Raw genomic sequence first — 144,179 nt, 5'->3', positions numbered from 1 at the left:
TTTTGATATTTGTCATTATTGTAGCAATCATGTCATTCTCTTTGGACTCACTGATCTCTTGAATCTCATATCAATTGGGACACTGCTATTTTCTTCTCTTCTGGCTTTTTGTGTTCTCATCCTCAGGTATCAACCTGAGATGAAGAAAGGGGGAAATGAAGCAGAGGTGCAGGAGGAGAATGGACCTGCAGCAGAGAGGCTAACTCTACAAGGACTACTTTTCACAGGCAGCTCCACCCCTACTCCACTCTCTGGCTGGGTTGTCTATGTTTGCTCCTCACTGCTTGCTCTGCTGCTCATTCTTCTTTGCCTGGTGCTGGCCCAGTGGCCAGTTCTGCTTTCTGGAGACCCAGTGTGGATTTCAGTGGTTGTGGTGCTCCTGGGGCTCATCATTGTGTAAAGGTGCCTTTACAACACTTACCTTTGTTTAATAAAACATTTAGATAAAAATACCTTCCTTAATTCTTTCACGGTGGGGAAATCATAGTGAATCATTATTTCACTATACACACAACACACACACACACACACACACAAATAACCACAATGTTTATGTTAAATATCTTATAAAACATGGGTTAATTATACCTCAATAAAGTGGAAAATTTTAAAATACCACAGTTATCTGTGTGTCTTTACTTTATTTTGTTCCCTGATTGATCATAGGTAAGGAATGTATCTTGTTCACTCCCCCAGAGCATCCAGCTGGGGGGACAAGTACATAATGAGCATTTAATAAATTGATGTTAAATTAAATTGAACCATACACATTTCTTTGGTACAGAAAACTCTCCTTCTTTTCAGGCTAACACAGTGCTACTCTTTTTTTTTTTTCCTTTTCCTTTCTTTTCTTTCTTTCTTCCTTTTTTTGTGCAAAAGGTGATTTTATTATAGCATGGGGACAGGACATGTGGGCAGAAAGAGATGCCTTGGGATTGTGAGAAGTGACTGATTTCATACTTTTAAGTTTTTTGAGGGAGTGGGGCTAGAGATGAAGTAAGTTTCTAAGGAATTTTGGAAGCAAGGCTTTCAGGACCTTGAGGGGCTAGCTGCTATTAAAAGGAGGTTGGTTACTTTCAGTCTTTAATAAAACACAAACATTGAGACACTAAGCCATGAGTTCCTTGAGAAATGCCATACTCTGCATGTTTCAGACATCTACCCATGGGCTCCAAGCTATAAGGGGATTTAATTTAAACTACATTTCTTTTGACTTTGTTTTCCTCATCATTTTCCCCTATGAACAACTTTGACCCTTAAGTTGTTAAGATTGTTGAAAGTGGAAGATCTCATCTTCTGTAGATTTTTCCTGCTGAGTAGGGGCATAGAGATGTCTCTACCTATGTGTCAACATTGGTCAGATGAGATGTAATAACAGTCAATAAAGGCTGAGGCAGCTGCACCTAGAGCTGATGACATATGGGAGTCTCCTCGAGCAGAAAGATCACCTGTCCCCTGATTATAAATCCTGTTATATTTTTGTGGTAATCTGGACTATATACATAATATTCCATTTTAATTATGGTGCATATTTCACCTTGTATAGCTGGTAAATATTAGATTAAAATATCTAATACCATTTTATTTTGTAGAACTGTTTTATGTATTTGAGTTATTTTAGTGTTTAATAATATAATGTTATTTTGAGAGTCATTTAAGTCCTAAATCATGTACCAGGTGGTATTTACCAGCATAGAGACTGTTTTGTTTAGCAAAATATCAGATAATTAATAAGAGACACTTTATGAAAATAAAAGAAAAATATAGGTGAATAGAGCAAATTATAAACCCAGTGTCCGAGACTTGAGTGTAGCCAATGAGAAGATTTTAGATGTCAGGCTTGAAGCATCCTAGATGGAGTCAAAACAGTGGGAATCAGATGAGTTTTTCTGGTTTGTAATTCAAATGTCTTTGGTGATTCCTTTGAATGTCCCATAGAACAACAGGCACAAAGAAGATCTGTACATGAGTTTTGTGGGAATGTCTCTGAAGTTTACTTTAAGTTGTCGTTAGGCAAACCAGAAACATTTAAAGATAATCAGAACTAGAATTTATTTAACATCCACAAAGATGTGTTATTGAAACAAATTTTCTCTCCCAAATCATCCTTATTTTCAGAGATAGCCAAGTCAAGACTACTGTGTTTTTTGTTTTTTTTTTTAATTTTTTTTTCAACGTTTTTTATTTCTTTTGGGGACAGAGAGAGACAGAGCATGAACGGGGGAGAGGCAGAGAGAGAGGGAGACACAGAATCGGAAACAGGCTCCAGGCTCCGAGCCATCAGCCCAGAGCCCGACGCGGGGCTCGAACTCACGGACCGCGAGATCGTGACCTGGCTGAAGTCGGACGCTTAACCGACTGCGCCACCCAGGCGCCCCAAGACTACTGTGTTTGAAAATAAGTTCAATTTTAACAAACTTGGCATAATTATTTACATAAGATCAGCAAGAACATCGATTGATCATACAGATTTTTCTTAATTTGCTTTGCTGGAACTTTTTATAAGGAATCTCGATTGAACTTTCAGTAGGCTTTCTAGACCAGAAGCCAAGCCCAATATTTGCCATCAGACATGCCTGCAATACCTATATATGTATATGCCAATTCCTCTTCTCGAGGTCCCCATAATGTCCTGAGATTCCTGCACCTGCCAGGAGGTGGCATTCTTTAATCATCTGGTAAGGCTGCTGGGAAATCTGTATGTACTACTCCTTTAAAATTATCTTCTGGGAGACTTCCTTGACAAACACCAATTCTCCTCACCCAGAACTAGATCTAGAACTCAATGTGGAGCTATATCCAGCATCTAGAACTGTACCCAGACACTTCTAGTTTTGCCTTTGTGTGGCTCTGCCTGAGTTCTGGTGACTGTCCTGTCTGTTCCATCAGAATGGAATCTTGCTCAGGGCAAGGAGTAGTTTCTCCCCTTCCTCTAGACCCAAAAGTAAGAACACTGTTGTTCATTCAAAGAACAACAGTAAAAATGCAGCCCTGGGGGAGGAGAGTGCCTGAAATGTCCTTTCTTGGTCCTATTTCATCTATTCCCATGGGATGTAGGGAGAAGCTGGAAGTAGTGAAATTGATAGAAGGCCCAACCTGCTTTACCTGACTTCAAGGGATCCCTAAGTAGGAGAAGGGCTCCAGCATGGGCACAACATACATCTTTATTGATGCAGTCAGAGTTTTATGCTTTGGTATAGGAGGGCCAGGGTTTTCTATTGTATTTATGTATAGGGCTGGCTCTGGGAGGGAGAGATAAGAAACTACTTTCTTATTTCTCATCTTCCCAACAAGGAGTAGGTGACTGTAGGGGAAGGACTCCAGGGGAAGGATGACCCATACACTTACCAAATTCTTTAGATGCTTTTTGGAGATACTGGTGCAAAAACCTTGTGAAAGTATCTAGGATTCATTGGGCAGAGAGAATTAATATCCCAAATTGGGAGAGAAATTGACCAGAATAGGAGGAATTAGTAACTGTACAGGGATTGAGGGATCATTACTTTGGAAGGGAAGGTATGAGTAGAAACTGAGAAAGAGGTATTGGTCAGGAGATATTTCCTGGAGGAGGATACCTATGGAGCAATAAAGGAAGAATAAGTGAGTTGGAAAAGAAATGGGACAGTAATTCGAGGCTACACAGACCTTTAGGAGTCATGAAAGATTAAGACTCTTATGAGGGATATGTATTTTCACATTTGAAAGAAATTTATGAGCCAGGGTTTGTATTATGTATTGTGCCATGGAGCGAGAATCTTGAGTATGGTGTGAGAAAGTGGTCCCTGCTCATTTTTCTGCATGTCGCTGTCCAGTTTTCCCAGCACCACTTACTGAAGAGACCGTCTTTATTCCATTGGATATTTTTTCCTACTTTGTCAAACATTAGTTGGCCATAGGTTTGTGGGTCCATTTCTGGGTTTTCTATTCTGTTCAATTGATCTGTTTGTTTTTGTGCCCATACCATACTGTCTTGATGATTACAGCTTTGTAATACAGCTTGAAGTCCAGGATTGTGATGCCTCCTGTTTTGGTTTTCTTTTTCAAAATTGCTTTGGCTATTCGGGGTCTTTTCTTGTTACATACAATGGAGTGAGAGTCCAGGAATCAGGAAGGGACGAGATATGATTGCCATCTGGAGGATAGACAGACAGAAATATGTGGACAGATAGACTTTTACTGGGAGATAGTTGTAGCACCTGCTACAGTCATCTAGATCTTTGCTCTGCAAAGTAAGGCACCATGGACCAGCACCATGGGTGTCATTTTGGTTTGGAATGCCTGAGTTAGGCTCTTGTCCAGAAATGGAGAAATGTACAAAATAAACTCAAAATCTTTAATATCCAAAATTATCCTGTCAACTCCTGAAATGAAAGCCTGGGGTAGATGTTAGTGTGTGTAAGGTGGTGAGACATAGGGATGATGAGTGATTTAAAAAAATCTTGTTAGAGCATTGAAATCTGCTAAAATTTTTATGTTTTTAATTTTTTAATGTCTATTTATTTTTGGGAGACAGAGAGTGAGTGGGGGAAGGGCAGAGGGAGAAAGAGACACACAATCCAAAGTAGGCTCCAGGCTTTAAGCTGCCAGCACAAGTGCCCGACACGGTGAAGCCATGAACTATGAAATCATGATGTGAGCTGAAGTCAGAGGCTTTACCAACTAAGCCACCCAGGCATCCTGGAATCTGCTAAAAAATTTAAAACAGGGCTTGGATTTAGGAGAATAAGTTACATGTTAGGGATCAAATAAGAATTTCAGGTTTACATATTCTTGCACTCTTCATATATTTATCTTGTCTCACTGATGAGATTTTAAAAAGCCTCCTAAGGGAAAAGAACTTTTATATAGTACTTTATATCTCCAATGCCCACAAAGTGATGATGAAAATATAGCTATCATTTGCTGAATACTAATGCCCTATACTTCATTCTAAACACTTTACAAAATCACCTGTTTAATACAAATGTTCTATAAGGTGAATATAGTTATCCTCATTTTACAGTTGAAACTAAGGTTCACAGAGGTTAAGCCATTTGTGCAAAGTGAGTAGTGAAGCTAAGATTTGTATCAAGTTTGAGCGAAGCTTGAGCCACTAACCCCTGAACTATACTCTGCTTGGAACAGCATCTCAATAAGGTATAGATGATTCTTGAAACTTGGTGGTGCCGAACTAATTGAAAGAAAGTGAATAATTCCAAATAGTGAATAATGAAAAAAAAATGTCTACTTCTTTTGTGGAATGTAGTCAGAGACACATTTAATGACACATGGAGGCTAACACTCAGACATTCATCTTCCTGTGCCCCACCCTGCAGTCAGGATCTTGGAAAGAGGAGGAAGGCTGGGTAAATATATTCACAAAGCACCTCACTAAAAGTCATGTATGTGCCTACTATATGGACATATGTTTGAATTGAGTGGAAAGATGTGCAAAGGAGCAGGGTATGTTTATCTCCATAGGTCTACAAACATGAGCATATTTGTTGGAATTTTGGGGTATGTATGTGGTGTGTGTGTCTGTGTGTATGTGTGTGCATGTAAACACACCCTGAAGGAGTTCAATCAACTATGAGGAACTGGTTGTCTTTACACCACCCTCTCACCTGGTGGTGTGTTTGTACCAAACTCTGCTATTTATTTTTCATTCCCTCTCAAGGGAACCTCAGTGAGTTTTCTTTCTGAGAAGTTAATGGCTAAGATGCTAGGCTGCTGCAGAGCCACTGTGAATCTGCTGCAATCAGAAGGGGTTTGCAGAGAAAGAGAAACAGCAGCCCCAAGGCCATCCCCTCTTGTCTTTTATTTTATGGCCTAATACACAGCTGCCCTTGTATGTACATCACCCACGTAACCTCCTCCCCTCTCCGAGAACCCCTCATAGAAGGTACTAAGAGAAACCATTTTATTTACTTATTTGCTTCCAAATGGGACCCTCTTTTTGAGCCATCACAGAAAGGACACTTAAAGATTATATCCATTAAGGAATCATTGTTAATACGGAACTCAGTGAGGGGAGAGAGATGAAAGACATATAGATGGAGGCATAATGGATACCCTATCTCATTTGAACCCTACACACCTTCAATAAGGGTAAAGAACAAGGGAAGTGGACATGGAACCTGAGCTGAGACTCACGTCCTGGCTCCTGTCTTCTATATTCAAAACCTCCAGCTTCTGTGGAAGGCTGAGGTCAAGTGACAGTGACTTAAATAAAATTGGTTAGTTTAAGAGGTCAAGAAGCCTTCTTTGCCTGATACCTAGCTTTAACAATATCCTAGGCACACCTGGCTGGCTCAGTCAGTTAAGCCTCTGACTCTTGATTTTGGTTCAGTTCATGATCTCAGGGTTAGTGAGCTTGAGACCCACATTGGGTTCTACGCTGACAGCATGGAGCCTGCTTGGGATACTCTGTCTTCTCTCTCTCTCTCATTCTCTACCCTTATCTGGCTGGTATTCTCTCTCTCTCTCTCTCTCTCTCTCTCTCTCAAAATAAAATAAACTTAAAAAAAAACAATTTCCTAATTACAAAGATTCACTGGCAAGTGGGAGAAGACTTATCTGGAGATATGGGCCAGGAGGCACTTAAGCTACTTTGTCAGTGCCTATCAGGTTCTTCCTGATGTCTGACTACCATGTCTCGTGCTGTGTCTAAAACCCACTCCCTCACAGATGCTGCCCTTATATCTCATCTCCCTTTCTTTTCTAAACTGGAATCATAGATAAACAAGGTTGAGAGGAAACAGAAAAGTGAAATGCCCCAGAAAGAAGGCAGGAAAACTGACCAGGTTGGGGGGGGGGGGGGCTTGGGGAGGAAGGAGGGGAGTGGTAAGGATGGGAAGAGGGGAGGAAAGGTTGCAGGGGGATCATCAAAAGACTGCAGAAGCAAGAGTAGAGGAAATGAAGTGTGTAGAACATTATCCCCAACTCCAGCAGGTGGTTATAGAAAGAAACAGCCTTGGTGAAGGAAAAGAGGAAGAACGGAGAGGAATGGGGAGGGAGGCAGACAGTGTTTTTTTGTAGGAAAACAACATGGGTTCAGGTGTGAGGGAGAAATCCCCAATACACGTGCTGCTTTGCTGTTGCAGAGCCTGTTCTTGGAGGTACTTGGGACTGAAAGGCCTTCCCTTGAAGGAGATGGGTCACAGGAGTATCTGCTCCAGGGACACGTGACAGGATAAACTCACGTGATGGGGAATGGAGGACCAGGGGAATCAGGGAAGTGATCTTCCCACTTTCTATCTACTTTCTATTTTCAGTCACTTGAATTGTGGTTGAGAAGGGATAAATAGGAAAATCAGTTTCTAATAATGAACAGAAATTCAACATCAAATGATGCCCAAAGTCAAGAAATCCTTCCCAGTTGCTATGTCTTTTCCTTGGAATTCCATCCTCCCAATCTCTGACTACTGAAATCCTACATAATCATCATGGTCCAGATTAAATGTTACCTCCTACCCACAACTTCCTGGATAGCCCGCCTCTGAAGCAGTCTCCACACTCAGCATGAAATCCAACACAAGGCTCTATCTCAGGACACTGGGATCGTGACCTGAGCTGAAATTAAGTCAGACCCTCAACCAACTGAGCCAGCTAGGTACCCCCAGAATTTCAATCTTATACCAGCGTCCTTTCAAAATCCATTTGTTTCAATCTGAGTCAGTCCTGACAACACATAAAATTCTTTTCTGAAGCTTTCCCTTCACAAGCCTTCTACAACTTCCTTTTTTCATTCAGCTTTTATCATAAGCCTTCTCTCTCTAAATCACCACTCTCATTTTAGGACAAAATTATTTTCTTTTACCTCAACAAGAATGTATTCTCATTTTTTATACCTTTCTTACACATCTACTTTCCTTGTCATTTCCATTGGTCTTAATGACATTTACCATAATTTTAACCCTTAAAAACCATAGTCTCCAGTAAAAATTAAGCAGTAATCAATTATGAACTATTTGTTCCATCAGAACTCTTTAGATTGGAAATTTATGTATGCATTTCATAATTTCTAGAAACATGTACCTCTCCAGAGTACAATCTCTTAATTAAGCATAAAACATGTTCACTATCAGTCCCAAGTATTTTCAGTTTCTCTGCAGTAAGAAATCAATGCAGATATATCTCCATTCAGGAACCAATGCTTTAATGGTCTGTCTTATTTCTAGAAACATGTACCTCTCCACAGTACAATCTCTTAATTAAGCATAAAACATGTTCACTAGCAGTCCCAAGTATCTTCAGTTTCTCTGCAATAAGAAATCAATGCACATATATCTCCATTCAGGAACCAATGCTTTAATGGTCTGTCTTATTTGGAAATGTCTTGGATATCCAATGAATCCAATTTATCATTTAACTTAGCACAACTTTTAAATTTCTGATGACCAAAACCTCAGTTCAACTGTCCATTACTCCAAAAACCAATACTCAAGAGAATATTGATTAGAAAGGAATAGAAGTTTTGTTCAGGAGCCTGTCTACCTGGGGAGAAGGGGGAATCTTGTCCACATGACAACTCTGAGATTTTTGCCTGGCCCTGGAGTTTTTAAAGGAGCTTAGGGCAGCTAATCAGTAAAAGGAGTACAATAGTCCCTAACATTTCTTTATTACATGCACACTTGACCTATCAGCTACAGATGATATTTCAGTGCTAAGAAATTGTGCAAAGGGGTCTGGTTCCTCAGTGCCTAGGGGTTGTGCAGAAGGTCTGTTTCCTTGGTATGTGGCAACAGGGGGAAGGTGTCATTGTAACAGTCTCTGGATTCTGCTTCATTATGTGCAGAAGGGCTCTGTTCTTTTCTAGGAAAGGATGCATGATCTATAGGTATACAAAGAAAGGTTAGCCAATCAATCATGTAGGTTCAGGGTGCTGGTTGAAGCTTAATGATTAAGAGAAGAGTTTGTCCTGGGACAGCTACCTTGAGGGTGATTAGCACTTCATGTATTTCTGATAAGTAGGCTCAGTGCTCTATCACAAACATTCAGGCCTTCATCAGCTGCATTAAAGTTTATTGGAAAACGCAACCTGCGGAGAGGCAAGAGGCATGATGGACCAGGAGGAGCAGGATGGGCCAGGGTGGCGGCAAGGGAGTCCTATGGATTTGGCCAGGACAGAGATCAAGTTTCCCAGTGGTGCTGACAACTGAGGCTCTGAGGCTGAAGCAGACTGAGTTTCTGTTTCAGGGACAGCAGGACTCAAGGATGTTGGGGAGATGCTCACCAAAGGGACTGGGGAATGGAATGGGCTCACTTTCCATAGGTAGACATATTACTGACAAAACATTTACCTCTCTTTTAATCCTCACAGAATTATTAGGTAAATTTTATTAACCCCACCTTACAATTGATGAAATAGGCTCAGATAGTTTACATCAAGTGCTCAAGGTAACACAGCATGTTAAGAGGCAAAGGCAGGATTTGAACTCAGGTGCTTGACCCCTGAACTATTGCTCTTTCTATTGCACCACTGGACACATGGTCATACTCTTTTATGTGTCTGCCTCAACTTCAGACCTGGGCAGTGGGAGGTGAGGGGAGGTAGCAGACAGGTGCTCAAAAGTGTTTGTTGTATGAAGGAATGAATCACCACTTCCATGGTGTGGGCCAGAGTTCTAGAGACTGTGGGGACAGGAAGGGGAATATAGCAAAAGAGTTCCAATGTGGGCCAGGAAACTGGAAATAGGTTTCCTGTGGGTTTCCATGTTTTTCCTAGACATTCTAGACCTCTAGAATGTAGAGGATTGGGCTCTAGATCCTTAGAAGAAGGAATAGAGTGGGATGTATGTGTGCACAGGTGTGTTTGATAAGTGTATAAAAGTGTGTATATTTGTGTGTGTTAACTATAAATGTATGAGTTTGTGAGTATGTGTCTTTGTGTTTCATACATGTGAAAATGTTTGTGACTTATGTGTGTGTACTTGAGGTTATATGTGTATATGTATGAGTATGAGCATCTGTATCTGCATGTGTGCAGGTGTATGTATGCATGTGTGTATGTGTGTGTGCTGTTCCTGGAGAGCCTGAAGACTCATAGCTGAAGATGTCTTTGATTTGTACAAATTTACAGCAGGTTTCAGGCTGTGGTATGTGGTGGGTGGGGTGAGGTGGGAGGGAAGAGGAAGAAGGCTGTGTGTGCTTGGCGTGTGGGGGGTTGGGGATCATGAGCAGTGGGTGGCTCTGCCCTGCCAGGCACAGAGGGATGGCATCAGGGTCCACGGTCTGAGGCTGGGTGGAGACTGGGTCCTGAGGCCTTCACTGAGGGTTTGAACTAGAAGAGCTCAGAGGCCCTACTCTGACCAGGGAGGGCCATGAAGATATTGGGCCAGGGTGGGAGGGTGGCCAGACAGTGGATGGTTCAGGCCTACTCTCTTCACACCCTCAGGATTTGGGAATCATGTAACCAGGCTCCAGCCATTCTGCCTGAGGGCCTTAGAGTCCCCAAAAGTGTTTGTGTTCCACCTCCTGAGACTGGGATGACCAGAATCACAGTGAAGACTTCTGTCTCTGTCACTACTACCCAGACAGGTTCAAACTAAGTCCTTGTCTGTTAGAGGCCTCTGGGAAGACCATATACACATTCTTACTGAATTTCACACAAGCTGAGGTTTTCAGACTCCTTGTTCTTGGAAGCTCTTACTGAGTGTAACTCAAATCCCCTTGTTGTACTTCATGCCCTATAAGCCCAGGCTGAGTGTGTGAAATTGAATCCCAACACCCCAACACCTATGCATGGAAGTAGTTTCTCCTGGATACAAAAGTGGGTCAGAGTGTAGGAACACTGAGAGGATGTGTGGAGAAAGCTGGTGGATCACAGATAGGTCAGACCTTTCCTGGGCAGAGGAAAGATTCAGAGAATGGAGTTCAAGAACCACCAGTTTGCCCTCTCTTTCCCCTGTCACCCTACATAGTACCCTACGTAGGGAGGACTAAGATTAGAATGCGGAAAGTGCTTCCCTACGTGCAGCTTTGAGGAGCCTCTGTAAACACAGGGTAAAGGGCAAATGATGAAGGAAGAAGTTCTTCTTGCAGCTCAGGAAGTAGGAAGAGAGGGGCAGGGGCTGTTGGACTCTGAGGGGCAGAGGGTGACAAGGGTGAGAGTGTGCACAGCACGGTGTTTGTGGTGTATGTGTCTGTGCTCTGTGGTTAACAGTCCTGTGTGCACCAGTCATGTATGTAAACATGTATCACATGGTGAAGGGTGCAGCTTTGATGGGTTATTTAATCCAAGGTTGTGAGCAGGCTTCCCACTGGGGCCTATAAAGTATGCTTCTCTGTTAGGAGCAGCAGTCAGCACAGATGGGAAGACTCCTAGATTGGGAATCAAGAAAATGTGGGTTTCAGTTCTGGCTCTAGTTATCAGCTGGGTCACTGTGAAGTATCACTTCTGTGAGGTGGGATGTCACCTGCTGTGACAACCATAAAGGAAAACCTATGTGGCCCTTCTGTGCTAGCAGCCACAGTGCCGGGGACCAGAAAAGGGAAGGGGACAGGATGGGTGATGGCATTTCAGGGCCCAAAGGGAATAACAGATGCCAGTGGAAAGGGCTGCAGGAAAGGTTTCCTAAATTTGGAAATTCATGGGTTCTTGCTGGAGCCAAAGATTCCCCCAGCCTGGGGAGCCCAGCCCTGTCTCAGCTCCCAGGGCCCAGGGAGAGCTGTTCTCTGCTGTCCTTTTGTGGCCTCAGAGCCCTTCACAGGTCGCTGATGAGAAGGTTCTGCTCTGGTCCACAGGAAGACTTTCTTTCTTTCTTTCTTTCTTTCTTTTCTTTTTTTTTCAATGTTTATTTATTTTTGGGACAGAGAGAGACAGAGCATGAACGGGGGAGGGGCAGAGTGAGAGGGAGACACAGAATCGGAAACAGGCTCCAGGCTCCGAGCCATCAGCCCGGAGCCTGACGCGGGGCTCGAACTCACGGACCGCGAGATCGTGACCTAGCTGAAGTCGGACGCTTAACCGACTGCGCCACCCAGGCGCCCCTCTTTCTTTCTTTTCTTAAACCACTTTAATGACGAATGATTAACATACAAAAAGCTATACATATTTAATGTGCACAATTTGGTGCGTTTAAGATGCAGCTATTTGTTTGTTTGTTTTAATTTACATCCAAATTAGTTAGCATATAGTGCAACAATGATTTCAGGAATAGATTCCTTAATGCCCCTTACCCATTTAGCCCATCCCCCCTCCCACAACCCTTCCAGTAACCCTCAGTTTGTTCTCCATATTTATGAGTCTCTTCTGTTTTGTCCCCCTCCCTGTTTTTATATTATTTTTGCTTCCCTTCCCTTATGTTCATCTGTTTTGTATCTTTAAGTCCTCATATGAGTGAAGTCATATGATATTTGTCTTTCTCTAATTTCACTTAGCATAATACGCTCTAGTTCCATCCACATAGTTGCAAATGGCAAGGTTTCATTCTTTTTTATTGTTGATTAACACTCCATTGTGTGTGTGTGTGTGTGTGTGTGTGTGTGTGTATATATATATATATATATACATACATACAAACAACATCTTCTTTACCCATTCATCCATCGATAGACATTTGGGCTCTTTCCATACTTTGGTTATTGTTGATAGTGCTGCTATAAACATGGGGGTGCATGTGTCCCTTCAAAACAGCACACCTGTATCCCATGGATAAATGCCTAGTAGTGCAATTGATGGGTCGTAGGGTAGTTCTATTTTTAGTTTTTTGAGGAACCTCCATACTGTTTTCCAGAGTGGCTGCACCAGCTTGCATTCCCACCAACAATGCAAAAGAGATCCTCTTTCTCCACATCCTTGCCAACATCTGTTGTTGCCTGAGTTGTGAATGTTAGCCATTCTGACAGGTGTGAGGTGGTATCTCATTGTGGTTTTGATTTGTATTTCCATAGGGTAACATTTCTATACCGCTAGTGGAAATTGGTTACATTACAAGCAGTGATCTTTGGTTGTCCAAGAGAATATTTCCACCCAAACCCCTGGTTTCTGGAGGTACTCAGTACCTCCTTAAGTCTGGGATACTCTTCTGAGATTTAACTCTGTTTGCCACTGCCTGAGGTTTTAAGTTCAGCTTTTGCAGGTTAGGGTGAAGACCAGGGTCTGAGATCAGATATTGAACAGAGAGAGAAATTTGTCCTCATCCTTGGGTTCCATCTACCACTTCAGCTTCCCAGGGTCTTTGAGAGTTTTCAAAGAAAGAGAGCAGGAGCTAGTGCCATTCCTGCAGAAATGAGTCTGGAGCAGACCAAGGATTATAAGCCTAGGCTTCTGCTTATTTGCACCTGATCTCAGTCCCACAGCCTTAGCAGGGAGATGGATTGGCAGGAGCCAGGAGTCAAGAGACAGGGATGCTAGAGGGAGATGGCGTATTTGACAAATGCTGACATGACTCCTTATCTGCTACCTCTGGTATCCCCTCCCACCAACCAGGTTGCCCTTGACCCTCCCCTTCTAGTGCTCAGTGCTCATTAGTGACTACCTGTCTTTGGGGAGACACCCTGGGGGCCAAGTGCCATTGGATGGGCAAAGGGAGAGAGGAGGATGGAGGGACACCAGGAAAATGACTGAGGAGGAGGCGTTGGAATGACTGGGATTTGAGCTGGGGACCCATGATCACTGGGGTGCTTGGAAGTCTTGGCAGAGGAAACTGTCCTGGGGGCAAATAGTGAGTTGCTGGGGGCAAGTGACTGGGGGTTGGTATGGGAAGGAATATTGAAAAGGATTGAGTTCTACTGATTTAGTTGCTTATTCTGGGAGACCTAGTGAAATATGAGCCAATGACTTTCTTGAGAACTTCTTATGTATGAGGAAGTATTACAGGCACCATGAGGGGATAAAATAGGGACACTCACTTTCTGTTCCCTTTCCCTTATTAAAGATGTGCTGCATAATCTCCCTGAACTCATTGACCCACATGGGCCTGTCTGAGGGGTGGAAGGAGCTTCTGGGAAGTTCTTGCCCATGATACAGAGGCTACACTCCCAGACTGCATGTTTTGCACATCCTGCTCCCTTTCTGCAAAATACCTACTGTGGGCCTCCTACCTCTCCTCACTCCTCTTCTCACAGAGTGTTCCAGATACACAGATACCTGGCCAAGGGGACCTCGAGCGCCCTCCCAGAATTTCAAGTGGCTCCCAGTAGACTAACTGGGGAGTGAGATGGGCAACCCTAAGGGCCTGAGCAGCCAGCACAACATGCAGGGGGTCAACCTGAGTCTGCAGTCTTGGAGAATATTCTGTAAGAAGCAGAGTGCTTCAGGCTGAGCCTGCTCTGCATCCTAACCTCCATCTTCCACACAAAGGGCCACCAGCCTTGTCCCCTCTCAACCCTCCTTATCAGCTCACCCCAGAGACTCCAGGACTACACTGGGAGTCAGAAAAGCAGGGAGATAATCCCTGGACGGAGACATAAAGGTAAATTCAAGCCAAGACCAACAGAGTGGGACAAAAAGGCAGTACTGGTCTGAGCATCCTGGAGAGTCCAAGACACATAGACACAGAGTTAACAGACACAGACAGTCCACAGTGGAAGAGAGGAACAGGGAGTCAGATCCAGACACAGGAGAGAGGAAAGAGAGGAGCATCCAGAGAAGAGCCAGTGATCCAAGATCAGACACAGACACCCAGAGACCAGAGATGGTAGAGTCAGACAGGGACTTAGAGTCAGGAGTTGGGCCCAGGCTCAGGAAGTCTGAAAGCAATGGACTCAGATCCAAAGACATATCCATGGACATGGGACTAGGGACTGAGGAGGTAGCCAGGGAAGTGCACCCAGAGAGTGAGAGAGAGGGAGACAGAGAAGGGAAAGGAAGAGGTGGGGACCAGGGGGAAGGCAGTGAGAAGGGGCAGGTAGAGGTGGCCTAGGGTGGGATACAGACTCTGAGTCAAGGGCTCTGCTGGTGTGTGTGTGTGTGTGTGTGTGTGTGCGTGTGTGTGGCAGGAACACAACAATTCAGAGCTCCGTACAAAATGGCAGAGTCCTCTGGTGCTAAAGGAGACCCCACTCCCCTCCCTCTGAAGAACTGGTCTGAGCAGTAGAAGGGGAGGAGAGAGAACAGAAACAAGAGGTGAGTTAGAGAAAGACAGAGAGGGAAAAGAAATGGTAGAAGGCTGACTGAGACCAGAGACAGAAACTGAGAGTGGAGCAGGGAATAGAGAAATAGACAGAAGACGGAGACAGAGGATGAGAAGGAGTATGATGGAGGTGGGTGTGCAGAGAGACAACCAGAGGGAGGGAACCTCTCACTGCAGGAGGGAGAGAGGGGCAAGGAGAGAGACAGGCTGTTGAGAAGCAGATGAGGGTAAGAGGGAGCAAGCAGGGCACCTGTCTCCCCAGAGAGGCTGGGCTGGGATGAAACAGCCCCGTGGGAGGTGGGGAGGTGGTCAGTGAGTGCTTTTGAGGGTGACCTTGTCTCTCTCCTGTTTTAAGTACAACAAACCTATTCCACACAACCATCTTCTTCACTGGAGCACTTACAACTGCCGCTGCAGGTGTCTGGTCACCTGGCATCCTCTGTGGGGATTGGCTTCACAGCGTGCAGCACAGCTCTGAGCATCCTCACCAGAAGCACATGTTTGTCTTTAGTGTGGATCTGATTTTTGATAATCGCCAAGTTTTTTTCTGAGGCTGAAGAATAAGGTGAGGCCCTAGCTGGGAAGCAGTATTTCCAGTTAAAAACCAGGTGAAAAAACAAAAAAACAAAAAACAGGTGAATGTGGGAAAATACAGAGGAGGATGTGCCCTCCTCCAAAATGGCTCTGAAAGGTCATTGTGAAGGAGATGGTTGCAGCATGTGACAGAGGGAGACATTCCTTGTGGCTGCTGGAGCCCAGATTAATGTTCTTGTCTGTGAAAACCAGGCAGTAGTGCTTCAGGGAACATTCCCAGCCTGGTACTGGAGGGTGAGTCCTGCATTTGCCTAAGATACTGGGTCTAGTGGTCCTGCCCTTGAGGAACTTACAGCCACCTCCCTGCCAATTGATATGCAAGGTAACTGGTGACACTCACCCAGCACAGACCAGCAAGTGTAAAGGACAAGGACACATTCAGAATCAGGGCCAGTTAGTTCATTAGGAAAGGCTGCTTGGAGGATGGGGGGTCATGAGCGGGGTGTAGAAGGAGAAAACCATAGGGCATGGGGTGGAGGAAGAAAAGAAGAGAACCTCTCTCTCTATTGCTTCTGAAGCAGGATGAGCAAACCATAATACAGGCAGGAGACAGCTTTTCTGGCCTGGATAAACAGCTTGACTGGGGAAGCAGCATGAAGGGGAATGGAAAGGGGCAGATCTTATGACCAGGCTAGGTGTTCTGCATTTGCTAGGAGAGCTATTGGGACCCACTGGAGGGTGCCCTGAGATGTGTTAGGCAGTGGTATGTTTGACCACAATGTCTGGAGAAGATATACCCAGGTCTGCATGTCTTGTGTGTGTGTGTGCGTGTTTGAGGGGCATGATGTACATCCAAGTGACTTTGTGCCCCAGGTTCTTGTCTTTCCATCTGTGTGAGTGATTGGCATATTACTATGTTTGAGCACCCTGTTCTTTTTGTGAGTCTCCATGTGGTCATGTGTGAATGGTACCCTGATTACTTTCGTTGTATTTTCATTGGCTGCAGTGGACAGCAGCATGTGTGCAAGGATGTGTGTGTGTGTGTGTGCGCGCGCGCTCCTGTCTTCAAGGGAAGTGGGGGGATCACTGACTGCCCAAGCATTACCATCTCTCCCAACACTGGCTCCATCTTTCCCTGCTGAGGTCCTGACAAAAAAAGCAAACAGCGAGAGGCGCAGGAAGATGGCGGCGTAGGAGGACGCTGGGCTCACCGCGCGTCCTGCTGATCACTTAGATTCCACCTACACCTGCCTAAATAACCCAGAAAACCGCCAGAGGATTAGCAGAACGGAGTCACCGGACCCAAGTGCAGACGAGAGGCCCACGGAAGAGGGTAGGAAGGGCGGCGAGGCAGTGCGCGCTCCACGGACTGGCGGGAGGGAGCCGGGGCAGAGGGGCGGCTCGCCAGCCAAGCAGAGCCCCCGAGCCCGGCTTGCAAAAGTGGAGGGGCCTGACGGACTGTGTTCCGACAGCAAGCGTGACTTAGCGTCTGGGAGGTCATAAGTTAACAGTTCTGCTCGGAAAGCGGGAAGGCTGGAGGACAAAGGGAGGGTGAGCTGCGGAGCCCCCGGACGACAGAGCTCAGTTTGGCGGGGAACAAAGGCGCTCGCCAGCGCCATCTCCCCCGCCCATCCCCCAGCCAAAATCCCAAAGGGAACCGGTTCCGGCCAGGGAAATTGCTCGCTCCGCGCAAACACCCAACTCTGTGCTTCTGCGGAGCCAAACCTCCGGCAGCGGATCTGACTCCCTCCGGCTGCCACAGGGCCCCTCCTGAAGTGGATCACCTAAGGAGAAGCGAGCTAAGCCTGCCCCCCCTCCCGCCGTGCACCTTGCCTTCCCACCCCAGCTAATACGCCAGATCCCCAGCATCACAAGCCTGGCAGTGTGCAAGTAGCCCAGACGGGCCACGCCACCCCACAGTGAATCCCGCCCCTAGGAGAGGGGAAGAGAAGGCACACACCAGTCTGACTGTGGCCCCAGCGGTGGGCTGGGGGCAGACATCAGGACTGACTGCGGCCCCGCCCACCAACTCCAGTTATACACCACAGCACAGGGGAAGTGCCCTGCAGGTCCTCACCACACCAGGGACTATCCAAAATGACCAAGAGGAAGAATTCCCCTCAGAAGAATCTCCAGGAAATAACAACAGCTAATGAGCTGATCAAAAAGGATTTAAATAATATAACAGAAAGTGAATTTAGAATAATAGTCATAAAATTAATCGCTGGGCTGGAAAACAGTATACAGGACAGCAGAGAATCTCTTGCTACAGAGATCAAGGGACTAAGGAACAGTCACGAGGAGCTGAAAAACGCTTTAAAGGAAATGCAAAACAAAATGCAAACCACCACAGCTCGGATGGAAGAGGCAGAGGAGAGAATAGGTGAACTAGAAGATAAAGTTATGGAAAAAGAGGAAGCTGAGAAAAAGAGAGATAAAAAAATCCAGGAGTATGAGGGGAAAATTAGAGAACTAAGTGATACACTAAAAAGAAATAATATACGCATAATTGGTATTCCAGAGGAGGAAGAGAGAGGGAAAGGTGCTGAAGGGGTACTTGAAGAAATAATAGCTGAGAACTTCCCTGAACTGGGGAAGGAAAAAGGCATTGAAATCCAAGAGGCACAGAGAACTCCCTTCAGACGTAACTTGAATCGATCTTCTGCACGACATATCATAGTGAAACTGGCAAAATACAAGGATAAAGAGAAAATTCTGAAAGCAGCAAGGGGTAAACGTGCCCTCACATATAAAGGGAGACCTATAAGACTCGTGACTGATCTCTCTTTTGAAACTTGGCAGGCCAGAAAGAATTGGCACGAGATTTTCAGGGTGCTAGACAGCAAAAATATGCAGCCGAGAATCCTTTATCCAGCAAGTCTGTCATTTAGAATAGAAGGAGAGATAAAGGTCTTCCCAAACAAACAAAAACTGAAGGAATTTGTCACCACTAAACCAGCCCTACAAGAGATCCTAAGGGGGACCCTGTGAGACAAAGTACCAGAGACATCACTACAAGCATAAAACATACAGACATCACAATGACTCTAAACCCGTATCTTTCTATAATAACACTGAATGTAAACGGATTAAATGCGCCAACCAAAAGACATAGGGTATCAGAATGGATAAAAAAACAAGACCCATCTATTTGCTGTCTACAAGAGACTCATTTTAGACCTGAGGACACCTTTAGATTCAGAGTGAGGGGATGGAGAACTATTTATCATGCTACTGGAAGCCAAAAGAAAGCTGGAGTAGCCATACTTATATCAGACAAACTAGACTTTAAATTAAAGGCTGTAACAAGAGATGAAGAAGGACATTATATAATAGTTACAGGGTCTATCCATCAGGAAGAGCTAACAATTATAAATGTCTATGCGCCGAATACCGGAGCCCCCAAGTATATAAAACAATTACTCATAAACAGAAGCAACCTTATTGATAAGAATGTGGTAATTGCAGGGGACTTTAACACCCCACTTACAGAAATGGATAGATCATCTAGACACATGGTCAATAAAGAAACAAGGGCCCTGAATGAGACATTGGATCAGATGGACTTGACAGATCTATTTAGAACTCTGCATCCCAAAGCAACAGAATATACTTTCTTCTCGAGTGCACATGGAACATTCTCCAAGATAGATCATATACTGGGTCACAAAACAGCCCTTCATAAGTTTACAAGAATTGAAATTATACCATGCATACTTTCAGACCACAATGCTATGAAGCTTGAAATCAACCACAGGAAAAAGTCTGGAAAACCTCCAAAGCGTGGAGGTTAAAGAACACCCTACTAACAAATGAGTGGGTCAACCAGGCAATTAGAGAAGAAATCAAAAAATATATGGAAACAAACGAAAATGAAAATACAACAATCCAAACGCTTTGGGACGCAGCGAAGGCAGTCCTGACAGGAAAATACATTGCAATCCAGGCCTATCTCAAGAAACAAGAAAAATCCCAAATACAAAATCTAACAGCACACCTAAAGGAAATAGAAGCAGAACAGCAAAGGCAGCCTAAACCCAGCAGAAGAAGAGAAATAATAAAGATCAGAGCAGAAATAAACAATATAGAATCTAAAAAAACTGTAGAGCAGATCAACGAAACCAAGAGTTGGTTTTTTGAAAAAATAAACAAAATTGACAAACCTCTAGCCAGGCTTCTCAAAAAGAAAAGGGAGATGACCCAAATAGATAAAATCATGAATGAAAATGGAATTATTACAACCAATCCCTCAGAGATACAAACAATTATCAGGGAATACTATGAAAAATTATATGCCAACAAATTGGACAACCTGGAAGAAATGGACACATTCCTGAACACCCACACGCTTCCAAAACTCAATCAGGAGGAAATAGAAAGCTTGAACAGACCCATAACCAGCGAAGAAATTGAATCGGTTATCAAAAATCTCCCAACAAATAAGAGTCCAGGACCAGATGGCTTCCCAGGGGAGTTCTACCAGATGTTTAAAGCAGAGATAATACCTATCCTTCTCAAGCTATTCCAAGAAATAGAAAGGGAAGGAAAACTTCCAGACTCCTTCTATGAAGCCAGTATTACTTTGATTCCTAAACCAGACAGAGACCCAGTAAAAAAAGAGAACTACAGGCCAATATCCCTGATGAATATGGATGCCAAAATTCTCAATAAGATACTAGCAAATCGAATTCAACAGCATATAAAAAGAATTATTCACCATGATCAAGTGGGATTCATTCCTGGGATGCAGGGCTGGTTCAACATTCGCAAATCAATCAACGTGATCCATCACATTAACAAAAAAAAAGAGAAGAACCATATGATCCTGTCAATCGATGCAGAAAAGGCCTTTGACAAAATCCAGCACCCTTTCTTAATAAAAACCCTTGAGAAAGTCGGGATAGAAGGAACATACTTAAAGATCATAAAAGCCATTTATGAAAAGCCCACAGCTAACATCATCCTCAACGGGGAAAAACTGAGAGCTTTTTCCCTGAGATCAGGAACACGACAGGGATGCCCACTCTCACCGCTGTTGTTTAACATAGTGCTGGAAGTTCTAGCATCAGCAATCAGACAACAAAAGGAAATCAAAGGCATCAAAATTGGCAAAGATGAAGTCAAGCTTTCGCTTTTTGCAGATGACATGATATTATACATGGAAAATCCGATAGACTCCACCAAAAGTCTGCTAGAACTGATACATGAATTCAGCAAAGTTGCAGGATACAAAATCAATGTACAGAAATCAGTTGCATTCTTATACACTAACAATGAAGCAACAGAAAGACAAATAAAGAAACTGATCCCATTCACAATTGCACCAAGAAGCATAAAATACCTAGGAATAAATCTAACCAAAGATGTAAAGGATCTGCATGCTGAAAACTATAGAAAGCTTATGAAGGTAATTGAAGAAGATTTAAAGAAATGGAAAGACATTCCCTGCTCATGGATTGGAAAAATAAATATTGTCAAAATGTCAATACTACCCAAAGCTATCTACACATTCAATGCAATCCCAATCAAAATTGCACCAGCATTCTTCTCGAAATTAGAACAAGCAATCCTAAAATTCATATGGAACCACAAAAGGCCCCGAATAGCCAAAGGAATTTTGAAGAAGAAGACCAAAGCAGGAGGCATCACAATCCCAGACTTTAGCCTCTACTACAAAGCTGTCATCATCAAGACAGCATGGTATTGGCACAAAAACAGACACACAGACCAATGGAATAGAATAGAAACCCCAGAACTAGACCCACAAACGTATGGCCAACTCATCTTTGACAAAGCAGGAAAGAACATCCAATGGAAAAAAGACAGCCTCTTTAACAAATGGTGCTGGGAGAACTGGACAGCAACATGCAGAAGGTTGAAACTAGACCACTTTCTCACACCATTTACAAAAATAAACTCAAAATGGATAAAGGACCTAAATGTGAGACAGGAAACCATCAAAACCTTAGAGGAGAAAGCAGGAAAAGACCTCTCTGACCTCAGCCGTAGCAATCTCTTACTCGACACATCCCCAAAGGCAAGGGAATTAAAAGCAAAAGTGAATTACTGGGACCTTATGAAGATAAAAAGCTTCTGCACAGCAAAGGAAACAACCAACAAAACTAAAAGGCAACCAACGGAATGGGAAAAGATATTTGCAAATGACATATCGGACAAAGGGCTAGTATCTAAAATCTATAAAGAGCTCACCAAACTCCACACCCGAAAAACAAATAACCCAGTGAAGAAATGGGCAGAAAACATGAATAGACACTTCTCTAAAGAAGACATCCAGATGGCCAACAGGCACATGAAAAGATGTTCAGCGTCGCTCCTTATCAGGGAAATACAAATCAAAACCACACTCAGGTATCACCTCACGCCAGTCAGAGTGGCCAAAATGAACAAATCAGGAGACTATAGATGCCGACGAGGATGTGGAGAAACAGGAATCCTCTTGCACTGTTGGTGGGAATGCAAATTGGTGCAGCCGCTCTGGAAAGCAGTGTGGAGGTTCCTCAGAAAATTAAAAATAGACCTACCCTATGACCCAGCAATAGCACTGCTAGGAATTTATCCAAGGGATACAGGAGTACTGATGCATAGGGGCACTTGTACCCCAATGTTCATAGCAGCACTCTCAACAATAGCCAAATTATGGAAAGAGCCTAAATGTCCATCAACTGATGAATGGATAAAGAAATTGTGGTTTATATACACAATGGAATACTATGTGGCAATGAGAAAAAATGAAATATGGCCCTTTGTAGCAACGTGGATGGAACTGGAGAGTGTAATGCTAAGTGAAATAAGCCATACAGAGAAAGACAGATACCATATGGTTTCACTCTTATGTGGATCCTGAGAAACTTAACAGGAACCCATGGGGGAGGGGAAGGAAAAAAAAAAAAGAGGTTAGAGTGGGAGAGAGCCAGAGCATAAGAGACTGTTAAAAACTGAGAACAAACTGAGGGTTGATGGGGGGTGGGAGGGAGGGGAGGGTGGGTGATGGGTATTGAGGAGGGCACCTTTTGGGATGAGCACTGGGTGTTGTATGGAAACCAATTTGTCAATAAATTTCATAAAAAAAAAAAAAAAAAAGCAAACAGCAAAATGGCAAATGGCCATGCTAGAGAGACCAGAAACATTCATTGTAAACCACGCGAAGACTCTTCCTGCTGAGGAGTAATGTACATGAAGAGTCATAGGGGCAACAGACAGACAGAGAGTCCTGCAGGCACAGGCTGCTCCTTGGGGCAGGTGCACTCACATGCACACACACCCTCAGGTACCCATAGGCCTTCCAGTTACAGAAGGACACAGAAACACTGGCTCATGATTTCCCTCTTCCCAGCCATCCTCCAAGTTCTAAGGACCTTTGTTCCATTGCCTCAAAAAGCCTGCCAGCATTTGAGGAGATGGAGCTGATGTCCTCACTGGGACCTAGTAGCCAATAACCACGTAATTGTTCCTTTTGACTTGGAGAGTGTGAGTGTGTGTGTGAGTGTGTGTGTGCACCCTCCTCCTTCACTCCTTCCCCAATACTACCACCTCCCCTTTCTTCCCTTCTCTCTCTCCTCTAGAAAGATGCCTGTTCAGGCGCGCCTGGGTGGTTCAGTCGGTTAAGCGTCAGACTTCAGCTCAGGTCATGATCTCATGGTCTGTGAGTTTGAGCCCCGCGTCGGGCTCTGTGCTGACAGCCTGGAGCCTGCTTCACATTCTGTGTCTTCCTCTCTCTCTGCCCTTCTCCTGCTCACGCTCTGTCCGTCTCTGTCTCAAAAATAAATAAAACATTAAAAAATTAAAAAAAAAGAAAGATGCCTGCTGCCCATCTCTGAGCACTGCCTCTAACCCCAGGTTCCTCTATTTGCCCCAGTCCCACATCTTTCCCACAGAGTCTCTCCCTCACTCCTGTTTTTCATGCTTCAGTCTGGACTTCATCTTTCTTCCCCATGCAGCTACTATTGATACCTCCCTGGTAGTCTATACTCTGTAGACTGAATCCTTTCCTTTGTCTCCCTTCTGCTCTGTCTACACTGCCCTTGGTCTCCCCCTGCAGATCCTTCATCCCCCCTCCTGCACTCTGCCCACAGCTGGCTCCGTGTCCTACTCTCCTTACTGGCCCTCCATGGAAATGGCCCTTATCCCACTTGGTTTCAGGTGTGGTCCCTGGGCTTTTCCCCACCCCCTTCCATGGGGGCTCTTCTGGCCCCTCCAGAGTTCTAGTTTGACCTCTTTCCTCATCCCCCTTCCTGTTGTGAAGCTTCGGGCATTGTCTTCTGGCTCCCAGTCTCTGCCAGGACTCCCCTGGGTGTGGGGGGCAGTGGTGAAACAGGAGGTCTTGGGCTGAGCTGGAATCCCAGCCCTGTTCCACCCCATGTAGCCTCTTCACCTGGACTCACTCACCTGTAAAAGGTGTAAAATAATTGCAGGAGCTGCAGGAAATAATCCCTGGGACTGTAGTGAGAATTAGTACTGTGGTAAGGATGCAACACTCTCAGCACACTGTATGCACTCAAATAGTAGCTCTTATTATTTGTCCTTCCTCATTCTGCTCCCCTGACTCCTTAGCCTGGAATCAAAAAATATTTTTGGGAGAGGGAAGAGTGAAAGTAATAGACTGTATAAACCAAAACCGACGGAATATCAGGAATTTTGTATGATTCAGCCCAACAAGTGTTCTAAGCTCTGAACACAGGAAATGCCTGTGAGTGTGGACAAGAAGGGAGGGTGGGGACTGGACTGAACCCAGAACACAGGAAACCATGTGAATTGGTGTCCTTGCAGGAGAAAATTCACTCCCAGGGAGCATGGAGCATGGAGGCTGCCCAAAGCCCATCCTCCATTCATCCTATGGTGGCAGCGTTGACCACCCTCTGTCCCTGCAGTCATGGCCTGTGTCTGCTGGGGCTGCAGAGGGTCTGAGAGTCCAGCTCCTGAAAAACTCTCACCTCCAGACAGGACTCCTGGATGTCAGATCCATTCCTCCTTTCCCTTTATGCACGTCAAGTGAATACACATGCACACACAAACATATACACTTAAACACACACATACACACACTCATACAGGCACCTTGGAATTTCTAAAGGAAAGCCCTACCTCACTAGAGAGGGATTCTCTCCAGCTGCCTGCTTCCATGACACTCAACCTCACAAGTCAGTAATGTTTAGTGTCAAGAAAGCACTAAACCCTTCTGTCTCTCTGATTCCAAATATTTTGTGGTCTGAGACTTTCCTGGACTGAATCTGTCATCAGCCCTTCCTTCTGGCTGCTATCTCCCTGCTTCACTTCCTCAGTCTCTGAGGGTCTCTCTTCCCATCACTTTTTTTGTGAATTTCACTCTGTGAGCCTTTTAGTTTCTCCACCCACATCTCCTCCAGTGTGTCTTTTTTTTTGCTGCCTCCCCTACCCTTGTTCCCTCTTTTGCCTCTTTTCTATCTCTCTTCTTTGTTTCTCTTATCTCTGTATCCTTCAGCCTCTTCCCCTGTCTCTGCTTGACACCCCTGCCTCTTTCCTCTTCCCTCCTCCCACCCCTCAAGGTTCAGATAGTTCATGTGAAATCACCTAGTGAGATCCAACTGCCCCCATTCTGTACACCCTTATATAGGAGAGACTTATGACCCCGTTGCTGTGTCCTCTGCATTCCCCCCAACCCCACCAGTCCTGGGTCAGTTCTTTTCCTTACCTGGTGATTGGCTGGGGGACTTGGCAATTCTCCCAGCCCCCTGTGTTAGTGAATGGCACAGGGAGAAAGAGGAAGGATTGCTCTCAGGACCAGATGTGAGGATAGATAGACCCTCCCTAGTATCTGCCCTTCCTTCTCTAGGGCAGATGCACATCTGGGAAAATCCAAGCTTGAGACAAGGGAAGACAGCCTAGGATGTTGGAACAGGTGACCCATATGCCTCCAAATCAAACCCCCAGAAGCCCCTGGCCTACTGTTCTGTGATGGAACACATCCTTCAAATTCCTGCCTGTCTCTTTTGCCTCCAGGAATTTTGTCTCCATACTCCTGCCTGGACCACTCATCCACTACCCAGCATAGTGCCTGGAACAAAGGTGATGCTCAGTTAGTGCCCCTGGTCCATGCCTAATGGAGATGTACTAGGGCAGGATCAATGTGATTTGTAGGTTTTCCTCAGTTGGAGGTTCTTCCTGAAACCTGGAACAATTCTTTCTGCTCCAATTTCAATGCTCTTAGTATCATTAATATAGACTATGTCCCTATTGAATCCTGCTGCTACCCTTCTCTCCCCTCCCTCCACCTCCACCCCAGTCTTTAAGTAAACTATTTTAGGGTTTAGAGGAATCTAGCACTATCACAGAGAGCGAGTGGTTCCCCTTTTCCTTGAGACTGTTGGCTTCTTGCCCCATCATTTGTCCATTCAGCCTTCAGTTCCTAAGTAGGCCCCACCTTCTCCATCTCTGAGAGTCTTGCCTCTGTTTGAAGATTAACATCCTGGGAAGGAGGAGGCACCTTTCTTTGGTCACTGTTTCAGGGTCTTGGAAGTCCTATGTTTTGAATGTCTTGAGCAGGAAGTTCTCTAGGCAAGAACTATGTCTTTTTTGTTACTTCCTCCAGCACAGTGCTCAATGTACATTCAGTTAGAATATATTATGACTATCTCAGGAAATCCCTCATGGTAAGCCTTAATGAGATCCCTTTTGGTTTTATTCCTGGAATATAGGAAACATGGGTGGAGGACTGGGATGGATGATGGTAGTAGAGAAATCTAGTAGGAGATTCTGGAAGAGGTGTCAGAGGGGGTGCTTTTATCCTTGTTTAAAGGGCTGCTGAGTGGACCCTTTAGGTGGATCTGGGATTGGCCTCCAAATCACCACAGGATGTGCTCCACTCAGTTCCCAACACTCTCCTTATGCCAACCAGGACCTCCTCTATACCCAGGACTTTGGGAAGCTGCTTCAGTTCTAGTTATTTTTATTTTTTTAATGTTTATTTTTGAGAGAGAGAGAAAGAGAGAGAGAGAGAGAGACAGAGTGCAAACATAGGAGGGGCCAACAGAGAAGGAGACATAGAATCAAACAGGTTGTAGGCTCTGAGCTGTTAGCACAGAGCCCAATGTGGGACTTGAACTCACAAGCAGTGAGATTGTGACCTGAGCCAAAGTCAGATGCTTAACCAACTGAACCACCCAGGAACCCCTAGAAACTTCTTTACTTCTAAATTCAGATCTTGCTGCCACAAAGTCTCCAACAAAGTCCCATTTAAGCCCTCAGTCTACCTTCTCACAATGAAGGCCCCCACTAGTCTTCCATTGCCCAGCTCCAGCTTTTCTCCAGGATTCCAGCTAGGCCACTTACTCCACCCTTTCCAAACCTTCCCATATACGTGCCTCCCAATAACCCCAACTCACTGAGGCCCAGCCTTCCTAGGGCCCCGCCTCCTGAGGGCCCAGCCTCCAGGAGGACCTTGCCTCTTAGGGCCCCAACTCCCTGAGGGCCCAGCTAAGCTCCACTACAAGTCCTAACTCTGCTTGGCCAACCTCCTTACCTGTACCTGGGTTTGGCTTGCACATTCTTCTCAGGTCTTTCTCTTCTGAGACAGGAAAAGCCAATTGGTAAGTGATCTCTAATGTTTGTAGGGTTGGCAAGAAAACTGAGACCATGACAGAGGGAAAGAGGCTGGGTTTGGAGTATCACTGGCTGTGGAAGCCCTATAGTGTTTGAGCAGAGGATATTCCTAGCACCAGAGCTAGACTTTGGATTTGGAGTGCAGACTAGGGGCTTTGTGAGTTGAGGAAGGGCAGGTAAGTTTGTTGGTCTCAGAGTGATTTGGAGAACTACACTCTGTTCTCCTCCAGACCAGAAGTTCTCATCTCTGCTGAAGAAAATATAAGTTATGGGAGGGTATTCCTTGGTATTTCTCCTCCAGCATCTTTCCCACTTCTTTGCCCTGCCCTCCTCCCTGGCCTTTCCTTTCTGACCTGTAGCAGAGCTTGCTCTATTCAGCTTTGTCTTTCCGACAGGGCTCAGCACATAGTACGCTTAGGCATGTTCTTTCAATGAATGAAGATTCTTCCACTTGGCTTTGCTGCCTCCTTCATGTTTTGCCACACTTTCTCACTTGAGATTGTGAAAGTCTCTGTGTCATATCTTCTTATGGAGGACATTGCTGTGGACTTTGCAAAATAGCAGATCTGGTTTGACAAGGTGGTCTACCATCACCAGAGAGGATTCAAGAGTCTTCTTCCTCCATGCTGAAAGAGACAGATATCTATTTTTACAGCTGCTGAAGGTACCTCCCCACCTTTCTTATCTAATTTAAAAAATTTTGTTGCAGATTGATTATAGGCCAGGTCAGGCTGTAGGAGGAAAGATTACTAAGTTCCCCTGGGGTGTGTCTGCCTAGTGGTCTTATAACACTCAAAGTGGCAATTTGCTGTTATCTTGAAATGTATTTACAACATGTTAATTTAAGGCCCTTAGAGTCTTAAATTATTCTCTGCTTACCCTCCTCCCCACTGCCATGTACACTGTGGGCAGCACCCCAACACCAGAAGCCCAGACAACACTTATCCATGCACAACACGTGATTCATTGATTGCATGTGTCAAATGCTTATTTCTAGGTTGTCTTTCTTTCTCTTGCCCTCTAGAAGTTCTTAGGCAGATTCATTTTAACCTTAGTTTAAGCAAAATCATGTGGAAACGCCAATTTCTTTCATCAAGTAAATTCTAAATTGATAAAAAAATGATTTTTTGATTATATATTTTTTTTTTTGGTTTATCCTCGTTCCTTTTTTATTTTAGTACTGAGCAGTGATAAAGCAGAGTAGGGATTAGAAACAACAAGGAGAGAAAGATAAAAAGCAGTGGCGGGGGCTATCTGTTTTAGATTATGATTGCCAAGCTGCGGTGAGGCAGTTGAGTCTTAGTGGAGAAGTCATACTGATCCATGGATGAGAACTCAGGACTTTGAGGCATGATACAACTCTCATATGACTCAGATGATCTGATGACCCTCCCACAACAAAACAAAGCAAAACAAATTAACTTTCCAAGGGTCATGGTTAGGGTGTGCTGCAGCTACCTAGGGCTATGAGAGGAACCAAGCACAGTCTGGTGAGACAGGACAGAGAGAAAGTGATGGCCAAGTACTTATATGGGAGGACAGAAGGACATATTTAAAGATATGAAGGAAGATAACCAGAGGGATAACAGCCTTTCCTAAGTCACTTTGTATGCAATGTAATACTAAAGGAAGTACAGAAGAAGGAGCAATGGGCTCTGACCACTCATAACTGCAGTCTAAAAGTGGAGACAGAGTATAGTGATACATGGGATGACTGGGTAAATTTCTAGATTCTGAACTTACAAGGAAACAAAGGTTTTGGGAAGAAAAACAAAGCTGTTTAGCAAGACTTCTTGGAAAAAATGAGTGTAGATTAGTGCTCAGCTACATGACAGTCGTGGTTTGGATAATAAGGCAGACAGGCAGATGGATTTTCTTCTACTGCTTTCTCCTGAGGACTTTTATTAGATGTTCTTTGTTGATAAGATTCAGTGTTGAGAAAAGGGAGTAGACAATTGTAGGGGAGAAGTAGAGAAGAAACTGAGTTTCACTGTTGACATCAATGTATCATATCATTTTCTAATCCCTTAATTGCACATCCTTCCTGGCTTTCCCCAGCTCTCTTTGATTCTTGTTAGAAAAGTCAGATTCTGATTCTTACTGGTAGCCCATATAATTTATGAAGACATCTAGAAACAGAAGCTCAGGCTTTTCTAACTTGTCAAGTTGATCACCTTGTTTTGGTGTCATACAAATGTAAATGATTTTCGAAACAGAATTCTGACTGAAACTAAGCCTGTAAATGTGTCAAATCATAAATCAGGAATGTTGCACTTAGCTCTGTCTTCTCTCCAGTTGTTCCAGAAGGACTAAGAAAGGGTGCTTGTTCACAGCCATACCAGAAAGATACTAGATAATATGGAGTATACACAGCCTCTTGAGAAGCTCTGGCTATCTGTTTACCTAAATAATGGTGCAATGATAGTATGGTGTCTGCATGTAACAAGGACTATACAGGTATTTTGGGAAGGAAGTGAAAATGTTTTGGTCTACATCTACAGACAAATTTGTCTACATTTGAGTTAATGGATTTGGTCTACATACAGTTGGTCTGGAGTGTGTTAGTCTGCATCAGGGTGGGTTTTCTCTCACTTGGAATTCAGTCTCTGCCAGACTGGGATGGGATTTGAGATGTTTTGTGCTGGGGGTGGTAGGGTAGGTAGGAGAGTTGGAAGAGGTGGTTGTGTTTCCTCTAGGTCTAATGAGCATACGATTTGTGGACTACCATATCTTCAAGTTCAAGTCTTGGTTGTACCTAGTAATATTCACTTGCAGAATTAGGGTTTCTAGCCTCATTGAGAGAACATGAAGCACATTCTATCATAAGGAGTTTTTATTTTAGACAGGGAGACAAAATCTTCTTCCAAGTAACATGCAAATAGAATACAGCACAAAGTAAAATCATAAGTGGGAGGATGCCTAGTAAGTGATCGCTTAGTGAGGTTGTTCTCAGAAGACTCCAGGGAGATAAGTTTGGATATTTATTTTCTTTAGTTTGAGCTTGGTTACTTCAGCTTTTTTTACACTTTTCTTTTTTTTTTTTTAATTTTTTTTTAATGTTTATTTTTGAGACAGAGAGAGACAGAGCATGAATGGGGGAGGGTCAGAGAGAGGGAGACACAGAATCTGAAACAGGCTCCAGTCTCTGAGCTGTCAGCACAGAGCCTAACTCGGGGCTCAAACTCACAGACTGTGAGATCGTGACCTGAGCTGAAGACGGACGCTTAACCGACTGAGCCACCCAGGAGCCCCTCTTTACAACTTTTCAAGGAAGCTATCTGACATTTACTTCTCTTTCCGCAGGGAATAAGTCATACATTTATGACTACTGCAGTAGTTTCTCTCTCCTTTCCTTGTCTGCACAGACCAACACTGAGAATTATTATTATCTTTTATTAATTAATTATTATTAATATATGTTAATATCTAGATCTGTACTAATATCTGTAGCAAATGTTTACCTGAATCTGTTTAGTTGGCAAACTGGATTTACTGGCTCAAGGTGTGGTGGAGTTTATTTTGTGTTTTTGGTGGGGGGCATGGAAGAAGACCTAAAAGAGTCTCTATTTATTGGATCATGGCCCAATCTGAAGATGTAGCTTGAATTGATGTTGTCCTGGGAAACAGTTACATACAATTCCAAAATAGGGTAATTCCGCCTCTTCCATGTGGCCTTCTCAGGCTGATCCATGGTGCACAGAAGACACTCATAGTCTTGCCAACAAGGAAAATGAGGTTCTTACAACTCTTACCTTTCATCAACTAGGAAGCCATCTGGTATCTTGACATACTCTTGCCTTGACAATTCATTTATAACTTAGGATTACCCTTCCTAGTTCTTAGTTATATATCTTTTACTTATTTTGGCTGGTGGTGAAGTGTTCACAAAATGCCCTTAATTGTAAATTCCCACTGAGGGAAATCCACTATTTGCCACCGTTGTCTTGCACTGTGTGTATATGAGTACATGATGACTTGGGAATAATTGTGGTGGTGTTTATAATTTTGGGGGTAGAAGGATGTTGCTTTTGTTTGAGTTCTTTTCTACAAACAATCACTATGGTGCTTGAATTTTCTAATTTAGAATTTGTCTTTGTATTAAGATACACTTAGTTGAAATCTGATCTTTGATAGATTGAATCCAGTCTTTCTCACTTAGAAATTTTTTGTGGTTTCAACTTGAAGGACCATCCAATTTATCACTTTAGACTCAACCCAAAGTACACTGAGCCCATAATTGTAGGTATCTACAGACAGTACAGGAAAAATGGTAACAAATGGAGAAAATTCTTTTCTTTGGGAGCTTATAGCATAAGGGCATTTCATGGATACTTCCCCATCCTCCTGAAACAAGTGAAATCCTCTTTTACATAAATCCGATCATTTGACTATTGTACCACTCCCCACCTCTGCAGGTTAGACTCAATGTAGTTATTACAGTTTGAATATCATGTATATTGCCTAATGCCAGAGCACTAGGTGACCTATTTTCCAAATAACGTAAAGCAGTGGAAGTAATAAAACTCTGTGCTGTGCATGTGTTCATTTGTCAAGGTGATGACACTGGAGAAAAATATAAATGTCACAGATATTGCACTTTATTTCAGCTGACTCGGGTTACTCCCTTTGTACTTTCACTTTGTTGTGGTGAAAGAGACTTGGACCTCAGTTCTCATGTCAGATCTCTGACATCACCAAACTGGACTGTAAATTGTGGGGTACTTTCTTGGCTGTGGCAAATTAACTCTTTGTACCTCAGGCTTCATCTCGGGAAGGAAAGGCATGCTTCATGCGCCATCAGACAGAAGCTCTGATCCTCAGCAACACCCCCCCCCACCTACTACTCCTGACCTCTTCTCTAACTGGGTGTTCTCCTTGTGCAAGGTCTGGGTGGGAGTGTGTGTGTGTGTGTGTGTATGTATCCCATGGGTGGCTGTATGACATCTCTGCTTTGACACCTAGAGAGGGAGGCAGAGGCAAGAATGCAGCTAGTTCAGTCCTTGTCATATTACCAGATACACTAGACATCTATTGAGATCTCTACAAAACTTGTCTCCATGCCTTGTTTTCAAACTCTAGAGGAGGACTTTCCTTACAGAACCCAATACTTAGTTTACAGAACATGAAAATCGGTAGTCAACATGTAAAACTATCACTTTTTCTAGGGTGTCCATCACATCTAGAGTAACAGCTAAAGTCCTCACACTGACTGTCAGACCCTACAATGAAGGATCTGGCTTCCTGCTTTCTTTCTGACCTCATCCCCTACTGCTTACCCCTCACTCACTCTTTCCTGGCCCCACAGACCTCCTTATTATTCCTCAAAAATAGCCAAGTGGCACCATTTCACACCCATTAGGATGGCTACCTTTAAAAAGACTAGAAGATAACAATTATTGGCAAGGATGTGGAAAAATTGAGATGCTTGTGCATTGCTGTTGGGAATGTATAATGGGGAAGCCACTGTGGAAAACAGTATGGTGATTGCTCAGAAAATTAAATATCCAATTACCACAAGATCCAGTAATCCCACTTCTTGTGTATATACCCTATAGAATTGAAAGCAGGGACTCAAAAGCTACAACTGTATTCATAACAGCATTATTCACAACAGCCAAAAGGTGAAGCAATGCACATGCCCATCAGTAGATGAATATATAAACAAGATTGAGATATACACACAATGGAATGTTATTCATCTTTAAAGAGAAGGACATGCCGACGTATGTTACAAGCTGGATGAATCTTGAAGACATTATGCTAAGTGAAATAACCTGGTCAAAAAATGACACTATTGTATGATTCTACTTATTCGAGGTATCTAGAGTACTCAAAATCATAGAGAAAGAAAGCAGAATGGTGGTTTCCAGGAGCTACAGGGAAGGAAGAATGGGAACTAACTCTTTATGGGTACAGTTTCAGCTGAGGAAGACGAACAAGTTCTGGACATGGATGGTGGTGACGGTTGCACAACAGTGTGAAGGCGAGGCTGTATTGGAGCACCTATTTTAAAATCAAAACACCTACTGAGCACATCCTAACCCTTTCTTGCTTTCTTTTTCTCTGAAGTACTGATTGCAATGCCAACACAATACCTATTCATATTACTTTTTTATTGTTTGCTTCCTACTGCAGGAACTTAAGCAACTTGAGTGGAGAAATGTTTGTGTTTCCCTTTGCTTTATGAATAAATGGGGCCAATATATTTGAATAAATGAAAGACCATTATTGAACACAGACTTGAAGAGAAGGCACAAACTGAAAGAGAAAATGGGACAACTCCATTTTCATTTGGATTTGTTAACCAATTTCTTCTACCCTTGGGCATGAGACTCAGCACCAGTGTCATGACGGCTTTTGACTGTTTACCTTTTCATATGTATTGTGAACTATTTCACTTTTGGACATGTTGGTGTACATGTACACAACACTTCCTATTACTTAAAACTCTTGCCCTACACTCAAAGCCTCTACTCTTTTGTTTATGACTGCCTCCTACCCAAGTTGCAGAGGTGCTGAGTTAGAAATCCAGAAACTCTGGGGAAACTCGGCTATCCAGAATATTTTATTCTTGTTTGTTTGGGAGCCACTGGTTTGATTGGCTCCAGAGTTTTCATTTTCTGGAAATTTTAAAGAGGATGAGAGAATCTATATACTTTGGGATCAGGAAGGAGCTGTGCTTGGATACAAACGGATTGCAATAATCTCTGTAGATGCTGCATTTAAAGTCCACTTCTCTGAAACTCTGAGAGCTTAAAAATAATTATTTAACAGCCTCAGTAGCCTTCCTCTCAAGTCTTTATCAAACTTTTAGCAAGGCAACTGGTATCCAAACTATGTTTGAGGCTATTTGGGAGGAGCCACAGGACCAACTTCCTGATCAAGTGTTAACATCCAATCATGGGGACCAGTGGAACTTACTGCCTTGGAAAAATGTTTTGAATAGGAAAGGTCCAGAGTGAGGGCAGTACCTTTCTAGAGACAAAGGAGTGAACCCAATGATCTCCAAGACAAAGGAGAGTGGGTGGGTGGGGCTGGCTGGGAAAGCAAGATGGCCTGCAATTTTGTGGGTGGATTGTTCAACTTGACAAGAGTTGTTCTGGGAGACTTGGGATGGAACTTTTATTTTGAAGTTTGGAAGGAGCTCAGAGACTAAAGGAAATACAGGGAGGAGGAGAGGAGGTAAGGGAAACCCTGGGGCATTATGGAATTCATAAAACCTGGCTTCATATTCCCTGGCCTCTCTCTACATTTCTTTCTTTCTTTCTTTTTTTCTTTCTTTCTTTCTTGTTTAACTTTTTTTTTAATGTTTACTTTTTTTTTTTATTTTTGAGAGAGAGAGAGAGAGCATGAACAGGGGAAGGACAGAAAGAGAAGGAGACACAGAATCCAAAGTAGGCTCCAGGCTCTGAGCAGTCAGCACAGAACCCGACGAGGGGCTCGAACTCAAGAACTGTGAGATCATGACCTGAGCTGAAGTCAGACGCTTATCCAACTGAGCCACCCAGGTGCCCCTAACTTTTGCTTATTATTTATTTATATTTAAGATAGAGATAGAGATAGACAGAGTACAAGAGAGACAGGGAGACATAGAATCTGAAGCAGCCTCCAGGCTGTGAGCCATCAGCACAGAGCCCATTGTGGGGACTCAAACTCACAAACCACAAGTTCATGACCTGAGCTGAAGTTGGATGCCCAATCAATTGAGCCACCCAGGCACCAGTTGGGATGGTTTAGGAAAGGCTTCCTAGAAGTGGAAAGGGGGAGGGTTGTAGAATAGGGTTGAAAAAGGCTAGAGGGTCAAGACTGGAAAGAAAGGAGTGAGGAGGGTATCCCTGGTAGGGTAGATAACTTACCCAAGCCCAAGGCTCATCCCAGGAAGGTTAAGTCAGAATGCAAGGACCTGAGTTAGCAAGGAGGTGATGGGCCTGAGAATAGGGGAAGAATTAATGTGGGGCTCTGACAGGTAGGTCAGAAAGTCCGGACTGAATATAAACCATTGGAATAACCACAGAATACTGCACAAATAAAGGGCATTTCTGAAATTGTGCTTGAGGACAAAGTTTCTCTGTGTTGTTATTAGCTAAATTTGTGGTAAGCTCTCTCAGTATTCCCAATCATGGGTTGGCTTTCTCTTCTACAAGTTTGCTTGTTCATCTCTTTGTTCTGCCTGCTTCTGTTGGAGTCAATAAAACATGATTTTTTAATTCCCAGATATTTGGTTCTTTTGGGTTGCTTCTCTGATATCTTTATATTTTGTCTAAAGATCCACTGTCCCTCATCTTCAGTAAAAGTTGGAAGAGCTCAAGGGCCACCCTGCACAACATAGTTGAATGAAACAGAAATTATCAAACTCATTACCCATCTCCAACCCTGCCATTTAGATGGTCATCCTCTGGGATTCTTGCTCAGGGTCCATGGATTGATTTCAGAATGTTGATGACATTATTTTGACGTGACCAACCTCAGAGGGGTGTGTGATTGAACAAATGTTAGGAAACATATTTTTCTTTGTTGGAAGGTAGGTGACTGGGGACGGTTCCCCAGAGAAACATGGTACAAGCATCCTTAGTGCCCAGTAAGAAGCCTCTAGAGACAGTTGAAGGAGCTGAAGGAGAAAGAGGAACTGGGAAAAGGGAAATAGGTTCAGAGAGAACTAGTAGGTGGGGTGCCCCATCTTCCCTTGTTCTCCACCCTCTTTCTAGCAGGTATCCCTTCTCTGTATTCTCCATGTCCTGACAATTATAGGATTCTGATTCTCCTTCAATTTAAATCTGTTGAGTGCCTGCCATTTATCAGGCTCTGAACCAGATCCTCTCATGACATCACCTCATGCAGTTCCTTTGTTGATCCTGAAGTGTACTGAGTAGAGTCAACCCCTCCCTCAGTCATGAACTTTTAGAACCATAGCTTTCTGTCAGGCCCCTTTTCAAGGTATTTTATTTTCCCCTTTTATCCTGAGCTCTTTCTCACTTCCCCTCCTCACTGGATGCACTTGCTTTAGTGTATTTAACAAATGCTCTTCCAGTCCATGTTCTATATGTGTATATAGATACATACATCCACTGGAATTTTGATACATTAGCATAGATGGCATATGGGAGAAGCCCAGGTGTTATGAGGAAGGGCATACATAGGAAGGGCAGCACAAAGGTCAGGGGAGGCTTCCTTGGAAAGCAACATCTGAGCTGGAACTGAAAGAGAAGTAGAGGTTAACTAAGGGGAGGGATAAGAGGGCATTAGAGGCAAGAGAACAGGGTGAGTGTGGAATTTCACAGCTGGATCAGGAACTGGGCAGGGGATGAGGATAGGGGAATCAGCACAGGTGAGGTGATGAAGGAAGGAAGAATTATGAAGGAAGGAGAGTGGGAACCACTGAAGGGTTTGAAGACTGGGGGTGGGTGGGGGACACATCAATCACATTCATAGTATAGAAAGTTCCATGAGTTAAGAATTGACCCTCCTTATCTATCTCCCATGTTGTTGGTAAATCATAACATTGGAACTGGCGGATGGCAAATAAGAAGTCTAGATGGATTTGTAGACAGAAGGTCAGAACCACAACATAAGGATGTCTTTTGATAACCTATAGAGAAGATATTTCAATTTTGACTTGTTCTGCTTTTTAAAACTTCTTACAACACTTTCTAAAATTCTCTCAAAACCAAAGCCAGAGTAGAGAGGAGAGTGAAGTCTGCATGACTTTGTCTTTTCTGTTCCCCACTACTCATTTCTGGGGCATTGCTGTGAATTCTTCATTTAAAGCCTCACTCCCCTTGAAGAGGGGCCCATTTGAATAGTAGCAGTAGAGGAGGAGAAAGGGGGAACTACTAGAAAGTTTTCTTCATTAAGAAAACATATTCAGACAATGATTTGAGAACGTTAAAATAACTCCTTGTGAAAAATCAATAGACAGTTACAAGTGAGTGTTTTCATACAAGTTTACAGAACAGGGCAGATTTTCCAGGCGGCTATCAGCTGACATCACAGATGGCGAGGTGTTTACAGAGCACACTGTGGCCAGAAAGGAGACTGTCTGCAGAAGCGATCTCACCTTCTCTTCTGAAATCCAGAGAGAGGAGACAGAAGGAATTGTTTTTGTTGTGAGCTACTGAGCTAAGTAACTTACTTCTTTCCTCCCTACTCATCACACTCTCATAACTGAGGATGTAAAACTGTAGTTAATTTTTATCTGGGAGCTTTGGGTGAGGTTTACTGAATTCCAGAATTCATACTATGGCCTTTCTGGCTCTCCTCTGTTCTTAGTAATGGATTCTTGGTTGGATGTTGCATTCATTTCTCCAGTGTTTCCTTACCCTGCAGCTTGTTCTTATAGTTCTTGAAGGTAGTTCTTGCAGTCCCTGACCATTCCTTCCTCTTCCTCTCTTTTCACATCACATCTGTGGGCATAGGAAGCTAAGAGTGAAGGGTTGGACTGTACATTCTGTGACATCAGCACAGCTAAATGAATGATTCAGAATGAGGGTAAAGGGAGACAAAGTGACATCTGACCTTGGCTAACTGATTTTGGAGGTAAGGGTTTTGAGACCCGGGGAACACTATTTGTATTTTAAACCCAGATGATAGTTAGAAATAGTCCTATAACTGCAGTGAGGCCTTCTACTCCATGAATTAATGGTTCATAACTCATGTTCAAGCACCATGTAAATATCCCATGTGTGAATTATTCCATAATATATTTATGCTGCATTGTGTCTTATAGTTTAGTATATGAAGCTACATGAATTAGATTAACCCAAATGGGATTATGTTATGTGGTGTGTAAAATAGGAGAATGTTAGGAAGTATTTTTCACTTTTTCTGGGGGGAAAAGCAAGATTGATTTTTCTATGACATCTTTTGGTGTCAGTTTCTGTGATTCTTGGGCTGCAAAAAGTGACATTGGACTTCTGAGTTTTCTGTGGTTGGTTGAACATCATTGTTCAGTAAATATTTATTGTTTCTTTAGGCTTTATAGAGGGATAACACATACCAGATGAAATACGAAGCAATAGCTTTAAAGCCTTGAGAGCAACAGAACTTGGCGGCGTCAACCCAACTTGGCTTAACTCCGGCTCACCGAACCAAATCCCAGATTCTATGCTTCCTGGGCTTGCTATAGCTTTCTGATCCTGGAATCCTCTTCAATTCCAGCTAGATGCTGCATCAGGCACTTCGCAGATTTGGTCAAAAGATGGTATATAGACCTCCGCTCAAGGAACCAGTGGCTGAGGATGACCCACAGAGAAGACTGAGCACTCTGGATTTAGTGGCCCTGGGTGTAGGCCGCACAGTGAGTGTAGGTGTGTATGTCCTGGCTGGTGAGGTCGTCAGCAATCAAGCAGGACCATCCATCGTGATCTGCTTTTTGGTGGCCGGCCTATCTTCTGTGTTGTCTGGGCTGTGCTATGCTGAGATTACTGCCCGAGTTCCCCTCTCTGGTTCTTCATATCTCTACACTTATGTCACTATAGGTGAACTCTGGGCTTTTATCACTGGCTGGAACCTCATCTTCTCCCTTGTGGCTGATACAGCCAATGTAACCCGGGCTTGGATTTTAGCTTTTGCCAATCTGCTTGGGAACCAGATCTCTCAGACCCTGCGTGAGAGAATCTTACTGTATGTTCCCCAAGTCCTTGCAGAATATCTAGTCTTCTTTGTTGTGGGCCTTGTATTGTTGCTCATGGAATTGCAGACTCTGAACCATAGTCAGTTTTTCCTGATTACCAAAGTGATCACATTGGTGAAACTTTTGGTTCTTGGTTTTGTCATCATCTCTGGATTCATTAAGGGGGATCTGCACAACTGGACACTCACAGAAGACGACTACATAACGGCTGGACTCAATGACACCTCTAGCTTGAGCCCCCTGGGCTCTGGAGGATTTGTGCCCTTCGGCTTAGAGGGGATTCTCCATGGAGCAGCTACCTGTTTCTATACATTTATTGGTTTCCACAATATTTTTGAAAGAGTTGAAGAAGCCCAGAATCCCCAGCATTCAGTCCCCATGGGCATTGTGATTTCACTGTTCATCTGCCTTCTGGTATATTTTGGTGTCTCTTCAGCACTTACGCTTATGGTGCCCTACTACAAGCTTCAACCTGGGAGCATCTTGCCTGAGGCATTTCTCCATATTGGCTGGGCTCCTGCCTACTATGTTGTAGCTTTTGGATTCCTCTGTAGTCTTTCATCTAGCCTCTTGGGCTCTATGTTACCCATACGTCAGTTGATACACAAGATGGCAAAGGATGGCCTATTGTTCCCTGTTCTTGCCAGGATAGAAACTGGCACATATGCTCCCATCGTGGCCACTGTGATCTTTGGCATTACTGCACCAGTCATGGCAGTCTTCTTTGGACTCACTGATCTTGTGAACTTCAGGTCACTTGGGTCCCTGCTAGCTTACTCCCTGGTGGCTCTTTGTGTTCTCATCCTCAGGTACCAGCCTCAGAGGAGGAATGAGGAAAATGAAGCAGAGGTGCAGGAGGAGAATGGACCTGCAGCAGAGAGGCTAACTCTACAGGGACTACTTTTTCCAGGCAGCTCCACCCCTACTCCACTCTCTGGCCGGGTTGTCTATGTTTGCTCCTCACTGCTTGCTCTGCTGCTCACTCTTCTTTGCCTGGTGCTGGCCCAGTGGCCAGTTCTGCTTTCTGGAGACCCAGTGTGGATTTCAGTGGTTATGGTGCTCCTGATGCTCATCACTGGGATCACTGGGGTCATCTGGAGACAGCCTCAAAGCTCCAGTCCCCTTTACTTTAAGGTCCCTGCCCTGCCTCTTGTCCCACTACTGAGCATCTTCATGAATGTTTACCTTATGATGCAGATGACAGCTGGCACCTGGGCCAGATTTGGTGTCTCCACGCTTATTGGGCTTGCTATCTATTTCAGCTATGGGATCAAGCACAGTGTGGAGGGAGTTGGAATGGCCAACTCCACTTAAGGTAGGGCCAAAACTGTGGACCTTGAACTCATCAGTGCCCATACATATTTAGTTTGACATCATCATACCTGAATGCAGTCTGGTCCCCCTACACAATAATTTTGAGTACTCTTTAGCAGATGGAAATGAGGTCTCCTATGGGATATTGGTGGGGGAATAATTTATTGTGAGTCAAGGATGTGTCTTTGCTCCTTCTTTTTTTCCCCCCTTATCTACTTTTCAGTTACGTCTGTAGCTGCATATTGGCTTTAAAAAATATTAAAAGAAACTGGAAAAAGTGTTTTTGTTTCCTTTGGGTAAATACAAAGTCAGGGAATTACTGAATTATATAATAATTACATTTTTAATTTTTTTTAGAAACCTCCGTACTGTTTTTCAAAGTGGCTGCACCAATTTATATTCCCACCAACGGCATATGAGGGTTCCCTTTTCTCCATATCCTTGCCAATACTTGTTATTTCTTGTCTTTTTTTATTTTAGCCATTCTGACGTGTAAAGTAATATATCATTGCAGTTTTAATTTGCATTTCCCTTATGATTCATGATGCTGAGTATCTTTTCATGTGTGTGTTGGTGTCTGCCCATGTTTTGAATGAATTTTTTTTGGTGTTGAGTTATGTCAGTTCATTGTATATTTCGCATTAACCCCTTATTGGATATATCATTTGCAAATATCTTCTCCCATTCAGCAGGTTGCCTTTTTGTTTTGCTAATGGCTTCTTTGCTATGGAAAAGTTTCTTATTTACACTAAGTCCAAAAGATATACGCATCCTTATGTTTATAGCAGCACTATATACAATAACCAAGATATGGAAGCAACCCAAGTGTCCATCAGTAGATGAATGGATAAAGGAGATTATATATATATATATATATATATATATATATATATATATAAATATTAATCAACCATTGGAAAAAAAACAAAAGAAACCTTGCAATTTATAACAACATGGATGGAACTAGAAGATGTAATGCTAAGTGAAATAAGTCAGTCAAAGACAAATACTATATGATTTCACTCACATGTAGAATTTAATAAAACAAACAAACAGACAAACAAATAAAAAAAAAGACTCTTAAATACAAGGAACAAACAGGTAGTTACCAAAAGGGAAATGGGTGGGAGGATGGGTAAAATAGATACAGGGAATTCGGAGTACACTTAACTTGTTGAGCACTGAAAAATGTATGGAATTGTTAAATCATTTTATTCTACACCTGAGAGTAATATAATGACACTATGTGTTAATTATAGTTCAATAAAAAATAAAGAAAATTAGAAAAAGACAAAAGAAAAGATGAAATATGGCCTCTGCCCTTAAGGGGCTTATATTCTAATACAAGAGGTAAAGCACAACTGTAACAAAAAGTAAAAAGTGTTGCCATAATAAGTAAATACAAATGAGGTGTCTTAGAAATTCAGAGTGGAGAATGACCATTTGTGGCTGCCACAGTGATGACAGTTGATGGTGAAATCAGAGAAGACTGTAGAGGAATGACATTTGGGTTAGCTCTCTCCATGGACAAATAGGATTTTGCCACACATGGGCAGCAGGGAGAGACTGTAGGCAGAGAGAACAACAGTAGGAAAACGAAGAAGTGGTCGGAGCACACTGAGCAGGTTGTGTAGCTTGACGCTTGGCTGTGGGGGTGGGGGGGAGTAGGAAGGAGGATGGGCAACAGAACATACACAGGTAGATTGAAGCCAGATCTTTCCTCTGATCACAAAGTACTTTGGCTTTGAACCCACTGCCCATGCTACAAATCCCTGGGGTTGCTTCTTCTACTTTGTCATGTATGCATTCATGTACTTTAAGTTTCTCTACTATTGTCTGCTTTGGTCCACTAGTTCAGAAAGTGCACAGCTGAGAGCCAAGTGTCCTTGGTTCTAGTCTTGTTTCCACCACTAACTAGCACTGTGATCTTGAGCAAGCCCCTCAGTTCCCTCAGTGCTCTGTTTATTTGTCTGTAACATGAGAGTTCACAACTGATAATTTCTAAAGTTCTCTTTAGTTAAAAAATTGTAGGATATTGTCTTGTTCTTCTGTCTTGTTTTTCTCTCAATTTGGTCTCTACTACAAGTGATCTGAACCTGCATTCTGCCCACTTTTACTACAACCTATTGTTGGAGTTGTAGAGGTACAATAAATAACACCACATTTCCCCCTCCTATGATATTCAAGACATAGAGACAAATGATTAAACCATCAGCCTCAGCCTAATTGGCTTGTTAATCTGGCATCACTAAGTTAGATAGTCTTACTCTTCATCACAAGCACTGCCGAGCACACCCTACCTCCTACCACAAGAGAGAGCCTGTTTTTATTAGATTTTCTTGTGTATGAGCAAATTGGAGTGCATTTGTCCTGTGAGCATGTTGGATCCAGATGAAAAAAAGGAAACCACAAAAAAAAAATCTGTAAGAAGCTTAGCTAGGCATGCTCAGTACTGTCTCTTTAACTGACTGATAGACACAGAGAGAGAAGGAAGCAGAGAGAAGCCAGGAATAGTACTCTGTTCAATGAGGCTCAAACTTCAATGGATGTCACCTCACCTGGAGGGCTTCTGAAAATACACATTGTTGGGCTCTGACCCCAGCATTTGGAATTCAGTATATCTGGGTGGGATCCAGAATTTGTTCTTCTAACAAGTTTTCAGGAGATGCTGCTGCTGCTGCTGCTGCTGCTCTAGGGACCTCACATTGAAGACCAAGGCTCCAGTTTAAACTCCTCCACATACATGTAAAATGAAGCAAGGGAAATACGGCACCCTCTGTACATTCACTTCATTTCATGAAACACTGAGATTAAAATACCATCATGAATGCTTTCACAGTGGGGAAATCATAGAGAATCACTTCACAATGTTTCACAATCCCTACAGATTCTTCCCAATGCCTAGCCTTAGTTAAAGTAATATCATTTTTTAGCTTCCATTTATTCACTTGTAGTTTTAAAAATATGAGCATCATAATACTAATGCCTACTTTTCCCATCCCCATATGAGATGTTTGTGAAGATTGGTTGAAGTAATGGGTATAAAAATTCTCTAAATAAACTTTGTGAATGTTAGATAGTGATTCCCTCTTAACTTCTCAGTAGAAATATGGAGCCTTTTCCTCCTACAAATAGTACATCTCAAAAGATTATTTTATTTGTATTTATTTAAATTCAAGTTAGTTAACATCGTAGTATTGGTTTGAGGAGTAGAACCCAGTGATTCATCACTTATGTGCAACACCCAGTGCTCATCCCAAGTGCCCTCTTTAATGTCCATCACCCATTTAGCTCATCCCCACACAAACCTCCCCTCTAGCAACCTCCAGTTTGTTCTCATATGATATTTGTCTTTCTCTGCTTGACTTATTTCACTTGGCACAATACACTCTAGTTCCATCCATGTTGTTGCAAATGGCAAGATTTCATTCTTTATGATTCATGAGTAGTAGTATTCCATATAAATGTGTGTGTGTGTGTGTGTGTGTATGTGTGTATACACATATATATGGAATGGAACATATTTCATATGTGGAACATGTGTCCACATTTTCTTTATTCATGAATTGATGGACATTTGGGCTCTTTCCATAATTTGACTATTGTTGATGGTGCTACTATAAACACTGGGCTGCATGTACCCCTTCGAATTCAGCATTTTTATGTCCTTTGGATGAATACCTAGTAGTCCAATTGCTGGATCATAGGGTAGTTCTATTTTTAATTTTTTGAGGTAATGGCATACCGTTGTCCAGAGTATCTGTACCAGTTTCCATTCTCACCAACAGTTCAAAAGGGTTCCCCTTTCTCCTCATCCTCACCAACATCTGTTGTTTCCTGGGTTTTTAATTTTAGCTATTCTGACAGGTGTGAGGTGGTATTTCAGTGTGGTTTTGATTTGTATTTCCCTAATGATGAATGGTGTTGAGTGTATTTTCATGCGTCTGTTAGCCATCCAAATGTCTTCTTTGGAAAAGTGTCTATTCATGTCTTTTGCCCATTTCTTCAGTGGATTATTTGTTTTCTGGGTGTTGACGTTGATAGGTTCTTTATAGATTTTGGATACTAACCGATAAATATACTGATATTTATCCCATATGTCATTTGAAAATATCTTCTCCCATTCTATTGGTTGCCTTTTAGTTTTGTTGATTGTTTCCTTTGCTGTGCAGAGCTTTTTATCTTGATGAGGTCCCAATATTTCATTTTTGCTTTTGTTTCCCTTGCCTCCTGAGACATGTTTACTAAGAAGTTGCTGTGACCATACTTTGGCTATTGTTGATAGTGCTGCTATAAACGCAGGGGTGCATGTATCCTTTCGAAACAGCACACTTGTATCCCTTGGATACATGCCTAGTAGTGCAATTGCTGGGTCGTAGGTAGTTCTATTTTTAGTTTTTTGAGGAACCTTCATACTGTTTTCCAGAGTGGCTGCACCAGCTTGCATTCCCACCATCGATGGATGAATGGATAAAGAAGATGTTGTATATGTTTGTACACACACACACACACACACACACACACACACACAATGGAGTAGTAGTCGGCAATCAAAAAGAATGATATCTTGCCATTTGCAATTATGTGGATGGAACTGGAGGGTGTTATGCTAAGTGAAATTAGTCAGAGAAAGACAAAAATCATGACTTCACTCATGAGGACTTGAAGAAACAAAACAGATGAACATAAGGGAAGGGAAACAAAAATAATATAAAAACAGGGAGGGCGACAAAACAGAAGAGACTTATAAATATGGAGAACAAACTGAAGGTTATGGAAGGGGTTGTGGGAGGGGGTATGGGATAAATGGGTAAGGGGCACTAAGGAATCTACTCCTGAAATCATTGTTGCACTATATGCTAACTAATTTAGATGTAAATTTTAAAAAAAATTAAAAAAAGTTGCTGTGACCAAGGTCAAAGAAGTTGTTGCTTGTTTTCTCCTCTAGGATTTTGATGGTTTCTGTTTCACATTTAGGTTTTTTTTCTATTTTGAATTTATATTTGTGTGTGGTGTAAGAAAGTGGTCAAGTTTCATTCTTCTGCATGTCACTGTCCAGTTCTCCCAGCAGCATTTGCTGAAGAGATTCACTTTTTCCATTGGATAGTCTTTCCTGCCATATAGGAAAGATTAGTTGGCCATACATTTGTGGATCCATTTCTGGGTTCTCTATTCTGTTCCATTGATCTATGTGTCTGTTTTCGTGCCAGTACCATACTGTCTTGATAATTACAGTTTTGTAATACAGCTTAAAGCCTAGAATTGTGATGCCTCCAGCTTTGCTTTGCTTTTTCAAAATTACTTTGTCTATTTGGGGTCTTTTCTGGTTTCATGAAATTTTTAGGATTGTTCTAGCTCTGACAAGAATGCTGTGATTGGGATTAAGTTGAATGTATAGATTGCTTTGGGTAGTATTGACATTTTAACAATATTTTTTCTTCCAATTCATGAGCATGGAATGTTTTTCTATTTCTTTGTGCCTTCTTTGATTTCTTTCATAAGCTTTCTATAGTTTTCAGCATACAGATCTTTTACATCTTTGGTTAGGTTTATTCCTAGGTATTTTATGATTCTTGGTGCAGTTGTGAATGGGATCAGTTTCTTTATTTGTCTTTCTGTTGCTTCATTATTAGTGTATAAGAATGCAACTGATTTCTGTACATTAATTTTGTATCCTGCAACTTTGCTGAATTCAGGTATCAGTTCTAGCAGACTTTTGGTGGAGTCTATTGGGTTTTCCATGTATAGTATCATGCCATCTGCAAAAAGTGAAAGCTTAACTTCATCTTTGCCAATTTTGATGCCTTTGATTTCCTTTTGTTGTCTGATTGCTGATGCTAGAACTTCCCAACACTATGTTAAACAACAGCGGTGAGAGTAGACATCCCTGTCGTGTTCCTCATCTCAGGGTGAAAGCTCTCAGTTTTTCCCCATTGAGGGTGATATTTGCTGTGGGCTCTTCATAAATGGCTTTTATGATGTTTAAGTATGTTCCTTCCATCCCGACTTTCTTGAGGGTTTTTATTATGAAAGAATGCTGAATTATGTCAAATGCTTTTTCTGCATCTATTGACAGGATCATATGGTTCCTATCCTTTATTTTATTAATGCGGTATATCACATTGATTGATTTGCAAATACTAAACCAGTCCTGTGGCCCAGGAATAAATTCCACTTGATCTTGGTGAATAATTCTTTTAATGTACTGTTGAATTTGACTTGCTAGTATCTTGTTGAGAATTTTTGCATCCAGGTACATTAGGGATATAGGTCTAATTCTCCTTTCTACTGGGGCCTTTTCTGGTTTTGGGATCAAGGTAATGCTGGCTTCGTAGGATGAGTTTGGACTCTTTCCCTCTATTTCTATTTTTTGGAACAGTTAGAGAAGAATAGATATTGACTCTTCTTTAAATGGTAGAATTCCCTGGGAAGACATCTGACCCAGGACTCTTATTTTTTGGGAAATTTTTGAAAATGTATTCAATTTCTTTGCTGGTTATGGGCCTGTTCAAATTTTCTATTTCTGGGGCGCCTGGGTGGCGCAGTCGGTTGAGCGTCCGACTTCAGCCAGGTCACGATCTCGCGGTCCGGGAGTTCGAGCCCCGCGTCAGGCTCTGGGCTGATGGCTCAGAGCCTGGAGCCTGTTTCCGATTCTGTGTCTCCCTCTCTCTCTGCCCCTCCCCCGTTCATGCTCTGTCTCTCTCTGTCCCAAAAATGAATAAACGTTGAAAAAAAATTAAAAAAAAATAAAACTAAACAAATTTTCTATTTCTTCCTGCTTGAGTTTTGGTAGTGTGTGTGTCTCGGAATTTGTCCATTTCTTTCAGATTGTCCAGTTTGTTGGCATATAATTTTTCATATTATTCTCCTAAAATTATTCGTATTTCTGTGGTGTTGGCTGTGCTCTCTCCTCTTTCATTCATGATTTTATCTATGAGTCTTCTCAAAAGATAATTTTAAATAATTAATGGTTGTATCAATCTTTGGTCTCTTTTCAATTTACTCATTTGTAGATGGCATTTTTTTTTTTTTTTACTTCAATGAGATCCATGTCCCTTCAAAAAAATGTCCTTGAAGAAAATAAATGCTTCTTAAATAGTAGTAGGCATTGGGGGCAAACTTCAGAAAGTAGCCCTTAACTACCTAGCTATGAGGACATAAATAATAGGAAAAATCCTCCCCCATCACAATATGATCACTTATATTATCATTGGAGGCCAGGGGATTGCTATGATGGTCAGGGAGGAGCCTGAGGATTACATGGGTGCTATGACTTGATCACAGATAATGGATTTTGAAAAAGAAATCCATTAGGCTGCCCTAAGTCAGAAAATATCATCAAACTCTGTGCCTAAGCTGACTTAAGAGCAGCTGCTGGATTCACCATTACTTACAGAAGGTGGAGGCAGAGAGTAGGTGTAGAAGCTGGTTGGGCCAGAAGCCTTCCCTGGATCCCAGGGTAGGAAGCCAGCTTATTGGAGCCCTTACTGTCTGGGCTTACCTATATGGATAAGTTGCAGTGGGGGATACAATCTGGCGCTTCCCCATTGGATGGATCAGCATAATGGGTTTCAAACAACTGAATGACATTTCCAAGCTTTCCTTTCTCCACTATCTTCCTCCAGACTGACCCAAAGAAATGGCTTTCCAAACTCCCTTCTCAGCACTGACCCACCCTGAAAACACACACACCACAATCCTGTCAGAAATGTCTCCCAGTTGTCAAGCAAGCCTACTTCACAGCTTGTGCCTGGTAGAAACATTTGCACTTTGTGCTGGTGTTATGTTGTGTAGCCCCTTCTCTAACCAAAGTTACACTTTTTGGGTTTTTTCCAATTTTTTGGTCTGTGTCTTCCATGCCTTTGACTTTAGTCCTTTATTGGTTTCTTTGTTTCTCTGGCCTTTTAAGACAGCCATCACTATCTTCTTGGGAGTGTTTCCAACTTTAATGGTTGGTAGGTTCTTCTCAAAGTTTGTTTTCATCCTCTATCAGTTTGTCTCATCCCTTTTCTCTCCAATTCCCTTGTGGAACCAGAAAACTGTTCCATGTTCCCCAGGACTCTGAGCATGGGCACTTTCAGAGCTTGCCTTTCCTCATTTTTCACCTGGTTCTTTCATCTGCTGACTGCTGAGCAAGGAGATCCATGCATGGCACCTACAGAGCACCTCATAGTGACTCAGGCTGGGCAGGTTGAGCTCAAAGGCACATCATAAACCCATCTGTAATATGGTTGCTTTTGTTTCAAATCCTTAAGAACATAAGTGACCCAAATTATGGTAGAATAGTGAAATGGAGGTGGTGGGTTGGGGTTGAGAGGTGGTTCCAAATTTTATTTTCACTTCAGGAGGCCCATTTTTCAGCATTTCCTCAGAAGCTCTTCTGGGCCAACAAGAGGACAGTTTGTCAAAATATGAATGACCAGCTACCCTGCTCATTCCCCAAGCCAAGTACCCCAGAGCCTTACCTTGTCTGATGCCTTTCTTTGGCTAATTGTACAGCATTAATGCTTTTCAGCTTCCTTCTGTTCATTCTCACTGATGTGTTTCAGTCAGGGCATCTCTGGTGACAGAGCCTGCATTTGCATTTTTTGCTTTATTCCACACCCCTCATAGTGCAACTGAGAGCTTGAATTCATAATAACCCCAGGTGCTAGAGGTGAATAGTTACCTAGATAATTTGATCTGTGTAGATGATGCTTGTCTTTCTGAAACATGTTTAGAGGCTTAGAATATCCATGTGATTGCTTCTGCAAGCCTCTCCTTTGGTCAAGTAGGCACAGTGTTATGGGTATATCTTTTGTCAAAGAGATTGACCTTTGATATACTAAAGGGTTCTTTTTTTGGTCATAACACTGGAAACATAAGCTTCTTGCTTCTTGGATTCAGTCAACAAATAGACTTATTTATATTAGCTACTACTGCGGACAAGGAGGGCAAAAATGAATAAGACAAGGTCTCTACCTTTTAGGTGGCTTCAGGTTGGTGGGAAGATAGATAAGTAACCCAGCATTTCTAATACAGCATGATCAGAGCTTTACGATGGAGATGTGCATGAGGTACGGGGATGAAGGGTAGATCTCTAATTCTGATGCAAGAGGTGTCATTGGCCCAGGAAGGCAGAAGGGAGTGAGTGACTGTGTAGCATATGACTAAGCTAAGTTATTGGCCCAGGAGGCAGAAGGGAGTGATTGTGTAGCATATGACTAAGCCTAGACACTACAACGTCTTTCTCAATTAGGTTGCCATTTCTTTATGCATTCATGCACTGAACAAATATACAAGTACCAACCAGGTACTAGTCACTATACTAGGTCTTATTTGAAGATGTACAAGTCACCAGGGAGCTTGCAGCCTAGGGTGGTAGACAGAAAAATAAACATTTAAAATCCACCATAAATCCTGAGGCAGAAGCATGGGAAAGCTGACATTTCCTTAATTAAAGCCAGTTGAAGTGTTACGCTATGTAGAATGCTTTGAAGGGGCAATATCAGTAACTTACTGTCTTGCCCCATTGTAGTCTGTGAATAGGTTGATTCAGTTCCACTGTGCAGTTTATTTATCATCTAAAATCCCAGCAGTTAAAGGATCTGGAATATATCAAACTTTTTAAGGTCCCTGCCTGGACAGCCTTCCTAGTTCAGGAAGCAAATCATCTGACAGAGAGAGAAGTGAGAGTGTAGACGCACAATCCTTTTAAAATAATTTAGTAATGATCCTACGTAACTGACCAAGAATTTACAGAATCTGTTCTTTCTGTAGAGACATTTCCTTGCTGCTCAACCAGTGAGCTTGCCAAGTTTAGAGGATTAATCTTTGACATTGTAAATAAACTCAAGTTGTAATTCAGTCGCAGGGATGAAGGGAATTTAGACTTGTGTTGTATAAGGGAAAAATATTAAATGGATTTTTGGAAGAACAACTATGGCAGTCCGTATTGTCTCTGGTACCTTAGCACTGAGTTTTGGAACTACAAGGGACTCTCTAGGTCTTCTGATCCAATGCTCTTTTTTTTTTTTTAATTCTAATATAGTTAACATACAGTATTAGCTTCAGATGTAAAATACAGTGATTTAACAATTCTATACATTACTTAGTGATAATCAAGATAAGTGTACTCTTAATCCCTTTCACCTACTTCGCCCATCCCCTCCATCCACCTCCCATCTAGTAACCATCAGTTTGTTTTCTATAGTTAATAAAGTGGTTTCCTTTTTTGTTTGTCTTTTTGTCTTTATTCATTTGTTTCTTAAATTCCACATGTGTGAAAATATATGGTATTTGTCTTTTTCTGAAAAATTACTTAGCAATATATTCTCTAGATCCATCCATGCTGTTGCAAATGGCAAGATCTCATTATTTGTTATGGCTGAATAATATTCTATTCTATATATAATATTCCATTAAATACACACACACACACATACACACATGTACACACTACATCTTCTCTATCCATTCATCTATCAATGGACATGGGCTGTTTCCGTAATTTGGCTATTGTGAGTAAAGCTGCAATAAACATAGGGCTGTGTACATCTTTTCAAATTAGTGTTTTTGTATTCTTTGGGTAAATACCCACTAGTGGAATTACTGGATCACAGGGTAGTTCTACTTTAATTTTTTGAGGACCCCCCCATACTGTTTTCCAGTGGTTGCATCAGTTTGCATTCCTACCAATAGTGCTTGAAGGGTTCCTTAGTATCCGCATCCTCACCACCACCTCTTGATTACTGTGTTTTCTATTTTAGCCAATCTGACAGGTGTGATAGCTCATTGTGGTTTTGATTTGCATTTCTCTGATGATGAGTGATGTTGAGCATCTTTTCATGTGTTTATTGTCCAATGGTCTTATTTATACATGAGAAGACTAAGACCTATAGTGCCTGAGATGGTAGCAGATCCAGGACTGGAACCCATGTCTTTTGACTCACACTTCAAGACTCCTAATACTACACCATGCTACTGCTTGTCACATTCAGACTCTAGTTTTACTTGCAAGACTCTACTGTCAACTTCCTTCTACTCAGTTCTTTTCTGTCCCTCCCTATGGTCCACGTCAGCTGATTCAAGCTGCTTCCTGGCCTCCTGTCCATGCTACACATTTTCTGGCCTCTGAAACATCCCTCACACACTTCCCCTCCTCCATCAGGCTGGCATATCTTCATCTTTCTCTCCTTTCTGCCCCTTTCTTCTCCAAACCAGCTTCATACTCCCTCTTCCTGGAAGCCTTCTCTAACTAACTTCTTCTGTCTTTGAATGGTTCTTGGTTCTTCCTCTTTTCAAGCCTTTTTGTTGGTTTGTATTCACTGCTTTGTTGCTTAGTAAGCATTTTGACAGAAGTTAATATAGATATTTACATTCCATAAGAAAACTTAGATTAGGTGCTTCCTAAAGGTAAAACCTGGAACACGCAGGGGGCATTTTACATCATTGTGTGACTATAGCTGGGAATGGACAGTCTGAGAAAGGCAAATTACTTCTGTATTTGGGAAGAGGAAAGAAGACTGCCTTCTAGGTGGGTGGGTATGTTGATCCTCTTAGAGGTGGGGTGGGGGGGTATTTGAAATGACTTCTTAAGATTATTTCCAGTCCTGGGACTCTATACCCTTTTGCACCAACTTGTATATACCAGAGCCTTAGCCTGATGCTGTTACCAATTTTGTGGCCTGTGTTGAAGAATAAGAAATCCTGCAACTAATAGGTGACAGATTGGTGTGTCCACTGCATGTTATGAAGAATAACAAAAGAGCTTGGTAAAAGGAACTTCCCACGTGGAATGCATTGTTAGATGGATCACCTGGCTGCCCTGTGGATGACTTCATTTACTGCCTGGAGATCTCTACCTCAGGGAAGGAAGGCCAAGAGCCCTTTTGAGCCAAGTTCAAATTCTCTTGCCTGATTGATACCTTGGTCAATGGTGTCATTAACAATGCTTCAATAGCCTGACTGGCTGATTTCAAAATGGGAGAGGTGATTAATGTCAGAAATCCAGTTGGGGAGAGCATTGAAGGGAAGTCCCAGAAAGAAAAAATGGGGGAGGGGTCCACCTGTGCCCCCAGAGGCCCATCCACTGTCTGCAACCAAAGGGAAGATCGTGGGGATAGGAGTCTGATTTCCAGCCCTTTTTTGCTTTGCTGATTGTTCTCCATCTCCCTTCCCCTATCTCCTCCAACAGCACACATTCTGACACCTACAAGCTCATTACATGATGATGACCTATTTTTTCATCTTTTCCATGAGCATCAAACACATATCATCTTGCAAGCACATGTATTTTTTTTTTTTCCCTACCAATGCTGAGTGCCTTTGAAGTCCAATTTATTGTAGGGTTAAGCAGCCAGGTCTTGATTGTACCCTAAAATTGCTTATAATTTTGATGCCTCCAAACTATTTCCCAAATCTACCTTTTTTCTACAGAAGGGTGTGGCACAACCCCTTTTTATTATCTTCTGTGGCAGAATGTGGAGAATAGAGAGGACTTGGGGAGCAATTCTCCAGGTGGGTTTCAGGAACGACTTAGTCCCTAGCTTCTAATTGCAGTTGGGCTGTATTAAAGTTGTACTCTACTCAGCAAAACTGAATTCAGTTTTTCCTTCAAGGTTCAGGGCCAATATGGCTTTACTGATTGCTCAGAATGGTCACTGAGAAGTTTCTACTTCAGTATTCAGACTTTTCAGGATATTTCCATTGTGGCCACTTACATCTGTGAATCCAAATGGGATTAGAAATGAGAATATCGTGCCTTAATCTAGGGAGTCAGGGCTGTGGCAGGCAGCTAACCCAAAGCATAGTAGTCTTTCTGAAGTCATTCTGTAATAACTTCTACTTCCACATCTAACCACTCCCTCACCTGGCTTAAGTGGAATTCAGCATCTCCTTAAGGGATGTTCAGGGGGAAGAGAGGAAAATGGAAGATAAGCAGTGAAATCCTAAGAACATAGGGGCACCTGGGTGGCTTAGTTGGTTGAGTGTCTGACTTTAGCTGAGGTCTTAATCTTGCAGTTCATGAGTTCAAGCCCTGCAACAGGCTCTGTGCTGATGGATTGGAGCCTGGAGCCTGCCTCAGATTCTGTCTCTCCTTCCCTCTCTGCCCCTCCCCGACTTGCACTCTCTCTCTCAAAAATGAATATTAAAATAAAACAATAATAAATCCTAAGGATATAAAGTGAGCCCAAGCAGAACTCAGCTCTTAAATACAATTCAAATTTGGATCCAATAGTCTTCTCTGCTCCAGGCTTCACTTTATCCCTTAGTACAATAGAGAGGAGCATCATACCTTTGAACACTCAGATTCATTACAGGAGGACGAGTCTGTGTGTCCAAAACAACCAGGAATGCAACCAACATTTCCTTAAAGTACAAGGAGAAAATGGAAACTAAAATTCCTACTTCTCTTTCTGGAGAGGCCAACAGTAGCATTCAGTGTTGACCCATGCTGTTGGGCTGGAGACTGGCCTACCTATAGTCTGAGTCCTTGTTAGCTCTTGTTATAGACTGTCTACAGCTGACTTCATTTGTTCTGTGTGTCTCCCACACATGACACTCACCACATATGCTTGCTGGGACTTGCCTCCAAACATTTATACTGGCCAGTTCCCTCCTCCCCCAACCTTAGGTACTGTCTTCCCATCCTCTCTGTTCAACTGTGTCCCTTTCCTCTTTGTATAACTGGTCCTAAAGTCTCTTCTCTGCCTTGTTGGTCTTAGCTGGCTCTTAGGACTCCATTATTCTATGGTTCCTCCACATATTTTTGGAAACCCAGTTTGAAATACACTATTAATGATTTCTGATCGTTATTTAACTTTTTGGCCTTGGCTCCACAAAGCCAAAATCAAGGGCACAGCTATTTAAAAATGTTGAAGTCTTGCAAAATATTCTGATGAGTTGAATACTTCTATCATATACCTTTTCTACATCCTCCACCTCCTCAATTTACAGTTAACTACTGCCTTCCATTTCAACTATCTTTTTCTTGCAAATTCTCCTAAAAGAATTCAGTTATCTGTTTGTAAATATACTGAGAAGTATATTCCAAAGAGACAAAATCCTATGAAAATGTTTGGCTAATATTTCCATGTTTAAATTCCTTAAGAGAATTGACCAAAATAACTTTACCTGTCAGACATAATTTCCTAGAGAAAAATATGGACAAAAGAATAAATTCCATTATATAACTATTTAGTGGTTAGGGTTTAATCACTGGCAGCTGAGTTATTTGAATATGACTAATTTCTATCTATTAACAAATTATATTAATGATTACATAAAAATTTTGAGATGTTTGTTCATTAGAAAGGAAATTATATGGAAATATACTATGTACTGAGAATTTGTCATGAATTATCTCTGAGGTGATTTACATGCCTTATAGAATTAAATCCCCCCAGTACTATTGTAAGATAGGCATTTCATTACCTCCTTTTAGAGATGGAGGAAGTTGAGGTTTACAGAAATAATTTGCCTGGAGTCATGCTTCTGGTTAAGCATTTTAACTCAGTCCCTGTATTTAACCATTATGTCACACTGTTTCCTATGGGATTTTTTTTTTTTCAGGTTAAATATGTTTTATTAAATGAACCTCAAGGGTATTCGAGTATTCTGAACTTCTGGGGGAAGCATCTAGGTGATTCAAGTTCAATATGATTAGTTTATTATCTAATACAACTAATTAGGTATTAGAAGTATTAAAAATTGATTACAATGCAAAAGGACAACGTGTGGCTATGGTTTCACATGTACCGAAATTTTTACACAAATATGTTGTAATGCCTTTAACAAAATTTTGAGGTGAAGAGTAGCACAGCCCCATATTTCATAGATATAGTGATTAGGAATTACCCTTGCTTCAGGGTGCCTGGGTGGTTCAGCTGGCTAGGTGTTCACTCTTGGTTCCAGCTCAGGTCATGGTCTCATGGTTCATGAGTTCGAGCCTTGCATGGGGCTCTGTACTTCCAGGGAAGGGTCTGCTTGGGATTCTCTCTCTCTCCTCTCTCTGCCCCTTCCTAGCTCATGCTTTCTTGCTCTCAAAATAAATAAACTTAAAAAATAATATAAAAAAAGAATTATCCTTGCTCATAGAATCAGCAAATGTATGCATGTGTGCGCATTGGGGCTGGGGGCAGATGGGCAGGAAGAGTGGTGGTTGTGTGGATTCAGGCCAGAGTTCAAACCCAGTTTTGGACTCCATAGCTTAAAACCATAACATGGGAACTAAAACATTCCTCCTATTTCACTCAGTGTAGTCGCCTATAACATTAATTTGCCAAAACTGGCATTGGTTTTGATGGGGTTTTGGAGTGGTGGGGGTCCAGAGCCAAGGGCCAAGAAAGAATTCTTGAGACATCTTTGGTGCAAAAAGGTGATTTTATTAGAGCACGGGGACAGGACTCGTGGGCAGAAAGAACTGTACTGGGGTTGTGAAGAGTGACTGATCATATACTATGGAGTTGGGGGAGGTAAAGGCAAAAAGGAGGCTTCCAAAAGGCCTTCATATGCTAAAGAGGACTCATAGGATACTGGAGGCCTAGCTATTGTCAAGCTAAGGTTGTTTTTTTCTCTAGCAAATCATTAACATAATGATAGTAGGGGGTTCCTGGAGAACTGTTATACTCTGTATTTGCCTCAAGTTTTTGTCAATGGGCTACAGGTTATAAAGAAATTTAATGTTACCATTTCCTTCTTGCCTTTGTTCCCCACATCACTATGGAGGGGAGGGTGATGTTGGGGCTCCAGGAGACTGAGTCCATAGGTTTCTGGAGATTAGGCTATTGATAAGATTGCCTTTGTCTTGTCATTTACAAAGACATTTGTAAACTGATAGAGATTTCATGTCCTGCATCTCTATCAGTGAACCAATTGTTTTCTGCTTCTCTTAGCTTTAGGGCAGCTAGGAGTGCCTGAGGAATGTCACACATATCCCACGGGGGGGGGGGGGGGGGGGGGCGGGGGCGGTTTGCAGGGTGTCAGCTTGCCTTATGCATCCTTATCAAAAGAACTGCATCATTCTTAGATCTCAAAGTTTATATCAAGGCTTCTTAGATGCTAGTAAGGTACAGTGAAAATAAAAGTTTCTAGACCAGCAGACCTGGGATCAAGCCTTGTTTCTATCACTTTCTTTATAACCATACACTGAATTTCTTTTGAGCCTCTTTTATTTTTTTTAAATGTTTATTTTGTGAGGGGGGCGGGGGAGAAGGGGCAAGAGAAAGGGAGAGAGAGAATTCCAAGCAGGCTCCATGCTCAGTGTGAGGCAATACGGGGCTCAATCTCAGGATCATGAGATCATTACCTGACCCGAAATCAAGAGTCGGATGCTCAACAGACTGGGCCACCCAGGCACCCCTGAGCCTTTTTTAATATATAAAAGAGGTATACTCCTCTCTGCCTAACAGGACTCATAAAAATTCAGTGTAATGATTTACATGAAGGCACTTAGTAAAATGAAAGAAGATGACTTTATACAATTGCTAGTTTTTATTATAACAATAAAAAGAAAGAAAGAAAGAAAGAAAGAAAGAAAGAAAGAAAGAAAAGAAAAGATAAAAGAAAAGAGACTTTATATGTTCTCACATCAGAACAGGTGAGACCAACAGACCAAAATGGGCACCCTTCCTGTGCCAGTGCAGGTGGCCCCAAGGTGCAGACCCATCTAACCTCAGGAAGGAAGAAAGCCTGATTGGGGTCGTAGTGTATATAGGAGACATTAGAAGCTCTGTTAAGTTCAAGCCAGCCATGACTTGAACCCAAATCTTAAGGCTCCACTTTAAAATAGGGCATTTTAAATGAAGTTCTGTTTTCAAAGGACTTTTTAATACTTAAAATTTTGAAAATCAAAGGAAATTAAGCAAAGTAAGAAACCCAGAGGATGGCAGATAAAGCGAAGTGAGACAAAAAGACTATTATGACCATTAAAAAATATAGGACCGACAAGGTTGGGCAGATATGCAAATACTTAAGATTGACAAAGTGGTAGAGAAGTAGGAGTGTTATGAATGAAAGGAAAACAGCAATTCTAACCTTAGAGATAAGAAAGGCGTGGAGAACTGTTGTCAGGCAGAAAGAGATTCTAAAATAATAAAATAAGCCACAAAGCACAATATACAACATTGAGGAAAGACACTGTATAACTGAACACAATGTGGCTTTTTACTACTGCGGAAACATTAGGTGGCAGAAAAGTGAAATCGTTTAAAGAAATTTTTCGAAGTTTCTTTCCAGAGGTGGCAAATGGCGAAATAGTAAAAATATTAAAGTATAAGCATATTAAGAGAAAAAAAAAAAAGAAAGAAAGAAAGCCAAAACCCGATAACTGGTGACATTTAAAATACCGCCTCCCAAACAACGGGCCTGTAACTTGTAGAGGAGTCCAAGTTTGCAGAAACATCCCCAAGGACGAACGGCGGACATCGCACATCAAACTTTCTCTTGTGGCCATCTGCAGGAACAAAGCGCCCATCTCACTGGGGGTGACAGCGGCCAGACCCTAGTGCTAGACAGACGCTCAGCAAAGGCTTCCCCCCACTCCAGATCGGACTTCTCCCTAGACCCCGCCGACCCGCCTCCCAGACCAGGTCTGCCACTGCAAGTCCAGCCCCCGACCCCTCAAGGCAGCCCTCCCAGTCCCGCATCCCTGGCTCAGTCCCGCAGGCCGCCGCCCCCAACACGGAGCTTCATTCAGTGACCCGGGCAGAGGGGCGGGCGAGCGAGAGGAGCTCGGGCAACGGGCGTGTGAGGCTCCAGGCGGGGATACCCGGGCGAGTGCTTACTCTGGGTGTCCGTTAAGGAGATCATGGCTGCAGCGGTGAGGGGAACGGCTACAGCACCCTCCAAGAGCCCAGGGGACGAAGCAACGCGGGAAAAAAAATAATTAATTAATTAATTAATTAATTAATAAAAAACCGGTAGGCAGCCGAGGGTACAGCCCTAGCATCTACAGAACACTCGAGCCACAAGTGTGGCTCCCCACAAGAGATTCAAGACTGCTTCCCATTGGCGAAACCCTCTCAATAGCAACCAATCATCCATAGTCTTGTTCGGTGATACAAAAGGTGGCCACACCCCTTCACCAATTAGAGAAGAGTGTTACTTGCAATTGGTTGAGGAGACCAAACCGGAGGGCGAATGCTCCCAGCTGGAGAAAAAGGGAAGCTTGGTAGGGGAAGGTTTTCTTTGGAGAGCGGCTGAAAGCCTACAGTTCCTGAGCTGTGCTCTTTGAGGTCGGAGACCTAAGAAGCAGGGGGTGGGGGGTGGGGGTGCGGGTGGAGGGGCTGGAGGGTGGAAGGGGTGGAGGGGCTGGAGGGTGGAAGGGGTGGAGGGTGGATGGGTGGGAGAGGATCTGGGGTAATTCGGCTTTGAAAGGGCTAATCTTTTCTTTCTCCTTACTGAGGGCGAGGGCGGTCCATCGCGGATCACTTCCTTTCACCAGTATACTGTGCAGGAGAGAAAAGGGCGTTCGTTAATCCTCGCCCATCTCTAGTGGAACTCGGGCCTTTAGGGGAACCTTGGACATTCTACTCCTTTTTATCTCCAACCTTTCCCATGCAGGAAGTTTGGTTTCCAAAATCTGTTTATTGGCAACCACCATTTATTGTGAACGGTACAGGGGCCACGCAGGCATAGTGGAGGATTGCTGTCGTCTTTAAGAAGCAGTTGGTGGGGAGAGGAGGGGTGTGTTTCTGATTTAGCCTGTAGTACCTCAAGGGTATTTACTCCAACATAAATGACTGGCTGTGACCCCATACAACATTTACTGTGGCTGCTGTCAAAGTTCAAAAATAGCAGAAAACCAATGAATCATTGATGTAGCAATTAGTAAAGTTTGTTGAGCATCCACCAAAGAACAGCTGGGGAACCAGGAGCACTCAAGCCAAAACAGAATTAGGCGCAGGGCTATGTTGTTACAAAGCAGCTTGGGAAGTAAGAAGTCTAAGGATTTTTTTTTTTTTTTTTTTTTTACAGTGATAAGAGTATTTACATTTTCTTTTCTTTTTTTTTTTTTTTTTAATGTTTTTTATTTATTTTTGGGACAGAGCGAGACAGAGCATGAACGGGGGAGGGGCAGAGAGAGAGGGAGACACAGAATCGGAAACAGGCTCCAGGCTCTGGGCCATCAGCCCAGAGCCCGACGCGGGGCTCGAACCCACGGACCGTGAGATCGTGACCTGGCTGAAGTCGGACGCTTAACCGACTGCGCCACCCAGGCGCCCCAAGAGTATTTACATTTTCTTAAGTGATAGGGAATTGGTTAGTTGTTACCTCGTGTCAACTTTGGGAAACAGTTTAAGTTGTGCTTATGATTTCCACGGGCGTAAACAAGTAATTTATCCAGGGAAAGTTAGTCTTACAAAATAAGCTAAATTAAGCTTTGTATGACAAAACTGGTTTGTCTGCCAAGGAAGTTTCAAGGCTGGTCTCTGTTGGTTTTTTATTTTAACAATTCCCCCATTTTGATTATTTTCTCATGTACCCAGTCTGAAGAACCACATATTTGTTGTTGCCATTCGTTGAATAATCAGCCTGAGGGCCATGTAGTCACCGTCTTCATCATTTATGTGTTTATTGTTTATTTCCTCTGGTAATCTGATCCTGATGGATACCATTTGGCATATGAGTGGCTGCTGGCAGGCATTTAAGAACCCTTAGGAGTAGACAACATATTAAAGAAGTATATATGATGACTTAAGGAGAACCATAGCCAAAGACTGAAAAATTCCCCAGAGCAGATTCCCAGGTGTCAAGATTTAACCAACTAAATAAATCAAATGGATTGCAATTTTTAAAAAGTTATTTACAAAAGCATAACATGATGTATTAACAGTCACATCCTCATGATGACTTAGGACTGGATGAACACGAGGATGTTTTATTTTAGGAGGCAGTGCTGCAGATGAACTTCCACCCCAATTAGGCCTCTTTATGATGTGAGCAGTCAGGTAATTTAATAAAAAGTATTTCTGTGGAAACGAACGAAAAACAAAGGTTAATAGTTGAAGGAAATTACAAATTCACTGAGTTTGGAGGGCAGCCAGTTGAGAAAATTTATAAATATTGGGTTCAAAGCATCTTCAGATGGAGTGAGGGCAAGAGTGGCAATTGACAGATTTTCCTGGTTTGCAGTTTGAATGTCTCTGGTATCTTGCTGCGTGACCACAGAGCAACAGACACAAGGACTGGCCTCACATGAGCTGTTTTGGTGGTTTCTCTGAAGTTTATATTCGGTTGTCCAGCTTTACCTTGCATGGCTTTGAGAAAAGGGCAACTTTATTTCCATAGTGATTCCAGGTGAGAAGAGTGGGAGAAAACTGGAAATGTTAGTTTGGAGAGTTCTAGTCAAGTATTGGAGGAAACTAGAAGAATTCAGGATCCAGTTCATTTTGTGAGAAAACAAAACCTCAAGGACAGTTAACAGCACTTGAATCTGATATCCACAGAGGTGTACTACTGAAACATTGTTCTCTTTAAAATTGTTCTTATTTTTATCAAAAATAACCATGGTAAGACTAGCTTGTTTGCAAATTAAGTCTAGTTTCAAAGATTTGGCCTGATTATTTACGTAAGTGCAGCAAGAATAGTGACTGACCATATAGGCTCTTTTAAATCTGCTCTGCTGGAATGGAACTTTTCATAAGGAATCTTAGATTGAACTTTTCAAGTCTTTTTAGGTTAAGAAGCTAACATTAGGACGTTTCTAATTGTGTCCTAATACAAAGAAAAGAGTCAGTTGAGCTTATGTAAATACATGTATTGTCATGAAAAATAAAGATATTCAATATGAATTTCTGAATTCTGGAGGGATCAGGGAGGGAGAAAAATATACATGTTTCAACCTTTGTTTACAAAATTATATTTTACTGAAGTGCTGCTGTAAGCTATAGGTAGCTTAGAAGAGAGGAGAAAACAGGACCCTTTAAATCCGGACAACAAAACATTTAAGAACCAGCAGTGTTTTAAATGAAGTCATAAAAAAATTATAATCATCGTCTCATCAGTTCAGTCTCTTATAATTCTTGTTTTGCTTCAGCTTAGGTCAGCAGCTTTACGTATCAGTTTGAAATTCTTACCCATTCAGTGTTATGATCTTAAAGTTATGACAAACCTGTACTTGTCAGTCTTTTCCATGAATTTCCTTGTAAATGAAGCACTTTTATAGGAACACTTTTGTGAGAGATCAGAGTAAAACAGTCACTGCCAGAGAGTGAAAAAAGATTAAAAAATAGCCATGGTTAAAGATCTGGTGAGAGTTCATACACATACATACACATGCACACGTGCAGACATGCAACTGAGAAATAAAATTGGTTATTTTTATGATCTATGATATTTTAAGATAAAAGCTGGAATTATGACTAGAATTATGACTATGACAGGAAATGTCAGGTATTTAGGAATTTCAAATAATTTTTGAATTATTTAATATATCCTATATAAAAATTATGATCTAAGGTAAAACATTATTTGACAGTGTTTCCCATGCAATTTAATATATCAAGTAAGTCTACATAAATTAACCTTCCTCTTTTTACTTTATTTAGAAGTCGATTTGGGGAAGTTTGTTTAAAATGTCAAAAGATTTAAAACATTTGGTCAAATAGGATCATAGGTCACTCTGAAATAATACTTAGGTACCCATTCAACCAGAATAACAATTAAAAGATTCCAAAGGCAAATATAAAAGTCTACATAGTTATAAAAAATTGAGCTCTTGTAATAGAGAAGACTCAGTTTTTCTAAGTAATCCAAGATGTGATGAAGAATTACACAAAATTATTTTCATAAGACCCAGATCTTTGTTTCATAAATAGATTACCTTAAAGGTACAGAAAAAGTTTTATTTATAATTTCTTAGGAAGAACTGATCAATACTCAAAACAAAACAAAACTTTGTCCTTTTAACAGAAAACCAAATTCTAATTTTGTACCAGTATACTTTTGATGTTAGCACTTTTTTTTTAAAACTTAAATCCATTTCACTTGTAGCTAGACCATACATAAAATTCTTTTCTCAAGATTTCCAGTTTTGCCCCATCTTTTTTTTTTTTTTTTCTTTTCCTCATTCTGGAACAATTATTTTACTTGAGGATGAAATCGCTTTATTTGTTTCCCTTACCAAACACCACCACCACCACTACTAACAAAAACCCATGTCCTTCATTTCTTTCCTTGTCCAAAAAACACATTCTATTTTCCTTTCCTACTATTCATATAAAGTTGTTATCTTTCTCCTGTATTATTTCTATTAGCTTTAAATTACATCTATTAATTAGGATTTTTAATGCTTATAATCTTGGAATTCCTAGTAAAAACTAAGAAGTAAGCAATTGTGGACTGGCAAATTTATAAATACACAATTATAAAAACTTTTTAGAGATACGTTTTTTGGTTTTTTTAGATACATTTTTTTATGGTATGTTTATTAGTGTGGCAAAGGACATAGTTATTAACAGACCCAAGTATCGTCTATCTGTAAAAATTAAAAAGGCCAAAAGTTGGGGTTGGAGGCTAGGGTAAAACAATGTTGGCAGGTGCTAATAGAATATAGTGATTTCTCATAAGTGAAAGGATAGTTGCCATAGCTTGAATTTATTGGAAGAGTTTTCCTAGAAGATGAAGAACTAGATTTAGGTTTCCTTGTAGCAGATGATACAAATGGAGACAAATTAAACATAACTAAGAACCTTGCATAGTAGTGCAAGGGAGGTGCTTAATAAAAACCATTCACTCTGAGGTAGATTTGAGGCAGTGTAGTAGTACTGAGGGACTGCCATGATGGGAACCAATTCAGAGAGCTGACTTAAATGTATTGAAATGGCATTTCCAAAACACTGATTTGCTCAGGTCAGTTTTAGTTGTAACTCAGGTGTGATAAAAAGTACATTGAATCACATAGCTTAAATACACAATTAAATACACAATTATAAAACTTTTTAGAGATATGTTTTTAACTTTTTTTAGTTCTTATTAGCTTCAGGGAAAAATTATTAGTTGAGGTTGTATGTCTTTAGTAATTCTCTTATATCTGTTGATTCCTCATTTTAACAAAAAGAGCAATACCCAAGCTCCAAACTCCCAGTAGGCCAAAAATATCATTGGTTACATTTATCATTTATTATAATTATAGGTGTGGTTACTTTTTACTTATAGCAAGTGACTGTTTTTTCCTCATTTCTGGTAGTGATGTATAGTTTTATTTCAGTAGGAGTTTAAATAAAGTTAGTTTCCTTAAATAAAATATTAGCAATACTACAATACAGAAAAAAAAAGAAAGCCCAAAGTAGATAAACTTATGTTTAACGTTTAATGATTCAGTATATTTATTAACTCATTGGGAAATAACTTAGATAGTCAACAAATATTCATTATTTAATTTAACTTGGTCTGTACTTTTCTGTATGGGAAATAGGTTCAAGAATTCCTACACTTACATTAATGGATTATAAAGGCTTAGGGCAGAAAGCTGCCCACAGGGCTAAAGCACCCAAGGTTAGCTAGCTAGAATAGTAACCAGTTATCCTTAAAGCTGCATGCTCCATCAATCTTAAACTTTTAAAGATAACTGCTAATTAGTTGTATTGCCTACAGGATACTACTTTCCATCTGGTGACGCCAATATATTATTGTGCTTTGATCACAATTTCAAAAGCCACTTGCCCCCCCAGACTCTTTGCTTCCACAAATTAATGACTACTATCTGATTGTTTCTTTCTGCACATTCACCACGTCTGTAGTCTTGAGAGGTCAATAAATATGGAGATGAAAGGAGACAGAACTCTCTGTTTGGGGCTGGTGTATCCTTCTAGATATTAGCCTCTCTCGTTTTCATTTCTGCATTTGCTCTCTTACCAGACCAGAGAGAACTTAGGATTCCTGATAGGCGACATTTCTGTTATTTACATTTATTTAAATTATTTTTGTTTTTAACAGTTAAGCTTGAATTAAACATTAAACACCTAACCATCAGGGCGCCTGGGTGGTTCAGTCGGTTGAGCATCCGACTTCGGCTCAGGTCATGATCTCACGGTTCATGAGTTCGAGCCCCTCATCGGGCTCTGTGCTGACAGCTCGGAGCCTGGAGCCTGCTTCAGAGTCTGTGTCCCCCTCTCTCTCTGTCCCACCCCTGCTTGTGCTCTGTCTCTCTCTGTCTTTCAAAAATGGCTAAATATTAAAAAAGAAAAAAAAAACACCTAACCATCATCCTAAGTTATTTTTCGTGTTGGTAAATTTTGAAGACATGCTTGCTTTTATTAAGCCAACAAATTTAAACTAGGTTTTACTTATCAAAAGTTGTATCAGGTCAGGTGAACTTGAAAACATTTGGGTTAGTTTTTATATTTCTGAGGGTTTCAAGAGTACTTCATTTATAAGGACTTATTTTTTCTTTAAGCCAATTAAATAGCTCCTTACACATTAGTTATGGCAATACCATCTGGAGTTAGAAAACTATCACACATCTATAACATGTATAGATAGACAAACATATAGACAGGCAAACAGATCTTATAACTTTTGTTTAAAAAAAATTAGGCATGAGCTGATAGCCATAACCAAAACTCATTAGTTTATAAAAGAATAGTTGGATCCAAATTGTGTTTCTGGCAGATGGGCTAAGTTGAGGCTACCTGCTCAGATAGCAAAGCAAAGTTTGTTTGTTTGCAAGCTGTAAGGAACTTTTAGAAGCTTCTGCTTATCAAAGAATGCATTCCATTGTCTCTGAGAGGTTTGAAATCCTCTCTTGTCAAAGGCCCAGCTTAAGATACACTTCAAGTTAAAGTTGCCCTACAGTGACCACTACAATTCTATAAGTTCACCCATTTTCCAAAAAGGCACAAAATCCTGGTCCATAGACCAACCAGGTAGAACACATCTTTGCCTTTAGGTTCCCTAAGAGTTCATTTGAGGGGCTGTTTTCTAAAAGCTGTTCTCAAACACAGGGAACCATGTGTTTCCCCGCCCCTCTTCCCTTTAGAATAAAGATGATTAAGCTTCAACAAACAAAATACAGGTATGCAAATTAAAGTCAGCTCAAAATGGAGAGAACAGAGCTCAGATATGAGAGAGACTTACCTTCAAACTCTAGAGTAAATGAGAAAGCATTGAACTCAGTAGACTCTGGGTTCCATCACCATAGGGGCCTCAGTTGAGGAGGAAGGGGAAGTAAGGGGTATTTTCTTTGGATCCCATTTTGACACCACAAACTGTCAAAAGTTTAGAAATAACAGAGGTAAAACTAATGAATCAATGAAGTAGTAATTAGTGAAAGTGTATTGTGCACACACCAAAAAGACAGTTTGCAAACCAGGAGCTTTCAAACCAAAACATGGAAGGAAGCTCAGAGGTATATTGTTAGAAAGTGGTTTATATAGTGAGAAATTCCTGCCCTCAAGCGTCTTCTACTTGTTCATATGTATGTACTACTAAATTTTAGTCGTTCACAGGAATTTGAAGTTCCTTAATTTTGCACCATATGTTTCCCCCACTTCTGACCTTTTCATGTTTTCGTCTGAAATCTAATCCCTCCATAGAATAGGAGTTCCTCTTTTAAGATTGAATTGTAACTCTTTAAAGCAAGTATTGAATGAAACGTTGAATGATTAATTTGAGTATTTATGTGGATGGATTTTGCCTAATCTGGGACATTTGAATCTGTTATTTATAAGATAGGTTTTGCCATCTCAATTTTACAGACAAGGAAAGAGGTGAAGAGGAACAGGTTAAGTTTGCTAAGATCATACAATAATTTCTTGCTAAAATTCAGTACAGTTGAGTTAATTAAAAAAAGCCTCAAAGCTTTGGTCTTTTTTGCTAATCATTTTGTATGTGGTGTTTAAGTATCATTGGTGTTATACTTGTTTATGTGATTTTGGACACTTCTCTGAAATCTGGAGAATTCTCAGTAAAAATTAGTGTGGGAATAACCGTGTAGTCATTTTAAAAGTCACTATAACATATGGTTTACTTTCTAACATTTTTTTGTGCTTAATAGTGACAAATTATCATTGGTTAGGTTTAAAAAATATTTTAAATTACGGTTTAAAAATCTTGCTATGATTTTTCTTTCATTTTTATAAAGAAGTTTGAATCTCCAATTCAATTTTAGAATGGCATCCATTTCAAGTTAGTGGAAATGATTACATTGTATAGTATATTCTGTTTTATTTCTAATTGCCTGCTCTTTGAAAAAAATTTTTTTTTCTCTGTACTTTCAATTTTGCTGTGAACCTTAAACTGCTCTAAGAGGAAAGTCTTAATAAAAATAAAGAAAGATAAATTATAAAAATATTTGTTTTGGTGTGCCTGGGTGGCTCAGAGTTAAGTGTCCGATTATTGATTTCAGCTTAGGTTATGATCTCATGGTTTGTGAGTTCCAGCCCTGCTTCAGACTCAGTGCTAGTAGTGTGGGGCCTGCTTGGGATTCTCTCCTTCTTCTTTCTCTTTCTCTGCCTCTCCTGCACTCTCTCTCTCTCTCTCTCTCAAAATAAATAAATACACTTAAAAAACGTGAAATATATACTTGTTTTAAAAATTCTGAGTTTTGTTTTGTGAGTTTTTTTTTATTGTGGTAAAACATATATACCAAAATGTACCATTTTAACTAATTTTAAGTATATAGTACAATGGCAGCAATTCACATTATTGTGTAACCATCACTAGTATCCATCTCCAGAACTTTTTCATCATTCCAAACTGAATTTCTGTACCTATTATACAGTAATGCTCCCTTATTCCCTTTCCTCCAGTTGCTGGTAACACTACTCATATTCTGTCCATATGAAGTTGACTACTCTAGGTACCTCATATAAGTGGACTCATGCAATATTTGTCCTTTTGTTTCTGGCTTATTTCCCTTAGCATAATGTCTCTGAGCTTCATCCATTTTGTGATAGGTATCTTTTTAAGGCTGAATAACATTGCGTTGTATGTATATACCACCTTTTGTTTATCAGTTTGTCTGTCAGTGTACATTTGGGTTGTTTTATCTTGTGGCAGTTGTGTATGACGCTCCTATAAACATTGCAGTACAAATGTTTTTGAGCCTCTGCTTTCAGTTCTTTTGGATATATACCTAGAAGTAGAATTGCTGAATCACATGGTATTTCTGTGTTTAAATTTTCAAGAACTGTCATATTATTTTCCATACTCACTGTTTCATTTTTTATTCCCCCAAGCAATGCATAAGAGTTCCAAGGAATGATATGTTTTTTGGTAGAATTCTAGGAACCTAAGAAATCATAAAGTAGAAAACATAAGTCACTCCTAGTCTCACTACTCAGATTAATATCATAATATAAAGATATATTATTTTTCCAGAAACATTTTAGTTTGCAAAGAGTTTTTATTATGTTTTTTTTATTTGTTGTTGACATATAATTAACATATAATGGTATTATTTCCAGGATTGCAACATGATAACTATAGTCACTACGTATCACCATATGTTGTTATAATATTATTTATATTCCGTATGCTGTACTTTTCATCTCCAGGACTTATTTTACAGCTGGAAATTTGTACCTCTTAATCCCCCTCCACCTATTTCACCATTTCCTCCACCTCTCCACCTTCCTCCCCTCTGCCAACCACCAGTTTGTTCTCTGTATTTCTTTTCATTTTTTTTTAACATTTCACCTATAAGTGAAATCATATGGTATTTGTCTTTCTCCGAGTTATTTCACTTAGCATAATACCCTTTATATATATATATATATATATATATATATATATATATATATACTTTATATATATATATATATGTGTGTGTGTGTGTGTGTGTGTTGTTGCAAATGGCAAGAGCTCATTCTTTTTTATGATTAATATTCCATTGCACATGTATATCACATCTTATCCATTCATCTGTCATTGGACACGGGTTGCTTTCCTATCTTGGCTATTGTAAATAATGCTGCAGTGAACATAGGGGGGCATATATCTTTTTGAATCAACAATTTCATTCTCTTCATACCCAGAAGTAGAATTGCTGGATTATATGGTATTTCTTTTTTTAATTTTCCGAGGAATCTCCATACTGTTTTTCATAGTGGCTGTACCATTTTACATTCTCACCAAGAGTGCACCAAGGGTCTTTTTCTCCATATCTTTGCCAACACTTGTTATTTCTTGTGTTTTTGATACTAGCTATTTGGACTGATGTGAGGTGATACTCCATTGTTGTTTTGATTTGCATATCTTTGGATGATTTGTGATGTTATGCATCTTTTCATATGTCTGTTTGCCATTCTGTCTTCTTTGGGAAAATGTCTATTCAGGTGTTCTGCCCATGTTTTAATTGGAGTGTTTGTTTGTTTTTTTGGTGTTGAGTTATATAAGCTTTTTATGTATTTTGGATATTAATCCCTTATCAAATTTATCATTTGCACATATCTTCTATCATCCACTAGGTTGTCATTTTGTTTTATTGATGGTTTCCACTGCTGTGCAAAAGCATTTTATTTTTTATTTTTTATTTTTTTTTTAATTTTTTTTTTCAACGTTTATTTATTTTTGGGACAGAGAGAGACAGAGCATGAACGGGCGAGGGGCAGAGAGAGAGGGAGACACAGAATCGGAAACAGGCTCCAGGCTCCGAGCCATCGGCCCAGAGCCCGACGCGGGGCTCGAACTCACAGACCGCGAGATCGTGACCTGGCTGAAGTCGGACGCTTAACCGACTGCGCCACCCAGGCGCCCCAAAAGCATTTTATTTTGATGTAATTAGCATTTGTAATTTACATTTGCATTTTTTTCCTTACCTAAGAAGATATATCCTTAATTAGGTTGTTAAGGGGAATGTCCAAGAGATCACTGCCTATGTTTTCTTTGAGGATTTTTGTGGTATCAGGGCTCACACTTCATTCTTAATCCATTTTGAGTTTGTTTTAGTATTTGGTGTAAGAAAGTGGTCCAATTTCATTCTTCCTCATGTATCTGCCCAGTTTTCCTAACCATTTATTGAAAAGACTATCTTTTCTCCATTGTATATACTTGCTTCATTTGTCGTAAATTAACCGTATAGATGTGGATTTATTTCTGGGCTCTCTATTGTGTTCCATTGATCAGTGTGTCTGTTTTGGGGCCAGTACCATACTGTTTTGGTTACTGAAGTTTTAGAATATATCTTGAAATCTGAGATTGTAATAACTCCAGTTTTGTTTCTTCTTTGTCAAGATTGCTATTTGAAGTCTTCTGTCGTTCCATACAAATTTTAGGATTATTTGCCCTAGTTTTATGAAAAATGCCATTAGAATTTTGATAGGGATTTCACTAAATCTGTAGATTGCTGTGAACATTATGAACATTTTAACAATGTCACTTCTTTTAGTCTGTGGGCGGAGAATATTCCCATTTATTTGTGTTTTCTTCAATTTCTTTTAGCAGTGTCCTGTAGTTTACAGGTCTTTCACTTTTTTTGGTTAGGTTTATTCCTAGGTATTTTATTCTTTTTGGTACAGTTGTAAATGGAATTGTTTTTATAATTTTTCTTCTACTTCATTATTAGTGTATATAATTGCAACATATGTCTATATATTAATTTTGTATCCTGCAACTTTATTGTTCTAATAGTTTTTCAGTAGAGTCTTTAGAGTTTTCTATATATAGTATAGAAATCTACAAATAGTGACAGTTCTACTTCTTTACCAATATGGATGGTTTTTATTTTTTTGTCTGATTGTTGCAGCTAGGACTCCCAACTGTGTTGAATAAGTGGTGAGAGTGAACATTCTTGTCTTTTCCTAATCTTAGAATAAAAGCTTTCAGTTTTTCATCATGTGTATGATGTTAGCTGTGGGTTTTTCATGTATGGCTTTTATTATGTTGAGGTATGTTCCCTCTAAACCTAATTTGTTGAGAATTTTTATCCTGAATGGAAGTTGATTTTATCAAATGCTTTTTCTCCATCTATTAAGTTGAGCATATGATTTTATTTTTCCTCTTGGTGATGTGATGTATCGTATTGATTGATTTGCAAATAATTGAACCGCCCTTGCCTCTCTGGAGTAAATCCCACTAGATCTTGGTGAATGATTTTTTGTTTTTTAGTGTATTGTTAAATTTGGTGTGCTAATATTTTATTGTGGGTTTTTGCATCTATGTTTATCAGAGATATTGACCTGTGGTTCTCTTTGTAGTGTCTTTATCTTGTTTTGGTATCAGGGTAATGCTGGCTTCATGGAATGAATTTGGAAGTTTTCCATCCTTTTCTATTTTTTGAAATAGTTTGAGAAGAATAGGTATTAACTCTTCTTTAAATATTTGTAAGAATTCATCTGTGAAGTCATCTGGTGCTAAACTTTTGTTTGCTGGGAGTTTTTTGATTAACTGATTCAATTTCATTGCTGGTTATCATTCTGTTCAAATTTTCTATTTCTTCCTGATTCAGTTCTGGGATGTTATTGGTCTGTTTCTATTTCTTCCTGATACAGTTTTGGAAGTTGTATGTTTCTAAGAATTTATCCATTTCTTCTAGGCTATCAAATTTGTTGGCATATAATTTTTCATAATAGTGAATGATTGTTTTGATATATTGCTGAATGTGCTTTGCTAATATTGAGAATTTTTCATCTGCATTTATCAGGGATATTGGCCTATAGTTGTGTGTGTGTGTGGTGTGTGTGTGTGTGTGTGTGTGTGTTTCTGTGGTATCTGTCTGGATTTGGTATGAGGGTAATGCCAGCCTTATAGGATATATTGGGAAGCTTTCCTTCCCCTTCTATTTTTTGGAATAGTTGAGGAGAATAGGTATTAACTCTTTTTTAAATGCCTGATAGAATTTGCCTGTGAATCCATCTGGTCTTGGATTTTTCTTTGTTCATAGTTTTTTGATATCCTAGTTGAATTCCCTTACCTATAATTGGTCTGTTTCTATTTCTTCCTGATTCAGTTTTGGAAGGTTGTGTTTCTAGGAATTTTTTCATGTAGATTGTCCTATTGGTTGGCATATGTTTTCATAGTAGTCTCATAATCTTTTGTATATCTGTGGTATCAGTTATTTACCTTTCATTTCTGAATTTATTTGGTTCTCTCTCTTTTATTCTTGATGAGTTGGACTAAAGGTTTATCAAGTGTTTTTTTTTTTTTTTTTTTTTTTTTTTTTTTTTTTTAAAGAACCAGCTCATGGAAACCACATTTTACTGAATTTCTTTTCTTTTTCCTTTCTTTTCCTTTTTCCCTTTCCCTTCTCTTCTTTCTGTCTCTATTTCATTTATTCTTCTTCTTCTGATGCTTATAATTTCCTTCCTTGTACTAACTTTGGGCTTTGTTTGTTCTTTTTCTAGTTGCTTTAGGTATAAGGTTAGAGTGAGATTTTTCTTTTTTCTTGAGGTAGGCTTGTAGTGCTATAAATTTCCCTCTTTGAACTGCTTTCACTGTGTTCCAAAGATTTTGGACCATTGTGTTTTTATTTTCAGTTGTCTCCATGTGTTTTGTTTTGTTTTGTTTTAATTTCCTCTTTGCTTTTTTTGTTGACCTGTTGGTGGCTTAGTATCATGTTATTTAAGCTCCATGTGTTTGTGTCTCCCCCCACCCCCTTTTTTCTTATAATTGATCTCTGGTTTCATACCATTGTGGTCAGAAAAGATTATTTATAATATTTCAATCTTTTTAAGTTTTTTGAGGCTTTTTTTGTAGCCTAACATGTGATTTATCCTGAAGAATATCCTATGTGCACTTGAAAAGAATATATATTGTGCTGTTTTTTGATGTAATATTCTGTATGTATGTTAGCTCCATCTAGTCTAATGTGTTACTCAAAGATATTGTTCCCTCATTGATTTTCTGTTTTGATCTGTGTGTTGATGTAAGTGGGGTGTTAAAGTCTCCTATTATTGCATTACCATCAATTTCTCTCTTTATGTCTCTTAATATTTGCTTTATGTATTTAGATGTTCCAATGTTGGTTGCATAGTGAATTATAGTTGCTGTATACTCTTGTTGGATTGATCTCTTTATTGTAATGTAATTCCTTTCTTTGTTATAATAGTCTTTGTTTTAAAGTCTATTTTGTCTGATATGTTGCTATCTCCACTTGTCTCCATTTGCATGGAATATTTTGTTTCATTTGTAAATTTTTCGTCTGTATGTTTCTTTAGGTCTGAAGTGAGTCTCTTGTAGGCAGCATATAGATGGGTCTTGTTTTGTGTTTTGTTTTGTTTTTTTTCCTTTCAGCTCCTAGGTTTTGATTGCAGCATATTTAGACTGTTCACATTTAAGGTAATTATGAGTAGATATATACTTATTGCTATGTTGTTACTTGTTTTCTGGTTGTTGTTGTCGTTCTCTATGTTGTTACTTGTTTTCTGGTTGTTGTTGTCGTTCTTTGTTCCTTATTCTCTTGCTCTCTTTTTTTGTAACTGATGACTTTCTTTTTTCTTTTTTTCTTTTTGATGACTTTCTTTAGTGTTATGCTTGGGTTTCTTTCTCTTTATTATTTATATATCTCATAGAGGTTATTGGCTTGTGGTTGCCATGAGGTTCATATATAACATGTGTATACCAATGTAAATTAAGCTGATGGCTACTCAAGTTTGAACTTTTTTTTAATGTTTGTTTATTTTTGAGAGAGAGGCAGACAGAGTGCAAGTGGGGAAGGGCAGAGAGAGAGGGAGACAGAATCTGAAGCAGGCTCCAGGCTCCAAGCTGTCAGCACAGAGTCCCACGTGGGGCTCCAGCTCACAAACTGTAAGATCATGACCTGAGCCAAAGTCAGACACTTAACTGCCTGAGCCACCCAGGCACCCCGAGTTTGAACACATTCTAAGAGAATTTCAATTTTACTATCCTCCTCAATGTTTATGTATATATTAGAAGTTTTTACATCTCTTTATTTTGTGAGTTCCCATAATTTATTTTAGGTACAGTGGATTTTACTTCTCTTTATTTTTTAACCATACTAGCTATATAAGTGGTTTCTCTACTACCTTACTGTTATGTTTGATTTTACTAATGGAATATTTTTCCTTTCATAATTGTTTAAATTTTTAATTATGGCCTTTTCTTTTCCACTTAAAGATGAACTCCTTTACTTTGTATTTGTCAGGGAACTCTTTATTCCTTCTTCAATTCTGAATGATAACCTTGCTGTGTAGAGTATTCTTGGTTCCAGGTTTTTTCTTTTCACCACTTTGAATATATCATGCCATTCTCTTCTGGCTTGCAAAGTTTCTGCTGAAAAATCAGCTGATAGCCTCATGGGGTTTTCCTTGAATATAACTTTTTGTTTCTCTCTTGCTCCTTTTTAAAACTCTCTCTTTAATCTTTGCCATTTCCATTGTGTGTTTTTGTGTGGACCTCCTTGGGTTCATTTTTTAAAGGGCTGCCTGTACTTACTGAACCTTGGATGTCTGTTTTGTTCCCCATATTAGAGAACTATTTTAGCTATTATTTCTTCATATGTGTTTTCTGCCCCTTCCTCTCTTTCTTCTGTTTCTTGCACCCCTCTAATGCAAATGTTACTATGCTTAATGTTGTTACAGAGGACCCTGAATCTATCCTCTTTTTTAAATGTTTATTTATTTTTGAGAGAGAGAGAGAAAGGGAGGGAAGGAGGAAAAGAAACAGAAAATCCCAAGCAGGCCCCGTGCTGTTAGTGCAGAGCCTGACATGGGGTTCAAACCATGAACCGTGAGATCATGACCTAAGCCAAGATTGGGAGACAGACGCTTAATCAACTGAGCTACCCAGGCACCCCTATTCTCTTCTGGGTGGCTCAGTCAGTGAAGCATCCTTCCGACTTCGGCTCAGGTCACGATCTCACAGTTCATGGTTTCAAGCCCTGCATCAGGCTCTGTGCTGACAGCTCAGAGCCTGGAGCCTGCTTTGGATTCTGTGTCTCCCTCTCTCTCTGCCCTTTCCCTGCCTGCACACACTCTCTCTCTCTCTCTGCCCTCTCTCTCTCTCTCTCTCACTCACTCTCTCTCTCTCTCTCTCTTTCAAAAATACATTAAAAAAATAAATAAAATAAAACATTCAGGTTGGGTGTTCTCCATTACCCTGTCTTCCAGATTGCTGGACTGTTTTTCTGCTTCCTGTGATCTATTGTATTTTATTTCAGTTACCATATTCTTTGGCTCTCATTGGTTCTCTTTTATATTTTCCATCTGTTTGTTGAAGTTATCACTGAGCTTATCCATTCCACTTTCTAGTCCAGTGAGTATTTTTATGACCGTTACTTTGAATTCTTCATCAAGTAGATTTGCCATATCCATTTCATTTAGTCCTTTATCTGAGGTTTTGTTTTCTCCTAAATGGAGCATATGATTTGTCTCCTCATTTTTTTTTTTTTTGGACTTTTTTGTGTTTGTTTCTGTGAATTAGGCTGAGCAGCTACATCTCCTAAACTTGAAAGAATAGTCCTATGTATATGTGTGGTTGTCCCCTGTGCAGACTGTGTGTGCCTGGTGGCTTTCATTGACTTGGAGCTTTGCCTGGCATGGGCCAGGGATGCTGGGGTCCTCTGTGCTGGTGCTGCCTTGGTGGGATGGCCAGAGCTGAGGTGGCCATTGGCCTGGGCAGTCCTCTCTGTACAGATGGTACCCTGGCACAAGAGCTGAAACTGATGTGGGTGCAAGCCAGGGTGTCCTAGGGTGTTCAGCATAGGGGACACCTACATGGGGTGGCTGGAGCTAAAGTGGGCATGACCCAGGGTGTGCTGGGATGCTCCGCACATGTTGTGTCCTGTGGGGCCGTGAGGCGGGATGGGGGCAGGGAATCTCCCAGGGCACTCCCAAATCGGTGGTTCCTGGGCAAGGTGGCTGTAACCAAGATGGGTGCAAGGCAGAGATTCCTGTGGTGCTCTGTGGCTAGAGCCACAGAGTGGCTAGAGCAGAAGAGAGCAAGAGCCAGGAGGTCCTGGAGTGCTGTGCACTGTGGTGTCCTAGCACATATCATCTGGAGTCAAGATGGTACAGGTCTGCGTGGTTCCCAGGTGCTTTGTGCCTGTGTCACTTTGGAGGTTGGCTGTAGTTGTAGTGAGTGCTGACCAGGGTGCTGCAGTGTGCATTGCGTTGGGGCTGCCTTGGTAGGATGGCTTGGGATGGTGTAGACTAGGGACCAGTGCTCACTGAGGCAGTAGGCTAGCTAGGGTGCCTGGATTGTGCTCCCATCCATGCTAGCAAGGTGGAAGAGAACACAGGATCTGGCACTCACCAGGCCCTCCAATCCAGAGATTTCCAGCAGCTCCCTTGCCATTTGATGGAGTTCTAGGGCTGGATCCTTTATATTTCAGTTGTTCTGTTAAACTGTGGCTTTTTTTCTGTGTCCTAAGGGGTTCAGGGCTAGTATGACCAGGGCTCGCAGAGGCAGCAGGCCAGCTATGGCTTCTGGAACCCGCTCCCGTCTGTGCTGTCAAGGTGGACTGGGAACGTTAACCATGGCACTTGCCAGCGCCTCAGATCTGGAGAGAGTTCTAGGAGCTGCCCCACCATTTGGTAGTGGCCTAAGGCTGGTTCCTTTATATTCTAATTTCCCTTCCAAACTGTGGCTTTTTTTCTGTGTCCCAGGACAGATGAACCTGCTCCCGGCCCTTCAATAGTATCCCTTCCCACTGTAGTTTGCAGCAAAGGGGCTGGGAATTTTCTTTGTTACAGTGTGTGTCTCTTGCTGTTTTTCATGTGCTCTATCTTTTGTTGTGCAGAAGCTGTTCAGTCTGCTCGCAGTTCTTCAGAAGGAATTGCTCTGTTAATAGGCGTAGATTTGTTGTGTCTGTGGAGGAGATGAGTTCAGGGTCTTCTATGTTGCCATCTTGGATCGGAAGTTCTCTGTCAGTTAGGGTTTGATCAGAGAAGCAGAGGCACTATGCATGATACAAGGGATTTACTGGAGGGATTTAACCTTATGTGATTGTGTGAAGTGGTCAAGCTCTTCCCTGGTGTTTGTCACCTGTGTGTGTGGCACTGAAGTCCACGCCAACGGTCAGGAAGAGAAGGTGATGTACAGTGGGGGTGCAGAGGCAAACTGCAACCTGTGAATCATGAATCGTGTTTCTTAGCAGAACCTGTATTAGTCTCAGTGCCTCACAGTCTCCAGTGTGGATGATTCAGGAGTGGGTGTACATGCACATGGACTGGCATACTGCTTGGCTGAGGGTTCAGAGAAGCTGAAGGAGAACCAACAGCATCTGGTGGAGCTACAGACTCTGCTCTTTCCCCGAGGATATCTAGCAGCACCCAGAGTTGTGGGCTCGGTGCTGCCCTGTGCCAGTGAGGTCATCAATCCTGGCCTTAATTAACCTTTTCACATATGGAAAACAAGGGCACTCTTTCACTTCTACCTTCCATATATCTGGCTGCCCAAGGAAACAACTGTCCCTTGTACAACCAAAGACAAACTCTTCTTCTCCCCAAAAAAGGGCACAGGTTCTTGTTATTCATCTTTGGATGATGCTCATTCCTCTTCCTGCTGAATCACATCCTTCTTTGGTAATCCTCCAACTTAACTCCTGAGATGTGAAGTCAGCTACTATTAACACATTTTATTTAGATGTTAGGAAAATAGGAAAAGGGACCTAAATACATACATACATACATACCACCAACGACAAGAAAATAAGAAATGCTTTCTTTTCTTTTCTTTTCTTTTCTTTTCTTTTCTTTTCTTTTCTTTTCCTTTTTTTTTTTTTTTTCTTTTTTTTTCTTTTTTCTTTTCTTTTCTTTTCTTTTCTTTTCTTTTCTTTTCTTTTCATAGTTATTACAGTCCTGTTTCTCACTTGACATGTGGTCATTAGATGTTATTTTATAACTGTCTTCTTCCGTTTCCCATTCCTTATTCTTTTGCTCTCAGCAAGTATCTTAATTAGTCACACATCCTTGCCTGGTGTGTGGACTTGCCTTAGCAGTTTGCTTGTATTTGGGTTTTGTAGGCCTCTGCAGGGCAGGGGCAGAGAGAGAGGGAGACACAGAATCTGAAACAGGCTCTAGGCTCTGAGCTGTCAGCACAGAGTCTGATGTGGGGCTCAAACCCACCAACCATGAGTTCATGACCTGAGCCAAAGTCGGACGTTTAACTGACTGAACCTCCCAGGTGCCCCAGACCTCTAAACCAGCAAAGTTCAAAATTTCAGGGATGGGAAGCAAGCATTTCACTGGTGGATCACTAGGAGGCAATTGTAAGAGGAGCCACTCCCATTTCCACCCTGATCCCTAGACCCAAGAATCCTATCTATGGGACAAACGGTATTGTATTCACTGTTTTGGTAGGTAAGGGCACTTATACTGGCATCTACTTGATCTTTCCTACCATAACAGTCCTTAGTCATAGGCCAGGGGACCAATACATGGATTTGGTTAGTTGCTGAATATGTCTGTTCTGATAATATGATCTGGAACCGGGGAAATAACCGTAGAGTAGGTTAGAGGACCTCCTGGGCCCACTCTGTAATGAACCTGAGCAAAACTGCATCGATCATGTGACTTTTATAAAGTCCAGTCCGTGTTTTGACTGGTGGATCACCATGGCATTTTAGTCTTCCAGAAACTGTCATTTCAGAGTTAATGTCCAGTAATTTCTGAGAAGTTATTTTCCTTTCCCCAGTACGTAATTACTCTGATAAGTTCCTCTGGAGAATACTAGTGTGAAGACTTACTACATAAAATTTTAGTTATGTAATAGAATTCTTCCTCAAAGCGTCCCAACCTCCACTTTATTCAAGGGACTCTTTGTCTATAAATTGGGTCATTTCTGGGAACTCGTTGAAGGACTCTGACTCTGTAGTGATTCAGGTCAAACTTCCATTTACCAGAATCAGGGCTTTGTATTCTGCACATTCAGATTGAGTAATCTGTTTCAAGGACATCATGACCAACTAGCCAATGCCAGAGTTCTCTGTGGACTATTATGATTACTGCTTCTGTTCTCTTGCCTCTTATAGCAACACATGTACCTTTTCTTTGGTTATGAATTGAATTGCTACCATTTAGCTCCCATACCTTGGAATCCATCATTCTTGTTGATTCTGTTGACCTAGTTCAAAGGCAATACTTTCCTTACTGTCATTCCTAGCTTAAAGAGAACAGCCACTATGAGTTCTTCAGGGATGCTGGGGCTCCCCTTATTAATGTATTTTTCACAACCTTAGTGAAGGGAGTGTCCTCTGGATTTTCCTGGTGGACACAGCAAGAGAGTAGACAGTAATCTACTTGATAATCCACTCTAGCATTCCCATCTCCCTAAGCCTCTGGACTCCCTTTTTAGACTATACCTAGGAAGTTCTAGCACTTCAGTGTGATTGGAATCTACACCTGTGTCATTCCAGCCCAACTTTCTGACATTCATCATTGGAGCCAGGTTTCTGGCAAATAGCTAAGTAAATTATTAGGGCCACTCCTGGCCACTGTATTTAATGCACTAAGCCAGAATTTTTGTATCAGTAAATTTAGCTTTTTACCTATTTTGTTCTGTTCACTCTGATTTAGTATCCTTAGAATCTACTCCCACATATATTCCCTACTTTTCTGGTGATACAGGCATACCTCAGAGATCTTATAGGTTTGTTTCTAACCACTACAATAAAGCCAATATCATAAAGCAAGGCAAATGAATTGTTTGGTTTCCCAGTGCATATAAAAATTATATTTATACTGTGATCTATTAGGTTTGCAATAGAATGTCTTGAACAACAATGTTCATATCTTAATTACGAATACTTTATTGCTGGAGTGCCTGGGTGGTTCTGTCAGTTGAGCATCCAATTCTTGGTTTTAGCTCAGGTCATGATCTCACGGTTCATGGGTTTGAGGCCTGCTTCAGCTCTACTGTCAGCGTGGGGGCCTGCTTGGGATTTCTCTCTCGCTGCTCCTCCCCAACTCACACCCTCTCCCCCTCTTTATCTAAAAGCTTTCAAAAAGCTAAAATATGTAATATTTTAGCTCAGGTCATGATCTCACGGTTCATGGGTTTGAGGCCTGCTTCAGCTCTACTGTCAGCGTGGGGGCCTGCTTGGGATTTCTCTCTCGCTGCTCCTCCCCAACTCACACCCTCTCCCCCTCTTTATCTCTCAAAATAAGTAAATAAACTTAAAAAAAAGAATACTTTATTGCTGAAAAATGAGCTTTCAGTGAGCTTTCAGTGAGTGTAGTATTTTTGCTGGTCAGGCATCTTCCCTCAAGCCATCAGTCATGGCTGCTGACTGATCAGGGTGGTGGTTGCTGAAAGTTGGGGTGGCTGTGGCAATTTCTTAAAACAAGACAGCAATCAAGTGTGCCACATTGGTAGGCTTTTCCTTTTTTTCATGTATGATTTCTCTGTACATGTGGTAGCATTTTACCTATAGTAGAACTTCTTTCAAAATTGGAGCCAGTCCTCTCAAAACCTGCTGCTGCTCCTTTATTAGCTAGTAAGTTTATGTAATACTCTAAATCCTTTGTTGTTCTTTCAACAATTTTTACAGCATCTTCAAGAACCACTTTATTCGCTCACCCATAAGATGACTCCTGTTATTTTTATCATGAGAGTGCAGCAGTTCACTCCCGTCTTCAGGCTCTACTTCTAATTCTAGTTCTTTGGCTGTTTCTACTGTATCTGCAGTGACTTTGTCCAATGAAATCTTGAACCCTCAAAGTCATCCATGAGGGTTGGAATCAACTTCTTCTGAATTCCTGTTAATATTGATATTTTTACTTCTTCCCATGAATAATTAATTTTCTGAATGGCATCTAGCATGGCAGATCCTTTCCAGAAGGTTTTCAATTGACTTTGCCCAGATCCATCAGAGCAATCCCTATCTGTGGCAGCTATAGCCTTATGAAATGTATTTTGTAAATAATAAGACTTGAAAGTCAAAAATGACTTATTGACCCATGGGTTGCAGATGGATGTTGGGTTATCGGGTGTGAAAACAAGATGAATCTCTTGGACATCTCCATCAGAGATGGAGCTCCATCAGAGCTCTTGGGTGACCAGATGCACTATCAAAGGAAAAAATCTTTCTTTGTTTTATTCCCCCTGAGCACTAGGTCTCAACAGTGGGCTTAAAGTACTTAGTAAACATGTTATAAACAAATGTGCTGTCATTCAGGCTTACTGAACATAGACAGAGTATATTTAGCATAATTCTTGCCCCTATGAGTTTTGGAATGGTAAATGAGCATTGGCTCCGTTAGTTCCTAACAGAAAATCAGCCTATTCTTTGAAGCTTTGAAGCCAGGCATTGACTTTTCCTCTCTAGCTATTAAAGTCCTATTGAGATTCTGGGAAGATGGCGGTGTAGGAGGACGCTGGGCTCACCGCGCGTCCTGCTGATCACTTAGATTCCACCTACACCTGCCTAAATAACCCAGAAAACCGCCAGAGGATTAGCAGAACGGAGTCACCGGACCCAAGTGCAGACGAGAGGCCCACGGAAGAGGGTAGGAAGGGCGGCGAGGCGGTGCGCGCTCCACGGACTGGCGGGAGGGAGCCGGGGCAGAGGGGCGGCTCGCCAGCCAAGCAGAGCCCTCGAGTCCGGCTTGCAAAAGCGGAGGGGCCTGACGGACTGTGTTCCGACAGCAAGTGCGACTTAGCGTCTGGGAGGTCATAAGTTAACAGCTCTGCTCGGAAAGCGGGAAGGCCGGAGGACAAAGGGAGGGTGAGCTGCGGAGCCCCCGGACGACAGAGCTCAGTTTGGCGGGGAACAAAGGCGCTCGCCAGCGCCATCTCCCCCGCCCATCCCCCAGCCAAAATCCCAAAGGGAACCGGTTCCGGCCAGGGAAATTGCTCGCTCCGCGCAAACACCCAACTCTGTGCTTCTGCGGAGCCAAACCTCCGGCAGCGGATCTGACTCCCTCCGGCTGCCACAGGGCCCCTCCTGAAGTGGATCACCTAAGGAGAAGCGAGCTAAGCCTGCCCCCCCTCCCGCCGTGCACCTTGCCTTCCCACCCCAGCTAATACGCCAGATCCCCAGCATCACAAGCCTGGCAGTGTGCAAGTAGCCCAGACGGGCCACGCCACCCCACAGTGAATCCCGCCCCTAGGAGAGGGGAAGAGAAGGCACACACCAGTCTGACTGTGGCCCCAGCGGTGGGCTGGGGGCAGACATCAGGACTGACTGCGGCCCCGCCCACCAACTCCAGTTATACACCACAGCACAGGGGAAGTGCCCTGCAGGTCCTCACCACACCAGGGACTATCCAAAATGACCAAGCGGAAGAATTCCCCTCAGAAGAATCTCCAGGAAATAACAACAGCTAATGAGCTGATCAAAAAGGATTTAAATAATATAACAGAAAGTGAATTTAGAATAATAGTCATAAAATTAATCGCTGGGCTGGAAAACAGCATACAGGACAGCAGAGAATCTCTTGCTACAGAGATCAAGGGACTAAGGAACAGTCACGAGGAGCTGAAAAACGCTTTAAAGGAAATGCAAAACAAAATGCAAACCACCACGGCTCGGATGGAAGAGGCAGAGGAGAGAATAGGTGAACTAGAAGATAAAGTTATGGAAAAAGAGGAAGCTGAGAAAAAGAGAGATAAAAAAATCCAGGAGTATGAGGGGAAAATTAGAGAACTAAGTGATACACTAAAAAGAAATAATATACGCATAATTGGTATTCCAGAGGAGGAAGAGAGAGGGAAAGGTGCTGAAGGGGTACTTGAAGAAATAATAGCTGAGAACTTCCCTGAACTGGGGAAGGAAAAAGGCATTGAAATCCAAGAGGCACAGAGAACTCCCTTCAGACGTAACTTGAATCGATCTTCTGCACGACATATCATAGTGAAACTGGCAAAATACAAGGATAAAGAGAAAATTCTGAAAGCAGCAAGGGGTAAACGTGCCCTCACATATAAAGGGAGACCTATAAGACTCGTGACTGATCTCTCTTTTGAAACTTGGCAGGCCAGAAAGAATTGGCACGAGATTTTCAGGGTGCTAGACAGCAAAAATATGCAGCCGAGAATCCTTTATCCAGCAAGTCTGTCATTTAGAATAGAAGGAGAGATAAAGGTCTTCCCAAACAAACAAAAACTGAAGGAATTTGTCACCACTAAACCAGCCCTACAAGAGATCCTAAGGGGGACCCTGTGAGACAAAGTACCAGAGACATCACTACAAGCATAAAACATACAGACATCACAATGACTCTAAACCCGTATCTTTCTATAATAACACTGAATGTAAACGGATTAAATGCGCCAACCAAAAGACATAGGGTATCAGAATGGATAAAAAAACAAGACCCATCTATTTGCTGTCTACAAGAGACTCATTTTAGACCTGAGGACACCTTTAGATTCAGAGTGAGGGGATGGAGAACTATTTATCATGCTACTGGAAGCCAAAAGAAAGCTGGAGTAGCCATACTTATATCAGACAAACTAGACTTTAAATTAAAGGCTGTAACAAGAGATGAAGAAGGACATTATATAATAGTTACAGGGTCTATCCATCAGGAAGAGCTAACAATTATAAATGTCTATGCGCCGAATACCGGAGCCCCCAAATATATAAAACAATTACTCATAAACAGAAGCAACCTTATTGATAAGAATGTGGTAATTGCAGGGGACTTTAACACCCCACTTACAGAAAAGGATAGATCATCTAGACACACGGTCAATAAAGAAACAAGGGCCCTGAATGAGACACTGGATCAGATGGACTTGACAGATATATTTAGAACTCTGCATCCCAAAGCAACAGAATATACTTTCTTCTCGAGTGCACATGGAACATTCTCCAAGATAGATCATATACTGGGTCACAAAACAGCCCTTCATAAGTTTACAAGAATTGAAATTATACCATGCATACTTTCAGACCACAATGCTATGAAGCTTGAAATCAACCACAGGAAAAGTCTGGAAAACCTCCAAAAGCATGGAGGTTAAAGAACACCCTACTAACGAATGAGTGGGTCAACCAGGCAATTAGAGAAGAAATCAAAAAATATATGGAAACAAACGAAAATGAAAATACAACAATCCAAACGCTTTGGGACGCAGCGAAGGCAGTCCTGAGAGGAAAATACATTGCAATCCAGGCCTATCTCAAGAAACAAGAAAAATCCCAAATACAAAATCTAACAGCACACCTAAAGGAAATAGAAGCAGAACAGCAAAGACACCCCAAACCCAGCAGAAGAAGAGAAATAATAAAGATCAGAGCAGAAATAAACAATATAGAATCTAAGAAAACTGTAGAGCAGATCAACGAAACCAAGAGTTGGTTTTTTGAAAAAATAAACAAAATTGACAAACCTCTAGCCAGGCTTCTCAAAAAGAAAAGGGAGATGACCCAAATAGATAAAATCATGAATGAAAATGGAATTATTACAACCAATCCCTCAGAGATACAAACAATTATCAGGGAATACTATGAAAAATTATATGCCAACAAATTGGACAACCTGGAAGAAATGGACAAATTCCTGAACACCCACACTCTTCCAAAACTCAATCAGGAGGAAATAGAAAGCTTGAACAGACCCATAACCAGCGAAGAAATTGAATCGGTTATCAAAAATCTCCCAACAAATAAGAGTCCAGGACCAGATGGCTTCCCAGGGGAGTTCTACCAGACGTTTAAAGCAGAGATAATACCTATCCTTCTCAAGCTATTCCAAGAAATAGAAAGGGAAGGAAAACTTCCAGACTCATTCTATGAAGCCAGTATTACTTTGATTCCTAAACCAGACAGAGACCCAGTAAAAAAAGAGAACTACAGGCCAATATCCCTGATGAATATGGATGCAAAAATTCTCAATAAGATACTAGCAAATCGAATTCAACAGCATATAAAAAGAATTATTCACCATGATCAAGTGGGATTCATTCCTGGGATGCAGGGCTGGTTCAACATTCGCAAATCAATCAACGTGATCCATCACATTAACAAAAAAAAAGAGAAGAACCATATGATCCTGTCAATCGATGCAGAAAAGGCCTTTGACAAAATCCAGCACCCTTTCTTAATAAAAACCCTTGAGAAAGTCGGGATAGAAGGAACATACTTAAAGATCATAAAAGCCATTTATGAAAAGCCCACAGCTAACATCATCCTCAACGGGGAAAAACTGAGAGCTTTTTCCCTGAGATCAGGAACACGACAGGGATGCCCACTCTCACCGCTGTTGTTTAACATAGTGCTGGAAGTTCTAGCATCAGCAATCAGACAACAAAAGGAAATCAAAGGCATCAAAATTGGCAAAGATGAAGTCAAGCTTTCGCTTTTTGCAGATGACATGATATTATACATGGAAAATCCGATAGACTCCACCAAAAGTCTGCTAGAACTGATACATGAATTCAGCAAAGTTGCAGGATACAAAATCAATGTACAGAAATCAGTTGCATTCTTATACACTAACAATGAAGCAACAGAAAGACAAATAAAGAAACTGATCCCATTCACAATTGCACCAAGAAGCATAAAATACCTAGGAATAAATCTAACCAAAGATGTAAAGGATCTGCATGCTGAAAACTATAGAAAGCTTATGAAGGTAATTGAAGAAGATTTAAAGAAATGGAAAGACATTCCCTGCTCATGGATTGGAAAAATAAATATTGTCAAAATGTCAATACTACCCAAAGCTATCTACACATTCAATGCAATCCCAATCAAAATTGCACCAGCATTCTTCTCGAAACTAGAACAAGCAATCCTAAAATTCATATGGAACCACAAAAGGCCCCGAATAGCCAAAGGAATTTTGAAGAAGAAGACCAAAGCAGGAGGCATCACAATCCCAGACTTTAGCCTCTACTACAAAGCTGTCATCATCAAGACAGCATGGTATTGGCACAAAAACAGACACACAGACCAATGGAATAGAATAGAAACCCCAGAACTAGACCCACAAACGTATGGCCAACTCATCTTTGACAAAGCAGGAAAGAACATCCAATGGAAAAAAGACAGCCTCTTTAACAAATGGTGCTGGGAGAACTGGACAGCAACATGCAGAAGGTTGAAACTAGACCACTTTCTCACACCATTTACAAAAATAAACTCAAAATGGATAAAGGACCTAAATGTGAGACAGGAAACCATCAAAACCTTAGAGGAGAAAGCAGGAAAAGACCTCTCTGACCTCAGCCGTAGCAATCTCTTACTCGACACATCCCCAAAGGCAAGGGAATTAAAAGCAAAAGTGAATTACTGGGACCTTATGAAGATAAAAAGCTTCTGCACAGCAAAGGAAACAACCAACAAAACTAAAAGGCAACCAACGGAATGGGAAAAGATATTTGCAAATGACATATCGGACAAAGGGCTAGTATCTAAAATCTATAAAGAGCTCACCAAACTCCACACCCGAAAAACAAATAACCCAGTGAAGAAATGGGCAGAAAACATGAATAGACACTTCTCTAAAGAAGACATCCAGATGGCCAACAGGCACATGAAAAGATGTTCAGCGTCGCTCCTTATCAGGGAAATACAAATCAAAACCACACTCAGGTATCACCTCACGCCAGTCAGAGTGGCCAAAATGAACAAATCAGGAGACTATAGATGCTGGAGAGGATGTGGAGAAACGGGAACCCTCTGGCACTGTTGGTGGGAATGCAAATTGGTGCAGCCGCTCTGGAAAGCAGTGTGGAGGTTCCTCAGAAAATTAAAAATAGACCTACCCTATGACCCAGCAATAGCCCTGCTAGGAATTTACCCAAGGGATACAGGAGTACTGATGCATAGGGGCACTTGTACCCCAATGTTCATAGCAGCACTCTCAACAATAGCCAAATTATGGAAAGAGCCTAAATGTCCATCAACTGATGAATGGATAAAGAAATTGTGGTTTATATACACAATGGAATACTATGTGGCAATGAGAAAAAATGAAATATGGCCCTTTGTAGCAACGTGGATGGAACTGGAGAGTGTGATGCTAAGTGAAATAAGCCATACAGAGAAAGACAGATACCATATGGTTTCACTCTTATGTGGATCCTGAGAAACTTAACAGGAACCCATGGGGGAGGGGAAGGAAAAAAAAAAAAGAGGTTAGAGTGGGAGAGAGCCAAAGCATAAGAGACTGTTAAAAACTGAGAACAAACTGAGGGTTGATGGGGGGTGGGAGGGAGGGGAGGGTGGGTGATGGGTATTGAGTAGGGCACCTTTTGGGATGAGCACTGGGTGTTGAATGGAAACCAATTTGTCAATAAATTTCATATATAAAAAAAAAAATAAAGTCCTATTGATCTCTGTTTTACAATATGAATAAATAAACTTTAAAAAAAGTTAATGAAAAACAGTTCTTGTAGACATGGAAAATTAACAGAGAAAAGTGTAGGGATTCTTTAAATCTTAATCATTAATCTACTCAACCTACATAAAACCATGTAGAAAAATATTAGATGAAAATTAAAACTTTATTTACCCAAACAAGCAGCCAGTTCTTAGTTTATTGACCCCAGTCTAGTGAGTATGGGTAATTGCAAGCAATTGCAGTAAAGGTTTTGTGATAAAGATGTTAATAGGGAATTAAGTCAGTGCAAAGATCTGGTCTAGGGGCTGTCCAGAGAAGGCTGTCTGAGGAAGTGGCATTTGAGCTAAAAGCTGAAGGATAAGTAGGCAAAGAAAGGATAGCAGAGTAAGGAAGAGTGTTCATTCAGTGGAGCAGTATTTCTGAGAGCCCAAAAGTAAGAACATGTGTGTAGGGAATATCAGTAATCTGGAAGAATTTCAGTTTGGCAGGCAGTGAGGGGCAAGGCACGTGGAAAGAGTCTTGAAAGATACTATAAAATCTTCCTTAGATTAGTGGGAAACCATGGAAGGGTTTTATACCGGTAAGAGACTTGCCAGAATTGTGGTTTAGAAGACGGAGGAATTATAGAAATAATTAGGAGGTAGATTCAGAAGGACTTGGTATTCACTGGATGGGGGTAGGAGAAGGGATAGTCTAGAATGACGCCCAAATTCTAGGCTGGGACAAATGGTGAAGTTGTTCACTGAAGTAGGGTACATTTGGAGAAAGAATTTACGTGGGAATGGAGAGAGAGGGGAGAGAAATTGAGGATGGGGGGCTAGTGAATGGGATATTCTTTGGAAAGAACTGCTGTGAAGGGAAAAAGAGAGGGTGCCTTAAATTAGGTATCCAGGGTTTTTCAAAGATGAGAGAGGCTTGCCCATGTTTAAATGTGATGACAAGTTACCATTGATGAGGGAGAATGTGAAAATACAGCAGAGAGACTATTTGAGATGGTAAAATCCCTGATAAAGTCTGAATCTGAGTATAGTTTTTAATTTATCTGCTCTCTGTCTCAGGTTATTTTAAGGAACAAACTACAGAGGTCAGCAATTTTAATAATGTAGAATAGCTATATAGCTGCAGACAGTTTCAGTAATAAGAGAAAGGGATATACTTTCAGAACTTCAGTCAAGGGGTGCCTGGGTGGCCTAGTCAGTTGAGCATCCAACTCTTGATTTCTGCTCAGGTCATGATCTCATTGAGTGCTCCCAGTGTAGAGCCTCCTTGGAATTCTCTGTCTCTCTGCCCCTACTCTGCTCATGCCATTTCTCTCTCTCTCTCAAATAAAATAAATATTAAAAAAAAAAAACAACTTCAGTCAATAAACTATTCATCAGTTTCTACTCAGCATAAATTAATCTGGTACAGTGAGTGTGGAAGAACGCTTATGTAACTACCATTCTTAACTATACAGGTTGCTATCTTTTCTTTGGAAAGCTTTGTAGTAATTTTTTCCTGATATAACTGGGCAGTATTTGACTAGATTTATGTTATTTTGCTGAGATTACCAATACTGATTGTTAAAAAATGATAAAGTAAAAATTCAAAATGATACCTATTTTTATTATTATTTTTTAATGTTTGTTTATTCTTGAGACAGAGACAGAGCGTGAACAGGGGAGGGGCAGAGAGAGAGAGGGATACATAGAATCTGAAACAGGCTCCAGGCTCTGAGCTGTCAGCACAGAGCCCGACGCAGGGCTTGAACCCACGAACTGTGAGATCATGACCTGAGCTCAAGTCAGATGCTTAACCGACTGAGCCACCCAGGCGCCCCTATTTTTATAGTATTGAATAAAGGAGGAGATTTCCCTGTAATCTTCTATTTGCTTATTTGGTTAATGATCATTTGTTTATCGCCTCTATTAATGAGGCTAAAAAATAGGAAGTATATTAATGCGTGATGCCCTCAGGTGAGTGGTAGAAACTTATTCTGGAGAAAGTGTAAATTTTAAGGTAGTTACTTTTTCTTTTAGGTTTTACCATTGTGATTTGCCCATTGATCTCTCTTAGGGAAGACCAGTTAATGGTTTTAAAACATTAGGAATTTCAGCTACCATGTTAAATGTTTCTAAGGTATGCTTCTGTGGTTCTTTTTTTTTTTTTTCCTTTTTTTTTTTTTTTTTTATTTAAACCCTTTACTGAAGTAGAGCCTTGGTTACAATTCAGTTGGTTCTAAAATTATAGAATGATGGGGCGCCTGGGTGGCTCAATCGATTAAGCGTCCAACTTCAGCTCAGGTCATGACGGTTTGTGGGTATGAGCCCCGTGTCGGGCTCTGTGCTGACAGCTCGGAGCCTGGAGCCTGCTTCAGATTCTGTGTCTCCCTCTCTCTCTGCCCCTCCCCTGCTTATGCTCTGTCTCTCTCTGTCTTAAAAATAAATTAAAAAAAAAAATTAAAAATATTTTAACTTAATTTAATTAACCTAAAGTGTAAAAACAGATTAGATAGTAGTGGCCACGGTTGCATTTGATACGGGAATTAATATAACATGGGAGGTTTGTTATTCATCAGTGAGTAAATCTATTGAATTATTACCAAGGATGTGCAGGTATGTATAACTCCTCTTCAGAAATAACTTTTAAAAAAGCTTTTCTAGAGAGCACACTATAGATGATGTTTAATAATTCTGTATTTTGAATCTTCATTATTAGCTAGTATTTTTAGAACAATGAAGTCATTTTTGCAGTTTTTTTTTACTTTTACTTAAGTGCCTATTTTACTTGTATTGCAGTGTTATGAATTGTTTCCTATGTTTGCTAAGATAATTTGGTGTCCCATCTTTGCCTTCTGAATTTTTAATTAGTGGTCTCTAATCTATAACTTCAATAACTGTATTATTTATGTATATATTTTTTTTTTAATTTTTTTTTTTTTTTTTAAATTTTTTTTCAACGTTTATTTATTTTTGGGACAGAGAGAGACAGAGCATGAACGGGCGAGGGGCAGAGAGAGAGGGAGACACAGAATCGGAAACAGGCTCCAGGCTCTGAGCCATCAGCCCAGAGCCCGACGCGGGGCTCGAACTCACGGACCGCGAGATCGTGACCTGGCTGAAGTTGGACGCTTAACCGACTGCGCCACCCAGGCGCCCCTATTTATGTATATATTTTTTAACTCATAAAGTAGATTAAGTTTCTATAGTCATTTTTTCTTTTTATAACTTGAGGGAAGCTTTTACAAATTAACTTTCACATTTCTGAACTTTGTAGATGTGATATATTTAGACTATAAAGCATTGCTACCTGATTTTATACATACTATTTTTGCATATTTTGAAATTTTTAAGTAGCTATGCAATCTCAAGATTTCTCACACTACCAGCTGAGATGACATGAAAGCGACTGTATTTTGTATTACAGCTTTGGAGATACATTCAGAATAAGTTCAGTGGTGGTGATGGAAAATGTGGGACAACAGAAGCTTTATGAGATGGAGTCATGTTGTCAAAACATAACCAAGTAAGCCACATACCTTTTTTATTTAACTTTTTTATTTATTTGCATTTAAACATAAGCACAATTTGAAAGTCTAAGAAATTACTTTGAGTACTTGTTCACTAAGTAAATACACCAGTAGAGTATCAAGTATAAACCTGAAAAGCAAGTGTCTGAAGGATGGGAGCCAGTACATGAACTCTTAGGATCTGCCTTAATTCAAGAAAATATATTCTCTCTCTCTACCTGATAATCCTCCAAAACTATTTTTTTTGTAGTTTTTAAGTAAAACAAGTATACTAAGATGCTGATTTTTTTAGATGAAGAATAATTGAAGTAGAATGTTGTATTAATTTCAGGTTTATAACATAGTGATTCAGTATTCTCATACGTTACAAAATGGTTACCACAAGAAGTCTAGTTGCCCTCTGTCTCCCTACAGAGTTGGTACAATATTATGGACTATATTCCCTCTACTGTACATTATATCCTGCTGTTATCTTTATATAGTTATCTTTATATACTAGAAGATGATACCTCTTAATCCTATTTCATTCATCCCCTCTTTCATTGAAAGTTTTGATATAAATTGACAATGAACTTAAGCTTTTTCTCTCTGGCACTGGCATACAGCTACATGCTTTATAATTTTGAAAAGGTGTATATAATAGGTTTTGAGAATTGAGCTTAGTAATGTATCATCTCACCAGCTGATGGGTTGATGAAATAAGAACATAGTTAAGCTTCTCCATAAGAAATAAATTTTAAGGCCATTTAGGGTGGTTTTAATGAGACCATATAATTCCCCAATGGCTTCTTAGTATTAGTTATCTTTATACTACTCAAAAATTTTGAACTGATAAGCAGTAGCTGGACAAAAATGCCATTTCTTTCCTATAGAGGGCACAATAATCTAGTTAAATAGGAAAATGAAAATTTCATTAGACATCCAGTAGACTCCCAAGAAGTACATTTTGCGATTAAAATTTTTTTTTTTTAATGTTTATTTTGCTTTTGAGAGAGAGAAAGACAGAGTGTGAGCAGGAGAGGAGCAGAGAGAGAGGGAAACATGGAATCCAAAGCAGGTTCCAGGCTCTGAGCTTTCAGCACAGAGCCTGATGCGGGGCTCGAACCCACGAACTGTGCGATCATGACCTGAGCCGAAGTTGGACGCTTAACCAACTGAGCCACCCAGACGCCCCTACATTTTGCGATTTAGAGTGAAACTGATACTGTAAAAGAAACTGCTTTGCTAATCAGGAAGATTATTTAATAGTTGCAAAATACTGAATTTCAAAGTGAATCTCTGACAACTTCATAAAGCAATGTTTAGGGTACATATGGAAAAAATTATACATGGTGGGGAGAAGACCAGTGCCCCAAAGATGTCTAAATCCAAATTCCTGTAAACTGTAAGCTACCTTGCATGGCAAAAGGGGATTAAGATTGCAAATGGAATTAAGGTTGACAATCAACCTTAAAGTAGGGATATAACTCTGGGTTGTTTGAGGAGTCCAGTATAATCCAAAGGGTCCTTAAATGTGGAAGGAAGCAGGAAAGGTCAGAATGATACTTATTGGCCTTGAAGATGGAGGAAACCGGGGCATTAACCAAGGAATTTAAGGCAGTCTTTAGAAACTGGAAAGGACAAGGAAACAGATTCTTCCCTAGAGCCTCCAAAAGAAATCCATCCCTGCTGACACCTTGATTTTAATCTAGGGAGACCCATGTCAGACTTCTAACCTATAGAAATGTAAGATAATAAATTTGTGTTTTTTTAAGCCACTAAGTTTATGGTAATGTTATGATAAGCAATAGGAAAGTAATAGAACATATAACTGTGTTTTGGAATAGGAATTTTTAAAACTTGTTAGGTCATTTAATAATTTTTATCTCTAAATGTGTTTGCAATGTCACTGTGTATTGATAGCTCAACATTTTGATGAAGCATGCAAGAAAATGTGTGATAACTGATGTAAAGGCATATGTTGAGTTCACTTTTTTCCTCACTGAAGTATAGTTGACATATAAGGTTATTTCCAGGTGTACAACACAGTGGTTTGGTAAGTCTATACATTGTGCTGTGCCCACTATAAGTGTGGCTACCATCCGTCCCCATATAGTGCAATTACAATACCATTGACTACATTCCCTGTGCTGTACCTTTCATCCCCATTACTTATTCATTCCATAACTGTTAAGCTGTATCTCCCACTCTCCTTCACCCATTTTACCCTCTCTCCCCTCTAGCAAACATCAATTTGTGTTCTGTATTTATGGGTCTGTTTCTGGGTTTTGTTTATTCCTTTGTTTCTTAGTTTCTACATATAAGTGAAATCCTATGGTATTTATCTTGGACTTATTTTGCATAATACCCTCTCTAGGTCCATTCATGTTGTTGCAAATAGCAAGATCTTTCTTTTTATGGTTGAGTAATATTCCATTGTGTAGGTATACCACATCTTCTTATCCATTCATGTGTCAACAATGGACACTTGAGTTGCTTCCATATCTTGGCTGTAAAAATAGGAGTGCATAGGTATTTCTAAATTAGTGTTTTCATTTTCTTTGGGTAAATACTTGGTAGTGGAATTACTGGATCATATGGTAATTCTATTTTTAATTTTTTGAGTAACTTCTGTACTGTTTTCCACAGTGACTGTACCAATTTGCATTGCCATCAACAGTGCACAAGAATTCCCTTATCTCTCCATCCTCACCAGCACTTGTTTCTTGTGTTTCTGATTTTAACTATTCTGGCAATGTGTGAAGTGATCCCTCATTGTGGTTTTGATTTGCATTTCCCTGATGACTAGTGATGGTGAGCATCTTTTCATGTGTCTCTTGGCTATTTGTAAGTCTTCTTTGGAAAAAAGTCTATTCAGGTCTTCTGCCCATTTTTTTAATTGGATTATTTGGCTTTTTTGGTTTGAGTTTATAAGCTCTTTACATATTTTGGATACTAACCCTTTATTGGATATGTCATTTGCAAATATCTTCTCCCATTCAGTAGGTTATCTTTCAGTTTTGTTTTTCTTCATTGTGGAAAAGCTTTTTTGGTGTGGACCCAGTAACTTATTTTTGCTTTTGTTTTCTCTTGTGTTAGGAGACATATTCAGAAAAATTATACTATGGCTGATGTCAAAGAAATTATTGCCTAATGTTCTCTTCTGGCATTTTATGGTTTCAGCTCTCACATTTAGGTCTTTATTCCATTTTGAGTTTGGTTCTATGTGTGGTGTAAGAAAGTGGTTCAGTTTCAGTCTTTGCATGTAGCTGTCCAGTTTTCCCAACACTATTTATTGAAGAGACTTTTTCTTTATTGTGTATTCTTGCATTCAGTGTCATAGATTAATTGACCATGTAAGTGTGTATTTATTTCTGGGCTCCCTATTCCGTTCCATTGATCTGCATCTATTTTTGTGCTAGTATAATACTGCTTTGGTTATTACAGTTTTCTACTACATCTTGAAATCTGGGATGTGAAATCCAGCTTTGTTCTTCCTTCTCAAGATTTATTTGGCTATTTGAGGTCTTCTGTGGTTCCATACAAATTTTAGGATTATTTTAGTTCTATGAAAAATGCTATTGGTATTTTGATAGAGATTGCATTGAATCTGTAGATTGCTTTGTGTATTAGGAATTTTATCAGTATTCTTCCAATCCATAAGCATGGAATATCTTTCCATCTGCTTATGTTATCTTTAATTTCTTTCATCATTGTTTTTTTCATTAAAGTACATGTTCTTTCACCTTCCTGGTTAAGTTTATTCCTGGGTATTTTATTATGTGTAGTGCAATTGTAAATGGAATTATGTTTTTAATTTATCTTTCTGCTACTTCATTATTAGTGTATAGAAACATAATTGATTTCTGTGTATTAATTTTGTATCCTGCAACCTTACTGAATTCATTCTAATACTTTTTGGTGAAGTCTTTAGGGTTTTCTTTGCATAGTTCTTTTTACCTACATATAGTGGCATTTTAATTCCTCCCTTACCAATATGGGTTTCTTTTATTTCTGGTTGCTGTGGCTAGTACTTCCAGTACTATGTTGAACAAAAGTGATGAGAGTGGACATCCTTGTCTTGCTCCTGATTATAGTGGAGAAGCTCCCAGTTTTTCATCATTAAATGTAAGCTGCAAATTCTTCACATATGACCTTTATTATGTTGAGGTGTGTTCCCTCTAAACTCACTTTGTTGACTTTTTGTCATGAGCAGATGTTGAATTTTGTCAGATGCTTTTTCTGCATCTATTGAGATGATATGGTTTTTACTCTTCCTCTTATAAATATGTAATAGATTTGCCAGTATTGAATTATCCATGTATCCCCAGAATCAATTCCACTTGACTGTTGAATGATCTTTTTAATGTATTGTTAAATATGGTTTGCTAATATTTTGATGAGGATTTTTGCATCTTTGTTCATTGGGGATATTGGCCTATAGTATTCTTTTTGTCTGTTGTCTTTGGTTTTAGTATCAAGGTAAGTCTGGCGTCATGGAATGTATTTAAAAGCTTTCCTTTCTCTTCTATTTTTTTGGTATAGTTTGAGGAGAATTAACCTTAGAAACTGGAAAGGACAAGGAAACAGATTCTTCCCTAGAGCCTCCAAAAGAAATCCATCCCTGCTGACACCTTGATTTTAATCTAGGGAGACCCATGTCAGACTTCTAACCTATAGAAATGCAAGATAATAAATGTGTGTTTTTTTAAGCCACTAAGTTTATGGTAATATTATGATTAGCATTAACTCTTTTTTAAGTGTTGGGTAGAATTTACCTATGAATGCATGTGATCTTGGACCTTTATTGGTAGTTTTTGGATTATCACTTCTGTATTGTTCCTAGTAATTGGTCTGTTCAGACTTCCATTTTCCCTGATTCAGTTTTGGAAAATTATAGGTTTCTAGGAATTTACCTATTTATTCTAGGTTCTTCAATTGTTGGCATATAATTTTTCATAATACTCTTACAAGCTTTTGTATTTCTATGGTGTCAGTTGTTACTTCTCTTTCATTTCTGATTTTATTTGGGTCCTCTCTTATTTTTTCTCAATGAGTCTGGGTAAAGGTTTATCAATTTCATTTATCTTTTCAAAATACCAGTTCTTGGTTTCCTTGATCTTTGTTTCTCTTAAACTCTGTTTCATTTACTTCTGCTTTTATCTTCATTATATCCTTCCTTCTACTTATCTTGGGTTTTGTTCTTTTTCTAGTTCCCTTGGGCGTAAGGTTAAATTTCTTGTTTGAGGTAGGCTTCTATTGCTATAAATTTCTTAGCACAGCTTTTGCTGTGTCCCAAAGATTTTGAACCATTGTGTTTCCGTTTCCCTTTGTCTCCATGTATTTTTTGTGTAGTGGCATGTTGTTTACCCTCCACGTGTATATATTTTTTTCTTTAGATTGACTTCTAGTTTTATACTGTTGTGTTCAGAAAAGATGCAGTCTTCTTAAATTTATTTAGACTTATTTTGTCCCCTAATGCTATCTGTTCTAGAGAATGCTCCATGTGCACTTGAAAGCATATGTATTCTGCTCTTTTGGATGGAATGTTCTGTACGTGTCTATTGTGTGCATCCAGTCTAACGTGTTGTTCAAAGACAATGTCCTTGTTGACTTTCTGCCTTTATGATCTATCCCTTGATATAAGTGGAGAGTTAAAGTTCCCTACCATTACTACATTACCATTAATTTTTCCCTTTGTCTGCTTATGTTTGCCTTATGTATCTAGATTCGTATGTTGGGTGCACAGATAGGATAGGTACCTTTATTATTATGTGATGCCCTTCTTTGACTCTTGTTACAGTCTGTTTTAAAGTTTATTTTAACTGTTACTCTGGCTTTCCTTTTTGCTTTCATTTGCCTAATAAGTTTTTCCATCCCTTCACTTTCAGTCTGTATGTGTCTTTAGGCCCAAAGCAAGTCTCTTGGGCAACAGATAGATGAGTCTTGATTTTTTAATCCATTCCACCATCCTATGTCTTTTGAGTGGAACATTTAGACCATTTACATTTAAAAAAAATTTTTTTTAACGTGTTATTTATTTTTGAGACAGGGAGAGACAGAGCATGAACAGGGGAGGGTCAGAGAGAGGGAGACATAGAATCTGAAACAGGCTCCAGGCTCTCAGCTGTCAGCACAGAGCCCGACGCGGGGCTCGAACTCATGGACTGAGAGATCATGACCTGAGCTGAAGTCGGCCGCTTAGGCCGCTTAACCGACTGAGCCACCCAGGCGCCCCTAGACCATTTACACTTAAAGCAATTATTAATAGCTGTATACTTACTGTCATTCTGTTGATTGTTTTCTGGGTGTTTCTGTAGCTTTTCTCTGTTCCTAGCTTTCTTTGTGATTGCTGACTTTCTGTAGTGTTATATTTGGCTTTCTCTTTTTTCATTAAAAAAATTGTTTTTAATATTTATTTTTGAGACAGAGAGAGTGTGAGGGGGGAGGTGCAGAGAGAGAGGTAGACAGAGAATCTGAAACAGGGTCCAGGCTCTGAGCTGTCTTTTTTTTTTTTAATATTTATTTTGACAGAGAGAGAAAGAGAGGGAGAGAATGAGTAGGGGAGGGACAGAGAGTGAGGGCGGAGGAGAGAGGAGCCCAAAGCAGGGCTCAAACTCATGAACTGTGAGATGAGGACCTGAGCCAAAATCAAGACACTTAATTTAACCTACTGAGCCACTCAGGCTCCCCCTTTTTTTCACTTTGAGTGTAGTTGACACACAATATTACAACATAATGATTCAGTAACTCTGTTATGCTGTGCCCATCACAAATGTAGCTACCATCTGTCCCCATGCAACAGTTAAAATACCACTGACTATATCCCATATACTGTACTTTTTCCTTTTTTTTTTTTTCTTTTTTTCTTTTAACCTAATTTGGTTTTGGGTTTGTGGTTAGCATGAGGTTGATAAAGAACATCCTAAATATAAAGCAGTCTATATTGAATTCATGGGCATTTGTAACACATTCGAAAAGAACTTCCTTTTCACTCCCCTCTCCATGGTTTCTGTTTATGTTGCCAGTTTTACATCTTTTTATATATAGTTTCCTTATGTCTAATATGTTTTTTTCTTTTCCATTTAAAGAAGTCCCTTTTGCATTCTTGGAAGGCCAGTTTAGTGGTGATGAATTCCTTTACCTTTTGTATGGGAACTCTCTCTCCTTGAATTCCGAATGATAATCTTGTCAGGTATTCTTTTTTTTTTTTTTTTTAATTTTTTTTAACATTTATTTATTTTTGAGGCAGAGAGAGACAGAGCATGAACAGGGGAGGGTCAGAGAGAGGGAGACACAGAATCTGAGACAGGCTCCAGACTCTGAGCTGTCAGCACAGAGCCCGACGCGGGGCCCAAACTCACTGACCATGAGATCATGACCTGAGCCGAAGTTGGCCACCCAACCTACTGAGCCACCCAGGCGCCCCCAGGTATTCTTGATTGTAGGGGTTTTTATTTGTTTTTGTTTTTGTTTTTGTTTTTTAATTTTTTTTTTCAACATTTTTATTTATTTTTGGGACAGAGAGAGAGCATGAAGAGGGGAGGGGCAGAGAGAGAGGGAGACACAGAATCGGAAACAGGCTCCAGGCTCCGAGCCATCAGCCCAGAGCCTGACGCGGGGCTCGAACTCACGGACCGCGAGATCGTGACCTGGCTGAAGTCGGACGCTTAACCGACTGCGCCACCCAGGCGCCCCTTGTTTTTGTTTTTTTCCGTTCAGCACTTTGAATGTATAATGCCACTTTTCTGGCCTGCAAAGTTTCTGCTGAAAAATCAGCTGAGAGCTTTTAAGGGGTTTCCTTCTTTCTTACTATTACAATTCTCTCTTTAGCCTTTGACATTTTAATTATGTGTTGTGGTGTGGACCTTGAGTTCATCTTAGGGGGGGCTCTAAAATGCTTCCTGAATCTGGATGTCTAGTTCTTTCCCTAGGTTGGGAAGTTTCCAGCTATTATTTCTTCAAATAAATTTCTACCCCTTTCTCTCCTTCTGGGGTCCTTATAATATGAATGCTCACTAGATGTTGTCAACAGATCCCTTAACCTATCCTCATTTTTAAAAATTCTTTATTTGGGGCGGGTGGCAGGAGGGGGACAGCTGACTAGTTCAGTAGGTAGAACATGCGACTCGATCAAAGAGTTGTGAGTTCAAGCCTCACGCTGGGCGTAGATTTTACTTAAGAAAAAAATAAATAAATCTTTATCTTTGCTGTTTGGCTGCTTTCCATTACCCCATCTTCCAGATTATTCTTCTGCATCGTTAATCTACTTTTGATTCCCTCTAATGTAGTTTTCATTTCAGTTGTATTCTTCAACTCTGGTTTTTATTTTCCAGTTCTTTGTTAAAGTTCTCATGGAGTTCTCCCACTCTTATCTGTAGTCCAGTGAACATCTTTATGATCAATTACTTTAAATTCTTCAAGCATATTGCTTATCTTGATTTCATTAATTTCTTTTTCTGAGGTTTTGTCTTGTTCTTTCATTTAGAGCACATTCCCCTGTCTCATTTTGCTTAACTTTGTGTTTGTTTCTATGAATTAGGCAGAAGAGCTACTCCTCCTAAACTTGAAGGAATGGTCTTTATGTGTGGTTGTCCTCTGTGTAGACTGTATGTATCTGGTGACTTTTGCTGTCTGGCATGGGATGGGGGTTGCAGTGTACCCCCTGCTGGGGCTGCCCTGGTAGAAGAGTGGTAGATTAAGTGGGTGTGGGCTGGGGGTGGGTCCTGAGGCTCTTGGCATGGGGTGCCCTGGCAGGAAAGCAAATGCTGAAGTGGGCGCAAGCCATGGGTAGTCCTGGGGTTCTCCGTGCAGAGGGCACCCTGACAGGATGGCTGAAATCCAAGTGGGTGTAAGCTGGGGTGTTCTGGGATGTGCAGAAGGTACTTTGATGGGGGCAGTTGGAGCTGAGGTGGGTTGCTGGCTGGGCACGTCACTGGGTGCTTTGTAAAGGGGACAACTTGGACAATTATAGCTGAAATAGGCATAGGCTGGGGTCACTCTAGGGTGTTCTGTATGGAGGGTGCCCTGAAAGGAAGCTCAAGTGTGGGTGTCCTGGCAGGGCAGCTGGAGCTGAAAAAAGGCATCACTGGGGAAGTGCTGAAAAGCTGTCTGAAACCACAGTGGTGCAGGCCTGAAGTGTTCCAGTGTGCTTTGTGCCTGCCTCAGTGTGGTGAGATAGGTGGAGCTATGGTGAGTGCCGACCAGGGCTTCCTGGTGTGCACCACCATGGGGCTGACTTGGTGGGACAGCTGGGGCTGGTGTCAGGGCTACTGAGGTGGCAGGCTGGTTAGGACACCTGGACCCTGCTCCCATCTATGCTGTCAAGGTTGTGGGAGGGTACATAAACTGTGGCACATATTAGACCTTCCAACCCAGAGAGAGTTGCAGCAGCTCCCCTCCCGTTTAGCAGGGTTCAAGGGCTACTTTATAGTCTAGTTGCTCTTTTAAGCTAGGGCTTTTATTTTCTGTGGCCCAGGGTAGATGAATCTGCTCCTGGTACCTCATTACTATCCTCCCCGCTACAGTTTGCAGCATCAGGGGTGGGTACCGTGGATTACCATGTCTGTCTCTCTTGCTGTTCTCCGTGTGGTGTATCTTTTATTGTACAGAAGCTGTTCAGTCAGTCCTCAGTTCTTCAAGAGGAGTTCCCTACAAACAGGTGTAGATTTGGTGCGCCCAGTTCAGGATCTTCCTATGTTTCCATCTTGGATTGGAACACTCCCTAGTTCATTGTTTTTAAATCTTTATAGGCTAATATATATAGCTAGGACTACATGGGGGCAATTATTAGATGCCAAAATGGATTAAGCAAGCTGTGACTAGCATTTTCTAGATTCAAAAGTAACACAGTTTTAAAACAGTGAAATAATAAAAGGATAAGTGGTATGTGTATGGATCTATATTGCTGTACTAAGGGCATGTTAAATTTTTAAGAAATGAAGGGAAAAGTTTAAATCCCTCTGAATAGAAATGCTATTTAAGAAAAGGCTAATCTCTAAGAGTTTATAGTGGCTGATTGGAAAGAGAAATTCCATGCAAAAGAGTGAATTATTTTTGAACCAGGTAATGGCTAATCACTCATAAGACACTAATATACATAGCAGTGTTTGGGTGCTGTAGTTGAACTTTTTTTCATCCTGCATGTTTGTTGTATCTGAAGAGCTGGACTAACCAGTTCCCCCTCACAGAGTTCTGACACCTGGTGGGTGAAGGTAACTATGGTCTTAAATTTGCAGCCAGAGAAACTTCTGAGTTTCTTATGCTGTGCTATACTCACCAGTTAACAAGAGTCTGATATATAAATCAGGGTACTAGAATCAATAATTAGGAATATCTGATGATGAGGACATTCTTGTCTCTAAACAGTGTACCTAGGAAGCCACAGTTCCCAGAATATTGTGTAATGAGCACAAATCAGGTAAATATGAAGAATAGACTGATTCTAAGCATCTCTCAATCATGTCTGGCAGACACTCTGGTTCCTAGAGCATATCCAAAGGCCTTCTGGTAACCAGGTTCTTTTCTTTACATCTCTGTAAATTCAACAATGTCTTACAGAGACTAGTGACAGACTTGAGGAATATCCTAATTTTAGTTCAGAACAAATTAACAAATCAGTGTTTAGGGTGGCTCATGTTGACGACTCATTTTAAGCCAGTTTAATAACTAGAATAGCCTGTCCTTGTAATTCCCAAATCCCAGTTGCCTATTTCATTACAGCATGTGAAAGATGAAACATCTAACAGCATACTGCAGAGATCTAATCAAGATCCTGAAGTAGGCAGAGGACTTGTTCACAATACCAGTTGTGATCAACACTGGTTGAGAAATCTGCCTGCGCAGCAAAGGTTGAACCAATACTCTCAAGCCTGTGAAACCATGCTGTGTACCACTGTGTCCATAGATTTAGGGTTTCTCAGACAACATATCCCTTCAAGATAGGGCTCATATTTGAGTAGATATTTGAAGACAAAAAAACTAGGCCACTGACACTTAAGAGCTAACCGATATAGAAGGACCCAGGGGGACTATTAATCTGAAGAGAAAATGCAACAGCTGAGTTTTTACCAAAGTGTTTGTTTTTGTTTGTAGACTGAATCACTTCAAACGTATCATTCTAAAGGAGCTGATAAAGAGGAAAGAAAACAATTCAGGTAACTTCCAAAAGTCTGCAAACATGCTTCAGCAATCTAAGAAAAGAGTGTTTCTGAATTTTCCAAGAAAACATTTTATGTACATATACACCATTATTTTGTAGTTTAAGACAATTTCATTAATATTGAAGGCTTGAACACTTGAGATCATGATTTATAAAAATTGACAGTATAAAATGAGAAAAATGTAAACTAAAGTTCACATAAACTCGTATTATTTTTACATAACTGTTGATAGCAGTGTTATCACGTGGAATATTTTATATAGGCTTATTACACAGGGAGTGATTTCAGCTCTTAACAGCTGTGGAATCCAAATGCAAAAGGAATAAAGTATCAATACAAATGATATTAGTAAGTAAGCTATTGCTACATTTCTAGAAGTAAAACCAAACTATCAGCCTCTTGAAACCACAGCCCTCTCTAACATTTCAATCAGAATGATTCTGGTGTACCAGGCCAAGTTGTTGGCTAAACAGATCACAACCTAGCTGAATCTGCCCCAAAGCTAAATTAGAAATGAATAACTTAAATTTACATTAAATGCTAGGTTTTAAGTTAGAAAAAATATATTTTAAAACTTTGCCACTGAAATCATTATCACTTCTATTAAATTTTACCTTATTGAGACTTTGTATTATTTGGAACATTATGTAGCTCTTGAAATGCTTTTATTAATCAAAATAATCTTCTAAATCAATATTGGGATCTAGCAGATCTTCTCCATATGATGAAAGATCCATTTGATTTAAAATTAAGTTTTCAAATGTTTCTTCTAAATCAGTTTCACCAATTAAGACAGCTCCCATCATGCGCCCATTCTGCATGACGACTTTGACATATTCTTGTCCTTTGGTACATCTCAGCATTAATTCATGATCTGAACCTAAGCCCTGTGCATTGTATTTTCCCAGCAATACAACCTAAACGCAGGGATAAAGTACAAAAAGGAAACACGGTATGTGGTTACACTGTGTTATGCTAGAATAGCACTGCATTTATTATACAGATGACTCACACAATCTATACATGAACATTAAAAATATCTAGTGAATTAGCAAATATGCAGGATCTGGACTACATTAGCTTAGAGTCATGACTTAATCTCCTTAAGTCTTACCTGTGTTCTTCCTTATCAGTAAATTATCAAGAAAAAACTTGCCTCAGAGTAAAATAAGTATGGCAGAGTACCTGGTTCATTCTTGAGTATGACAGCTATTAGTTCCCCTTACAAGGCAAGGATGGATCTCAAATGAAATGCAGAAATGCACCAACAGGGAGTAAGTCTAGAAGAGATGCCCCCCCACCCCCACCTTTAACTATAAAATAGTATCGTAGGAAGGTAGGTGGTGATTAGGAATTAAGACCAGCAGTAATACCAGGTACTGATTTGCAAGAAATGAGATGTCATTTTTTTGTAAAATGACTAAAACCATATATTTACTTAAATGATAAAATTACATAATTAAAGGCTAACAAGCAGAAAAAGGCACTACTTTGTTTATCTTACCTTATAGTTAAAGAATTTTGTTACGTGAGCAAAAAGTTCAAAGCTGAAGTCCATGTCAGTAGATTGTCCTAAAGTAGCTGCGGCCATGCACTTGGCTGCGTACCACCCCATCTGTCTAGCCTGGGTCCACAGCCTCATCTGAAATAAAAAAATGTCATGAGATATAATGTTCATTGTCCATACTTAAAAAATGCTAGCACCTTAACCTTACAAAATTGCTTAAAGGGCTTCAATACCGAGAGTCCTTGAGACTGGTTAGATCTAGCTAGCCAGATGACCAGTTGGATTGTCTTTGCCATAGAAGCAATCACCATTCCACACTAACCAAAACTGATACTGCTATTTGAGAATTCTAAAATTAAAGGATGATACCAACTCTGTATGTTTCAATAAACTATAGCAACTAAAACATTTCAGGGTACACCAGGGAAGAATAATACTAATTAACTGGTCTCCTCTCACAGAGTAAGTTTATCATCAGCATAAATAGAGATGAGAAATGATCACTGAAAAATTCATTCCTTTTCCTAATCCTTAGATTTTGGTGCTATATAGTTAAGGCTTCTCATGCAATAAAACCTCAGTGGTCAGGTAGATCGATATATTAGTTGGTGTCCTAACAGCCTCAAGAAATCTTACCAGATTTCAGCAACCAATTAAATTCTTCCCTTAGGTTATCAGTGATCCTGCATAGAACACTGGCCTTGGAAGTCAAGAGATTTAAATACCAACTCTTCTACATATTTAACTTTTTATTTCTACTTATTTAACTAACTGAGCCTCAGTTTCTTCACCTGAAACAAAAATGTATACCACCTATTCAGTGGCTATTAAGAGATTTAAATAAGCTAGCCTACACTAAGCAATTAGTAATGTCCTTTTGTGTGCAAAACTAATACCACAATCATTTGATAGATTTTTTTTTTTAATTCAGTCTCCTCTGTAAACATAAATAATGTATACCAGCTTCAAGGTCCCTTTAGTCTGTGTCTCGGACTATGTAAAACAAATTAATTAGTGTACTTATTTATTATTTACTGCTTCTGCAAATTAAGAGACAGGGTCTATTAGATTCACTCAAGAGACACTTGTCATTTTTGGACATGGACTATACCAGAGTTTATGACACCCATTAAGGATGTGATTTATCCTAAACGGTTTAAAAGCGTTAAAAAAAAAATCCCACAAACTCAGAGTTTATGACAGATCTGTCACAGAAGTGAAAGAGAATGATTACAGAGAAAACTGAAAACAAGCTAGCACTCTTTTAAAAAAAAATTGTTTTTAACATTTAGTTTTTGAGAGACAGACAGAGACAAAGCATGAGTGGAGGGTGTGCAGACAGAGAGGGAGACACAGAATCCAAAGCAGGCTCCAGGCTCCCAGCTGTCAGCACAGAGCCTGATGCAGGGCTAAAAACTCACGAACCGTGAGATCATGACCTGAGCTGAGTCTGACGCTTAACTGACTATACCACCCAGGCGCCCCTAGGCTAAAAGCACTTTTATATGATTGTTAGCTCTGCTGTAGGTAAAAACACACAAAGTAATGAAGCTGCCTCTTAAAATATATCTAGCTTGGGGCGCCTGGGTGGCTCAGTCGGTTAAGCGTCCGACTTCAGCTCAGGTCACGATCTCGCGGTCTGTGAGTTTGAGCCCCGCGTCGGGCTCTGGGCTGATGGCTCAGAGCCTGGAGCCTGCTTCCGATTCTGTGTCTCCCTCTCTCTCTCTGCCCCTCCCCCGTTCATGCTCTGTCTCTCTCTGTCTCTAAAAATAAATAAACATTAAAAAAATTTACAAAAAAAAAAAAAAATACATCTAGCTCTTCTGCTACTTCACACTCCATGGTTGATCTGAAGGAGTAATATCCCTACCTGTGGAGCTGGTCTCACACGGAGTGTTGCCTGGGTCTCTTATCTGTAACATCTACTGTGTCTCTCCTCCCCCTGAGACCACCTCACCTATGACCACGGTCTGAGTATCTTCCTCAAGGATTTCTCCTCCACCATTAGGAGGAAATCTGTGTCCAGTTCAATGGAGGTGTTCAGCTGAGGAAGGCTGTTTACCATAGGAAATTTTTTCAGTCACAGTTCTCACAGGGACAGAATAGGGTCATCATTTATCTAGATGGTTTATACCTCAGTAATTATTAATCTAAAGCTGTGCTGTCCAGTCTGGCAGACACTAGATACACGTAGCTATTTAAACTCAAGTGCTCAACGTTTATTTATTTTTGGGACAGAGAGAGACAGAGCACGAACGGGGGAGGGGCAGAGAGAGAGGGAGACACAGAATTGGAAACAGGCTCCAGGCTCTGAGCCATCAGCCCAGAGCCCGACGCGGGGCTCGAACTCACGGACCGCGAGATCGTGACCTGGCTGAAGTCGGACGCTTAACCGACTGCGCCACCCAGGCGCCCCGAAACTCAAGTGCTCAATAGAGAGATGTAGTGACTACCTGACTGGACACTGCAAAGGTACAGAACATTTCTGTCATCGCATAAAGTTCCACTGGACAGGGCTGATAAACTACTGTTCCATCACTATATAATAACTTACCAAAAGGGAAAATTCTTTAATTGTCACAAAAAACTGTATGACAGCTTCTTAAAGTAAAAAAAGTTGGAAAACCAGATATTTAGATTTGCTGGTAGCAACTCCTTTACCGTCAGATGGAATCTCTGATACGAAGATGTGATCCTGGATGCTGGCTTACCTGCTGCCACACTGGGCTGGGCTGCCATGATGCAGTGCAGATGTCACCTGCAGCATAGATATCAGAGAGAGACGTGTGCATGTGATCATCCACTTTCAGGCCACCATCTTCGCCTAGATCAAACTAAACAATGTTCCTTATGAGAACACATGGGAAGAAAAGTGAAAGATGGCTTTGTCATTCTAAAGTAAAAGAACAAGTCACATTTGTACACCTTGGTATGCTGATCTTTAATGAGAAAGTAAATAATAGCTGTAAGTTTAGATAGCTCAATTTCCAGGGGATCAAAATGCTACTAAGACAGACCAACTCAAAAATTTTTAGACTTTCAACATCAGGAACACTCAGTAACCGTGACTACCCCACTCATAATTACAATATTCCAGTTTTGTGAGCTTTAAATGCTAAAAGGCATTTAGCATTTTAGCATTTCTCCAAAAGAATCACTTGTAAGAATCCATAGGTGTCAGTCTCTTACCAACCTTTAGACAAATGAACTGTGCATTATGTCCCATCAATGATGACATTTATGCTGGGATGTTAGCTGCTTAAGGACTTTACGCAATAAGAAATACTGCAAATCCAAACATGAATATGATCTAAATTGTTTTCACCTTCCATAAGTTACAGTTTTACACTAAAGCAAGGAACAGTTATTTATGCTTGAAAGTCAAATTTCATACAGTACTTTAAAAATATTCACAGCATGAGGCACCTGGGTGGCTCAGTCGGTTAAGCATCCGACTTTAGCTCAGGTCATGATCTCACAGTTTGTGAGTTTGAGCCCCGTGTCAGGCTGTGTGCTGACAGCTTGTTCACAGCCTGGAGCCTCCCCTGGATTCTGTCTCCCTTTCTCTCTGCCCCTCCCTCTGCTCATACTCTTTCTCTCTCTCAAAAATAAATAAACATTAAAAAATATATAAAAATATTCACAGCAGGACAAAAAAAAAAAAACCAAAAAAAACTTCACCTTACATTGTTGCCACAGAGAAAAGGTTCTATATTTGGTGTAACTCCTGTAGCACTGACAATGAAATCACAGCCGTATATCTTTTCACTGGTCAATTCCACATATACAGGCCATACCTCTAAAACAAAACAAAATAAACAAAACCTTTATTCTCCAATATAATCACCACAAGTTATCCATAGCATTATGTGACTATAATACCTAGAATAAAGGGTGAAAGAAAACGGCAGGAGAGTACTTTAAAACAACCCTGCTTAATAACTTTTATAAGGCACATTTACTAAAACAATTATAATACAATCAACATTATCTCCTTGTTTTGGGTATACTTATAACATTACAGCATTCTAAACATTCTCCCTTCAAATTTAGACCTAGACCTTTTCTAACAAAGTAAATTTAAATTGATAATCACTTTATAAATTATTTATCTAAAAATATTAATATATTATATACTCCAGAGAGTTTAGCCCAACTACATTACTCATTTTTCAATGTTTTCCCTTACTGTTCTTAGTCAAACTGTAACATTAACTCTTCCCGTGGAAAAATTCAAAGAATTCAAAACAATGGAATATTACACACTAGTTTGAGTGTATTTCTTCAAATAGTGGTAGGTCTCACAGGAGATGTGGAACAGGAATTAGTCCCAAATTACAGATTTTCAATCTGATTTGGGGGAAGTCACTTCAGCTCTGAAACCATAAAGGTTTTTTTAGTTTCTTTTTGATCTGCAAGATATTCCATTTGACTCACAGAGTTGTGGTGGGCAAAACACCATGAATGCCATGTAAAATGTGATGCTCACTATATCAATTATTAGGAAACTTGAAGATTAAGTAGTGAAAAGGAAATTACTTACATTAAGTAATGATTTCATGTTTACTTTTTTTTTTAAGTTTATTTTTGAAGGAGAGACACAGCATGAGTGGGGGAGGGGCAGAGAGAGAGGGAGACACTGAATCCAAAGTGGGCTCCAGGCTCTGAGATGTCAGCACAGAGCCTGAAGTGGGGCTCGAACTCACAAACTGTGAGATCATGACCTGAGCTGAAGTCACACACTTAATGGATTGAGCCATCCAGATGCCCCTCATGTTTATTTTTTATGTTTAAGTTTCCTCCTTTTAAATTACTGGTTATTACATTTTTTCTTAATTACTTACCTTTATCAGTTGTGACTGGCTGATTATGATGGTCTCTCGGAAAAGGCAAGGACTTTTTCCTCGAAATTCTAAATTCTTCCTGAAGGTAGATTTTCTTTACTTCACACATAGTTTCAATGTGAATCTTACGAGAAAACTAAAAGAAACAATGGTTACCATAAATAATACTTCCCAAAAGACTGATTTGGGTTACTGATAAAAAAAAAAAATTACAATCCACTTGTAGAAACATATGGAAAATATAAATGAAAACACACTGGATGCCCCCATATAATCTTGATTTCTGTTTGTGAAGGCAGTAAGAAGAAATCCATTCAGAACTTAAGAGAACAAGTAGTTGCACTGACAGGTAACACCAAGGGATGCTTTTTAAGATAAGCCTCACTGATAATTACAAATATATTTTCTAAAAATTTCAACTGTTAGAGAACTATAAAACCCTCTTGAGGGCAGATCTATGTTGATTTACTTACTATTATATCCCAGAACCTTAGTAAAGTACCAAGTATGTAGGAGATACTGTTCACTGAACCAAACTGCTGCTCAGTTTAAAAATACTACTAAACTTAGAATCTCAAGGTGCAGAAGAACTGATTTTGCATAATTTCTATCACAAAAATGAGGTATAACATGAAGCCAGCTCCTCTCCAAACTACCTGAGGCTGAAATCATACAAAGTAGTAAGAACTCTGTGTATGCTTCTTACAGTATTTACATATCATAGCCTTTTAGCAATTATTTAAAAACAAATACCTAATAAATAAAATGAGTAAAAGCAAATCATCTTATCCAATTAAGGTATTAAATATGTATTTAGAATTTATTAAATAACCTGTAAAATATTATAATGCATAGGAGGTGACCTTTAAGAAAAGATTAATTTAAAATAGGACAGGTATATTCACTGTAGAAATCTCTGTGCCTGGAGAATTAAAAAGAAGGGCAACTGTTTGTTTGTTTGTTTTTAATATGTGAAATTTATTGTCACATTGGTTTCCATACAATATCCAGTGCTCATCCCAAAAGAGGCCCTCTTCAGTACCCATCACTCACCCTCCCCTCCCTCCCACCCCCCATCAACCCTCAGTTTGTTCTCAGTTTTTAAGAGTCTCTTATGCTTTGGCTCTCTCCCACTCTAACCTCTTTTTTTTTTTTTTTTTCCTTCCCCTCCCCCATGGGTTTCTGTTAAGTTTCTTAGGATCCACATAAGAGTGAAAACATGGTATCTGTCTTTCTCTGTATGGCTTACTTCACTTAGCGTAACACTCCCAGTTCCATCCACGTTGCTACAAAGGGCCATATTTCATTCTTTCTCATTGCCACGTAGTACTCCATTGTGTATATAAACCACAATTTCTTTATCCATTCATCAGTTGATGGACATTTAGGCTCTTTCCATAATTCGGCTACTGTTGAGACTGCTGCTATAAACACTGGGGTACAAGTGCCCCTATGCATCAGTACTCCTGTATCCCTTGGGTAAATTCCTAGCAGTGCTATTGCTGGGTCATAGGGTAGGTCTATTTTTAATTTTTTGAGGAACCTCCACACTGCTTTCCAGAGCGGCTGCACCAATTTGCATTCCCACCAACAGTGCAAGAGGGTTCCTGTTTCTCCACATCCTCTCCAGCATTTATAGTCTCCTGATTTGTTCATTTTGGCCACTCTGAACAGTTTTTGATGAATTAAATATCCACTTATCTCTTAAGGTAAGGAACTGGGCCAGCTGCTATTGGTTCTATCCTAGCACTATGGATTTTAAGTGACCTAGCAGTTGTTGGACTATATTTGTAACCAGTCTTCAACGAATGGTTCAAGAATTTAAAATTCCATCTACACATGTTTAATTAGTGTATGAACACATACCTCTTTTGTTCCTTTAAGATTCAAGCCTTCATGCCAATCAGGTCCCAAGGCACTGCCCATATTGCCAGCACTACCTTTGGTTTGTGCTTCCTTTTTTCTTCCTGAAAAGATAAAACTCAATTCAAAATTCAAATGATATAAAAACTTCCAGGCAGAGAAGTATACTTGTGTTCTCAAGCTTTTAGGCAATGTCAGGATTCTCATATATAGCATAAACTAACTTATCTGTATTGATTGTTTTAATATTTTGTGATATAGAGCTATAGAACAGGTAATTTTTCAATCAAGTGTTGAATATAAACCATACTAAATACATGGTCAATATGAAGGGTGAGATCTGATAAAAGGTTGATATCCAAAATGTATAAAGAACTCCTACAACTTGGTAACACAAATACAACCAAAATAGAAAACAGGCTGAGGACCTGACAGATGGCTAACAAGGACATAAAAAAGTGTTCAAAATCACTAGTCAGAGAAGTACAAATCAAAACTACAATGAGATAGACCACCTTACACCTGCCAGAATGGCTAGAATCAAAAAGCAAGAAATTACAAGTGTTGGCAAGGATGTAGAGAAACAAGATACCTCGTGCACGGTTGGTGGGAATCCAAATTGGTACAGCCACTATGAAAAACAGTATGGAGGTTCCTCAAAAAATTATCAGAATTACCACATGATCTGGTAACTCCACTACTGGGAATTTACACAAAGGAAATGAAAACACTAATTCAAAAAGATGTATGTTCCCCTATGTGAACTTGCATAATTTACAAGCAAGATAAGGAATCAACTCAAGTGTCCACTGACAGACTTATGGATAAAGAAGATGTGGTGTGCATGTGTATGTGTACACACACATATACACAATGGAATATTACGCCACCAGGAAAAAGAATGAGATCTTACCATCTGCAACATGGATGGACCTAGAGGATATTCTGCTAAGTGAAATAACTCAGAGAAGGACAAGTACCGTATGATTTCACTCATACGTAGAATTTAGGAAACAAAGAAAAAGGAGACTCAAAAAAACCCACTCAAAAACTAAGAACGGGGGGTTGCCAGAGGGGAGGTGGGTGAAGGGATGTGTGTGTGGAACAAGGGGGATTAAGAGTGTACTTATCATGATGAGCAGAGTAATGTATAGAATTGTTGAATCATTTTACTGTACACCTGAAAATAGAACACTGTATGTTAATTATACTTCAATAAAAATTTTACAATAAATGCAGGCAAGTTAAACTAGAAAAATAATAAAAAAAAAAAACTCAAAACACAGCAGAAGCAGACTCAGATATAGAGAATAAACTGGTGGTTGCCACAGGGGAGGGAACTGATAAACAGGTGAACAGGATTAAGAAGTATGAACTTCCAGTTATAAGTCATGGGGATATAAAGTACACCATAGGAAATATAGTCAATACTGTAATAACTTGGTACAGTGACAAACGGTAACTAAACCTACAGAGGTGATCACGTCATAATGTATAAAAATACTGAATCACTACTGTACATCTGAAACTAATATATGTGATTATAATTCAATTAAACAATTAGCCAACAGTTTTTAAACATTTTGTCAACTTTTAGCACCCTCAACACTTACAGAATTTTTTGAATTTTATAAGCCAAAAGTTAAAAATTTTAAAAAGCCTCTTAAATAAAAATCTAGGTTTGTATTTCCTTTTTAACTCATTGCATTTTTTTTTTTTTTTGTAACATTACCTAAGGTGCTGTCCAGTTGTATCACCTGTTTGCAAAGATGCAGATGGGCTGGTTTATTTAATTCACTTTAAATTTCCAGTCTTAATTATACACAGTTTTCATTAAAAAAAAAAAAGTCCATGGGGCGCCTGGGTGGCTCAGTCGGTTGGGCGGCCGACTTCAGCTCGGGTCATGATCTCATGGTCCATGAGTTCGAGCCCCGCGTCGGGCTCTGTGCTGACGGCTTGGAGCCTGGAGCCTGTTTCGGATTCTGTGTCTCCCTCTCTCTGACCCTCCCCCATTCATGCTCTGTCTCTCTCTATCTCAAAAATAAATAGACGTTAAAAAAAAAAAAGTCCTGGATAGGAGCTCCTAGATGGCTCAGTTGATTAGGCATCCAACTTTTGGTTCTGTCTCAGGTCATAATCTCAGGGTTTGTGGGCTTGAGTCCCGCACTGGGCTCTGCACTCACTGCCAGAGCCTGTTTGGGATTCCTTTTCTCTCTCTCTCCTTCCCTATTTCTCTCTGCCCCTGCCCCATCCGTGCTCTCTCCCTCTCAAAATAAACTTTGAAAAAAAAAATCCTTGAAAGTCTAAATGTTGTATATGGAGACAGGAAATAAATATTATCTATGTATCTGTCTCTCAACTGTAGTATTTTTACTCCATGTTCTTATAGCCTTTTTCTATACAGCTAAGAGACAGTTTCATCTGTGAATTAATGAATAGATGCTATACTTACCTTCAGTTGTATATCTGGTTCTTTTATGTGCAATTTTAGCCTCTGGTTTTTCAGCAATGAGCTTTGAAGTCAAGAATTCAGCTGCACCTGCATCGAAGAAAGTATTCCCAATGGCTTTGTCTTTAATGGCCCAAATGACTTCACAGCCTTCAATTTCATACCTGAAAGGAATAAAGTTACTCAGAGCAATTTAAGAAGTCTGAGTAGGAATCTTTTTTTTTTTTTTTTTTTTTTGTAAATAACAATTTTCTCCAAAGGTAAAAGAAAGTGTTTTAAGGCAAACAGAAATAAGGAAGAATGTAATACTCTTTCAGGATAATAAGAGCTAAAGTAGAATAAACAATAAATTTATCCAGTTTATTTGAAAGAACATAAAAATGACAAGCATGTGTAACTGAGTATCAAATAAAATTTCATTACAATGAGCATTACTTCTAAGGGTTCAATTTCTCCAACAGTTACTATACGAATGTTCCCCACGGTTCCCAGGAGTGAGCAGTGCTTTGTTGATGTGGTTATAGTGTAATCAATAATGGATGAATGGATCCATGGTATATGGTTACAGTATTGACAATAGCATACTCTTTGGTAACAAATATTTTGTGTACTCAAAGGAGAGAATCAGAGTTATTAACTACAATTTTAACTTTGTTATAAAGGAACCATTACCCTGCAATCCCTTCCCTTCACCTCAATAATTTCTAAGCCATTCAGCCGAAGAAAGATCCGGTTCACAGAAAAATCAAGAAAGAGCAGAATGGCCATGGTGTGTACAGGCCATCACCACTAATGAGACAGCCGGAGCTCCTGGGGATCTGCTGTTTTATCTCTACGTTTAGTCACAGAGAATGTGGTTTGCTTAGTATTCATTTCACTAAGTCCCTGAAGTCCATTATATTTTTCTGCTATTATTACTTGTTTTGGTACAATTGATGAACTGAGACCATCCACGATAAACAGGATATATGGTCATCCTAATTATACTAGGACTTTATCAGAACCTATAGAGGTAATAAGAGTATTATGTGTTAAGAACTTTTAACATTTACTTGTGGTACAAAGTACTGCCATGTTTATTTCACAGACTGCTATAATGTAACACATTAACTTCTCAATAAATAAATGATTCAAACTGATCAATAAATAAATGATAGAAAAAAAGGTTTAGTACATCTGATTTCAGGTCACCTGACATGCTTTGTGACAATTGCTCCCTTACCGCAGAAAAAAATATTTAGTTACTAAATTTCAGATTATTTGGTGAATATTCTATGTTGCTCAGATCACATAGGATTGCTGATGAGCAGAAAGTAGAATACACATTCCGTAATAAATTTCATATTTTAATTTACATATAGACACATAGTTATTATGAAACACTTTCCTTAGTTTTTATTAAGAAAGTCCTCTACCATTTTTTTAAAATTTTAAAGTAATATAATAGTATAACACAGTATCAATATAGTTTAAAATACTAATGCTTGACTAGGCCACCCACAATTATAAGTAACCGCGAGTAACATCTATACACGTCCTACCTCACAAGATGCCCTTAGACTATGAACCATGCCCTCAGCGAGATACATTACCATGGAGGTAGTATCACATATATAGTAGAAATACTTTCATTTTTAAAACCACTTTTAAAAAATAAACAGTGAAGTATTATGGTTTTTTGAAATCATTAAAAAAATGTCTGAAAAGAAAAGATTAACCTACACTAGTAAAGAAGAAAACAGAGGTAGTAATTGAAATAGAAGTACACTGAAGAAAATCAGCATTAGCCTCAAGGGAACACAAGGGCTATTAAAGAGCAAAAAGGGTTTGTATATGGCATTTTTCACCATGAGATGATAAACACCTGATCATTCAGTGGACCTAAGCTGAGACAATCGCATTATATGCAGCCTTTCTTAAACTATCAGAGTTTATTCAATATAAAATTATAAGCTTTGTCCGATTATATAGTCTTATATCTCCAACCTCAAGAAAATGAGGAATAGGATTACATGTTTTAAGACTGAGCATTTCTGAATGCAAGAAAATTTTCCAGTGTAAATAATAACAGTATTCAGTTACACTTTTGGTGATAGCTGATGGAGAAAATTTGTCATGTGCCTCCTTCTTAGACCTGTTTGATTTTGAATCTCCAGTTTTTTCTCTGTTCCCTATACAGTGCCATAAATTTCATAATTACAAGAATGATTGCCATCTCTAGTACTCAGGCAATCTAGGAACTCTTAGAAGCTTCCACTGGGAATCACTATCCTGTCAAAAAGAAGAGCAAAAACCTAGTCTGCGAATAGGAATGGACAAGGCTTTGGCAAATTCATTACTTTGATTCAAATTTGTCCTCTTTGTAGTTGGACTCAACTTTCTGCCCTAAAAATGTCCAGACTATTCCATCTCAGCCATCCAATGGAAGATAAAATCATAAAGAAAATGAATGCTCTGTAGACCATAGCAGGATATTTATTCCTCAGTGTTCTTTAAACTTGAAATATCATTTTAAGATAGTATTTCACATAAATTGATGGGTTCACATTTTTCAACTTCCAAAAAAACAAGAGCTGGGATTACCACATCTTGAAATAGGGAGTCAAACACACCGTGGGTTTCATGGGCCCAACAGGTAGCATTATAAATGAATGAAGCAGGATGGGTGTAAACAATAAAACGGGTAGATACTGTGACTAGAAATCTCTAAAGGTGTGCACATTTAAATTGTTTTTCAATATAGTACATGCCTACCAAACACATGTATGGATCACATCTGTCCAGTCACCTGTGACCCCTTGCGACCTAAAACCTTCCCTAAACTCATGTTTTACAATGACATTTCTACAACTATGAATTCCATGAAGCTAAAAATATAAAATGGATTTTTTTCTACTTGAAAATCTATGAAGAACAGTTCTATTTATCTTTGAATTTCAGAACAGGATGTTTTCTAATCTGCCAACAATTATGAGTCATAGAGTAGTATTTAAATGATATTTAAAAATATATACTTACACTAGTTCAAGTGCAATGCCACCATTCCCTATGATCATTATTCTTTTGGCTTTAGTAAGCTGTTTCTGAAATTCCTATATTAAAAAGAAAATGAGATAGTGTTTTGTAATAGTGGGCAATACTTGAAGAAAGGCTTCACTGATAATGTTCTTAAAATTGTACGAATTTTACCTGATTTACAAAGGAACAAAAATCTCACTTTCACACTCTGCCAGGACACACCCTCCCAATATTACAAATGTTTTCCTCTATCTGTCACACAAACTGCCTTTATAGCAATGCCTCTTAGGATTTGACTTTTTACGTCATTACATCTAGAGTACTTCAGAATTGCAGCAAGAGGCACTAGCTCTAGTTCATCACATTCCTAACTACTTGATCAAACCAACTTACTAACATGACACTGATCTGTATACATACAGGGTTATTCCTTTTCTTCTAGTCTGTCAGTTGGCACTTCCCTGGACTCACTCAACACTGAAACTTACAGGAATGAGAAGCACAACAGCTTGGTGGTTAAGAGTCCCTGGAGTTACTAACTTCCCCCAGTTAGTAACTTGGCCAAGTTGCTTAACCCTTCTGTGCCTCAGCTTCTTCAATATAAATGGAAACAAGAAGTGACTGTATTTCATTACGTCTCTGTAAGCATTAGGATAATGTAAATAAAGCTGTTAAGAGCAGGCACGATAATGTCTAAATTAAAAAAAAAAATGCTACTTTCTTATCATAAGACAATTAATTGATGGCTCTACCCCCCTCTTCTGCCCCCTAAAAAAAATTATCACAATGAGCTTAGGGAAGCCATGGTCATTTTTATGGCACTTTTGAAAGTACACAATAGTCCCACTGGATCAGGATGACATCTCAATAGCTAAATTTCCTCTTTCTACCATGTCAAGTTACCATTTCTATTAAATTCACCCAAAAACTTACTGTAATATTCAATAAATAATCACTGAAACTGACTGGCTTAAAATTCTACCAGAAAAAAAAAAAAACATTAAGTTAATTTCAGTCAGCCTTTCTCTGAGGACAGTAAATAAGAAAGATCTGTTAAAAGCACTGGATGTGGAGATGAATGGCGTAAGTTTATATTGTACTTCTGATAACAGCCATTTAAGTATAGGCAAATAATTAATCTATTAGAGTTTGCTATTTGTAAATTGGGAGTAATACTGTCACACAGTATTATCATAAGCAGTCAGTGAATTCCTGTATGTAGGCAGCCTTGCTGGAACACAGCTATGCTCATGGTTTGTAGGATCGAGCCCCATGTTGGGCTCTGCACTGACAGCACAGAGCCTACTTGGGATTTTCTTTCCTTCTCTCCCTGCCACTCATCTGCTCACGCACACACTCTCTCTCTCTCTCAAAATAATAAGCTTTAAAAAAGTTTTAAATTAAGAAAGATTGAAAGAAAACATCAATTTCAAGAATATAAAATATTATTAGTATACATAAAATTATCACCTTAGGGACAGAACTACAACAATAAGCTACAGGTAAGACAAAGTATTATGACTGGAAACCAGGAAGAGCTTCTTGGCAAGAAGGGTCAATAAACCCTGAAGCCCTGAAATAAATTATCAGAAGAAGTTGTAGAAGGTTCCACACAGTTTTCACCTTATTGGGATAGTTTACTATGGTTCTTGAGCAGAACAATAAACCAAATGAATTTTTTAGTTCTGGGATTCTGTCATGATTCTGGACCACAAAGATCTGAATATTAATTTCTTTGCTAAGGAGTACAGTAAGTTTGGGATATGCCTTACCTTTGTGGAAAAAGATTGCTACATTATTTAGGCTACAAATCACTATTCCCAATCAAAATACAGTAATGAATGTGTGTATAAGTTAAGTTATAACCTTCAGCTTAGTCATTATATCTGGGATAGTGCACAATGGAAAGAACACAGAACATCAGCATGGGACTAAAAACAGGAAAAATTATCAGCTACAACCAAACTGAAATTGGCAATAATAAAACATTATAACTATTTTCTGGTTTATGGATCACAAAACAAACCTCTTCTGTAATTTAAGAATTAACACTGTAAGTGGAATACTTTGATTCAAATAAAGGAAGTCTATGAAATATTCATGTTCCTTTCCCGTGGCCCCATCTCAGAATGTTACCTGAGCACTGTCTGTATCACGGATTCCTAATACATAAGGATTTCCTTCACATATCAACTTTGGCTTAGCTCCAGCACACAGACAGAGTTTCTTATATACATGCTGACTGCCATCCCCTGTTAAAATGCACTGTAAAAACAGGGCAAGGAAGGGGAGAGGAGAAACATATTTATACATGGGTACAGTTTCATTTTAAATACAAAATTCAGTAAGACAAAAGCAAAAAAATACATTAAGGTTGCCTCTTGGTGGCACTCAATATGTTGTCACAGCAATTGCAAATCAGAGTAAACATGAGAATGCATTCTCCAACCCAGTGATTCACCATCATTTTAGGGCCATGAACCATTTTGAGAATCTAGGGCAAAACAGTCTTTCTTCCCTGGAAAAAAAACATACATTCACACCAGATTTTGCCTAAAACTTAGGGAATCTTATTATATTCAGGGAGGTATGTTGACCTCAGGTTAAAAACTAAACATTCAGAAATTTTTAAATCAAGCATTCTGATCATATTATACCTGAGGTAGGCCTTAATATTTCTGATCTCAATGGAAGTTACTGTAGGAAGATCTAATAATTCTAATGGCATCATACCTTAATATTTGTTATGGGTACAGAGGAGTACAGTGCAGTAAAAAAGGTTACATTATGTCTTCTTAATCTAAAAATATTAAAAGTGTTTGGGAAGCTTGGGTGGCTCAGTCTGTTAAGTACCTGACTCTTGATTTTGGCTCAGGGTCATTCATGATTCCTGTGTCATGGGATCAAGCCCCGTGTCAGGTTCTGTGCTGAGCATAGATTCTAAGAATCTCAATGTCTCAATCTCTCTCTCCCCCACTCTACCTCCCCAGTTTGCACGTGCATGCATTCTTCTTAAGTACAAATAATAATCACCTAACCACAAACAAATGTTCTTTGGGGATATTTTCATATTAAGTGAAAAACATATTAACCTTAAATCCTAACATGTACTAGCTTTTAAAGTCTTATATTAATTTTTAATAATATTATTGAGTCTAAAAATATGTATTTGTGATCCATTGTTTTTATTCTTTAAAATCAAATGGAAATCTGCACATAAGTAGGAGCTTTTAATAAGCATATATGTATGTGTATGTATATATACACACACATGTGACTATAACACAAGACTTTGTTGGAATGGTTTAGAGATTAACACTGTGACACGTGTTTGACTTATAAAACATAGCAAATCATAAGATAGCACTTGATACCCACTGAGCCATTTGTTACCCACTGTAACTCTTCAGCTGCATAACAAATACATAAAACTGATAATTCAACACAGTATAATGTATACAGAAATTCTATGCAGTTCTTTCTGAAGATAATGTAATGTGGTGGGAATTTTATCTGACAAACAGTAATTAACAGACACTGACAAAATTTAAAAAATAATTTACATTTTATGTTGTAAAAACAAACACAAAAACTCCTTTCATTGGCTACTGCTAAATTTTTGGAAGTAGACATGAAGATAAAACACACAATCTCTAATTCATCAAAGAATATAAAGGACAAATAAGAGAATACAGACATGAGCTCATACAGGACACTTCAAATGGTAATGGGTGGCATTCGGATTTATTCAAATGCCCTAATATAAATTCCCTCACAATTTATTAGTCTACATTTGAGCCCACCTCAATTTACAAATTAACGGACATGGATGTTATATAGGATATGTACTACTGTAAATGTTAGAAATTTATTCCAGTTTTGGGATTCAGATTTTTTATTTTTTTTCTCATAAAATTTAGTCCTTTTTCTTATTTTTTTACTGTCAAATTATTTGTTTCAATGTATTATGTATGTGTTTTCTCCATAAGGGTGAAAAATCAGAGCTGCTGTAGAGAAACAACTAGAAACCCTACTTCTCATCTTGCCTAAAGCTCACCTGAGGATATTGTTAATCATCTGACAACACGTTTCCTTCGACTGCCTTATTCATTCCCACATCCAATGGGTTACTGAGTCCTGCTAAGTTTACAGGAGAAATCTCACTCATATCTGCGCCATTCTTTCCAAATACACAGTTCTTGTCTTCGTTCAGGCCTTCTATCAGTTTGGACTATTGCAACCACCTTCTGGTTTGGTTGCTGGACACTATCACTCACTCCACCCCATTTCATCCTCAACATTGGTATCAGATCTGTCTTCCTAAAAGAATATATCACCATCCCTGTCTCCACTTTATTTCTCCACTGACTGTAAAATAAATCATCTTGGCATGATGTAAACAGCTCTTCACAGTCCTATTTGTTTGCCCTAGTCTGCCAATCTCCTCTCTTTATCTCCACCACAGTACCTCTGACGATGTTATTCTTCCACGTGCTGCTTTTCTTTGGGTTTCTGAACAAACAACCTCGTTTTCCTACAATGTCCTTAATTAAGAACTCTTAATTCACCCAAACTCTCTCCGCCCCTCCCCTGCTTGTGCTCTGCCTCTCTCTCTCAAAAATAAACAAACATTTAACAAAATTAAAAAAAAAAAAACAAAACTTCTTACATGTTCTTTACTCTTCAGTTGCTTTACTCCGGATTCTATAACCTTAATGTTGGGAAAGCGATTTTCTAACATGGTATTCGGTTGCTCTTCAACATCAAATTCCTCCAACACTTTAGAAACCTGTATTAAATCAAAAAGGTGAAAATGTAAATTTTCAAAAAAATATTTCCTTTTAAGAATTTTAAATAATGAAAATATTTTCATTTCTTTTTATATACTACTTAATGTTCATAAAACAAGAACGTCGGCCAACTGTACTGTATACAGTGAAAAAAGGGCTAACTCGCATTTTAAGACTTGAACTCAAATGACAATCCTACCACTGGGGCAAGTCAGCCAAGTAACTGCACCTTAGTTTCCTAGCCTGGAAAATGAGGGCTAACTCTACTTACTTCTGCATATTTTAATTGCACAGCTTGTCTGTTTCTGTATCCTTATAGTTTTCTCTACTTACTAACTTTATTGTGATCTAGTCTTTGGACTCTTTCCTGTTGTCCAAAACCATCAGCATCCTCTTGGATTCACTTTTCTTCCTATGCAGCCAAGACTCCATTGTAGATCATTTCGTGTTTTGCCCACTTATACTTCCTTGCTCTCTTGTCTTTAACCATTAATTACCCTGAAAACTCACAACCCCAGATTGAACAACCTGCTTTCTCCAGTCCTATACCCAGTATGCAGTGGAAGGACCACACCTTGCAGACTAGTATTTGACCTCAGCTACCCCTTCAGTACTACTTGTAAGACCTACTACATGGCCCTACCAGTTCTCAAACGTTTCAGTCTCAAGACTCTCCCTTTATATTCTTACAATGGACTGAGGACTCCAAAGAACTTTAGTCTGTGTAAGTTAAACTCAGTGATATTTGCAACTACTAGAAATGAAAACTGAAAAATTTAAAACATTTCTTAATTCACTTAAGAATAGATCCAATACATGTTAAACAGATATAATGTCCTTTTAATAAGAGTAACTTTTTTTTCCAAAACAAATTAAGTGAGAAGAATGGCAGTTTTGCATTTTTACAAATGTCTTTAATATCCGGTCTTAATAGATCTGCTTTTGCATTCAAACTGCTTCCATACTCTGCATCTGCATTCAAACTACTGCAGTATGTTAATTTGGTTAAAATTTATGAAGACAGTTCAGGCTGACAGAGATGTGCAGCCTTTTTAGAGAATTGTATATTCTTCTTTGATGTTATACTAAAACTCAACAAGTGTGGTTTCTTAAAGAGTAGTTGCAGTGTAGAATTTGAAACCGTTATCAAAGAATTTTTCATACCCTACTACTGTGAAATCTATTGGTCCATCCTGCACTTTGGATCGTGTAACATCACATTTGTCATCTGGACAATAGTGGTTCACAAAGTTATGGAGATCTTCCACATGTTAATTTCAACTCAATACAGTATCAAAAACCACATTCATTATTGTCACCAACAATCTCATCAGAAAAGTCTTTAAGTACCGTGAGCCTCACAGTGAAGAATAGGAGTTTTCCAAAATTCTTATATTGGCCTAAAAGCTCTAATTTTGTTATCCTGGCAACAAATACTGTCACTTGTTTTCACTCATTTTCCAAATATGAAATTAGTTTGTCAGTTGTTCTTTCAAGTAAAATTGGTATTCCACAAAAAGGGTAATTAATTCCTCTTGCAACTCAGCAACTGCACAACTGCTTTTCCCTCCTAGCCCCATATGTGGAACAAGTGCTTTATGCATACATCCCATCTCATCACACAGAACATTAAAAAGACGTGCACTGAAGAGTCAGGATTTAATAAAATTACCATTGTTTACTAGCTTTAATTTATTTTACTGAGTGCCTGGAAGTGAAGAATACAAGACCACTAGTTCAGTTTAGCCACCAAGGCTTTTTTAAACCATCAGTGTTTATGTGTCAATGTAGTGACAAGAGTAACATCGAAGTAACATCTTCCAACCCTTGGTGATTTTTCTAAACGTTCACCATTCTAATGCTTCCCAAACACATTCCATCCTCAGCACTCCCAGCAAATCACTTTACTTCTTGGCTCAAAGAGACTACTAAGAACTCTTATGACTTCTTTCCCACCATCTATACATTTCCGTACTACAGTCCACCTTCCATGACCCATTTCTACCTTTTCAAGGCGAATCCAGTAATCTGTGCTCTATATGCCATCATCTCTCACCTCCTCAGGACTCCTTCCTTATTATGTACTCCTTGCTTTCCTTCATCTTCAGCCTTTCCTACTGGTTTCTAAATCTCAATAGGTAAACACGCTAAAGTGTCTTCCACCTTAAACGAATAAAACTCGGGGCACCTGGGTGGCTCAGTTGGTTAAGCAAGTGACTTTGGCGCAGGTCATGATCTTGTGGTTCATGAGTTCGAGCCCCACGTCGAGCTCTGTGCTGACAGGTCAGAGCCTGGAGCCTGCTTCAGATTCTGTGTCTCCCTCTCTCTGCCCCTCCCCTGCTCATGTGCTCGCTCGCTCTAAGAATAAATCAACAGTAAAAGGAAAAAAAAAAAAGAATAAAACTCAACTTAATGCTAGTCTTCACGTTCTCTATTTGCTGCCACCCTATCTTTTCTCCTTTTGCAGCTAAATTTCAAAAGAGAAAAGTTTATCGTTACTGTCATTTTAGAGTTACCCCCCACTAATTTCTGAAAATGGTGTAAACTGTCTCAAAGTCACCAATAATTTACTAGATAAAGGCACTTTTGAGTCATTATCTTACCTGCTATCTTTGGATCTGACACCACTGACCACTCCTCTTAATTAAACTTTTGCCATCTTTGGCTTCAGGAAAACAAACTCTTCTTCTCTCATAGTTTTCCTCTCTAAGATTAATAGGGTGCTCATTTTCAGGACTTCCTTTCTCTCTGATCTTCCTTTAAATGTCGGTGTTCCATAGAACACTATTATTGGGCTCTTCTCCCTGGGAAATTGCAGCCAATACCTATGGCTGAGCTGGTACTGAGACAATGATGAATACCAACCTGTTATATCTCCAATTCAGTGTTCTCACCTGCTGAAAATGCTCCAAAAGTTTGGCATCATCTAAATTTTGGATAAAATACAATTCCACATCATAGCATACAAGCCCACCATGGTCTGCCCTCTGACTATTGGTTCAGCACTGAATTTACATTCCAGCAGAACTGAACTGATACCCGTTACAACATATTATATAATCATATACTTTCATCACCTTGGCACATGCCTGCTTCCATTCAACCTCTTGCAAACATGTCAAGACCTACTTATTCTTTCAGTCTCAGTTTCAATCCACTCTCCTATGTAAAGCCTTTCTTGATCTCAAAGGCAGGCTCTGACACTCATTCACAATATATTTATAAAAATAAATACGTATATATTGCAATACAACCGCAATTTTTTTTTTTGCCACTATAAGGATAATTACCACATTATAATGATAACTTTGTCTTGCAGATTTGTTACCATTCTGAGAAAGTGCTACTCATTAACCATGAGGGTTACAGAGCCAACCTGAATTTAAAACCTATCTATACACACCTTGGAGATTTACCCAGCCTCACTGACTCATTTACCTCATCTGTAAGTGGGGATAATATAAGAACCCACTTCATAGGATTACTTTAAGGATTAAATAAGTTAATGTATTTAAAACATTTAGAAGAGTGTTTGGTACATAGCAAGTACTCCATAAATAACATGTTATTATTAATCTTTTTTCTCCTTTAGAAATTACACATGCCATGAAAACATTTTCTTTAACATTAAACAAACAATACCTAATATAAAATAAAGTGTCCCTTTTACTCTTCCCTAAATCTCACACTACCCCACCACGACTGCCATTCCCCAACTTCAGAGATGACCATTAGTGACTTTTTGGTGTATGTTCTATACTTTCAATCTGTCTTCTGGGTGCTTAGCACACTGGCTCATACATAATATAGATGTTCAATAAATGATAAAAAGGATGCAATTTCCTACTTCTGAATATTAAGAATAACTGACATTTGCATAATGTTATTCCAATTCATTTTCACATGTATTAGTATATCTTAAACTCCCAACCTCCTTCAAGTAAACAAGGAAGATACTATCCTAATATTAGAAGTGAAACAACTTAGATACAGAGATTTGCCAAGGCTACACAGCCAGTAAATAACAGGTAGGCCTAGAATCCAAAACTGTTTTTCTTCTACTATACAAAATTTACAAAATCAGCAAAAATTTAAGTCAAGTCTTATAACTCTGGAATAGTCACACTGAATTAAGTCTTCCAGAAAAACACTTATAAGACACAGCCAAACATCTTTCTCTTATGTATGTGCTCCTAGCCTATAATTGATTTTTTTTTCCCATTAGAGATTAATAGCCACAATTTGTTCTCTAGTTCTCCCAATCCCTTAAGTCCTTTGGCCATACCTCAGTAGTAAGATATCTTACATATCTCTAAGAAGGTTATAAAGGAAAAACATATCACACTAAATTACCCTTGGTCTTAGGGGTTTACAACATGAGAAAGTTTTATTTTATTATCAGGATCTAAAAGAAAACTTGTATTAAAGACTATAGTAGTATTCTTCACTGAAGTATGAGAAGAAATACTTCAGTAAAGTATGATTTACTTAATTTTTTTGCATAGCCATTATAACATTCATAATTAGAGCACTATAGTATATACATAATTTATAAATATATAAATATACATATATTACAAGATCAGCCAAAACTTTTTTTTTTTTTTTAATTTTTTTTTTTCAACGTTTATTTATTTTTGGGACAGAGAGAGACAGAGCATGAACGGGGGAGGGGCAGAGAGAGAGGGAGACACAGAATCGGAAACAGGCTCCAGGCTCTGAGCCATCAGCCCAGAGCCTGACGCGGGGCTCGAACTCACGGACCGCGAGATCGTGACCTGGCTGAAGTCGGACGCCCAACCGACTGCGCCACCCAGGCGCCCCTAGCCAAAACTTTTTAACAGGTGAGGTATCAGATCAAAAATGTTTATAGATCACTTTTCTATAACACTAAGACCCAAATGATCTTAGACTCCTAATGTAATGCTATAATGTGTGTAATATAAATTCATGTAACTACAAAGTGTTCTGAGATGCTTATTACACATCTGAAACATTAATTACCCACAAGTGTAAACTTAGCTGAGAAGTACTCTTCTGATATGCAAACACACAATTTATACACACACAACTACTTATAATAATTACATATATGTATTGGTATTCATATTTACATTTGCAAAGCATTTTTCCTCAAAAGAACTTTATTTAAAAATTTCTGAAAAGTAACACTGAGTGGGAGGAAAAGATAGGAAAAACAAGACTAGGAATTCAACATCAGTTGGGTGCTTTTGGTATTTAATATAATACATTTATTTATTTATTTATTTATTTATTTGGAGAGCAAGAGCAGGAGAGGGGCAGAGAGAGAGGGAGAGAGAGAAACATAAGCAGGCTCCTGCCAGTGCAAACCCAATTTGGGGCTCGAACTCACCAACTGTGAGATCATGACCTGAGCCAAAATTCAGAGTCAGACCCTTAACCAACTGAGCCACCCAGGTGCCCTGGTATTTAATATAATTCTAAACTTTGGGCTTTGGTTTTAAAATGACCATCAAAAGAACATTTATCATTTTAAACATTTAAAAACTATAATTACACTAACTGCTGGGCAAGTTACTGAAATTACAAAAATATATATGACTAAGAAAGTTATATAAAGGATTCTTACCTGCTTGAAATTTGTAACTGCTTTAATAACAGGAGAAGCTGTTACCAGGAGAATATCTTCTGATGGAAAGTGAATAGCCAACTTATTTAAAGAAAAAAAAATTGGGAGAAAAAATTTCATAAGTAACTTTAGGTATTAACATATGTGACATGGGGGTGAGATAGGGATAATGCAATTTTAATAATGTTATTATTAACCTAGAAAACTAAAAAGTCACTTTTCCTCATCCAAAGGTCTCCATTATTCTGTGTCTTGTTCCTATTTATGGGGTAGTAGTGACTAACGTTCAACTCTGATACTGATAAAATGTATAACACGTTTATGATAAACACTAACAAAAACCTCCTGAATAAGAAAAATGATATTATCCCTTACTATCTTGCATACCAATGTAAAGTTGTCCTTCAGAGAATGAGAAAAATAATATCTTCCTAATTAACAGTTAAACCAACTTTTTTTCTTTTAAAATAGTATTTTCATTTCCCTTCAGTGGCATGAAATTACAGTAAATCCTTACTCATAAATATTCAGAATCTTAGCCTGACTTTTCCCAAGTGTTTTGGTACTCCTATTCTGCCTCTTCCAAATGCCCAACCAGTGTATACTCTGGAAAAACAAAACCATTTTAGTAGTAGCTTCAACAGTATTTAGAGGCTTAACTTGCTATTTTTTTCCATCATTCTCCTCTGGCTACAATCTCTCTTTCACTTTAAACTTCTTGAAAGAATTTTCTTAAATCATACTCTGGTTCCTCAACCAATTCTATTTCTCCATCAATTTCTATTTCTTTCCCTACTATACTGTTAAAACTGAGCATGTTCAATCAAAAAAACAAACAAAAATAAATAAATAAATAACCAAAAATAATATTAGAATGAAAAAATGAATCCAGTAAAACCACAGGATACAAAATTGACATACAGAAAACGTATGTCAAGTTTCTGTTTACTAGTAACAATCTATCTGAGAGAGAAATTAAGAAAACAATCTCATTTATAACCACATCAAAAAGAATAAAATACCTAGGAATAAATTAAACCAAAGAAGTGAAAGACCTGTACTCTGAAAACTATAAGCCACCGATGAAAGAAATTGAGTAAGACGTAAATAAATGGAAAGATCACGCTCATGGATTGGAAGACTTAATATTGTTAAAATGTCCATACTACCCAAAGCAATCTACAGATTCAATGCAATGCCCACCAAAATAGCAATGGCATTTTTCACAGAACTGGAACAAAGAATCCTAGAATTTGGATGAAACTGCAAAAGACCCCAAACAGCCAAAGGAGAAAGAAGAACAAGGCTGGAAGTATTATGCTTCCTGATTTCAAACCACACTACAAGGCTGTAGTAATCAAAACAGTATGGTACTGGCACAAAAACAGACACAAAGATTAATGGTATGGAACACAGAGCCCAGATATAAATCCACACATAGATGGTCAATTAATCTATGACAAAGGGGGCAAGAATATACAGCGGGAGTGGGGGAAGTTTCTTCATAAATGATGTTGGGAAAATGGGACAGCTTACATGCCAAAGAATGAAACATGACCACTGTTTCATACAAAAATAAAGTCAAAATGGATTAAAGACTTGAATATAAGACTCGAAACCATAAAACTCCTAGAAGAAAACATAAGCAGTAAGCTCTTGAACACCAATCTTAGCAATATTTTTTGAGCCATTTTCCTCAGGCAAGGTTAAACAAAGCTAAAACAAACAAAAGAAATTACGTCAAACTAAAAAGCTTTTGGAAAGAGAAGGAAACCATCAACAAGACAGAAAGACAACCTACTGAATGGGAGAGGAGACTTACAAATCATACATCCAATAGGGGTTAATATCCAAAATATATTAAAAACTTACACAACTTACTATTAAAAAAAATTTGTAAATGGGCAAAACTTGGATAGACATTTTTCCAAAGAAGACAGATGGCCATTAGATACAACAAAACATGTTCAGTATCACTCATGCAAATCAAAACTGCAATGAAATGTCACCTCACCCCTGTCAGATAGGCTATTATGAAAAAGACAAGAAATAACAAGTGTTGGTGAGGATGTGGGGAAAAGGGAACCATTGTACACTGTTTTTCAGAATGTAAATTGGTGCAGCCACCATGGAAAACAGTATGGAGGTTCCTCAAAAAATTAACAATAGAACTACCATATGATCCAGCAATTCTACTTCTAGGTATGTATGGGAAGAGAACCAAAACACAGCTCAAAGAGATACATGCATTCCTATGTTCACTACAGCATTATTTACAATAGCTAAGATATGGAAGCAACCTAAGTGTCTACTGATGAATGGATAAAGAGGTGGTATAAATATATTCCATGAAATACTATTCAGCTATAAATGAAATTTTGCCATTTTTGACAACATGAATGGACCCAGCGGGTATTATGTTAAGTGAAGTAAGTCAAAGAAAGACAAATATTATATGATTTCACCTATTTGTGGAAAACGAAAAAACAATGCAAACAAAACAGACTCATAGATACAGGAAACAAACTATTAATGGAGTGGAAAGGGATTGGGGCTGGGGGGAAGAGGGAAAAATAGGTTAAAGAGATTAAGAAGAACAAATTTCCAGTTATAAAATAAGTAAGTCATAGGGATGTAATGTACAGCATAGGGAATATAGTCAACACCGTAATAACTTTGTGTAGTGACAAGGGGTAACTATGCCTATTGAGATGATCATTTCATAATGTAAAGAAATAGCCAATCACTATGATGTACACCTGATGAATACTGTATGTCAATACTTCAGTAAAGAAAAAAGGAGCATCTTGAATTCACCTCCAGACCCTTAAAATTCACTAAATTTTTTAAAATATCATCTTACTTGAACTTTCTATAATATCTGATGATATTACCATTCTTTCCATCTTTCTTCTCTTTATATATTTTTATTTCCCCACTTTGTTTTCATTGCTATACCTGGCTTCAAAATTTCTTTACACCACTAAATTCACCTTCCAGTTGGCCTTCCAGTCTCATTTTAACCAGCTGCCCCTGCCCCAAACATACTGGAGCTAATCAACTCTCAAAATATTTCATTTGATCACATTACTCCACTGCTCAAAATCATCTCACTTCTTGCAAGTTCTGGCTAATTTTTTTTTTTTTAATTTTATTTTAGAAAGAGAGCACAAGCAGGAGAGAGGGGCAGAGGGAGAGAGAGAATCCCAAGCAGTCCCCTCGCTCAGTATGTAGCCTGCCACGGGGCTCGATCCCACAACTGTAAAATCATGACCTGAGCTAAAATCAAGAGTTGGACATTCAACTAAATGAGCCACCCAGGTGCCCCACTTGTTAGTTACTAGCAAGACTTAATAAGATACTTCATGATGTGGTCTCTCCCAGCCTTCCCAGCTTCATCTCTGGTCACCTCCCCAAGCACCATGTTCTTTAAGCTTTGCTGCTCTCAGTAGTGCTTTCCTACCTGAGATTATATATCCTTGCCTCCCTTTGGACCATCTAGTTTTTCTTGTCCACCTGGTCAACTTTTACTCATTTTCTATACTGAGACAAAAGGACACCACCCCCTAATTCATGCCCTGTCAACTCGCCAGACACCCTTAGGTTGGCAAACACACTGATGAAATGGTTCATTCACATGTCTCTTCCACTAGATTGCGAGTCCCTAGAAAGGAGGTACATGCTCTGTTTGTGATTACTCAGCCCTTAGTACCGTACCTGGATAACAGGTGTTTCACTTGGTGAAAACATGGAAAATACACACCTAAAGATTAGAAGTTTGAAAACAATTCTTGGATTTCCTGCACTACTTCTGTGACTTCAATGATTGCTTACATTTACTTTATATCAACAAAACAATTCTTTTTGGAGTGTGTGTGTGTTCTGATTATTCACTATAATTAGAAAAGCATTCCCCAGCTGCTTTTAATCCCTTGTTGGTTGTTTTACAAAACATTACTACAGATGAAATCTCTTCTATCTTGGGGGTTCAAAGTATAGGAAACTACGTAAGGGTTTTTCAATTATTTACGAGGAACTAAGGACCTGGCATCTACCTGAAAGCTGAATTCAATCAGCTAATGAGCAATGGAGGCTGAATTTTCTGACCAACTATTTACCAGTTTAAGCCCTCTTGTCTGCTCTGGCATAACTAGCACCACAGTCTGGTTCAGTCAGCTTTGGGGTCCCACCTGCCAACAACTTGCTCCCCACTCCTCTTCCCTAGGCCTAAGGCGAAGCTTGCGAGGTACCAAGAACTTCGTAGAGGGGCCGCCACGCAGTCTCTAACATTTGAAAACAAAGAGTGCTGGGGCGGGGGGAAAGAAGCGGCTAAAGCGGGATCTGGAAGGACAAGGGGGCGAGACGGTGCCTTGAGTGCCACCGCCGCGGGGTCAGGGAAGAGGCGGAACTGTCGACGCGTCAGCCTACCTGCTCAGCACAGGTGACACCCGCGATGCCACCGCCAACCACCACAAACTTTCCCGCCGTCGACGGAGGGCGCGCTGCCTCCATGATCTGACTCCTAGCGGTTTTCTGGCAACCGGTGGGCGAGCCTCAACGGTTCTTACCCTGGGAGCGGAAGTCAAGCTGGGCGGCCACTTCCGGTGCCGGGGCCTGATCCTGAGACTCTGAGCTACGGGTGCCCAGCAGTTCACACTTAGTGTCCTCGCGTATCCGCTTAGAGCCTCGTTTCCGCGGTAGAAAGCCGTGTCTTTGATGATAGGGTTTCGTTTTACTGTCAGCACACCTGAATAGAATTTTGACACATAGATATGATAAAGAGAAGACCAAAATAATAATAATAATAATAATAAATTTAAAAAAGAAAAAATCTAACAAAATTAAAGTAAAAAGATGAGTCGCCAAGAGAAGCTTGGCAAATTGTCTAAACACAGACCAGAGTTCTCACAGGACCGGGCACTCAGAATAAATAAACTGCCCTGAAGTTTTCACTATTGGTTCTTCGAGGAATTTGACATTGAGTCAATTTTAAACTCATATATCATAAGTAATATAATCCTTCCCTACCTTCTGCCTGGCAAACCAAGATTTGATATTTTGAAAGCACATTCTTCATGATATATTAAAGCAAAGCAATACTACTGAATTGTTCTGAGAAGTTATTTCCATTTGCAATTTTGACCTCAGCTAAAATTTTCAGTAGTATAGAGAGTTGCTCACCATTTTGTCAAGATAAATGAACATTCCTCCCAAGTGTCCAGTAAATAGCATGTGTGAAGGAATTTAATATCCCCAAGGTAATTTTATTGCTAATACCTTTTTTGTTGTATTCGTTTTGAGAAATGACTAAGTTTTTTAAAAATATTTTTTATATTTGTATTATAGTATTCACTATTTTCATTATTTTGCTATTTACTATTGCCTTTACTGTCTCATATAACATGTTTCCTTAGTGTTGTACTATAATATTAAGAAGGTACAATATCTCTAAGTGGCTGACTCTAAAACTGGTAATTGCAAACCCCCCCCCCCTTTAATTCTTTAAACTCTGTAAATAACCATTCTGGATAAATAGAAAACCCTACCATGTAATTATATATATTTGCTGATATTCTAATAATTATTTAATAATTATTAAATACTTAATTTCACAAATTAAATAGTAGTTCAATTGTGAGTTTAATTCCCATTACTAGCTTAGACAACCAAACAAAACATTTCTAAGAGGAGGAACTAGTACTTTAAGCCCATTGTTTACTTCTGTAGCTTCTTATTTTCACATGATCTCACTCACACTGTGCTCTAATTAGATTGAACCGCACTGGCAGCACCCAGGATATAGTATGTTCTTTCTTTTCTGAGCATTTGAACATAACTTTTCCTGTGATATTCTTCCTCCAACTAATTTTCCCTAGCTAAATCCTTGCTGACCTTTGGTTTCAACCAGCCATTACCTCCCCTAAAAAGCTTTATCAAATGTTGTTGAGACTGAGCTAGGTGTCTTCTCTGTATGTCCCAATAGCGCCTTGTCATTCCCTGAGTTTAGACTTATATCACCTTATTTTAAAACTACCTATTACTCACCCTAACCCTCACACCCCACCACAATAAACTCCTTAATCTTAGGGATTATTACTAGTCTCCCTTTGTAGTCCCAATCTTCAATTAGTAGTGAGTGCTCAATGTAAATGTCCTGAATGAATTAGTAATTAAGTGGAGCATGAGACTGCCTGTGAGTTCCCTAAAGACTTTTAGATTCATTTTCCAGGGTCAAGATCTTCCTGTATATTGAAAGCTAGCTCCCCTTTAGGATGGGCAAAGAGAAGAACAGCCTAGAACTCAAGCATCTGGAGGAAATGGAGAACGGCCAGTGGAATGGAATTATTGTTTACTTATCTTGATACTTAACTATTTTTCATTTTAGTGTATAAGGTAACATTTTAACATTAGCTATATTGAAAATAAGAGAAATTAAAATTGTTTTCTGATAAATAATTAAAATATTTCCCACAGCTAGTTATTATAGTAAGGGAAGAAAAAGGAACACCACTTTGTATTTATACTTTTTGTTTATTGAAATTGTAGTTCCCATAAAATAAATGGAGGTATAAAGAAGGTAAAGCATATTCCCTTCCAATGAGAAAAATGCTAAAATAGGGTATCAAGTAGATATGGCTAATTTGATATAAATACTGATGTCAGAACAGTTGCACCAAAGAATTTTACCTGTTTTTAAAAGAAAAAATACGTTGTTTCAAATACTACAAACACTGCATTATCTTCTCCATTATTATTTTTTTAACTTCACATTAACCCAAGACAGACTTACATGAAAGTTTAAGTAAATTTTCCATTTTTAGTCTTGAAAATTCTTTCAGGTTTACATGAGATTTTGGAATTCTAGCCATCAAAATGATCTCAATCAAAATATATTTGGTAGCAACAATGATTCATATACATGCCAACCTGAACATATCAAGCTAAAAGTGAAAAGAAATTCAAATTTCATCATTAGCCCTGGGAGACACAAGTATATAACCAGTTTCTGGCTTGGTTCAGGTGAGGTTATTTATTGTATAGATCACATTTTGAAAAACAGCTGTTTAAAAAACATTTTGGGGGTGCCTAGGTGGCTCAGTCAGTTAAGCATCTGACTTTGGCTCAGGTCATGATTTCCCCATTCGTGGGTTCCAGCCCTGTGTTGGGCTCTGTGCTGACAGTGCAGAGCCTGGAGCCTACTTCAGTTTCTGTGTCTCCCTCTCTCTCTGCCCCTCCCCTGCTCATGCTCTGTGTCTGTCTCTCTCTCAAAAATAAACATTAAAATTTTTTTTTTAAAAGTTCTGAAAAATCTTGTTATTATTGTGACTGTGGAACTGCATTCACAAAGGGAAATATTTTTCTTCAGGAAGGTGAAACATGTATTTAAAGAGACACATTAGCTGGCCGTGCAATGATTTCACTTTTTGACATCTTTGAAGTAATCTAATGTATCACCAGTTCTAGAATAGTTACAGCATCTGGTGTTTGTAGAGAATTAGACAACCATTTATTTCCTCCTTTTTTTGCCCCAGCCATCTGCCCCAGGAACCTACACTATATTTTTGTTGTTCTTTGTATTGATTAATGCTCCATTTGAATTTTTTTAACGTTTATTTATTTTTGAGACAGAGAGAGACAGAGCATGAACAGGGGAGGGCCAGAGAGAGAGGGAGACACAGAATCTGAAGCAGGCTCCAGGCTTTGAGCTATCAGCACAGAGCCTGACGTGGGGCTGGAACTCACAGAACGTGAGATCATGACCTGAGCTGAAGTCGGACGCTTAACCGACTGAGCCACCCAGGCGCCCCGATTAATGCTCCATTTGAAAAGGAATGTTAATATCGATTATCAGACAGCCATGACTTATGGAATCATGATGTAATTATTTTCCTCATATTTAAAAGTAATTTAGAAAAGTGTCATAACATTATATAAACCTAATATTATAAAACTTGAATAACTCTTTTAACAATGCTCCTATTTTCCTTTTACATATTTAAGTCTTTTTGCTTTCTGTCCTATGATGATCCATTTTTTTTCACCTGCCCCTAAATGCACTTGTTTCTCAAAGTTCTATTCTCTGTGAAGTTCTCTTCCCTTTCTATTTTCCATTTCTAACATATCTGCTCCTCTGTTGCCTATTGGATATACATTCTTCCCTTTTTTCCTTGCTAACAGAATCCTAATTTTGTTAAAATTTACAATGTGCTACCTACCTGGAGCAGAGACCTGAGGGGGAAAGAGTAAGATATGAGGTGAGAAAGGATAATGAAAGAGGTAGACAAATTAAATAGAGCTTTGTAGGCTATGCGAGGACTTTGGTACTTATTTAATGAAATGAGGAGGCATTGCAAGGTTTTGAACATGAGAGTGACATGCTCTGAAGGCAAGGTCAAAAGCAGAGAGACAAAATGCAGCAAGTGAGAGGAGATGGTGCCTTGCATCAGGAAGAAGTACTTGAATTCTGGATATATTTTTTTTTTAATTTTTTTCAACGTTTTTATTTATTTTTGGGACAGAGAGAGACAGAGCATGAACGGGGGAGGGGCAGAGAGAGAGGGAGACACAGAATCGGAAACAGGCTCCAGGCTCTGAGCCATCAGCCCAGAGCCTGACGCGGGGCTCGAACTCACGGACCGCGAGATCGTGACCTGGCTGAAGTCGGACGCTTAACCGACTGCGCCACCCAGGCGCCCCTGGATATATTTTGAAGGAAGAACCAACAGGATTTGGAGGGTTGACCATATACTTTTTATCATGTCTATTAGATATTTATAAAACTGAAAAGGGATTCTATTAAATATTATGCCAAGACAAAAGACATAAATCAGAACTGTCCTGGACAAAAGTGGACATAAAATTATTAGTCATTAGTGACCTTGAAAGAACTTCCCCTCCCTGCCCTCTGCAGAGCATTTCTTTCTCTTCTTTCCTCTCCAGTCAAACTGTCCAATAATCCACAAAAATTTATCCATTTTGAAACTGTTTATCCTGGGTGAGAAAAATGTCTTCTGAGAAAAATCATCATTGAATGAGAAAGAGAAGGAAGTATTGCTTTAGAGTTTTTGGCTGAAGTAGCCAAATAGATGATATACCATCCACTGAGATGGGGGAAACCTGAAGGTGGAATGGCACCTTTTTGTTTGTTTTTGTTTTGTTTTGTTTTGTTTTGTTTTTGAGTGCGAGAAGGAGGAAGGAGAACATCAATTCTAATTCAATTTTTTATATGTTATCTTTGATATATCCAGTAGAGATGATAAGTAGACATATATCTGAAGTTTGGTAGTAACATCCAGCCTGGATACATCAGTTTGGGAATGATCAGCCTATAAGAGGTGTTTATAAGCCATTAAATTAGATGAGATCACTGAGGAAGTTTATATAGATTAAATAGAGAAGAGAACCAAGGACTGAGCCATGAGGTATTCCAGTGTCACAAGATCAAGCAGAGGAAGGGGGTGGGAGTCTCACCAGAGGAGACAGAAATAAATCACCCATAATACAGGAGAAAAATAAGAGATGTAGTGTCCTAGAAGCCAAATGAAGAGACTTTTCAGGAGAAAGGAATGATAGACTTTGTCAAATGCCACTAATAAGTAAGAGAAGACTGAAAAATATCCATTAGATTTAATAATGGAAAGGTCATTGGTAGGTTGACCATATGAGTTATTCAAACTTGACTTTTCAAAAACCGAAAGGGAGGGTGGATGTTAATTATGATGCTAAGGTAATAGGCATAAATCAGAACTGACCTGGTCAAGACTGGACATAAGTTCACCTTTGTCACTTGTGACCCCTTCACAGAAATACTACTTCTTTTCTCCTTTTCTCTTAAGTATGCTCCAGTCAGGCTTTTGGACCCACATTCTATAGAAATTGATCAGTTTTGCAATTGTTTTTCCTAGATCAAAAACAAATGTCTTCTGGACAAAGGTAGTATTGAATGATTGAATTCTAGGATTACATAACATTTTATCTTCTGCTATATTTTGGTCAGAAAATATATATATATACATTTACTTCAGTAGGTTGATCTAATTTACCTAGATCAAGGGTTCACAAACTTCCCTTGTGAAGGGCCAGATAATATAATATTTTGGCTTTACAGAACATATGGTCTCTCTCATAACTACTCAACTCTCCCATTGAAGCATGAAAACAGCCATAGACAATATGTAAACAAATTATCATGACATTCTTCCCATACAACTCCATTTATGGACAATGAAATTTGAATTTCATATAATATTTACATACTTTTAAAAATTAAGCATTTTATATTGATACAATTGAAGATTCACATACAGTTATAGGAAGTACCATAAAAATATCCATGTACCTTTACCCAGTTTCCCCCCAATGGTAATGTCTTGAAAAGCTACAGTACAAATCACAACCATATGGAACATTTCCATTACCACAGGATTGCTCATGCTTCCTTTTTATAGCCACACCTACTTCTCTACCACTGTCATCTCCTTAACTCCTAGCAACCACTAATTTGTTCTCCACTTCTGTTATTTCATTATTTAAATGTCTATTCTATAAATGGAATAAGACAATAAGTAAACTTGTAGGATTAACTTTTTTCACTCAGCATCATTCTCTGGAGATTCATCGAGGTTGTTTCATGTATCAATAGTTAAATGTTCTGTTTGCAAAAGTGGAAGCTCCCTTAACTCTTTAAATCTTTATACATAATTGTTCTATATTCTGTGCTTGAAATTTCCAGTATTTGCAGTTCTCAGTAGTCTAATTCTGTTTGTTACTTCTTCTGACTCTCACTCACTTTTTCTTCTGTTGAAACCCAGAGGCACTGGTGACTTGGAACCTTCCTCTAGAATTTTGGCTCAATGAAGGAGACTCATATTTAGCTTCCCTCTGTTGCTTTTGGAGTAGGGTATACCATCCCAATACTGGTATTTCTCTGGCCTTCAGTTTTAGAACAACCCAGGTGCAGGTTGGGAGTGGGAGTAGGGTCATAAAGTTTTACTATCCTTATAGACCTCCCCTACTTCTGTGGAGACCCATGACATGTTGAAAAAAAAGTATGTTTTCTTTCCACAAGCTGGAGATGTTCTGGAGATGATATTGTGTAGTGAGAAAGTCTCTCAGTACACTTATCTGACATAATGCTGGAAACAAAGGTCAACATTCCATTTCTATATGTTTACTGATTATCCTCACATTTTAATACATATGTACATTGTACTGTCCTCAAATGCGTATATGCTTCCAATATTTTCCCAAACAACTCAGGAAATTTAGCATGATTTAACTTCTCTTTGATATGCACCATCTCTCATCTTTACACATAGTTTTGGCCATTGAGTATATATATCAATTTGTATAGTTTTTATTTTTATATTTTGTTTACATTTTTAATAAATTATTTTTATAAGTATCAAAATTATGCATGAAAAGTGTCAGGAACTACAAATCTTTCAGCAAAAATAATAGTATTTGTTACTTTTCTCCATTCACAAACACACCCTCATTAAAGAAAATTACTTTTAATATTTTTTTTTCTGGTATCACCTCTTTTTTTTTTTTCCAACTAAGAACTGGATTTATGCTTTTTATCTGCTTCTTCCTATGGAAGATGTAATTCTCTTTAACCCATTGTATATGTAACTACACAGACAAATACTCCTTTTGATAGCATCCCAATATAGTCAATTATCATTTTGATTAAATGTTTGTCAATGTTTGTATAGTTATGACTGTGTAAATATTATTCACAGCTGATATTACAATATGAATACCTTTCTTGTCTTGTATAACTTTTTTGTTTTCCTGGAATCAATGGTTGCCTTGCCTTTTTACTTGCTTACTTTTTATTGTTCTTATCACTAATTTCTTCCCAAACTGTCCAAAAAATGAAGATATGACAGGGATATAGAAAATTAATATATTGAGTACCTACTATGTGCTACTTACTTCCCTCATGGAGTTAACATTCTAGATCAGTAAGTTCAAACAGTTAATATTCCAGCTCAATAACTTCAAACACATCAGTAATGTAACAGTTTTGGGTTTTCCTTAGAATTTTCCTTCACTGAGCCCTTCATTCCCCCGATTCAGTTGAAATGAATTAATACGAAACTTGGTAAAAGGGAGACAAACTGAAATTATGAATTAACATGGTAGAAGCAAGTCCAAGTATATCACTAATTAAAAGAAATATAATTACTCAACTCACCAGTTAAAAGATACAGATTAATAAATAGGGCAAATAATCTAAATGTATAGTATTTGCAAAAGAAACACCAAATATAAGAACATGCAAAGATCAAAAGTAAAAAAAAAAATTTTAAATATTTACATCAGGCAAATGTTAGCCAAGATAACGTTGGTATAGTTATTTATATCAGATAAATTAGACTTTGAGGCAAAAAAATTATAAAGAATAAAATAAACCATCACATAATGATAAAGATTGCAATACATTTTGAAAATGTAGAATTTTAACCCTTAAAATACATGAATCAAAATTGATAGACATTAGAGACATTGATACATCCACTATTGCACTGCCAAATAAAACTAAAACAATTTTGTGACAAGTTTGATGTCTTTTATTGTAGGGAAAACAATTCATGGGTTGGGGGGTTACACTGCCTCATAAGCAGTGGAACAATGTTCCCAAAGGATTTGGGACAAGAGGGAGTTTTGTAGAACTTTAGAGGAGGCCACTTTGAAACAGGACATGATTGGCTGGGAGGTCAGGGTAGCATCTCCTATTTTCTAGGGTAAGGTAAGCTAGCTAAAGCTAAATTGGAGGACTGTGTTTGGTGTATGTTAGGATTCTTTGACAGGTGCTTCTTGTAAGTGCAGGCTGAATTAGGTTTACATTTGTGACGTGGGCCAGGTACTGGGGTGACCTCCATTTTGAGGGGCCTGACATACAAATTAAGTTTAACAGTACTGAATGTCAGTACACTCTTGTGATTATTGATAAGTCAAATATAGAAAAGGCTGGAACTATTTTAAACACCTAAACAATACTATTAACAAGCTAAAACAAGTTAGACGTTAGAAACAACAAAGCATAAATACAAACTCCCCACATTTGGAAATTGAAAAAAATGCTACCAAATAAGTCATAAGTTAAAAAAAAATAATGAAAACTAAAAATGGTCTAGAACTGAATGGTAAGAAAATAGTATTCACCAAAATAGTATTTACCTTAAGGACTTACATTAGGAAAAAAAGAAAGCATCACAATCAGTGAACTAAGCATCCATCTTAAATAAGTCATAGGACCTTTCTTCTGGACCGAAGTCCAAGAGTGTAAGTCATAGCACTGTCACATGGTAGAATCTTGGTCTTTAACCCTAATCCTTTACTATGGCATTCATTAATGGGAAAGCAGCAGCCCTCAGGGGCTGAGATCCAAAAGTTACAGAACCTGGGGTCTGAGCCTTCACCTTAACAATCTATCAAGAATGATTGCCTCAAGGACTAAACAGGAGCTGATTTCCAGTGGAGCTTTGCAGGGGCTAGTTTACAGAGAATTAGTTTTGAACAAATTAACTCTTACTTCTCAACGAAGGAGAAAGCTCAAAATTGGTTCTTTTAGAAAACTAACAAAACAAATTCATCAATGCAATTCAACAGATTAAGAGAGGAAAACATATTAGCATTTGATTAATAACTGAAAAAATCCAACAGGAAATCATGGTAAATATTCTAAGTAACTCAGGAATAGAAAGAAAAGGATCTTAAACTTATAAAATTATTTATGAAATGATTAAATTTGACAAAAGATATTTGTTATATCTATAAGGAAATTATGAAACTTTATTTAGAAATACTTTTTTAAATTCCAGATAGAGATACTATGTTCATAGAACCAAATATCATACAGATGGCATTTCTCACCAAATTGATCTATAGATTCAATGCAATTCACAAACATTACACTTGATAAGATTATTCTAATTTTATATGGTCAAGTAAAAGGTCACAAATAGGGTGTTTCTAAAGGAAAGTCTGTGGGAGGGTGGACTTAGTCTATCGGATTCTAATAATTATTATAAAGACATAATAATAAACACTGTGTAGTAACATTGCAGAAATAGATAAACTGACAAATGGAATAAAATTAGAGCCCAGAAAGAGGCCCAGATGTGCTTGGAATTTTGGTATGACTGTGATGACATGAGAGATCAATGGGGAGATGAGAAATTGTCTAATAAATGGACCTGGAGAAAAGTATATCCTTATGGAAAAAGATAATATTGGATTAGTATATCATATCATATAGAAAGATCAACTTCAGATATATTAAAGATCTACTTATCAAAAACAAAATTTTAAAACATGACATGAAAAAATTTAGTTTAAAAAATATTTTTGAACAGAGTTTTATTGTCACAAACAGGCATTGGCAATAAATTTTTAAAAATTGAAAAATTTGGGGTGCCTGGGTGGCTCAGTCAGTAAAGCATCCGACTTTAGCTCAGGTCATGATCTCACAGTCTGTGAGTTCGACCCCCGCATCGGGCTGTGTGCTGACAGCTCAGAGCCTGGAGCCTGCTTCTGATTCTGTGTCTCCCTTTCTGTCTGTCCCTCCCCCACTCATGCTTTGTCTCTCTCTGTCTCAGAAATAAATAAACATTAAAAAAATTAAAAAAAATTGAAAAATTTGACTATACTAAAAAGTAAGAATTTTTGTTCATCAAAAGCCAACATAAGGAATGAAATGACAAGTAAAAAAGTTGGAGAAAATATTTACAATGCATACAACTAATATATTAGAATTAGTAATATACAAAGAACCTTTACTCATTAATAAGAGTACAAACAGCCCAATAGAAAAATAGATCAGAGAAATAAGCAGGCATATCACAGAAGAAACATATAGCCAATAAACATATTAAGAAAATGTTCAATCTTCTCTATTAATCAGTAAATTATACATCACAATCATGAGATATCATTTTATACCCATCCTTTTGAGAAAAATAAAAAAGTCTGAAAATACCAAGTCTGTATTTCAATAACATTTTCCATGCATTGCTGTTCAGTATAAAGTAACTACTAGAAGAGTTTGCATTTACTTCCTTAAGTTGAACATTCACATACCTTCAGTTGCATCCTTCCACAGGGTAAGTCTATTTTCAAAATAAAATTTTGCACTTGTATAATAAGAGCTGTTCTTAATAGCAAAACCCAGATAAAGAGTTTTGTGTTGGGAAACCCTACAGTTCTCTCTTTTCAGTAGGGAATAATCCTGTTCTTTCTTTCTATGTTCCTCTCCGATGTGTCTCCTTTGACATCACTAACACACTCATACATAACACTTGACTTCTGACACTCTGGTTCCCAAATACATACGGAGTTTTCCCCACATCAAGCAATTCTCTGCAACGGCATCTGGGTGTTCTATAATTTTACTCAATTCCAACACTATCTACCTGGAAGTAGCATCAGACCCCACTAAGGCTTCATTCCCACAAGACTGCCCCCACCTGAAGATGCCAATCACAACTAGTAGATCCCCAGGTTACCCACAACTTCTATTCAATTTGGTTACACATCAGAGGTTCGTATGATCCTTCCTGAGGTTTGATTAATTTTCTAGAGCAGCTCACACAACTAAGGAAAACACTTATTTACATTTACAAGTTTATTAAATGATATGATAAAAAACACAGATGAATAGCCAGATGAGGATATACATATGGCAAGGTCTGGGAGGATCTTAAGTGCAGGTGCTTCTGTCCCTGTGGAGATGTAGTACGTCACCCTCCTGGTATAAGGGTGTGTTCTCCAACCTGGATGTTCTCTGGGCCCACTACTATTGGGATTTTGTGGAGGCTTCCTCACATAGACATGATCAACTATTAAGTCTATTCCCAGCCTCTTGCCCCACACTGGAAGATGAGGAGGGAGGTAAGGCTGAAAATTCCAAGCTTCTAATCATGGCTTGGTCTTTCTGGTGACCAGCTGCCATCTAGGAGCCATCCCAGGAACCCACCTTGAGTTGCTTCAATAGAATATACAGGAGCCCTGTGTCAGGGATAGGGTCAAAAACAAATATTAGAAGAAGATATTCTTAGTGCTCTTATACCTTAGAAAATTACAAGGGTTTGGGGACCTCTGTGCCAGGAACAGGGGGCAGAGACCAACAAACCCTCATGCCTTCAAAGAGAAAGTAGGCAATTTAACTGTGGTACATTCACCCAATGGAGTTTTATGCAGCAATAAAAACAAATTAATTACCATGATATAATATCCAACAAAATGAATTAATCATAGCAATAAGTGAAAAAAATTGAGTCCCCTCAAATTACATACAGCCTGAAACACTTTATAAAGTTTGAAACAAACAGATATATGCATGCATGGTTGTGCTCTCTCTCTCTCATTGTCTCTCTGTCTCTCTGTCTCTCTCTCTGCCCCTCTGTCTTTAGGAATATTCATAAAAACAAAACTACATAAAAATGAAAGCAAAGGAATGATGAACAAAATATTCATGATGAACATAAGATTCAGGTGGATGGTTACCTTGAACTGGATGAGACAGGAGGTGGGTTGGTGGGAAAATCAGACAGATGCAGTTTATTGATAAGGTGTTAGGTTTTGGAAATAAAAGCATCCATGCATGGGCAATGATGAGAACAAGTTGTAAACCAAGGGGTGTGATTAATGTAATTCTAGGTTCCTGAGGCCCCATAAGTTTTTTTTTTTTGTCCAAATGAAGGATTTCCTAAAAGGGTTACATTTGTTTATTTATTTATTTATTTATTTTTAGACAGAGAGAGCACAAGTTGGGGAGAGGGGCGGGAGGAGAGAGAGAGAAAATCTTAAGCAGGCTCCACTCTAAGTGCAGAACCTGACATGGGGCTCTATCCTGTGACCCTGAGAACATGACCTGAGCCAAAATCAGGAGTTCGACACTCAACCTACTGAGCCATCCAGGTGCCCTGAGAGCTACATTCCACATTTTAAAAACACAACACCCACAAAAAAAATTATGAGGGATACATGTGTCCCTAGGAATTAGTATATATTTTTTTGTATTCTTTGGGTAAATACCCAGTCGTGCAATTGCTGGATCCTAAGGTAGTTCTATTTTTAACTTTTTGAGGAACCTCCATACTGTTTTCTAGAGTGGCTGGCACCAGTGTGCACTCCCACCAAGAGTCTAAGAGGCTTCCCTTTTCTCCGCATCCTCACCAACACCTGTTGTTTCTTGTGTTGCTGATTTTAGTCCTTCTGACAGGAGTGAGGTGATATCTCATTGTAGTTTTCATTTGTATTTCCCTGATGATGAGAGATATTGAAAGTATTTTCATGTGTCTGCTGGTCAGGTGTATGTCTTCTTTGGATAAATGTTCATGTCCTCTGTCCAATTTTTAAAATCAGATTATTTGGGGGGTTGAGTTTTATAAGTTATTTCTATATTTTGGATACTAACCCTTTATCAGATATGTCATTCTCAAATATTTTCTCTCATTCTGCAGGTTGCCTTTCAGTTTTGTTGACTGTTTCCTTTGCTGTGCAGAAGCCTTTATTTTGACGAAATCCCAGTAGTTTATTTTTCACCTTTGTTTCCCTTGCCTCAGGAGACATATCTAGTAAGAAGTTATTGCAACCATGAATGGATAAAGAAGATGCCATATATATATAGTATGTATATATGTGTGTATATATATATGCTACATTTTATAAAACTTGATAAAAAATAGATGTCAAGCTGTACAGTTACCAGAAGTACACAGTTATCAAAAATGCACACACTTCACTTGGCATCTCCAGCACCTTCAGCTTTCTGTGTCTAGTCTGTTTTGGCATCTCCATTTTCTTCAGGGTTACTCCCATATTTGCCAGTATTAGCTTTTCCTCTTTTTCCTCTGGGAATCTTTTCTCCCTTCTTTACAGGGGCCTTTTTAGGTTTGGGCTCTGGATTTGGAGGAATAGGTTTAGCAGATAACTTTGCAGATCTTCTCTGTGGCTTATCCTTCACCTTGGCTTTATCTCCTTTAACATCCCCTTCAGCCTTTCTCTTGGGCATAGTGGTGACAGTGGTGGGACATAGGCACTGGGCACATGGATGAAGTGGTGTGTGAGCTTTGGCCAGTCTGGGGGTCATTCTTGCCCCCACTTCTTCACACTGCTCTTTTATGTACATATGAATATAATGGAGTATATAGAAAGAATAGAATATATAATAGAATATTACTCAGCCATAAAAAAGAATGAAATCTTGCCATTTGTAACGATGTGGATGGAGCTAGAGACTATTATGCTAAGTGAAATAAGTCAGCAGAGAAAGACAAATACCATATGATTTCACTCATATGTGGAGTTTAAGAAACAAAAGAAATGATCAAGAGGAAAGAGAGACAAACCAAGAAACAGACTCTTGGCTATAGAGAACAAAATGATGGTTACCAGAGGGGAGATTGGGGGGGGGGGATTGATTAAATATGTGATGGGGACTAAGAAGGGCATTTGTTGTAATGAGCACCGGATGTTGTAGATAAGTGTTGAATCACTAAATTGTGCACCTGAAAATAATATTACACTGTGTTAAGTAACTTGAATCTAAATAAAAACATTAAAAAAATAAATAAATACCATTTAAATAGATTTTTAAAAGTCATGAGGAACTACCTGACTAACCAGTGCTCACTGAGAGGAAAGAACATGTGCAACGGAGTGAAGAGAACACACATAATGAGTTTGAAGTTCAGAGAGAGATAATCAAGAGGTGCAGATTCTGAAGGAAGTTTCTGAACTGTACAATTCTGTGATATAACCATGATCTCAAAGCTTATTTTCAAAGGCAAAGATGGTAGTTGGTCACTAGCCACACATGGATTCAACATTTCATGTTGGTATCTGTATAGCTCTAAGTCCAGTTTTTATCAGAACTTTTGCTGACCTGACACCAAACTGGCATTGCTGTTACCAGGAGCATTATTCTATACTAGGGGTCAGCTAACCTGTACTGTAAAGGCTAAATAGTAAACATTTTAGGCTTTGAAGGCTCTATGATCACTGTCACAACTCTTCAAAGCTGTCATTAATAGCAGCCATGGATAAAATGTAAATGGTTGAGTGCAGCTGTGTTCCAATAAAACTCAAAAACAAGTGGCAGGCCAGATTTGGCCCCAATGCATACTTTGCTGAGCTCTGTTCAATCCTATCCATCCAATGGTTAATATGGATACCTTACAATGGGGGAACAG

At 39.5% G+C, this 144,179-nt stretch overlaps 3 protein-coding genes and 1 pseudogene across 8 annotated transcripts; 2 read left to right on the top strand and 2 right to left on the bottom strand.

Annotated features, from left to right (window-relative positions):
- Positions 1-540, top strand: part of LOC116738196 — a 1,372-nt pseudogene extending 832 nt beyond the window's left edge.
- A 26,460-nt stretch (positions 541-27,000) lies between these two features.
- On the top strand, positions 27,001-118,973 carry LOC115518422 (cationic amino acid transporter 3-like). Of its 6 annotated transcripts, none has more exons than XR_004343864.1 (4): positions 27,022-27,172; positions 89,649-89,747; positions 100,825-100,886; positions 118,563-118,973. XR_004343864.1 is itself a non-coding variant. In XM_032593919.1 (2 exons), exon 2 carries the CDS (start codon positions 38,344-38,346, stop codon positions 40,126-40,128), a length of 1,785 nt encoding a protein of 594 aa, XP_032449810.1. In that variant the 5' UTR covers positions 27,001-27,172; positions 38,340-38,343; the 3' UTR covers positions 40,129-40,420. The 6 variants fall into 6 exon arrangements, 1 of the variants encoding a protein (XP_032449810.1); XR_004343862.1 differs by lacking the exon at positions 27,022-27,172 and adding an exon at positions 38,406-38,488; XR_004343865.1 differs by lacking the exon at positions 27,022-27,172 and adding an exon at positions 52,602-52,626.
- LOC115518424 (pyridine nucleotide-disulfide oxidoreductase domain-containing protein 1) lies at positions 97,622-129,553 on the bottom strand. Its single transcript, XM_030321898.2, has 12 exons — positions 129,403-129,553; positions 124,975-125,055; positions 119,243-119,362; positions 116,710-116,838; positions 114,574-114,647; positions 111,559-111,719; positions 109,110-109,210; positions 107,244-107,379; positions 106,086-106,198; positions 105,111-105,233; positions 102,397-102,534; positions 97,622-101,809 (listed from the first exon to the last, which is right to left on the bottom strand). Exons 1-12 carry the CDS (start codon positions 129,484-129,486, stop codon positions 101,561-101,563), a joined length of 1,509 nt encoding a protein of 502 aa, XP_030177758.1. The 5' UTR covers positions 129,487-129,553; the 3' UTR covers positions 97,622-101,560.
- A 13,209-nt stretch (positions 129,554-142,762) lies between these two features.
- LOC115519097 (non-histone chromosomal protein HMG-17-like) lies at positions 142,763-143,008 on the bottom strand. Its single transcript, XM_032593727.1, has one exon. The coding sequence runs from the start codon at positions 142,997-142,999 to the stop codon at positions 142,763-142,765; it is 237 nt and encodes a 78-aa protein (XP_032449618.1). The 5' UTR covers positions 143,000-143,008.
- Positions 143,009-144,179: the final 1,171 nt, after the last annotated feature.

The sequence above is a fragment of the Lynx canadensis genome, chromosome B4, assembly GCF_007474595.2.
Source record: "Lynx canadensis isolate LIC74 chromosome B4, mLynCan4.pri.v2, whole genome shotgun sequence".
NCBI classification, from domain to species: domain Eukaryota; kingdom Metazoa; phylum Chordata; class Mammalia; order Carnivora; family Felidae; genus Lynx; species Lynx canadensis.
The sequence above is the reverse complement of the archived record's forward strand: the minus strand, read 5'-3'. Positions and strand labels throughout refer to the sequence as shown.

What these genes read in the sequence shown, in the direction of transcription:
- LOC115518422 (XM_032593919.1), top strand. Translation starts at nt 38,344, where the DNA reads ATGCTGCATCAGGCACTTCGCAGATTTGGTCAAAAGATGGTATATAGA.
- LOC115519097 (XM_032593727.1), bottom strand. Translation starts at nt 142,999, where the DNA reads ATGCCCAAGAGAAAGGCTGAAGGGGATGTTAAAGGAGATAAAGCCAAG.
- LOC115518424 (XM_030321898.2), bottom strand. Translation starts at nt 129,486, where the DNA reads ATGGAGGCAGCGCGCCCTCCGTCGACGGCGGGAAAGTTTGTGGTGGTT. An exon ending in GTGTCACCTGTGCTGAGCAG is followed by an intron (nt 125,056 to 129,402) that starts GTAGGCTGACGC and finishes TCTTTAAATAAG; the next exon opens with TTGGCTATTCACTTTCCATC. An exon ending in ATCTTAAAGGAACAAAAGAG is followed by an intron (nt 107,380 to 109,109) that starts GTATGTGTTCAT and finishes TGTTTCTTTTAG; the next exon opens with TTTTCTCGTAAGATTCACAT.